At 40.9% G+C, this 144,179-nt stretch overlaps 1 protein-coding gene and 1 pseudogene across 1 annotated transcript; both read right to left on the reverse strand.

Moving 5' to 3' along the window:
* Window positions 1-21,631: 21,631 nt before the first annotated feature.
* On the reverse strand, window positions 21,632-93,045 carry RMDN2 (regulator of microtubule dynamics 2). Its single transcript, XM_004006014.6, has 11 exons — window positions 92,897-93,045; window positions 87,383-87,850; window positions 70,130-70,304; window positions 68,310-68,412; window positions 66,196-66,256; window positions 59,809-59,884; window positions 57,479-57,556; window positions 47,290-47,388; window positions 40,366-40,419; window positions 40,201-40,281; window positions 21,632-27,724 (listed from the first exon to the last, which is right to left on the reverse strand). The coding sequence occupies exons 2-11, from the start codon at window positions 87,832-87,834 to the stop codon at window positions 27,671-27,673; spliced, it is 1,233 nt and encodes a 410-aa protein (XP_004006063.1). The 5' UTR covers window positions 87,835-87,850; window positions 92,897-93,045; the 3' UTR covers window positions 21,632-27,670.
* Window positions 85,425-86,011, reverse strand: LOC106991059 (large ribosomal subunit protein eL27-like; annotated as a pseudogene).
* Window positions 93,046-144,179: the final 51,134 nt, after the last annotated feature.

The following is a 144,179-nucleotide window of genomic DNA, read 5'->3' on the forward strand; positions in this document are numbered from 1 at the left end:
GACTGGCCAATCCAAGATAAACATCAAACCAGACTCAGTCTCATGGCATAAATTCCAGGTTAATGAAGCCTGAGCTAATGAGGTTTCATGCCCTCAAGGAAGTCTTAATCCTTGTCACCAGTGCTGCTGATGTCTTCCCTGAAGAGACTTGCTCCTGGGGCCAAGCCAGCCGCACGAGGCCACATTATAATAGCTTCTCCCCTCTCCACAACTCTGATCCCGGCACTTAGAAATCATGTGCCCTTCTTTTTTTTAATTATTATTATTATTTTTTCATGTGCCCTTCTTGATACTTTCTAGGTAATTTTTTCAGGTGGAAGGTTCTTGAAAGCAAAGGATTACTCACGAGCCTTCTCTGATTGGTGCTTCCCTTTCTCATTTCCTTCTGGTTCTCAGGCATCAACCGCATGGGGCGAGGAGATGGAGGGCGAGCCCAACTTGAGTTTCCAAGCTCAGTGAATCTCTCTCATAGCCAGGAAACTAGATACATATAAGAATTACTAATCAATTTCATTGAGTTCGTTGTAGTGAGGTGGATGAACCTAGAGTCTATCACCATACAGACTGAAGTAAGCCAGAAAGAGAAAGACAAATACCAGATATTAACGCATATATAGGGAATCTAGAAAAATAGTACTGATGAAGCTGTTTGCAGGAAAGGAATCTCTATTCCCGCAGATACAGAGACTGGACTTGCGGACACAATGGGGGAAGGAGAGGGTGGGACACACTGAGAGAATATCATTGACATATATACGCTACCATGTGTAAAAGAGACAGTTAATGGGAAGCTGCTGTACAACACAAGAAGCTCAGCTCAGTGCTCTGTGATGGCCTAGAGGGGTAGGATGGGTTGGCTCTATCTTGAGCGCTTCCCTACAGTTTGGATTTCTCCAAATTGGGGTGGGGGTGTGGGAGACTCAAGATGGAGGGGATATACATAGACATATGGCTAACTCATGTTGTTGTACAGCAGAAGCCAATACATCATTGTAAAGCAGTTATCCTCCAATTTTTAAAAATGGGGAAAAAAAGGATTACTAATGAATTTCAAATTGCGATGCTTCTCTTAAAGCACATGAGGAGCAACTCATAAATAAAAATCAGAGGAATAATCATCCCACGTGAAATAAGAACTTATTTCAGTTTCTTAAGCGCATGTCTTTTAAGTAGTATCTTGCCTTCATAGAGTGCTCCCAGATTTTTAGGGTCTTTTTACTTTTATTGCCTGGTTTTCTATTTATGTAGATCCTACAGATAATAACATGTATGCGTGCATGCTAAGTTGCTTCAGTTGCATCCAACTCTTTGCGACCCTAGGGACCGTAGCCCACCATGCTCCTCTGTCCATTGGAGTCTCCAGGCAAGAATACTGGAGTGGATTGCCATGCCTTCCTCCAGACAGATAATAACATTAATCATCATAATCCAACAAAATAACATGTTATTACACCAATTGGATAGATGCGGAGGTTGAAGCAATCATTCAGAGCTGTACTGTGAAATGATTCTTTGTTCTAACATTAAGAAATAAATGTGGATTTCATACAGAATCATGTTTTCTTTTGATCCCAAGTTCTTAATGAGATGATCAGGAGATGATCAATTTTTAGAAATTGATCTGTGGTAGGATATCCTGGTCAGCTTTTTGCCCAACTAAAAACTAGCTTGCATTTCAGGCAGGCAAGGCATAAGCACTATGGACTTTTTAAGATTCCACAAAAACATCTGAGCTCTGAAAATAATGTGCTGGGTGGGTTACATTGCTGGCTTTTTCAGGAACATTCGAGGGGAATCACAGAGATTTGGGCTATGTGAGTGGACATATTTTAGGAGGTGTACAGTCGAGGGAGACATTTTTTCAAAGCAGGTGATTCTTAGGGATGTGTGTTTGCAAGACGCAGGGGTCCAGCAGGGAGTGAGGAGAGTGTGAAGCAGGGCAGAAAGGAGCTGGTGTAGGAGTCACTCCCTGGGAAGGCACTGGGGGTTAGGGTGCACGGGACCAGGGATGCTGTGCTAAGTACACAGTGCGTGTGAGGTGAAGAGGTTTCTTCAAATCTTTTCTCTACCAGTTTATAGAAATGTGTGGAATCGATGCAAGTTAACATTTGTCGGTGGCTGTTCCCACATGTGTAAGACGGAAGGAATAAGCTTTCAAATTCAGTGATTGTGAATATTCCAGTAAATAATGCAGGCAACCAGTTTAGCACAGTCTTTGGAATAAAGTACCATGTGTAGATGTTAGCTCCAATAGGAAGAGTAGTATTATTATTGCTAATATGAGGCTGGGGAAGCAAGACAGCAGGAGGTATAAATCATGGTGTCTGCCACAAGGAATTAAAATGTAAGAGTTGTGAGAAAAATATACAAACCACAGTAATACAGAGCAGAATTAAGTCATTGTTGCCACAGCCTTCACATTTTGCTCTCATCAGGGATGCAGAGGCCAGTGAGGACTGTGTGGGGGCCAGGTGTCATTCCTGAGGACCCAGGACTGAGTCCTTAGGTGCCCACTTGTTATTCCTCTCCTCTCCTTTGCAGCAGGAGGGGTTGGCCCACTGTAGGGCTTCATGGCTCTCGCCAGCCTCTAGCCTATGACCCTCCCTCGTCCTCTCCCAACCCTTCTTTCCACTACTCTCCACTTCCTTCCCCACAGAGGGAGAGGGCAGCTGCTCCTAAGAGGCTGACTTTCCAGGTCTGATTTGCTCAAGCCCAGGGCACCAAGTCATAAGCAACAACCCTTCCTGCCGTGAAGGAACTGGCTCCGTTTGATAAGCAGGTTTCTGGATAAGAAGATGAGTCTGTGTTCTCTATATTCCACAGTCTAGGGGAAAAAAACAAAACACCCACAAGGTACTCAATGTCAACAAGCAAGCTACTCAAGATTATCAGCTAAATTTTATTTATTTTATATCCTCCTCACCTAACATCAGACTTCCCTGATAGCTCAGCTGGTAAAGAATCCGCCTGCAATGCAGGAGACCTCAGTTTGATTCCTGGGTCGGGAAGAGCTGCTGGAGAAGGGGTAGGCTACCCACTCCAGTATTCTTAGGCATCCCTTGTGGCTCATCTGGTAAAGAATCTGCTTGCAATGTGGGAGACCTGGGTTTGATCCCTGGGTTGGGAAGATCCCCTGGAGAAGGGAATGGCTACCCATTCCAGTATTCTGGCCTGGAGAATTCCATGGACTGCACAGTCCATGGGGTTGCATAGAGTTGGACATAACTGAGCGACTTTCACTTTCTTCTAACATCATGCCTGAGAGGAAGCAAGTCCTCACTACCTGTTTAATCAGAATGAGTTAATTAATCTTTGTGTTCAGTCGCTGAGTCATGTCTGACTCTCTGACTCCACGGACTGCAGCACGCCAGGTTTCCCTGTCCTTCACTATCTCTCAGAGACTGCCCAAACTCATGTCCATTGAGTCAGTGATGCCATTCAGCCGTCTCATCTTCTGTTGTCCCCTTCTCCTCCTGCCCTCAATCTTTCCCAGCATCAGGGCCTTTTCTAATGAGCTGGCTCTTTGCATCAAGTGGCCAAAGTATTAGAGCTTCAGCTTCAGCATCAGTCCTTCCAATGAATATTCAGGACTGATTTCCTTTAGGATGACTGGTTGGATCTCCTTGCTGTCCAAGTGACTCTCAAGAGTCTTCTCCACAGTTCAAAAGCATCAATTCTTCGGCATTCAGCCTTCCTTATGGTCCAACTCTCACATCCATACATGACTACTGGAAAAACTATAGCTTTGACTAGATGGACCTTTGTTGGCAAAGTGATGTCTCTGCTTTTTAATACGGTGTCCGGGTTTAAGGCCATATATTAAAATCTACCATTGCGCTGCAAATTGATCTCAGGCTCCCAACTCATAGCTTTGTACTTGCCCTTGAATCTTAAGTTGCAATAGATTTGGTGCTAACAAGTTAATATATAACATTTTCTTACATTTTTGTGAAAATTAAATAGTGTAGTACATAGAACATGCTCATTATGAAGCTTTTGACATAGTATGCAATCATAATGGTTACACTAGCTGTGTGACTTCAGCCAATCTGTTCATTAACAAAATGAGAATAATAATACCTCTCTCACAACTGTAAAGCATAAGATCATACAGGCCTAGTGAATTTAAATGAACGGTTCAAGGTCACACAGATGGTTATTAACGGGCCAGAACTCAAGCCCAGACTTAGATTATAAGTGTTCAAAACATGATGACTGTTAATTATAGCTATTATTTCTCTCTCTGTCTCTTCCCACTCACCCACCGGAATCATACACACACACACACACACACACGCACACACACAGAGTTATTCACATGCAGGGAAAAACTCACTCTTCCTACCAGCTTGCCTTCCCATCCCTGGGCTTTAGGACTGGCCTTCTTTGTCTTCCCAGCCCACATTGCCTTTCCCCCAACTTGAAACTGCTTCTTGCTCTTTGTCCACTGGGTGCCAGAGGGCAGGAGTCTTCCTGCTGTCTGGAACATAATTCTGCAGTGAAGAGAAGGGAGCCTGATGGGGAGAATGGCAGGAAGGTCCAGCAGAGAGAGATAAATGCTAAGAAATTGAAAGAGGGGACACATGGGGATTGCAGTCTGTGTGATCAGGCACTGTGCTGGGCACCCTCCTGTTCCATTTACTCCTCATAACAAGGCCTGACCTTTGACATCCTGGGGTGCATGGTGACACTGGAGATGTTAGGTCTGTGGGAGAACAGGACCAGTCCAGCATCCTTTCTTGCTGTCCTTCCTGACCCCTCAGGGAACCTACAGGTCTGCCTCAGACACAGGATGATTTTCTGGCAATGGAGGAAGAGGAAGTCTTCCCTAATCTGTCCTCAAACTTAATTCCTCCCTGCGTGGAGGCCAGGCCTTTCAGTTAACAACAAGAGTAAAAGGGAGGGTGGATGCTTCCATCAAAACGGAAATAGTAATGATATATCAGAGGAGCAGAGCATGTAGATAAGGAGGGACGGTGTCTCTTAGTAAAGGAAGATGTCAGGGCTTCCATCGAAGAAGTGAGAACACGCAGTGACCCCAGGGGTGCTCAAGAACAACTTAAAAGACCTCATGCCAGCCTCCATATATGGCCAGTCAATGGACTTTGGAACCAGACAGGTCTGAGTAAGAATCGCATTTCTGTGATTCTCTTGCTGTGTGACATTAGGTCAGTTAACTATCCACTCTGGACAATAGTTTTCTCATTTGTATGATGAGGACAATCTCAAATGACTAAAATTCTAAAAGGCACCTCTAAAATGAAGACTGTCCTTTGCAGGATTAAAGTGATATATATGAAACATTGAATAGCATCTGGCTTTTAACCATTGCTGAAAAAATATAATTATTTCATCATCACTTAGGAAGGGAAGTTACACGGCTCAAAATAGCCTGGAGTTAAAACTCTCCTCCGGGGCCTCCCCACCATTTTTTGCAAAACAAAGAACTCTCTCACCTGAAGATAAAAAATGGACATTAAGGTTGATTATACCCAGCTCCCAGCCAGTCCCAGCCTCTGGCCAATTTCCCGAATTCCTTGCCCCAGCCATTTAAGAGATAATTACTCCGAATTACCTTGGAGAAGAACAGGCCCCCTTAAGACAGTAGATTTCCACATATATGCCTATATATACATACTATTTTCTTGTTAGTGCAGCAGCTCACTAATCTAACTGCTGCCCCTTCTCACCTCATTAAAGGTCATCTGTTCCTGTAAAGTCTTGTTCTTTTTCTGAACCTCACCTTCTCTAACTCCCTTACCCTATAACTTATGAAACTGAAGTCAAGCTGAGCTCAGAGGAACTCCATGTTCTGTTTGGCATCCAGGGGCTTACCTCAATGGGACCCACGGGCCTGGCCATCCTAGTGCTGAGAAGGGCAGGGTGGGTATGCAAGATGCCAAGGAATGTCCTCAGATATGGACTCCAGAATCTGATTAGGCGAGACCAAGGTGCCTCTGCTTCCACCTGTTCATAGTGTACCTACTGGTACCAACCCTGTGGGCTTATGAGAATCCCACGTGTAATGAACTGCCCCTCCGTACCGATTCCAGAGGACTTGAGGCTCCTGCTATATGGCAGGTTTAATTCTAGAGGCTGTGGGTACAAAGACGTGTGGCTTCTGCCTGGCAGCACCACAGCTCAGGAAGATGAAAGGTGGACACAGACCCTGCTCCCAAACGCTGAGGCTCTGGCACTAAAGGCGCAGGCGGCCCTGCAGCACAGACAGTGGTGAGCAGCCCTGAGCCACGCAGGAGACAGCCCCGAACTTTCCAGAAAACAGCGTACACAATGTGGGCGTCAGTTTTCTTCTTGGCTCTTTACCCTAGGTACCGAGACCACTGAACCGGTAACACTGAACTGGGCTTACTTGATTGTTGGGAGAAACCAAAAACATCCTGAAGGAGAGAGGGGCAGAGAGCCTCGTGCAAAGAAAGACTCGAATTAGCAACCGCCCTGCCTTGCCTAATGCTCCTGGGGCTGCTGAAGGGTGCCCACCACTAAGGCAGACCCGGCTGAGGCAAGTCCCTAGGGTCCTCCCCTGGGCTTGGGGGAAGGGGTTGAGGGAGAGCAGAGGTGGGAAGGAGGGCAGGGAGGCAAAGAGAGTCCTGGGCTATACTTGACTCAGACACGCAAGTAAAGGCAACAGCTGCCAGGTTTCAGGGGCTTCTGAAGCTTACAAACACCTGAAGGCATTACATTTTTAACTTTTCTTAAAATTCCCCTTCTCTCATCATCTCCTGAAAGTGCCGGATGTGACTCTCAGCTTGGGCAGTTCCTATAGCCATCAGACTGCCTGGGTTATTGACCCTTAGGGCACTTGAGTCTCATCACCTATAAAATGGGCATAGTGACCCCGTGCGAGGATGATACAAGCCAAGGGCTGGAAAGCATTTCACCCAGCATCTTCTCCCAGCAGTTTGTAGGATTCCTTTCTTGAGTTTCTGCCAAGCTCTCCAGACCCAACAGGAAATGGAAAACACTATCAGATAAAACAATGTGAATTCAGGAACATCTCACTTGGGTTTGGAACCATCTTTTAAGATCCAGTGAAACCAAGACAACTGGCATGGGTTCACCATCCAGCGTGTGTGCAGCACAGTCCTGGGCCAATAGAACATGGGAAGAAATGGAAAACAGCTCTTCTCCCAGGACTCACAAAACGTCCCCTGCGTGCTGCCATGCACTTCTCTGGGGATTCTGGGCAGTGAGCTCAGGGCTGGGCCTGTTTCTGGAGACAGTCATTAAACAACGAGAATCTTCAGCCAGCACTTAACCAAATTCTTATCTGTGGGCAGTATCAGTGGTACAACAGGGATACAGGGATAAAAAGCAATGTGGAAACATCTAGGGAAGATATAGAGAGCTGGAAGATTCCCCCCAGGAGGGAAGCTGAGAGATATTCTCCATTTCTACATGCTTGTTATTTTATGCACGTTTATTTAATCTTCCTAACAAAATCCTGCATAGTAGGAATTTTTATCACCATTTTACAACAAAGAAACTAAGGCTCAAAGAGCTTAAGTCACTTGCCAAAGTCTGGATTTGAATCTGAGTCTGAACACAGGACTCTTTTCTCTCTCTTGCTACCTTTCCCAAGAAGCCTGTATTTCTGGGAAATAAACGAACTCCAGGGATAAGGCAGCACTTTTCCCATGTTTTGCTTTGTTTTGTTTGTGCATGAGCTCTTCTTCCTTTTTCTCTAGAAATAGATAACAAGGCCACCAGGATCCTAGAGGCAGCCCTTGTCACCCTTGCACTAGGGTCAGCACAGTGGATTTTTGGCTGAGCTGCTTTCCCATCACACTTTTTCCAGAAAGAGCCTGCATCTGACAGCTCAGTACAAAACATCTCTCAGGCTCTGTTTTCTCCCCACAGGAACCTGAGATTCTATCTCTGTGTGTGTTATCAGACCGCTAAAGAGTTACATATGTCAGCAGAGAAGAAGAGCGTGTGATGTGAGCTCGGCTTCCAGGAAAGCCCTCTCTGCTGCCCTGTTCTGGCTTGAGCTTTGTGTCTTTCATCAAGTTCCGCAGGACACCTCGCTGCCTGCCAAGATCAAGGCAAATGAAGCAGAAGGCTCTCTGGGTAAATGCTCCTTTCCAGGACCTGAATTTGGACAGCAGCAAAAGATGCTGATTATTCCATGGCCCTTACCCCTCACTTCCTTTGGGAGAGGGTATCTGAATTCTTGCTGGGTCTGATAGTCTGCGGCTCCTTTGGAAATAAAAGGTGACAATCATCACAAGTACCAACGTGAACGATTACCTCCCATCAAAGTTTGCAAACTGTACCCACACTTGCCATTTTACCTCCTTCTTATGTGAACCCTATGAGCTGGGGACAGCAGGCAGAAGTGTCCCCTGCAACAGACACTTGGCTTAATCAAGGTCAGGTGGGAGTCACACTGGGCTCCTGGCATGGAGGCCCTAAAGGAGACGAGTGGTGCCGGATGACATAGCAGATCTCTCCGTGATGAGATCTCCACGGTCCTTTAGCATAGACACCTCTTTATCTTCAAGTTGGGTGTCCATCAACAAGGGTCCCCTGGGTATGTGCCCTACTAGGCTACTCTTTGCCTCCCTTTTCCTGTCATTTTCTACCTGTCCTTTTCAATTCAGAGCCTCGGTTTCCTTCCTGGTTGGTATATCTTTCCCGGCTGTGGTATTCAGAGCTAAAGAGCGTGTGGGCTTTTCACGAAGAGTTACAGTATGTAGCTGCAGATGCCGCTGTGCACACTTGGAAGGTAAGCCTCTGTATAACACAGCTGGTACCCTGAAGAGGCTCTGAGTATCATGCTGCTGCGCAAGGGCAGATCTCAAGATGCTGCTGTCTCCTGCAGGTTAAACGAGTTCTAAACCAGCCGCTTAATTTTACAGTCTATCTTCACATCCTCCCTTTTCTTCTGGGGACTCTTTTTTCTTTTTTAATTGAGGTAACATTGATTAATAACATAATATTTCTACTTCTGTATACCCTACCACGTGCTTACCACCCAGTGTTATTTTCCATCCATCACCATGCAGTTGACCCTTTTTACTCAATTTGCTCTCCCTTCCCCTGTCCCTTCCCCTCTGGTCACCATTGCTCTGTTCTCTGGGTCGACACGTTTTTGTTCAGCTTGTTCATTTCTTTTATTTATTAGTCTTTAAATATTCAACATATTAGTGAGATCGGGTGGTGTTTCTCCATCTGACTGGTTTCGCTTAGCATAACATCTTTAAGGCCCATCTGTGCTGTCGTGAATGCAAGACTGAGTCATTGTTATGGCTGAGCAGTATTCCAGCTTCGTTATCCACTCATCTGCTGATGGCCTGGTGGTCATTTTTGAAAGATCCATTTTACACACCACTTTTATCACATGTTAAATTTGAATGTGTATTTAGATGTATTTATGACCTTTCACTTCTGTTTCACTGATCTGTTTACCTATTCATTCACAATACTGCATTAATTATCATAGATTTATAGTACATTTTTCACATCGGCACGGTATGGTTGCCTTTCCTTGACTGTTTCAGAATTTGCACAAAGATGCTTCCTATTTGTTTTTCCATTTGAATCTTAGAACACAAAAAAGAGTCTTGTTGGTGCTTTAATTGGAATTACACTAAATTTGTAGATTTACTGAGGAACCTTTGTTGACTCTTAGGATGCTGTCTCCTTAGTCAAAATACATTCAAACCCTTGGAATGCTTAGACTTTTGCTTATGTGAAAGTGAAAGTCACTCAGTCATGTCCGACTCTTTGTGACCCCATGAACTCTACAGGCCATAGAATTTTCCAGGACAGTATACTGGAGTGGGTGGATAGGTGGTCCCTTCTCCAGGAGATCTTTCCAACCCAGGGATCAAATCCAGGTCTCCCACACTGCAGGCAGATTCTTTGCTTATGTATCAGGTATGAAACTTATTTATTCCTAGTTATTTGATTTACTGTGCTACTGGTAAATGAGATATTACCTTTTATTCCATCTTCTATCTGCTTGTTATTTGTATTGGTAATGGCTATTGCCTTCTATACCTTAGTGTTTTACTGCACTAGTTCAGTAAATTCTCTTATTACTGAAAATACTTTTGAACTTCATTTTCTCACATTTCTCATGCACAAAAATTTATTTACCTACATAAAGGATGATATTTATTATTCTTTGTTAATATATTAATTTCAAATGTTGTATTATAATTAAAGTATCTTTTCTAATTAGAGATAGTACTTCCAAAACAATATTAAATAATGTAGTAATAATGTCATCCTTATTTTGGTTGTGGCTTCTGTACAAATGCTTCTAAATTCTGTGTTCATAAGCATGATGTGCTGAGATAAATATCTTTCATCCTGCTAAGAAAGTATTCCTTTATTTATGCTTTGCTAAGAATTTCTCTTTTAATCAAGAAAGGAGGTAATCTTACCCTTTAAAATGTCCTGTATGCTATGTGCTTTATCATGAACATTTCAGTAGAGTATATATTACATAATTAATTAATTACATAATTCAGTTCAGTTCAGTCGCTTAGTCGTGTCTGACTCTTTGTGACTCCATGGGCTGCAGCACACTATGCTTCCCTGTCCATCACCAACTCCCAGAGCTTGCTCAAACTCACATCCATCGAGTCGGTGATGTCATTCAGCCATCTCATTCTCTGTCGTCCCGTTCTCCTCCCACCTTCAATCTTTCCCAGCATCAGGGTCTTTTCCAACGAGTCAGTTCTTCACATCAGATCATGAAAGTATTGGAGTTTCAGCTTCAGCATCAGTCCTTCCAGTGCATATTCAGGACTGATTTCCTTTAGGATGGACTGGTTGGATCTCTTTGCAGTCCAAGAGACTCTCAAGGGTCTTCTCCAGTACCACAGTTCAAAAGCATCAATTCTTCAATGCTCAGCTTTCTTTAGAGTCCAACTGTCACATCCATACATGACTACTGGCAAAACCATAGCTCTGATTAGACGGGCCTTTGTTGGCAAAGTAATGTCTCTGCTTTTTAATATGTTGTCTAGGTTGGTCATAGCTTTTCTTCCAAGGAGCAAGCGTCTTTTAATTTCACGGCTGCAGTCACCATCTGCAGTGATTTTAGAGCCCCTCAAAATAAAGTCCGTCACTATTTCCACTGTTTCCCCATCTATTTCCCATGAAGGGATGGGACCAGATGCCATGATCTTAGTTTTCTGAATGTCGAGTTTTAAGCCAACTTTTTCACTCTCCTTTTTTACTTTCATCAAGAGATTCTTTAGTTCTTCACTTTCTGCCATAAAGGTGGTGTCATCTGCATATCTAAGATTACTGATATTTCTCCCGGCAATCTTGATTCCAGCTTGTGCTTCATCCAGTCCAGTATTTCTCATGATGTACTCTGCATATAAGTTAAATAAGCAGGGTGACACTATACAGCCTTGACATATTCCTTTCCCAATTTGGAACCAATCCGTTGTTCCATGTCCAGTTCTAACTGTTGCTTCTTGACCTGCATACCGATTTCTGAGGAGGCAAGTCAGGTGGTCTGGTATTCCTATCTCTTTCAGAATTTTCCACAGTTCATTGTGATCTACACAGTCAAAGGCTTTGGGGTAGTCAATAAAGCAGAAATGGATGTTTTTCTGGAACTCTCTTGCTTTTTTGATGATCCAGAGGATGTCAGCAATTTGATCTCTGGTCCCTCTGCCTTTTCTAAATCCAGCTTGAACATCTGAAAGTTCATGGTTCACATACTGTTGAAACCTAGCTTGGAGAATTAGTGTAATTCTTGGAGAATTAATGTAATTTTAAATTATAATTTATATTATATAAGTATACATTAGAAATTATATTTATGTATTTTATATATGGTATAAATAAATGCAAGTATATTGGGAGATGTCAATTTTTAAAAATGTTTCAAACATGATTTTCATTATGCAAGCTTTTATATTACAATATTAACATTTAACACATATGATTTACTCTTTTATTTACTCTTTCCCTTTTTTTTTCAGTCTCACCACACAATTTGTGGGATCTTAGTTTCCTGACCAGGGATTGAACTGGGACCCTCAGCAATGAAAACTCGAGTTCTAATCACTGGACTGCCAGAGAATAAAATATTAACATTTAGCATATATAAAATTTACTCTTTTCTCTCTCTCTCTTTTTTTTTTTGCCTCAGCACACAAATTGTGAGATCTTAGTTCTCTGACTGGGGATTGAACTTGGACCCTCAGCAGTGAAAGCTCAGAGTCCAAATCCCTGGACTCCCAGTAGTCCAGGGATCACTGGATTACTTTTTCCTTTTAAATGCAGAAGGCACTTCAAGATCTTGAAGGCTTTTTGGATCATTATGGATATTGATGGAGAAGGCGATGGCACCCCACTCCAGTACTCTTGCCTGGAAAATCCCATGGATGGAGGAGCCTGGTAGGCTGCAGTCCATGGGGTCGAGAAGAGTCAGACACGACTGAGCGACTTCCCTTTCATGCTTCACTTTCACGCACTGGAGAAGGAAATGGCAACCCACTCCAGCGTTCTTGCCTGGAGAATCCCAGGGACAGGGGAGCCTGCTGGGCTGCCATCTATGGGATCACACAGAGTTGGACACGACTGAAGTGACTTAGCAGCTTGGATATTGATTATCTTATTGGTTGATGGAAAATCAGTTAACTGAGGCTCAGTGTTTGAAAAGCCTTAGTTCTCCTGTGAAAAAGTCTGATTTTTGTGGCCCTCTCAATGTCCTCGTCTATGTCAGACAGTAACACTATGCCCAAAATCCTTCAAGCTAGGCTTCAGTGGTATGTGAACCAAGAACTTCCAGATGTACAAGCTGGGTTTAGGAAAGGCAGAGGAACCAGAGATCAAATTGCCAGCATTTGTTGGATCATAGAGAAAGCAAGGGAATTTCAGAAAAATATCCACTTCTGTTTCATTAAACTATGAAACTATGCTAAAGCTTTTGACTCTGTGGATCACAACAAACTGTGGAAAATTCTTAGAGACGGGAATACCAGACCACCTTTCCTGTCTCTTGAGAAACCTATATGTGGGTCAAGAAGTAACAGTTAGAACTGGACATGTAACAACAGACTGGTTCAAAATTGGGAAAGGAGTACAAAAAAGCTGTATATTTTCACTCTGTTTATTTCACTTCTATGCAGAGTACATCATGTGAAATGCTGAGCTAGATGAATCATGAGCTGGAATCAATATCACCAGGGGAAATAGCAACAATCTTCTATTTGTAGATGATGCCCCTCTAATGGTAGAAAGTGAAGAGGAACTAAAGAACTTCTTGATGAAGGTGAAAGAGGAGAGTGAAAAAGCTGGCTTAAAATTCAACATTCAACAAACAAAGATCATGGCATCCAGTCCCATTGCTTCATGGCAAATAGAAGGGGAAAAAGTGGAAACAGTGACAGATTGGATTTTCTTGGGCTTTGAAATCACTGCAGACCATGACTGCAGCCATGAAATTGAAAGATGCTTGCTCCTTGGAAGGAAAGCTGACAAACCTAGACAGCGTATTAAAAAGCAGAGACATCACTCTGCCGACAAAGGTCCGTACAGTCAAAGCTATGGTTTTTCCAGTGGTCACCTATGGTTGTTGAGAGTTGGACCATAAAGAAGGCTGAGGGCCAAAGAATGGATGCTTTTAAACTGTAGTGCTGGAGAAGACTCTTGAGAGTCCCCTGGACAGCAAGGAGATCAATCCAGTCAATCCTAAAAGAAATCAGTCCTGAATATTCATTGGAAGGACTGATGCTGAAGCCGAAACTCCAATACTTTGGCCACCTGATGCGAAGAGCCAGCTCCTTGGAAAAGACCCTGGTGTTGGGAAAGATCGAGGGCAAGAGGAGAAGGGGGCGACAGAGGATAAGATGGTTAAATGTCATCACTGACTCAATGGACATGAATTTGAGCAAACTCCAGGAGACAGTGGAGGACAGAGGAGCCTGGGGTGCTGCAGTCCATGGGGTCACAAAAAGTCAGACATGACTTAGTGACTAAACAACGACAACAAAATGTCAGATGGTGGTTGTGAAGCAGCAGTACACTGGGCCCCCCGGACCCACAGCCCCCATTGTGTAGGCACCACAGAATGACAGAGGCCAGTTTAGAGGGTGAGCTGTGTCTAGGCCCAGCCTCTCTGGCTCACGTGGGACACAGTAATGTTCCAACTGAAAGATGCTCTTTCTGGCAGCATCTGGGTGGGAGCTGATACACCTATGTGCAGACTGAAGAGTGGGAAGGAATCAGGTCTCAGAATGACCCACAGCTTTAGCACAGCAGGACTTCCTGTCAGAGCCACTGCCAGAAGTCTTCCTGAACAGATGACTCTGAAAAGTAAAGAAACACTAGTGTTCTCTGTGGTCATAAAAAGGAAAAAGATAGCTGGAGGGATAAACATCTCAACCAACAAATTCTTTTTTATGGGATGTCTGGCTTTCTGCAAATTGTTACTGAACCAAGACATATGTTCTTTTTGAATTAATACATGTGGGGCAAAAACTCAAAACAATATGCTGATTTATTTCATAAAGATAATTTCCAGGCTAACTGGTTTGTTTTACACTGTCAACAAGGGAAGGGAGTGGGTGGGGAGGAATCTCATAAAGTGCTGGAGATAAAAAGCTTGGGTTCACATGAAATCTAGAGTAAGTTCAATCTCTGTCTCTCTGTCTCACTCTCTAATGAAAATCTCCAGGGGATCCTCCTGACCCAGGGATTGAACCTGAGTCTCTCGCACTGTAGGTAGATTCTTTACCATCTAAGCCACCAGGGAAGCCCCATGAAAATCTAGTTTACTTTTGAAAGTATTTATTGAGCACCATGGAAACACAAGGGCTTCCCTTGTAGCTCAGTCGGTAAAGAATCTGCCTGCAATGGGCTTGATTCCTGGATTGGGAAGATTCCTAGGAGAAGGAAATGGCAACTCACTCCAGTATTCTTGCCTGGAGAATCCCATGGACAGAGGAGCCTGGCAGGCTATAGTCCATGGGGTTACAAGGGTCGGACATGACTTACCGACTAAACCACCACCATGGAAACACAGAAGCAAGATAAGATGTTCATCTCAGTTCAGTCGTTCAGTTGTGTCTGAATCTTTGTGACCCCATGGACTGCAGCATGCCAAGCCTCCTTGTCCATCACCAGCTCCCAGAGTTTGCTCAAACTCATGTCCATTCAGTCAGTGATGCCATCCAACCATCTCATCCTCTGTTGTCCCATTCTCCTTCTGCTTTCAATCTTCCCCAGTATCAGGGTCTTTTCTAAGGAGTCAGTTCTTCATATTAGGTGGCCAAAGTATTGGAGTTTCAGCTTCAACATTAGTCCTTCCAATGCATATTCAGGACTGATTTCCTTCAGGATTGAATGGTTGGATCTCCTTGCAGTCCAAGGGACTCTCAAGAGTCTTCTCCAACACCGAAGTTCAAAAGCATCAATTCTTTGGTGCTCAGCTTTCTTTATAGTCCAACTTTCACATCCATACACGACTACTGGAAAAACTATAGCTTTGACTATACGGACCTTTGTTGGCAAAGTAATGTCTCTGCTTCTTAGTATGCTGTCTCAGTTTGATCATAGCTTTTCTTCCAAGAAGCAAGCATCTTTTAATTTCATGGCTGCAGTCACCATCTGTAGTGATTTTGGAGCCCAAGAAAATAAAGTATCTCACTGTTTCCACTGTTTCTCCATCTATTTGCCATGAAGTGATGGGACCGGATGCCATGATCTTAGTTTTTTGAATGTTGAGTTTTAAGCCAACTTTTTCACTTTTATCAAGAGGCTCTTTAGTTCTTCTTCACTTTCTGCCATAAGGGTGGTTTCATCTGCATATCTGAGGATATTGATACTTCTCCCAGCAATCTGGATTCCAGCTTGTGTTTCATCCAGCCCAGCATTTTGCATGATGTACTCTGCATTTAAGTTAAATAAGCAGGGTGACAATATACAGCCTTGACATACTCCTTTCCCAACTTGGAACCAGTCTGTTGTTCCATGTCCAGTTCTAACTGTTGGTTCTTGACCTGCATACAGATTTCTGAGGAGGCAAGTCAGATGGTCTGGTATTCCCATCTGTTTCAGAATTTTCCACAGTTTGTTGTGATCCACACAGTCAAAGGCTTTGGCATAGTCAATAAACAGAAATAGATGTTTTTCTGGAACTCTCTTGCTTTTTTAATGACCCCACAGATGTTGGAAATTTTATCTCTGGTTCCCCTGCCTTTTTAAAATCCAGCTTGAACATCTGAAAGTTTATGGTTCATGCACTGTTGAAGCCTGGCTTGGAGAATTTTGAGCATTACTCTGCTAGCATGTGAGATGAGTGTAATTGTGTGGTCGTTTGAACATTCTTTGGCATTGCCTTTTTGGGGACTGGAATGAAAACTGACCTTTTCCAGTCCTGTGGCCACTGCTGAGTTTTCCAAATTTGCTGGCATATTGAGTGGAGCACTTTCACAGCACCATCTTTTAGGATTTGAACTAGCTCAACAGGAATTCCATTACCTCCACTAGCTTTGTTTGTAGTGATGCTTCCTAAGGCCCTCTTGACTTCACATTCCAGGATGTCTGGCCAAACTCCTTATTGCCAAATTCAGACTTAAATTTAAGAAAGTAGGGAAAACCACTAGACCATTCAGGTATGACTAAATCAAATCCCTTATGATTATATAAAGTGGAAGTGACAGATTCAATGGATTAGCTCTGATAGAGAGAGTGCCTAAAGAACTCTCTGAGAAAAGAAGAGAAGCTAAAGGCAAAGGAGAAAAGGAAGATATACCCATTTGAATGCAGAGTTTGAAAGAATAGCAAGGAGAGAGAAGAAAGCCTTTCTCAGTGATCAATGCAAAGAAATAGAGAAAATAATAGCATGGGAAAGACTAGAGATCTCTTCAAGAAAATTAGAGATACCAAGGGAACATTTCATGCAAAGATGGGCTCAATAATGGACAGAGACGGTATGGACCTAACAGAAGCAGAAGATATTAAGAAGAGGTGGCAAGAACACACAAAAAATAAGATGAGGTATATTTTAATTTATTTAGGGAATGAATACATGTGCATATGGAATAGGTAACAATTCAAAAAAATTTAAAATTGAATAATGCTATAAGTGCCATAGAGTGTATTGTGAGAGGTCACAGAAATCAGGAGTAGTCATGAGCTTGTATCAACAGTGGTTCCTATAAGCAGAGAAGAGCAATGGAGGAAGAGGGACAAACACATGGTTTATATTTCCCTTTTCACAGCAATGTTTCAATGCCATAGGCTTAATCTACCTGCTCAGTGTTCAATGCAGGGGATTTCTGAAAGTCTGCTTGGATGGTCTCACCCTGGGACAAGAGGGAAATCACAGCTTCTGTCAGATTTATTATGTATTGCCAGCATTAAGGCAAGAAAGAAAAAGTAACAACCTGCCAGCAACTTACAAGGATGCTTTTTGGCTGTGGTATTATTGAATTTAGTATCATGGAGCTAGTCAGAGTGATTGAGTCACAGAAGGAGATAAACAGTGAGCACAGAATTGCTGCTCAACTCCCTAGTCATAATTAAAACCACAATGAGATCTTGCCACACATCCATTAGAACGGCTAAAATGCCAAGTATTGGTGAAGATGTAGATAACTGGAACTTTCAGACATTTCAATGGGGAATGCAAAATGGTGCCAGTGTCTGAAAAACAGCACAGCAGTTTCCTTTAAAGCTAACACAATGATTCCTATTCTAGGTTTTTACCCCCACCCTCCAATAAAACTTCTCTGGTGGCTCAGGCAGTAAAACGTCTGCCTACAATGCGGGAGGCCCAGTTTCCATCCCTGGGTCGGGAAGATCCCCTGGAGAAGGAAATGGCAACCCACTCCAGTACTCTTGCCTGGAGAATCCCATGGACGGAGGAGCCTGGTAGGCTATAGTCCCTGGGGTTGCAAAGAGTTGGACACGACTGAGCGACTTCACTTTCCAAATAAAAACACATCCTTAGAAGGACTTCTACATGAATATTCAGATCAGGTTCATTCATAATAACCCCAAACTACAAACAACCCCAGACAGGCTACCCACTCCAGTACTCTTGGGTTTCCCTTGTGGCTTACCTGGTAAAGAATCTGCTTGCAATGCAGGAGACCTGGGTTCCATCCCTGGGTTGGGAAGATCCCCTGGAGAATGGAAAGGCAACCCATTCCAGTATTCAGGCCTGGAGAATTCCATGGACCGTATAGTCCATGGGGTCACAAAGAGTCGGACACAATGGAGTGACTTTCACTTTCAGACCGGTGAATTGATAACCAATTTGTTGCATATTCAAGCTATGCAATATTACAGCAACAAAATGGAATGAACTACTGATATATTCACCCCCCCAAAAATATTATAGATGAATCTCAAAAATGTGCTCGATGAAAGAATGAGCTCATTTATTCATTCATTGTTAAGAATAAGTAACTTGTAGTGACAGGAAGCAGATTTGAGGTTCCCTAGTTCTGGGGCGGGTGAGATTGAGTGGGATGGGACACAAGGGAACTTTCTGGAGCGATGCACATATTTTATACCTTGCTTGTGGTAGGAATGACACTTTGTCTAAACTCAGCAAACTGTGCGCTTGAAATGATTGCATCTGGTTGTATGTGACTTATACCTCAATAAAGGACTGCAGCTGAGTCAGAGGCTGGCAGCAGCAGGTCACTGTGAGCTTGGTTAGATGATTCTGTTGAGACCTGACTCCATCCACTGGCTCTTCCCTTGATCTAGAAACTTCAGGTGTGGTCTAGCTAATCAAGTTCAGAAGAGCATTCTCTCCCAGGGCCTGTACGTCCCCAAGAGGGTCCCTGCTCTGAGAGCACACCTAGCCCGAGAAGGAGGGGGAAGGTTGGGGGGGATGTGCCCGCAGTCTCTTCCACATCCCAGCGAGCTGGTCTCTTTATAAAGGAATCCAGTGTTAATGGTATCTAGCTGAGTTTGGGAAAAATCCAAATAAACTTACCCCTCACATTGAGATTTCTTGGCCATCTTAGTGAGCCAAATAAAGCAGTCCATGTTTAGGGGGGGTTTGCAACTGTGAGATAGGTCATAATCTCCATTAAGTAAGCTATGAAATGTAAATTACAGTTATGGAACAGTGAAAAATCACATATTGACATCAAAATTAAAAGGGAAACAAAGTATGACTATGAGCATCGTCTTTTGGGGAAATGACCACAACCAGATGTAAGTAAATTATACCCTAATGAAAAGAAGGCATCTTTCCAGGCCACTGCCATGAATTTATCTTAGACATTCCCTAAACTCCCTATCCAAAGCCCATCTTAAATAACTGTTTTCCCATCCAATGAACCATCTCCTTCACTGTGGGAAATTCGTGTACATTTTTGGCAAGTTAGCAATTATACAAATTTTAAGAAGTCTATCTTTGTAGACATCTATCTTTTTAGCTGCTTTAATCACTTGGTTGGTAAATGCAAACAAAAGGAAATAGAGTTAGTTCCTGAAGGATGTTAAACCTTACGTGGTTTAAGATGGATTGTATGGCTCCAATTATGATGTCTTTCATCGCTGCACAGGCCCAGGCTGAGAGTCAGGACATAGGGTTCTGGCCACTGCTCACTCTTGAACTTGGTATGTGACCTCCAGCAAATCTAACCTTTGTTCCAGTTTCTTCTATGGTCAGAGGAGGATGGCAGCATTTTCTCAACCCATCTTAGCAAGTAAAAAGCTTTCATTGAAATATTAGGCATGAGAACACTTAGAAAAATTAAAAGTTCAATATGACTATAAAGCATGGTTTGTTTTGCATTTAAAAGAAAACTTTTAAAATGTTATAAACATGATATGTGTGCTATCATTATACATATATAAGACCAGGTCTCTCAAGCAATAAAAATAATAGGTCATCTTTTTCCAATCCATTAGCAATGAGCCCAGGGGCCAAACAGCCTGCAAAACAATAGGTACTTCTGCCCTGCTGTCAGGATGGTCCTTTAAATCATTTTAAGCTTCACACTGGGGTACTGCAGGAGTCACTTGATTGCTAAAACAACAGACCAGAAACTGAAGTCTAGAAATAAAATTAAAATAAAAAAAAATAATTGGGTCATAGAAATGCCACAGTGCCTAAATCCTAGTATGTGGTCTGTATTTCATTGAATGAAGGTTGTTATGGCAACCAAAAAAAAAAAAGCACTAAAATTAAAAAAAACTCTGTATTGCCTTTAGGGAAGTAAGAGAGCACCTTAAATTTGCAGCAGAAAGGCTGGTCTTGGCGTTGCCTCAGGCTTGCTGCCTCTTGTCTGGTCCTTGACCTGCCTCCTCTCTTTGCTGGCTTCTTCTCTCTTTCCCTGCTCTCTCTCTGTCACTTCATATCTGAAGGCAGAAATTTTTTCTCTTTTGGGAGCACTTTCTTAACCCATCTCAGCAAGTAAAAAGCTTTCATTGAAATATTAGGCATGAGAACACTGTGATGGATGTGGTGGGCGGGAGGGTCAATGGGCAACTTCCAGCCTGCACGTCAGTGGCCTCAGTGACAGCTCGCTCCTGGAACCTGCACTGAGCTTTAGACCCTGACTTGGACTCCAAGGAGAAGGATGTGAACAAGGTACTCCTTGGTCTCCTGCTTAGGGCCCACCATGATCTGGGTTTCAAGGCTTCCTGGGACCCCCCTCATGGCTGGGGTGTCATGGGACTGGGATCTGGAGGCACCGAGACTGGGCGGAGATGGACCAACCACTGCCACAGGGCCCCCCAGGCCAGCTCACAGTGCTCCAGGGGTGGGAGTCCTCCCAAGGCTCACTCACCCTGGGGAAGCTGTGCCTCGGAGGAAGTCATCGCATGCCGTTTGTAACAAGAAAGGAGGCTGAGAGGGGCATTTCTAAACCATCCAAAATGAAAAATATTCATACATGCCAATCACTCATGCTAGGTGAGAGACCAGTGTCACTATCCTTATATCCTTTTTATAGACAATGACATTAAAAATTAACATGATGAAAAGAACAGAGTACATGACAAAGTACAGGAAACAATATCCCAGAGTTAATAAATAATAATGACATGTTATTTTTCTCAGTTTTTTTATATTTGTGGCATTTATCAGCTTTTAAAACTTCATATTTGTTGTGATGTCTCTTTCATTCTAAATAAAGTTACTTTCATACCTAATTTTGTATTTTTCTATTCTTTTTCTTGGGCTTCCCAGGTAGCGTTAGAGGTAGACTCCACATTGTGTAAACTTGAGGCAAACAAACTTGGATCAGCCCTTGGATAATTCCATGTTAGCTCAATATACATGTGATTAATTACGATTATTTGGGTACCTTGAGCTCCTAGGGCTGAAAAATGTTAAGGAAATAAATGCATGTCAAAGAGACAAAATAAACAACTAAATGGTAGGTTGGCTGGAAAATCACTATCTTCATACTGGTACCTTTTAAAAATGAGAACAGGCTGCGTTAGGCACCAGATGATTTTCACACTACAGCACTGTCTGCCAGATTGGAAGGCGCTGGTTGTCCAATGAGGGCTCTGCCAGAGGCAGAGTTATGTGGCATTAATAATTTCTAATGAATGCCGTTTCTACCTGCCGTTTCAGCAGACTGTTTTCCCAATCAGGTTTCCCAATTTAAATTAGAAAATATAAATATAAAGTATTTAAGAAGGAGGAAAGAGACAATTTAATTCTTCATATGCAAACTTTATGACCAAAATTTAAGAATGCTATATAAAAACAAAAAAATTATCTCAGGGTTCTAACCAAAGTCCAATTAATTAATTTCATAGTGCAATTGCTCAATTTGCTTTATTTCATAGAATGTTATAGAAACTTCTTTAAAAAAATAAAGTCAGTACGTTAGAGTCTGGAAAGTACCACAGTTACAACTTGCCAAATTAACAATTTCTGTCTTTCAAAATCCAAAACATGGACAATGGATATGAATCAGTTGTTTTCAAGATATTGGTCAGCAGGAAAAACAGGACAGTGGTTCCCAAGACACAGGTAATAATCAAAGTTAAGCCCTACAATTGACCCAGGTCACTGTCTGGAGAGAGTTTCCAGGCAATGGTGCATAGTGGGTGCATCTCCTTGAGTTGAGGAGACAGATTAATTGACACAATGTCAATCAAAATCCAAGGTAGATTTTTTTGTAGAAACTAAAAAAAAAAAAAAAAGAAAGAAAAAGAATTCTAAAATTCATATGGAAATGTAAAGAACTTAGAGTAGTCAAAAAGCGTTAGCAAAGGAACAAGCTTGGAGGAATATCTGATTTCAAGACAATAGAAAACTAAAGTAACTAACTGAGGGTGCTACTGGCATTATTACTGATAATAGATCAGTGGAACAAAATGGAAAGTGCATAAATAGACCCACATATATACAAAAAACTGATTTTTGACAAAGGAGCAAAAGCAATTCAGTGGAGAAACAGCAACTTTCTTAGCAGATGGTGATGGAACAATTGCAAATCCATTCACACAACAAATGAACTTCAATCCATAACTCAGATCGTATACAAAAATTAACCTAGAATAGGTCACAGATTTAAATGTAAAACCAAATATTAAAAAACTTTTAGAAGAAAATATAGGAGAAAATCTTTATGACCTTGGATTAGGCAAAATATTTAGATACAGCACCAAGAACAAGATACATTAACATATAAATGGTTTTATCAAAATGAAACACATTTGTCTTGTGAAAGACACTATTAGGGAAGACAAGCCACAGGGAGAGAAAACATTGGCAAAATCTGTATCTAATAAAAGACTTCTATCCAGAATACCTAAAAAACTCTCAAAATTCAACAAAAAGAAAACCAGCAACTCAGTTAAAATAATGGGCAAAAAAAATTGAATGATATTTCATCAAAGAAGATACACGAATGGCAAATAAGCACGTGAAAAAAAGCTCAGTATAATTTGTTATTAGGGAAATGGAAATTAAAATCCCAAGTAGAGGTTACTATGTACCCAGAATAGCAGCTAAAATGCAAAAGACTGACTCTATTGTACAACACAGGGAACTGTATTCAATATCCTGTAATAATCTATAATGGAAACTATGTAACTGAATTACTGTTGAATACCTGACACTAATATAATATTGTAAATCAACTACACTTCAGTAAAAAAAAAAAAAAAGACCATACCAAGTGTTGTCAAGAAGCTAGAGAAAGTGGAACTTTCATACACTGCTGGTGAGACTGTAAAATAATACTTTGGAAAACAGTTTGACAGTTTTTAAAAATGCTAGATATAAATCTACTATATAATTCAGCCACTCTCTGCCTAAATGTTTATCCAAGAGAAACAAAAGCATATGTCCATTTTAATAATTTATATGAAGATTCACAGATATATTTCTAATAATCAAATACTGGCAACTGCCCAAATGTTCATTAACAGGTGAATGGAGAAAAACAGCAACAGTACTGTGGCATATGTAACCAAATGCCAGTCAGGAATAAAAAGGGATAAACTACTGTTACACACACCTGGTGTTGGAGAAAACTCTTGAGAGTCCCTTGGACTGAAAGGAGATCCAACCAGTCCATACTAAAGGAGATCAGCCCTGGGTGTTCTTTGGAAGGACTGATGCTGAAGCTGAAACTCCAGTACTTTGGCCACCTCATGCGAAGAGTTGACTCATTGGAAAAGACTCTGATGCTGGGAGGGATTGGGGGCAGGAGGAGAAGGGGACAACAGAGGATGAGATGGCTGGATGGCATCACTGACTCGATGGATGTGAGTCTGAGTAAACTCCGGGAGTTGGTGATGGACAGGGAGGCCTGGCGTGCTGTGATTCATGGTGTCGCAAAGGGTCAGACATGACTGAGTGACTGAACTGAACTGAACTGAACACACACCTAGACAGCATATTAAAAAGAAGAGACATTACTTTGCCAACAAAGGTCCATCGAGTCAGTTCAGTTCAGTGGTTCAGACCACTGCTCGGACTCTGGAGCTGGCTGCCCAGTTTGGATCTAGTACTGTGTCAGGCATGGTATCTAGAAAAACGGTACTGATGAAGCTATCTGTAGGGCAGGAATAGACACCCAGACTTATGGACACAGTGGGGGAAGGAGAGGGTGGGGCGAACTGAGAGAGTAGCATTAACATATATACGCTACCCTGTGTAGAATAGATCGCTAACAGGAAGCAACTGTGTGGCACAGGAGCTCAGCTCGGGGCTCTGTGATGACCTAGAGAGTGGGAGAGAGGCCCAAGAGGGAGGCTATATATGTAACCTTACAGCTGATTCACGTTGTTGCAAAGCAGAAACCAACACAACACTGTAAAGCAATTATCCTTCAATAAAAATAATACCCCATGCTTCAGATCCCCCATCTGTAAATGGGCTGTGTTTAAAACTGTTTTTAGTAGGGCTGCTGTGAGGATGAAATGAACTAACACAGGGAAAACACTCAGAACAGGTAAAACCATGCAAATGTTACCATTTTCAGAACTCTTTCCCTCCCTCCCACTTCCCTCTTCCCACCATCAACACCAAACACACTGGACTTCACTCAGTTCAATGGAAAAGGCCCTGAGCTCAAAGAAGTGTGCAGAAGGCATGAGATTCCGAGACCTGGAACCTGGTCCTGACTCAGCCACTCACCAATTTTCTGACCCTGTCCGTATTGCTTATGTATCAGAGCTAAAACTGTTTACTGGTAAAATGAAAAAGCAGGTCCAGAAGATCTATGGTCCCATCCACCTAATACAGCTTTTTATAATTTAAAAGTATAAAAAGGTGAAGTGAAAACCTTTTTGACAACTTTCAGGCACAACAAAGATTTTCATTTACCGTGAAGGGTATTTAGTACTTAGTAAGAAAGATAATGTGGTAGTTTACCCAGACATGACAATTGTTAAAATTTTAGCAGAACACTGAGTTACATGAATGTTTTATGAGAAATTATGCCTCTTATTATGTGCAGAAATTGAACACATTCAAATGTTCTGGATTGGAACTCCCCCTTTCCAAAGCTGTACATGAAGTCTCTTGAAAGTATAGGAGTTCATGTACTTCGTGGTGGAGGGTATACCAAGGCCTTGGCCTTAGTGACCCACCAGGAGAAATCATTTCAAAAACTCTCTGCAGCTAGTCTGTCTACTCCAAGGTCAGTAGAATGAGTGGCGAGCAACTACAGAGAGGAAAGAGTTGATAATGGTTCACTTTGTATGAAATTCACTGGAGTTTAAGTGTAATAATCTACATATAAGGCCGCCATCCACAAATACCACTCCGCTTTTAAAAGTGGGGGGAGGGTGGATTTAATGTGGAAACTGTCCTTAGCTGGTTTCACACATACATGCTTTGATTATAAACCTGATGAAGACTAGCCATGATCAGGCAGCAGGGCTCTGATGTTAATTGGAAGAGGATATGGTATTATCACAATAAGGACAGAGATTTCCTCCATCAACATCCTACTGAGAAATCTGTCCAATGTGGCAGAAACTCACAATATTTTCAAGATTCAAATAACTTTCAGAGAAGTTACACTCCTGTTGGGTCAAGTCCTCATTCAGAAACATTACTCAATTGAGACATCAATTTGTCCAATGAAGGCATTATGGACTACAGGGACCAAATAGGACTTTTGTTGAAACAAGTGAGGCTTTATGTTTCAATTATGATCCCAAGTCCTACCATTACTAAAGAGTGTTCTTGTAGTTTCTCATAATTCTTAGCCAAAGTCTCTGTACCACTTTCTGCTAGCTTCCCAGGTGGCGCTAGTGGTAAAGATTCCACCTGCCAATGCAGGAGACATAAGAGACACAGGTTCAATCCCTGGGTTGGAAAGAGCCCCTGGAGGAGGGCCTGGCAACCCACTCCAGTATTCTTGCCTGGGAAATCCCATGGACCGAGGAGCCTGGCAGGCTACAGTCCGTAGGGTCGCAGAGCTGGACACAACTAAAGCAACTTGCACGCACTGCTTGAATGAGCTGCTCCAGCAAGGCTTACAATGTGACTGATTCTACATTATTTTCTGCTGCTAGAATCAATCACCTGTCTCAACTTGTGCATTCTCCTAGCTGTATAGGGATAGCCAGAGGTAGGCTTTGTGGACATAAGTGTACCTGCAAAGCTCTTGTCTCTTCACCTAGTACTTTCAGTGTTAAACTAGTTGTCAGAGTTTGGGCACGAATCAGTTGGACTGATTTAGGTATCTTGATGGGCTGTTATAAAAGATGAAAGGGAGAAACTAGCTCAGTTTGATGAACTGGTATCACTAGAACAAGGCTTGAAATTTAGTGTACAAGTGTGCATGTGTGTCCATGCATTTGGGATAGCAAACCAGCAATTTTTTACCTGATTTCCAGGATAAAGCTGGTTAAAGGGTAGTGGGGAATCTATAGATTACTGCTAGCTAAGTTCAACTGAAAAATCCTTTTAACTATTAAAAATTGGGGAATATTAGAAACAAAACACAACTCCACAGAAATATCAACATTTTCAGTAGATGAATTTCTATGCACATTTTCATAGAGTTGAGATCATGTGTATATATTGTCTTGTACTTGAACTTAAGATGCTCCGTGCATTTCCCTATATGTCATCTTTGAAATTATTTTTAATCTCAAAAATATTCTATTGTAGTTATATTCTAATATGGTTAACTGCTTTATTACTGTTCAGTTCAGTTGCTCAGTTGTGTCCAACTCTTTGTGACTCCATGGACTGCAGCACGCCAGGTTTCCTTGTCCATCATCAACCCTCGGAGCTTGCTCAAACTCATGTTCATCAAGTTGGTGATGCCATCCAATCATCTCATTCTCTGTCATCCCCTTCTCCTCTTGCTTTCAATCCTTCCCAGCATCAGAGTCTTTTCCAAGGAGTCAGTTCTTCACATCAGATGGCGAAAGTATTGGAGTTTCAGCTTCAGCATCAGTCCTTCAATGAATATTCAGGACTGATTTCCTTTAGGATTGACTGGATTATTACTGTTACACATAGGGTTTTACTGTAAAAAAGAATGCTATTATGAACATTTGTGCGTAAGTGTACTTTTTCACTTTAAGATTTTTTCTGTAAAATAAAATGATGAGATAAAGAGTTTATATATTTTTAAGGCTCTGGTTAAATTTTACCAAATATTTGGTCAAAATGCTCTCCCAGCAGCAGTGTATGATAACGGTCCACCTTGCGGCATCATTGTCAGTACTGAATGTTTCTTTAAAGGAAAAAGTCCTTGCTATTTTGATGGTAAAACAGTATTCTAATTTTCTTCACATTTTAAAAATTACTAGTTATAGTTCCCCTTTTGTTTTCTCTTATCAACAACTTGTTTATGTCCTTTGCCTTTCCCCCCTTTTCCTACCACATTAATAAAATTATTTTGTTTTGTAAAGTCTCCATTAAGGCAGCAATAAAACACTCACTAGAGTTCATTTTATTGAATTGATTTTAGTATTTTATTTAAGGAAATATTCTGAAGACTATAGTTCATTATTTATAGGAAAAATATAAAGCATACATGTTTAAAGATCATTTTGTAGTGACATTATAGGAAATAGATTTCTCCAAATAACATAATTAGTTTTGTAGTGCTACCAGCGGAATGCATCCTGCAGAAACATGGTTTTACCTTCAGGTCTGAGCACACTGCCCTTACATCAAAAAGGAAAACAGGATAATAAAAAAACACAACTTTGACTAAATTTTTAGTAGACCACATCTGATTTGTTGAAGAGCAAGTTCTTTTATTTACCTCTTCAAGGAAGTGCTTATTTTTTTCACCTCTTTCTGAGCATCTTCATCCTTTAAAGAAAATACAAATACACAATAAAATTTCACACTTCATCCTGATACTCTAGGTACTTTGAAACAGACTTGTTGAACAAGGGTTACTTTTTGAAAGACCATCACAAAGAAAACTGTGCATGTCTTAGCACCAGGCATGATTTGGATCTCTGAGAATGTAAGTTATACAGAGAGCTATTTCCAGGCTCTTTCTCCAGGCGGTCTGGGGTGGTAGATACAGGAAGCAGAGCCCTTTCTGCGTAAGCTGACACACTGGATCCATCACGGTGTTAATGATAACATTGTTTTCTTCTTCAACTATAACGTGGAAAAGGTCTGAGTCCTACCTAGCAGCAGAATTTGAACAACTCTGAGATTCCTCTGTAAGATCCAGACAAGATTCCATGGTAAGATCCAAACTACCTATTTTTTTATCAGGTAATTTAAGATTTAAAATCTGGAGATCCAACTAGTCCATCCTAAAGGAGACCAGTCCTGGGTGTTCACTGGAAGGACTGATGCTGAAGCTGAAACTCTAGTACTTTGGCCACCTCATGCGAAGAGCTGACTCATTGGAAAAGACCCTAATGCTAGGAGGGATTGGGGGCAGGAGGAGAAGGGGACGACAGAGGATGAGATGGCTGGATGGCATCACCTACTCGATGGACATGAGTTTGGGTGAACTCTGGGAGTTGGTGATGGACAGGGAGGCCTGGTGTGCTGCAATTCATGGGGTCGCAGAGAGTCGGACACGACTGAGTGACTGAACTGAACTGAGTGTGTTTTATAGGACTCTATGTGTGTTATTATTTCCTTAAAACAAGTGTGGAAGTTATGAAGAGTGGAAATAAATTCAGATGGTAGGGTGCTCCTATGCATTTTTTGTGTTTGACAGACACTTACCAACCACCTATCAGAAAGGGTTTAAGGTATTTAACATATTTAAAGAAAACAGGAGGAAAAACCGGACAGTTTTTGGAAGCAGTTGTTGGCTATATTTTTTTTAACAAACTGGAAGTTCTTCAATAGTTTTAATCTAAGCTTTAATACAGTGATTCTATTGCAATGACTGATGAAGTCTACCTTCTATCAAATCAGTATTTTTGAAGACTGTGAGAAAATAGGGCTAATGAATCTAGGTGAGTGATGCATTATTAAAAAGAACTTACAGAAAAGTCACAATTCAAGGTTAACTTTGTAATCCTAGGGCCAGCTCAGTGCCTGGCACCTAGAAGATTCTAAATAAGTGCCTATTAAATAGGCAGTTGGCTACCAGAGCTCAGTAACATTTTCTCAAATCTAGGAACCAATTTCTTACAGATAAATGATGGAGATGAAAGAACTGTTTCAATTAAATGCCTAAAGAAATAAATATACTCAAACTACAATAAAAGGTTTAAAATTAAGAGCATGGCTTAGCAATATCTGCCCTCTGGAGGCACCACAAAGAATTCCTCTAATTCCTACCCAATCCAACTGGTAACACCACACACACACCTTCCTTTTTTTACCTTCTTCCCAGGGCTTCCACCCCAGTCTTTAATTAATTTACCTTTCTTTTTTAAATGGATAGAGGACACTGGCAGTGCCTTTCAGCTAAAATAAACAAAACAAAACACAACACCAGCTAAAACCACCACCTCCAGTCATGCTTGTCACTGCCTAAAATGCACCCCATTCAGACCATTAATCCTCTTTGGTACTCACCCCAATACTGCTCTTCTCTGCTCTCTCTACCCTGAGTCAACTTCTCACTTCTCCCCCTTTTCCCAAACAAAGATCCCTGGAACTCCTGTTAGGAGACTTGTTTTGAAGTCATATTTGCATAACCAGCAAGGTACTTGCTAAGAGAATATTTCTGAGGGGGGCTCAGGAAGAGAATGAGGGAGTGGTTGGGGCCAATGGCAGAGGGTAACTGCGCTCGACAGTTCCTCATATTTGTTAACAAACTCCTGATCACTCTCTTTTATTTTTGATGACTTTGACACCTTGGTCACTCTCTCCGAGTTCTCCCACCACTGTTGGAGACTTCACTGTTCCCATGGTCTGCGTATCCCAGCCTTGCAGAAGGGTGCCTCTTCATCTTTCCTTCCTCCCCCATGAGCACACCCTGGGATGTGTCAGACCTAAAACTGCTCCATCTCTGAGACAGGGATCTTATTCTCTAAACACTGCTTATCCTTGAGAGTCATTTACCTATCCATCTCTTCTCTCTCTCAAGAATTCAACATTTCAGCCATACTATACTTGCTGAAGCTGAAGTTCCAGTACTTTGATGTGAAGAGCCGACTCACTGAAAAAGACCCTGATGCTGGGAAAGACTGAGGACAGGAGGAGAAGGGCATGACAGAGGATGAGATGGTTGGATGGCATCACCAACTCAATGGACATGAGTTTGAGCAGACTCTGGGAGATGGTGAATGAAGGACAGAGAAACCTGGTGTGCTGCAGTCCACGGGATCGCAAAGAGTCAGACACGAATGAGTGACTGAAAAACAACAATACACTTGTATAGTGCTTTTTCACGTCATAGTTACCAGTTCCAAGCCTTTGTTAGTTCTCTAGTATTTCATAAAATATGGTGTGTATACCACCCACACTGGTATCACCTGGGATATTTGAATTACTTATAAAGTATGCATAATTGTCCATGTTTTCATTCACCCTTGCCAAGTAGGTATGTATTTCAACAATAGAGTAATGAGAACACATTTTTTATATGTTTCATTTTTTCAGTCACATTAAAAGTTGTTGTCTGATTAAGCCAAGTCTTTGTAAATATGTTTAGAGCTGTATAAAAAATGGAAACCGATTAATCCATTAACAGTGATGTAATAAAGGAAAACACCTCAATTACTCAGCACAATGTTTCATGACCTTTTAAAAATGTATTCTTTACTTTTTGGCTGTGCTGCTCTCTTCGTTGCTGCACAGGCTTTTGTCTAATCGCAGAGAGCGGGGGCTGCTCTCTAGCTGCGGCGCGCGGACTTATTGCAGTGGCGTCTCTTGTTGCAGACCTTGGGCTCTAGGGCGCAGGGACTTCAGTAGTTGAGGCTCCACGATTCAGGAGCACAGGCTCAGTAATTGCGGAGCACAGGATTAACTGTTCCATGGCATGTGAGATTTTCCCCAACCAGGGATCAAACCGATGTCTCCTGTACTGGCAGGCAAATTCTTTATCACTGAGCCACCAGGGAAGCCCCCATTTCATGATTTTTAAAAGACAAATACCCATGTATTAGATTTTTCATCAACTCTTATTAATCTCATTGTTTATTACATCTCACCAAAATCTGTCTTCAGCATTTCTAAGAATGCATCATAGTTTTACATCTTTACATGGCATTATTTTCAGTAATATATTTGGCAAAAGTCTAATTATATGTTGAATTTTGTACTAAAGGGTGCTTGATAGGTTCCCCCCGACCCGAGTATGAATTTTCTTATATAAAATCCAGATGAAGGCATTTCTACATTGACTTGAGGCCTGAGGAATTCTGAAGTGTAAGAACTTGAAGGCTGACTAAAGCATGATCACTTCATTCATAACACTAGAGTGTCTGATACAGTGAAAATCTTTGCATGTCCTGGAGCGTTGCTTTATGAGCAATGGGTTTCCCATGTTTATTTCACTTATTGCTTCTCCAACATGAACTGTCTTGTAGTTTCCAAATGGCTTTCTCCTCCTGGTAAAGACTTGCTGCTTCCCTTCCTGTTTGACTCTGAGTTTTCTGTAAGGCTTGAGCGCTGGCTGACGGCTGCAGGGTTTCTCCCCTCTATGAGCTCTCTGCTGTTTACAAACGTTAGTGCTGAGACTGAAGATTCCTCCACACTCTCTAGGGTTCCTCTCCGGTGTACGTTGTTTTATGATAGCTAAGGTTAGGGCATCAACTAAAGGCTTTACCACATAGATGATATTCATAGTTTCTCTGCAATGTGAATTCACTCATATCATTTCAAAGACAGACTTATTACTGGAGGTATTTCCATAATGATCACAAAGGGATTCTCTCTGGTGTGAGTTCTCTGGTATGAAGAAAAGGTAACTCTCTGGCCAAAGTGTTCCCCACGTTTGTTATAGGGTTTCTCCTCAGTGTGAGCTAACGTGTTAAGCTATTGCTGAGCTGTGAGCGAATACTTCCCCATTCTCATTATGTTCAAAGAACTCCTTTCCAGTGTGAAATTTCTGCTACTGATGAGAGGCTGTAAAAGGTTGGCCCACATCCATTCATCAACTCATTGATTTACATATGAATTATATGCTGATCATTCAGTGATAACCTTTAGTTAAAAGTCTTTGCAACACTGGTTACATTCAAAAGGTCTGTTATTCTCCTGCAGGTACACGTCTTCTTTGTATTGAAGCATGTTCAATGCACAGCTATCTGATTAATTTTGAGGCCTTAATTATGCTTCAAGCACTTGCTATTTGCCCATGTTTATGCAAATGTCCTCTTATAAGAAGCCAGGTTATTGTTTTGAGTTCAGGTTACTCCTTTCTTCCTCAAATTCAAACTATTTACTCTGACAGTGGAGGTGAAAAATATCTTTAAGGGATTAGATCTGATAGAGTGCCTGAAGAACTAAGGACAGATTCCTGACATTGTACAGGAGACAGGGATCAAGACCATCCCCAAGAAAAAGAAATACAAAAAAGCAAAATGGCTGTCTGAGGAGGCCTTACAAATAGCTGAGAAAAGAAGAGAAGCAAAAAGCAAAGGAGAAAAGGAAAGATATATCCATTTGAATGCTGAGTTCCAAAGAATAGCAAGGAAAGATAAGACAGACTTCTTCAGTGATCAGTGCAAAGAAATAGGGAAAAACAATAGATGGGGAAAGACTAGAGATCTCTTCAAGAAAATTAGAGATACCAAGGGAACATTTCATGCAAAGATGGGCTCAATAAAGGACAGAAATGGTATGGACCTAACAGAAGTAGAAGATATTAAGAAAAGGTGGCAAGAATACATGGAAAAACTGTACAAAAAAGATCTTCACGACCCAGATAATCATGATGGTGTGATCACTCACCTAGAGCCAGACATCCTGGAATGTGAAGTCAAGTGGGCCTTAGGGAGCATCTCTACAAACAAAGCTAGTGGAGGTGATGGAATCCCAGCTGAGCTATTTCAAATCCTAAAAGATGATGCTGTGAAAGTGCTGCACTTGATATGCCAGCAAATCTGGAAAACTCAGCAGTGACCACAGGACTGGAAAAGGTCCATTTTCATTCCAATCCCAAAGAAAGGCAATGCCAAAGAATGCTCAAACTACCAGACAATTGCACTCATCTCACACACTAGCAAAGTAATGCTCAAAATTCTCCAAGCCAAGCTTCAGCAGTACGTGAACTGTGAACTTCCACATGTTCAAGCTGGTTTTAGAAAAGGCAGGGGAGCCAGAGATCAAATTGCCAACATCCGCTGGATCATGGAAAAAGCAAGAGAGTTCCAGAAAAACATCAATTTCTGCTTTCTTGACTATGCCAAAGCCTTTGACTGTGTGGATTACAATAAACTGTGGAAAATTCTTCAAGAGATGGGAATACCAGCACACTTGACCTGCCTCTTGAGAAATCTATATGCAAGTCAGGAAGCAACAGTTAGAACTGGACATGGAACAATAGACTGGTTCCAAATAAGAAAAGGAGTACGTCAAACTTGTATATTGTCACCGTGCTTATTTAACTTATATGCAGAATACATCATGAGAAATGCTGGGCTGGAGGAAGCACAAGCTGGAATCAAGATTGCTGGGAGAAATATCAATAACCTCAGATATGCAATTGACATCGCCTTTATGGCAGAAGGTGAAGAAGAACTAAAGCTCTCTTGATGAAAGTGAAAGAGAAGAGTGAAAAAGTTGGCTTAAACTCAACATTCAGAAAACAACGATCATGGCATCTGGTCCCATCCCTTTATGGCAAATAGATGCGGAAACAGTGGCAGACTTTATTTTGGGGGTGGGGCTCCAAAATCACTACAGATGGTGATTGCAGCCATGAAATTAAAAGACGCTTACTCCTTGGAAGGAAAATTATGACCAACCTAGATAGCATATTCAAAAGCAGAGACATTACTTTGCCAACAAAGGTCCGTCTAGTCAAGGCTATGGTTTTTCCAGCAGTCACGTATGGATGTGAGAGCTGGACTATAAAGAAAGCTGAGTGCTGAAGAATTTGATGCTTTTGAACTGTGGTGTTGGAGAAGACTCTTGAGAGTCCTTTGGACTGCAAGGAGTTCCAACCAGTCCATCCTGAAGGAGATCAGTCCTGAGTGTTCATTGGAAGGCATGATGTTGAAGCTGAAACTTTAATACTTTGGCCACCTGATGCAAAGAGCTGACTCATTTGAAAAGACCCTGATGTTGGGAAAGATTGAAGGTGGGAGGAGAAGGGGACAACAGAGGATGAGATGGTTGGATGGCATCACTGGCTCAATGGACATGAGTTTATGTAAACTCCGGGAGTTGGTGATGGATAGGGAGGCCTGGCGGGCTGCAGTCCATGAGGTGGCAAAGAGTCGGATACAACTGAGCGACTGAACTGAACTGAACCCTGACACTAGGTGGCTTCTTCCTACAGATATTCTGCATGGAAGTTAGGTCCTAGCTTTTACGACTTTTCAGCCTAGACTCTGGCAGTGGGCAAGTCCTCTCCCTCCCCAGCTCTAGCTCTTCCCCTTGAACCAAGTGGGCAGGCACATCTGATTTTCAGAGCTCAACCCCCAGGCAGATCCTACGACTGATGTTTTCCATCAGTCATGTCTCTGTATGGTTTCCTCTGAGATGGGTCCAGCAGGCCCACTCTCCCTAAGTCCACAGTCTTGTCCTCAAAGGTCCTCATCTCCTGTGGCTGCAATGCCAAGAACTCAGCCACCACGTGTCCTCCTCTGTTCTCTCACCCAGGGACCATCGGAGCGCTAGGCCAGCAGAGCAGACCCTAGTGGACAGAGTGAGTCACATTGATAGCGAGGTTGCTGTCACCACCCTCTGCAGCTTGGCACTTTTTTCTATTAAAAGGCCAGGAATTCATATTTTTAACAAGCCTCCCACATCCAAGAAAGTTTTAAAGATTTAAACGACTGGGTTTAAATTCTAATTTCCTCAGAATCTCAGTTACCCGTCAGAACCTCAAGAAGGCTTTTCTTAGCCCCTGGTTCAGGTTGCAGTCCCAGTTTTATTTTCTCATAAACTCGGTGCTTTCATCTCCATTACCCTCATCATACTTTATTGCTATTACTTGTTCAGTGCCTGCCTCAGACTGTAGAATTCATGGTGGCAAAGACAGGATCTGCTTTATTTCTCACTGTATCCCAAGCCTCGGACAGAGCAGCACCGTATTTGCAATATAAACGAGTAAAGGTAATTTTTTTCACTTACTCAAGCACACACATTTAAAAATACAGATTTATTTGATCTGAAAGTGTCGGAAAATATTACATTTTGAGAAAATACATCAATACTGTCCACTAAAGACTTCAGATAAATAAGAGAGAGACTTATATTAAGCCATTATACTCTGGGCATTTGAATAATGATTTATCAGACATCAACTTTACTAGACTGCATACTGGTTAAAAATGACTGATCCCAACTGATGCTATATGCTATATACAGTTATTTTAAGAAAATTAAGTTAATTACAGTTAAGTTCAGTTGCTCAGTCGTGTCTGACTCTTTGTGACCCCATGGATGGCAGCACACCAGGCTTCCTTGTCCATCACCAACTCCCGGAGCTTACTCAAACTCATGTCCATCGAGTCATGAGTTTCTTTTTTTTTTTAAGACATCATATTAAAAAAAATTAATTACAAGGAAGGCTAAAAAACTTCTTTAAGGTGTTTTTTATATAGCTAAGGCCATTAGATACTGAGAAAGCGTAAGAAATAATATATATATGTATATTTTAGAAATAATATATTTTGAATGCAGATAAACAGAAGGTAAGAGACAAGGAGTGCAAATTGGAGTATGTAAACAGAGTAACACTTCCTACCTACAATTCAGGAAATGTCTGTTCAGAGAGTGGGAAAGTATCCACTCCAAAATGGCTTTATCAAAAAAAATTTCTTAGTATACAGGAAGAATATATTCTCCAGGCAAGAACAGCACAGAAGATAATGTACAAGAAATACATTTAAATGAGAAAAAAATAGGCAAATACAAATTTCTAACAAATGAGACCCTGGACAACATTGCTGGATTCCCTACAACAGGAAGATAGGTTAAGAGCTGGGGACTGACTATGCTTTCTAAACTTATCTGAAAAATGGATAGTCTTAACTAGGACAATCAAATATGAGATCTTAATTAAAACAGAACTTAGAACTGAAGATATTTAAAGTAGAATTAGGATTTTAGGGAAGTCTCTGATGGCCCAGTGGTTAGAATCAGTGCTTCCACTGCCAGGGCTCTGGGTTCAATCCCTGGTTGGGGAACTAAGATCCCACAAGCCGAGTGGTACAGCCAAAAACAAAATAAATTTAGGATTTTTTTCTTTTACTAAGAGTGGTTACTAAGGAAAGTGATGATTATCAATCTGTAGAACAGGTTGTAAATAAAGCCCAGGACTTTAAATTACAAGTAATTTCAAAGACAACAATATCACTTGCTTTGATTTCTACACTCCCAGAGGCATATTCTTTCTGTAGTTGTTTCTGGTACATTGTATTTATCGTCCAAAAAGAGTTTGTCTTAGAGGAGCAATGAATGTCATTTCAAAGTTTTATAACATTTTTAAAGTGGTTTTTTTTTCTTTACTGAATTAGCACATCCCTCACTGAAACACAAATCTTACACAATGTTTTTTCACATTTGAGCTTTCTCAGGTTGCTCTGAGCCAATAACTTGGACACTTCCTCTGGGCAAACAACTTTCAGGCCACTGAGGTCATCATTATTTCACTCAGTGATCATTCTCACATTGTCTCAGACACAGGAATCACTTCTATTTTAAAAGAAGGAATGCTTCCCAGGACCTGACATTACCTTTCTAGGGTCAAGAAAAGTCCACATGAATAATAAAATACCGTAATTTCAGATTCTGGAAACATAAAGCAGCTTACATGCACGAATCTGGGCTCTAGAGGCCCAAGGGCTGACAGTCCCAATATTAAGTGCTGTGTGACGAGCTCCAGGCTCCTTGATCAGGACAGAAGTCATTTCACAAATAACTGTGATGCCAAGAAGAGGGTACGAGTGCCATGGAAAGAAGCACAGATGCTATGCAAGTTCACAAAAGGGAGAGAAAACCAACGGCTGAGCTGCCTTTGTTGTAACGAATGCCAAAGCTAGATATGTTGGAAGGAAATAACTGGGTCAGCAAAATCACTGATGTGATATACTTCAACTTAGAAAACCTTCACAGAAAGTGGATACTACAGATAACTTGCCTCATTCGAGTTTCTAACTGAAAAAGAAATTGAGATATTCCTGACAGTATCTGAACAACGTTTAAAAAAAACCAAAAACTAGGAATATAAATTATAAGAAAAAAAAAGTAATGTGGGAAATATTTGCTAATACTGTTTTGCTTATTACATAAATAGTTCCACATGGCCCAGCTTTCTTAGCTACATTTATTACTAGCTCAGCTGGTAAAGAACCTACCTGCAATGCAGGAGACCCTGGTTTGATTCCTGGATGGAGAAGATTCCCTGGAGAAGGAATAGGCCACCCACTCCAGTATTCTTGGGCTTCCCTGGTGGTTTAGACGGTAAAGAATCTGCCTGCAATGTGGAAGACCTGGGTTCGATTCCTGGGTAGGGAAGCTCCCCTGGAGAAGGGATAGGCTACCCATTCCAGTATTCTTGGACTTCTCTGGTGGCTCAGAAAGGAAAGAATCTGCCTGCAATGTGAAAGACTTGGGTTCGATTCCTGGGTTGGGAAGATCCTCTGGAGGAGGGCATGGCAACCCATTCCAGTGTTCTTGCCTGGAGAATCCTCATGGACAGAGAAGCCCGGGAGGCTACAGTCCATGGGGTCGCAAAGAGTCGGACAAAACTGAGTGACTCAGCACAGCGTAGCTATTTAGTATTACTTATTAGCACTATTCTTTTTCTTTTGTATGGTATTAGTCTTTGGAGGCTTCCTACCAATACTTATGGAGTCCTTGTTATATGCCAGGCGCTGTATTTGGCACCAGGAAGAGAGCGATGAATGAAAACCACCTAGTTGCTACTTTCATGGAACAACCACGCAAATAACTATAGAATCACAACTGTGCCAAATGACAAGAAGGAAAAGCATGAGGTACCTTCTTGCCTGAGAGTGCCAGGGGAATCTTGCCTGAAGAAATGCCGTTTATGGTGAGGCTTGAAGGATGAAGGGAGTGGGGGGTGGTTCGTAAGGGAATGCTTCAGAAAGAGGGAACACCATATGACAAGGGCGCAAGGCGGGAGGAGCACAGTGCAGAGGAGGAGAGACGGGAACTATGAAGCCTGAGAGGCTGAGCGGCGCCAGCCCTGAAAGGCGTGCTAAAAATTCTGAACTACATCCTAAAAGCAAAGTGTGTTCAAGCAAGGAAGTGACATGTGAGGCTTATGCTTAATCTATGGCTTTGGCTGACACTGAGAGCCAGCATTGACTGAGCAGGGGCAAGAGGCTATGAGACTGGCTGGGAGGTTTACATGATTGTAGCTCGGGTGAAAGAGGATGGTGCCCTGCTTGGAGGGCTGGCTGGAGACTGAGATGGGGAGAGAGAGAGGGGGCACACACGCATGCCTGGATGACTCAAGGCATGTTTTAGAACAACTCTGAGAACTTGGTGACAGGGGAGACATCTGGTTTGGGGGTGCTGAGAGACAAGGAAGAGTCAAAGAGCATTCCCAGCTTTCCTAGTTATGGGGATGGAGGTGCCGTTTACTAAGAGGGGCAGATGGAGGAAGAGTGGATGCAAAGGCCTAACGATGAGTTGAGTCTGAGATGTCTGTGAGTCATCCAAGCGGAGATGTCAAGCAGGACATTGGATAATCAGGTCTAGACCCAGAGGAGAGGTCTAGAGACACACACTTGAGGATCCCTGGTAGGTATGTAGCATTTGAAGCCATGGAGGATAGGTTTGGCTGGCAGGGAGAAGGAAAGGGAGATAAGACTTAGCAACCAAGGCTCAAACCCTAAAGCTCATTAATTTGGCCCTCTTGTGAGAGCCCTAAATGTCATGCATAGATACTTGCATTTCACACCAGGTATTATCATATTAAATTACCATATCGCATTTTAATTTTGTACTCTAATAAGAATGCATAGGCTTCCCTGGTGGCTTAGTTGGTAAAGACTCACCTGCAATGTGGGGGACTTGGGTTTGATCCCTGGGTTGGGAAGATTCCCCTGGAGAAGGGAATGGCTACCCACTCTAGTATTCTGGCCAGGAGAATTCCATGGACTGTATAATCCATGGGGTTGCAAAGAGTCGGACATGACTGAGCAACTTTCATTTTAACTTTCTAATAAGAATGCATAGACACTTAGTTTAAAATGACTGCATGTAACCCAAACTGGCATTGCTCAGGAGAGATGTGAAAGACAATAGGGTCCCGACCACTAAAAAGGAGCAGGCAACCTGGGGGTACAAAACCTGTTTTCTGCTGAAAAAGTTACACAACCTGTCTTCTGGAGAAGGAGGGCTGTTTCCTTTCCAGGTGGCTCAGTGGTAAGAATCCGCCTGCCTACGCAGGAGACACAAAAGGCACAAGTTTGATCCCTGGGTCAGGAAGATCCCCCTAGAGAAGGAAATGGCAACCCAAGCCAGTATTCTTGCCTGAAAAATCCCACGGACAGAGGAGCCTGGCCAAAGGGTCACAAAGAGTTCAATGAGCCCAGCCCAGCACATGAGATGGGAACAGGAAAACATTTATCTATTTCTTTTTGTTCCCACAATACCTGTATACAGGAACACAGACTGAGCTGTTAACACTGTGAAATTCTTAAAACTTAGAGCACATCCAGAATTCTGAATTAGTGGGAAAAGAGGCAAGAAGTAATATGACTGCTTCTTTTTCATTAACGGGGTTCAAAGACCGAGAAAATGTTAGTACGTGTTTTTAGTTCTCTCCACGGCCTTGGACAGTCACAGCCTGCTGTGCACTGGGGACTGATGGTGGCCACTGCATGGACCCTCCTCCTGCTGTCGGGGGGGTGGCCTGTCTAGCTTGCTTGCTGCCTCCCCCAGTGTAATCACCAGCTCTGCAGAATTACACCTTCCTCCATCCTTCCTCTGGGACTTGTCTTACTCCCCGCTGTGTAACACCCAACGAGCATCACCATATCTTAACTGCTAGCTCACAACTGATTTTCACGGCTATTAAAGATACAAGGGGTCTCCTGGTGAAGGGTTATCTATAGCAGCTTTTAAAACTTCATAGTACATGTTAAATCCAAGTTAAAATCTTTTAGGATAGAGAAAAACTCCAGATGTATCTACGCCACTTGCTCGTAGTTGAGGCTGGAATTGTGCTAATAAAGTAAATAGTGCTCCTGGTTACTGTGTGGACTTACCTCTTTGGTGATACACGGAAGCAACATCGCCAAATTACAGAACTTCACAGCATTGTCGATTTGATTAAGATCGGCATAACACTAGAAATGAAAACAATAATATGAAGGGCAGCGCATTTTTGTGCAATGGATTCAAAGTGATCTTAGAAAAGTGTTCTTCATTACCTTGGCCATGAACATGTAATTGGACTTAGAAAACCCAGGCTGTAGTTCTTCAACCTGATTTTAAGAGAAAACAGAAAAGAGACTATCAGGGAAATATTAGAACACCAAGTAAAGGAGATATATTTCAATAAATCAGACATGAACCACGTTACCCTAAGAATTTAGGCTGGTTGTGTCACATTGGAATCATTTTATCAGCTCAAGTATCTTTTGGGTGGAAATACAGCTTTTGAGCTTACCCATTAAAATGGGATTGTTACTGTGGTCATAAAGCTTACAGAGCAATGAGATACTTTAAGATTTGGGGATCACCTTGTATAACCATCTTCCTCACTTCCCCTTCTCTATCCTTTCTTTTTTTTTTCCAGGGACAAAACAACTGGTGGTACAGTCCCCTCAGGACAAGTCCCTACAATCTCCTTAGGAAGCAGGAGTGGAGTGTGACTTGCATTCCACGGCAAGCATCTTCCACTACATTAATATTTGATTTCTGATGATTTCAACACATTCTGTACGAGCTGAATAATAACTGAGGCCCATGATGTCAAGTTCTTTTAAATAAAAGGCAGATGCTTAAAATAACTAGTCAAAGTGGCAAGCCACCTTGCAGATTTTAGTTAGTGGGTATGATAAAGTTCTTTACGCCTCATCTGCTAGTGTCTCATTTACCACTTCCTTTTCTTTACCTCTGGTAAATAAGAATTTCGCCAGATATGTGGTGTTGCTACTAGAGAACTCTTCTTAGAACCTAAGCCTGTCTTTGCATTGGAGCCAGATTTTGAAGCTCCCAGGTTGGGACCCCGACCCCCAACACAGAAGGAGGCAGAAGCCAAAAGGAGGATGCTTTAAAAAAATTTACAAATATATGCTTGTTTTACAACTTATCAGACATATTCAAAATTAAAAAGTGAAAGCTTCTCTGTTTCAATTTTATTCTCAATTATGATCTATTTCCCCAGGGGCAACCACTCTTAACAGTTTGACAAATGCATCCTATAGACCTTTAAGCAGAGGAACTCCCTGCCTCCCACCTCCTACCTCCCCACTACTCAAGATGACTCATTTCTGAAAAAAAATTTAAATAGGAGCATTTCCTACTTATTGGTCCCACACTCTTTTTTCCCCTCAACATATCACAGACACAAACACAAATCTACCTCATTGTTTCTAGGAGCTGTATTTCATACTACATATACACTATGATTAAATTAAGCATCGCCGTTAGACATTTAGACTTATTTTTCACTATTACTAACAAGGATCAATGTACACACTTGCTCCTACATGCCCGTGTGATGTGTGCAGGAGAGATTCCCAGAAGTTGGATTTCGGAGTCAAAAGATACCTACATTTTAAGGATGAACAGAGGGGAAAGCAAGAGCTAGGGTTCTGAGGAATGTTCCAATACCTTATGAGAGCACATCCCTTGTAAAGGCCACTTATTCCCTGCAGAATCCAAGAGAAGGGTCCTGGGAGGAGGAGGAGGAGGACAAAATCTCTTGGGCTAGGAAGCCAGACTAGGTGTAACTCTTTAAGACTGAGTGGATGAACAGCGTGTGGATCTGGCCTAGAACCTGTTAGCGAAACACCGGAGCTGCCAACAGACTGAAGGCAGTTGCTGCTCAGCCCTGGCCAAAGCCTTGAAAGCCCGACAGAGCCATCCATGGTGCCAGTGGGTTCTGGTCCTCCCGCTTCTTCTCTCTTGTCCAATTATTTCCATTTTAACTCTTTGAGTTAAAAAATTTTAAATTTCTTTAATGTTGTTCCCACATGGAGATGATGAATGCTCACTAAACTTACTGTGATAATCATTTCGTGATGTATATAAGTCAAATCGTTATTCTGTACACTTTAAACTTATGCAGTGCTACATGTCCATTATACTGCAATAAAAGCAGAAGAAAAAAAAAGAAGGACCTGGATTAAACTTTATTTGATTGATGTCCAGTAGCTGCCCTCATTCTGTCCAAATCCTATCTAGATAACTTGTCCCAACAGAGGCACATCAGCAGCTTAATTCTTTAATGTTGGCATTTTAATTTCACATATATACTTTAATACTTACGTCTAATTAACCAGAAAGATCATAAGTCAGAGCACCTCTTTTTGTGCTTATGGTTAAAAAAAAAGAAATCCAAAGGAACAAAATCACTGAGGACAGTGCAGCTGTGAAATTAAAAGACGCTTACTCCTCAGAAGGAAAACCCTGACAAACCTAGACAGTGTATTAAAAAGCAGAGACATCACTGCTGACAAAGGTCCGTATAGTCAGTTTTTTGGTTTTGCCATCTGAGCCACCCTATGGCTGATTCATGTTGATGTTTAACAGAAAACAACAAAATTATGTAAAGCATTTATCCTTCAGTTAATAAATAAATAAATAAATATCTTTAAAAGCTATGGTTTTTCCAGTAATCATGCATGGATGTGAGAGGTGGACCACAGGGAAGGCTGAGCGTTAAAGAATTGATGTTTTTGAATCGTAGTATTGGAGAAGACTCTTGAGAGTCTCTTGGGCAGTAAGGAGATCAAACCAGTCAATCCCAAAGGAAATCAAGCCTGAATATTCATTGGAAGGACTGATGCTGAAGCTGAAGCTCCAATACTCTGGCCATCTTAAGGGAAGAGCCGACTCATTGAAAAGACCCTGATGCTGGGAAAGATCGAAAGCAGGATGACAGGGTGCAGGAGAGGGAAGCCTGGTCTGCTGCAGCCATGGGGTGGCAAAGAGCTGGACACGACTTAGTGACTGAACAACAACAAAGGAACAGAGGCAGGCTGCTAACAACACTTACATAGTAAAATGGAGCAGATTCTGAACTTTGCCAAAGGCATTAGCTGCATAACAAGGAAGGTTGGGCTATTCAATAGAATGTTTTAATTAACAGGCAGTTTCTATGATGTTCTTCAAACTATGCCATAACATCTGGTAGAAAATACTGTACTTGCTTACTTCATCTTGGTCATCCAAGTTCCCCAAAGGCAGGAGCTGTTATGGTCATTTCTGTGTTCCCTTTATTTGGTATTAGGTGTATGCTTAAAAAACACTGCTGAATAAATCAGCTTTGTTTTAAAACATCTCATGAACTCATGCAGCAGCCCTCTGTCATATCAAGTCACAGAAGACAGCTTAGCAGCTGGTGAAACCACTAAGGAAGATTTGGGGATCTTGTGACTGCTAACAGTGAGTGACATCAGGATGGTCAAAATTGCCACACCTGTCTTCTACCACACACACCCATCCAGGAGTGCTCCAACATGTCACGGGCTGCACATGAAGGACCTTGAGATCTATAAAAACAGGTCAAGCTTTAAAACCGCGTTGTACCACAATTCCAATCATAGGTATTTACCTAAGAAAATTTAAAACATGTCTACATGAAAGCTTGCCTATGAATGATCATAAACACTTTATTCATAACAGCTCCAAGCTGGGAACAACTCAAATGTCCATCAATTGGTAAATGCATAAGTAAATTGTTATAAATCCATGTGATGGAATATTATGAGGCAATCACAAATACATTCAATAAATTGACTGCCTCTCAAAACATGCAGAGCAAAGGAAGCCAGATATACAAAGTATCAAAGCTATGATTCCATTTATACAAAACTTTAAAATAGGCCAAGTGGTGGTAGTTACATAAGTATACCAACTTGTCAAATTTCACAGAACTATACACATAAAATGGGTGTATATAATTGCACATAAACTATATCTTAATATATTCAGATATTCTGAAGTAATTAGTCTGGGTTGTAGCCTGGATTAGCATTTTTTAAAGCTCTCCATACAATTCAAATGTATCAGTTCTGTTCAGTTCGCATAGACAAGGTTAAAAACGACTGACTGAGGGAATCAGGCCATAATTTTGGATGAAGTGGGAAGCATGCTATATCTTAAAAGAATCCCATTTGCAGATGTCTTGGTCTCAAACCACCTCCCTAGATGTTTTGAGGCTATGGAGAACTAGATTTCACTGGTTATATAAAAAAATAACAGCAATATCAGCAATGTTTCTTTTAGTTAGAGCCCTTAGTGTGTGAGACCATGGGCCAAGAAAACTACATGTATTATTTCATGTAATTTTCACAAAAACAAAATTAGGTATTATTATGCCTACCTTACTGATAAAGAATTTAAGGTTAGGAGAAATAAACAAACAGGTCCATATCATATTAACAGTAAAAGTCTCAGCTCTTAAACTGTCTGATTCTAAAACTAGAGCTCTCTCTCTACAGGAGTGAACGGCATGGCTCTGGAGCTGTATTCCTGTGAACTTCTTTGGAGGCAATGGAGTGGGGCAGGACTTAAACAGTCTGGGTTCTGATAACACGACTTCCTGTTGGGACCAGCGGGGGTGCAGAAACATGGAGTGTGGGAGCCACGGTATGTGCTGTTTCTTTCTCCTTGCTTGTCCCCCCAGGCTTCTCAGTTCCTCCACAGCCCTCAGCCCTCAGCACTCTAGGCTGCTTGGTACCCTCGTGTGCTGCAGTAAATATGGGGTGAAGCACTCCTGATGCCTTCTCACCCTCTTGACAAACACTGTGGAACACATTTCAGACAATATCTAAGTCATAACGGAATGGTGAGGTCCTTAAGATGGTTCGACGAGGTGTTTACAATGAGGGTTTCCCTGCTGGCTCAGACAGTGAAGAATCTGCCTGCAATGCAGGAGACTCAGGTTCAATCCCTGGGTGGGGAAGATCCCCTGGAGAAGGGAATGGCTACCCACCCCAGTATTCCCTCCTGGAGAATTCCATGGTCAGAGGAGCCTGGTGGGCTAGAGTCCATGGGCTCTCAGACAGACAGCCACAACTGAGCGACTAACTTTCTTTCTTTTCTTTTACATTTTAATGAAGTTAAAATTCTTTGAGCCTTTATTGAGCACTTATGAGGTCCTGGGCACTCTCTAAGCAATTTGATTGGATTAACTTATTTAACCTTCACAACAATACTATCACCTCCATGTTATTGATTAAACTGAGACAGAAAGATATTAAGCAACTTGCCCACTGTCAGTCAGCCAGTAAAAAGCAGAACTGGGATTTAACCAGGTGGTCTGGTTTCAGAGTTTGTACCTCTATATCACTGTGCTTCTTACTTACTTTTGATTTTATCTGTGTAATACTTCAGGTGCAGAAGCACCTTAAGAACTTTTGTTCCATGTCCTGAAAACCTGACCCTCTAATTATAACTCTGATACCATCAAAAATGGGTTTAAAGTTCAAATGAGATTTTTGCTAATGAACATGTGATTAGTCACTTAGTTGTGTCTGAGTCTTTGTGACCCCATGGAGTATAGCCCACCAGGCTCCTCAGTCCATGGGGATTCTCCAGGCAAGAATACTGGAGTGGGTAGCTGTTACCTTCTCCAAGGAATCTTCCCAACCCAGGAATTGGACCCAGGTCTCCCACATTGCAGGCAGATTCTTTACCAGCTGGGCCACCAGGGAAGCCCAAGAACACTGGAGTGGGTAGCCTACCCCTTCTCCAGGGAAACCTCCCAGCCCAGCAATTGAACCAGGGTCTCCTGCATTGCAGGCTGATTCTTTACCAGCTGGGCTACCAGGGAAGCCCCATAAACACAGCAACTTTTATAAATCATTTTAAATGAACGATGATCTATATCCTTATAAAATTTAACAAGGGAAAACTAATTCTTGATGTTAGAAAGAAGCTGAAGGGATAATACAGTATCAGACTTCACTCATGTCTTTGACCTGCTACTGTGTGACACTGGAAAAAGTTACATTCCTGATGTCTTACAAAATTCCCTTTCTTACAAAACAAAAACCATCACACTAAATAAAAAAGAAGAAACATACAGCCCTTGTACTTATATATCCATACTTTATCCCACTGGGTACAGGCTTGATTTCAGAATACTTATTTCTTCAAAAAGCTACTAGCCATTGTTCAGAGAAGTGAAGTATATTTGCTATCTTAGAATATGATTTTTAAACTCCCTCTAGGTTCTACAAAATCGAGCCCTAAAATATACCAAAAAATACTAGCTTTAAAATATATTTGACAATACTGTTCAGAGCCTGATTTTCTCTATATTGTAACAAATCTGAAGTAGGCAGGAGGGAAAAGAAAAATCAGTAAGATTCCATAATTGGTTCCAGAGAAAAATGAAGAGATTAGCCCAACAGCAAGTTGGTTAAATGTGTGGATATATTATACATTCTCATGTGTGCACACATACATATTACTATTTAGAGTTTATCAGCAGAGCAATTGTACATTTTAGGATGGTAATGAAAATCCTGGTTTGGTCTGATGCCCCACGAATCCATAGAACCGTCTGCAATTCAAAGAGTAACTTTTAAAATAACTCATCTTCTTGGCAACTTTTATATTTAAGATTAAACTGATTCTATGTTAGGATAATCAGGAGTATTTTGGACCAAGTCTAATAATCAGGAGGGTTTCCCAGGTGGGCCCAGTGGTAAAGAATCCATCTGCCAATGCAGGAGAAGCAGGAGACATGGGTTCGATCCCGCGGACGGGAAGATCCCCTGGAGGAGGAAATGGAAACCTATGCCAGCATTCTTGATGGGAAAATCCGATGGACAGAGGAGCCTGGCAGGCTACAGACCATGGGGTGCCAAAGAGTTGGACATGACTGAGCAACTGAGCATGCACGCTTTCTAAAAATTAGGACGTGAATGCTTTTGTACATAAACAGTCTGGAGAGCTATACTGGATTTGGCAGTAAGGGCTGCCACACCTAGGACTTAGCACAGAACTATCCTCTAAGAAGTAGTTTGAACATGCCAAAATGAGGACACAATCTGGGGCTTCAGTTAGAGGTCTACACATGGACAAGAGAAAGATTTTCTTGACAGCAATGGTAGGTGGGCCTGATGAAAACAGGAGCCAGACTGACATTGAAATAATGGATAGGCAAAACATACCTTCAGGAAATTTTGCAAAGCTTCTTGTACAGTTGAGGATGGTATACTTCCAAACAGAGTAGCAGCCATTTTTCTCTCAATCCAGCTCAGTTTTGAGACCTGCAAATACACAGCAACATCACTCAGACCGCTGACCACCTTTTGAATAATCTCTCCTCAGATGCACGCGTGTATGCACATATGGAGGGGATGCACACAATATCAGGCTGCCAGTTTCAGTTTAGTCATTCAGTCCTGTCTGACCCTTTGTGACCCCATGGACTGCAGCATGCCAGGCTTCCCTGTCCTTCACCACCTCCTGGTGCTTGCTCAAACTCATGTCCATAGAGTTGGTGATGCCGCCCAAACATCTTATCCTTTGTTGTCCCCTTCTCCTGCCTTCAATCTTGCCCAGCATCAGAGTCTTTGCAAATGAGTCCGTTTTTCGCATCAGGTAGCCAAAGTATTGGAGTTTCAGCTTCAGCATCAGTCCTTCCAATGAATATTCAGGACTGATTTCCTTTAGGATGGGCTGTTTGGATCACCTTGCTGTCCAAGGGACTCTCAAGAGACTTCTCCAACACCACAGTTCAAAAGCATCAATTCTTTGGCTCCCAGCTTTCTTTATAGTCCAGTTCTCAAATCCATGTACGACTACTGGAAAAACCATCGCTTTGACTAGACAAACCCTTGTTGGCAAAGTACTGTCTCTGCTTTTTAATATGCTATCTAGGTTGGCCATAGCCTTTCTTCCAAGGAGCAAGCATCTTTTAATTTCATGGCTGAAGTCACCATCTGCAGTGATTTTGGAGATCCCCCCAAAATAAAGTCTCTTCCTGTTTGCATTGTTTCCCCATCTATTTGCCAAGAAGTGATGGGACCAGATGCCATGATCTTAGATTTTTGAATGTTGAGTTTTAAATCAACTTTTCACTCTCCTCTTTGACTTTCATCAAGAGGCTCTTTAGTTCTTCTTCACTTTCTGCAATAAGGGTGGTGTCATCTGCATATCTGAGATATTGATATTTCTCCTAGCAATCTTGATTCCAGCTTGTGCTTCATTCAGTCTGGCATTTCACATGATATACTCTGCATGTAAGTTAAATATGCAGGGTGACAATATACAGCCTTGACGTACTCCTTTCCCGATTTGGAACCAGTCTGTTGCATCATGTCCAGTTCTAACTGTTGCTTACTAATCTGCATACAGATTTCTCAGGAGGCAGGTCAGGTGGTCTGGTATTCCCATCTCTCTCAGAATTTTCCACAGTTTGTTGTGATCCACACAGTCAAAGGCTTTGGCATAGTCAATAAACAGAAATAGATGTTTTTCTGGAACTCTCTTTTTCAGTGATCCAGCAGATGTTAGCAACCAGATCTCTGGTTCCTCTGCCTTTTTAAAATCCAGCTTGAACATCTGGAAGTTCACAGTTCACATACTGTTGAAGCCTGGCTTGGAGAATTTTGAGCATTACTTTACTAGTGTGTGAGATGAGTGCAATTGTGCAGTAATTTGAGCATTCCTTGGCATTGCCTTTCTTTGGGATTGGAATGAAAACTTACCTTTTCCAGTCCTGTGGCCACTGCTGAGTTTTCCAAATGTGCTGGCATATTGAGTGCAGCACTTTCACAGCATCATCTTTTAGGATTTGAAATAGCTCAACTGGAATTCCATCACCTCCACTAGCTTTGTTCGTAGTGATGCTTCCTAAGGCCCACTTGACTTCACATTCCAGGATGTCTGGCTCTAGGTGAGTGATCACACCATCGTGATTATCTGGGTCGTGAAGATCTTTTTTGTACAGTTTTTCTGTGTATTCTTGCCACCTTTTCTTAATATCTTCTGCTTCTGTTAGGTCCATACCATTTCTTTTCTTTCCTTTTTTTTTTTTTTTTTTTACTTTATGTTACTTTACAATACTGTATTGGTTTTGCCATACATCAACATGAATCCGCCACAGGTGTACAAGAGTTCCCAATCCTGAACCCTCCTCCCACCTCCCTCCCCATACCATCTCTCCGGGTCCTCCCAGTGCACCAGCCCCAAGCATCCTGTATCCTGCATCAAACCTAGACTGGCGATTTGTTTCTTACATGATATTATACATGCTTCAATGCCATTCTCCCAAATCATCCCACCCTCTCCCTCTCCCTCTGAGTCCAAAAGTCTGTTCTATACATATGTGTCTCTTTTGCTGTCTTGCATACAGGGTTATCGTTACCATCTTTCTAAACTCCATATATACGCGTTAGTATACTGTATTGGTGTTTTTCTTTCTGGCTTACTTCACTCTGTATAATCGGCTCCAGTTTCATCCACCTCATTAGAACTGATTCAAACGTATTCTTTTTAATGGCTGAGTAATACTCCATTGTGTATATGTACCACAGCTTTCTTATCCATTCATCTGCTGAGGTCTATACCATTTCTGTCCTTTATTGAGCCCATCTTTGCATGAAATGTTCCCTTAGTATCTTTAATTTTCTTTAAGAGATCTCTAGTCTTTCCCCTTCTAGTGTTTTCCTCTATTTCTTTGCACTGGTCACTGGAGAGGGCTTTCTTATCTCTCCTTGCTATTCTTTTGGAACTTTGCATTCAAAGGGGTATATCTTTCCTTTTCTCCTTTTCCTTTCACTTCTCTTTTCTCAGCTATTTGTAAGGCCTCCTCAGACAATCATTTTGCCTTTTTGCATTTCTTCTTCTTGGGGATGGTCTTGATCACTGCCTCCTGTACAATGTCATGAACACCCGTCCATAGTTCTTCAGGCACTCTATCAGATCTAATCCCTTGAATCTATTTGTCACTTCCACTGTATAATCATAAGGGATTTGATTCCGATCATGCCTGAATGGTCTAGTGGTTTTCCTACTTTCTTCAATTTAAGTCTGATTTTGGCAAGAAGGAGTTCATGATCTGAGCCACAATCAGCTCCCAGTCTTGTTTTTGCTGACTGTATGGAGCTTCTCCATCTTTGGCTGCAAAGAATATAATCAATCTGATTTCGGTATTGACTATCTGGTGATGTCCATGTGTAGAGTCTTCTCTTGTGTTGTTGGAAGGTGTTTGCTATGACCTGTTTGATCTATTGGCAAAACTCTGTTGGCCTTTGCCCTTCTTCATTTTGTACTCCAAGGCCAAATTTGCCTATTACTCCAGGTATCTCTTGACTTCCTACTTTTGCATTCCTGTCCCCTATAATGAAAGGACATCTTTTTTGGGTGTTCTAGAAGGTCTTATAGGTCTTCATAGAACCATTCAACTTCAGCTTCTTCAGCATTACTAGTTAGGGCATAGACTTGGATTACTGTGATATTGAATGGTTTGCCTTGGAAATGAATAGAGATCATTCTGTTCTATTCTCATCATGAATCAAGGTAAATTGGAAGTGGTCAAGCAGCAGACGGCAAGAGTGAACATCAACATTTTAGGAATCAGTGAACTAAAATGGACTGGAATGGCGAATTTAATTCAGATGACCATTATATCTACTACTGTGGGCAAGAATCCCTTAGAAGAAATGGAGTAGCCCTTATAGTCAACAAAAGAGTCCGAAATGCATACAATACAATATATATAAATATATATCCATGTTATATACACTAGAAATATAACCTTTATGGTATTATTTCTTGCCTTCCTTTTTCATAATTCTAACAAACCATGAGCTCTAAAAGCACTGGTTACCAAACCAATCTAAAATACTCTTAAGCAGGCTTGTATCCAAAGAAAGGGGTTGGGGGTGGGGAATGATGCTGATCCTGTTTGTTCACGTGATTCTTGACTGTGAGATGGTGAATAGTATTTCCTTGTACAGAATACAGTAGCTACAGGACTCAGCCTTTGCCATGTTCCCAACCTGACCAGAACGTAGCAGCTCAGAAACGTAAACAGGCCAAGGCTCCTCAATCCAGAAGGAGTGAGTGTGCCATGAGGGCAATGTATTTATAATTCAGGGGAATTTTTAAAAAAGCAACAACCACCAAAATTAAATCTCATATTGTCATTTGTTTTTTGCTTTCTTTTTAAATTTTTTCACTTTTAACAAATATTAATAGTAAATATATAATATAAAAGATTAAAGGGATTCAGAAATGAGTACTTAAAAGGGGAACTATGCTCTCCACAACCCCATCAAATGTCTTCCTTCTCAAGGCCATTTTCAAGGGTACTAGGTAGCCATTGTTTTGTTGTTGTTCAGTTGCCCAGTTGTGTCCAGCTCTTTGCAACCCTATGGAATGCAGCATGCTAGCCCTCTGAGGTAGCCATTCAATTCAGTTCAGTTCAGTCACTCAGTCGTGTCTGACTCTTTGCAACCCCATGGTCTGCAGCACACCAGGCCTCCCTGTCCATCACCAACTCCAGGAGTTTACTCAAACTCATGTCCATCGAGTCAGTAATGCCATCCAGCCATTTCATCCCCTGTCAGCCCCTTCTCCTCCTGCCTCCAATCTTCCCAGCATCAGGGTCTTTTCAAAGAGTCAGTTCTTTGCATCAGGTGGCCAAAGTATTGGAGTTTCAGCTTCAGCATCAGTGCTTCCAAAGAATATTCAGGACTGACTTCCTTTAAGAAGGTAGCCATTAATCCCTATTTTAAAAAAATTATTCTATAAATATTTTATAATAACTTCAAATGGACTGTAACCTTTAAGAAGTGTGAATTACTATGTTGTACACCTGAAACTTACATAATATTGTACATCAACTATAGCTCAGTTAAAAAAAAAAGAGGTACTAACTATTGATATTATGTAACTATTAACATCGGAGAAGGCAATGGCACCCCACTCCAATACTCTTGTCTGGAAAATCCCATGGATGGAGGAGCCTGGTAGGCTGCAGTCTATGGGGTCGCTAAGGGTCGGACATGACTGAGTGAATTCATTTTCACTTTTCATGTTCATGCATTGGAGAAGGAAATGGCAACCCACTCCAGTGTTCTTGCCTATAGAATCCCAGGGACGGGGGAGCCTGGTAGGCTGCCGTCTATGAGGTTGCACAGAGTTGGACACGACTGAATCGACTTAGCAGCAGCAGCAGCAACTATTAACTTATGTAAGCTATAAGGATACACTGTATAGCACAGGGGATATAACCAACATTTTATGATAACTTTAAATGTAGTATAATCTAAAAGCAAAAATAAACAAATGGGATCTAATTAAAATTAAAAGCTTCTGTACAACAAAGGAAAATATAAGCAAGGTGAAAAGACAGCCTTCTGAATGGGAGAAAATAATAGCAAATGAAGCAACTGACAAACAACTAATCTCAAAAATATACAAGCAACTTATGCAGCTCAATTCCAGAAAAATAAACGACCCAATCAAAAAATGGGCCAAAGAACTAAATAGACATTTCTCCAAAGAAGACATACGGATGGCTAACAAACACATGAAAAGATGCTCAACATCACTCATTATTAGAGAAATGCAAATCAAAACCACAATGAGGTACCACCTCACACCAGTCAGAATGTCTGCGATCCTAAAGTCAGCAAGCAATAAATGCTGGAGAGGGTGTGGAGAAAAGGGAACCCTCCTACACTGTTGGTGGGAACGCAAACTAGTACAGCCACTATGGAGAACAGTGTGGAGATTCCTTAAAAAATTGCAAATAGAACTACCTTATGACCCAGCAATCCCACTGCTGGGCATACACACCGAGGAAACCAGAATTGAAAGAGACGCATGTACCCCAATGTTCATCGCAGCACTGTTTATAATAGCCAGGACATGGAAACAACCTAGATGTCCATCAGCAGATGAATGGATAAGAAAGCTGTGGTACATATACACAATGGAGTATTACTCAGCCATTAAAAAGAATTCATTTGAATCAGTTCTGATGAGATGGATGAAACTGGAGCCGATTATACAGAGTGAAGTAAGCCAGAAAGAAAAACACCAATACAGTATACTAACACATATATATGGAATTTAGGAAGATGGCAATGACGACCCTGTATGCAAGACAGGAAAAAAGACACAGATGTGTATAACGGACTTTTGGACTCAGAGGGAGAGGGAGAGGGTGGGATGATTTGGGAGAATGGCATTCTAACATGTATACTATCATGTAAGAATTGAATCGCCAGTCTATGTCTGACGCAGGATACAGCATGCTTGGGGCTGGTGCATGGGGATGACCCAGAGAGATGTTATGGGGAGGGAGGTGGGAGGGGGGTTCAGGTTTGGGAACGCATGTAAGAATTAAAGATTTTAAAATTTAAAAAATAAAAAAACTAAAAAAAAAAAACCAAACAACTTTAAATGTAGTATAATCTATACAAGCGGCTTCCCAGGTGGCCCTAGTGGTAAAGAACTTGTCTACCAATGCAGGAGACGTAAGAAACTCTGGTTAAATCCCTGGGTCAGGAAGATCCCCTGGAGGAGGGCATGACAACCCACTCCAGTATTCTTGCCTGGGAAATCCTATGGACAGAAGATCCTGGTGGGCCACAGTCCCTGGCATCACAAGGAGTCTGACACAAACCAACTGAACACACACGCATAATCTGTAATGTAAAAACTACATTCACCACGTTCTACACCTGAAACTAAGATGATAACCATAAGTCAACCATACTTCAAAAAGAATACTGCTGCTGCTACGTCACTTTAGTCGTGTCTGACTCTGTGCGACCCCAGAGACGGCAGCCCACCAGGCTCCCCTGTCCCTGGGATTCTCCAGAGTTGGTATACCCCCAAAATTATTCTCTGGCTTTTCTACATATTGTTACTTTATTGCTATGCTTATTTTTTCTTTTTTGAACTAGAAAAAGAAGATATCTTGTTCATCTCCTTCTTTGACTTGTTTTCTCTTAACATTATAGGTTTTAAGAGTTCATCTAGAGTAATTGAAGTTCAGTCATTTAAACAGCTCTGAGACATCCATCATTTAAACATATATCAATGATTTTTCACCCACTCTTTTTTTCAGTGGACATTTGGGTCTTTTTCCATTTTTTTGCTCTTAGAAACAAGGCTGCTACAGCCATTCTTATATATCCTTCTAACGCACATTTGCAAGAGTTTCTATAGGGTAGGTACCAGTGTCATACAGTAAACAAACAATCAAATTCAAGAGATAATACCCAATTGTTTCTAAGATGGTTACATCAATTTGTACTCCCACAACAATGTAAGAATTTCTATTATTCCATATTTTTGAAACATCTCATATTAATAATTTAAACTTTTATCAAATGGGAATAAAATGGCATCTCCTTATTTAATTATCATTTCCTATTATTTCTAATTCAAGATTTATGGTTTTTAAGCTGTTTTGTTTCTGAATTTCTAATACTGATATAATTGCTTTATGATCAGAAAACCCGTATGATATCAATTCTGACTTGCTTCATGATCTCATGTATGGTCAATTTTGTAAACATTCTGCATATGCTTGAAGAATGTATGTCCTCTTTGGCTAGCTACATGTTTTCAACTATGTTTATTAGATCAAAATTATTAAATGTGAGGCTCTAATCAATGTTTTAGATACTTATTAGCACTTTTTTGTCTCTTATTCTTATTAATTATCAAAGGAGGGGGTGAAAATCCACCACTATGTGGTATCCTTACTTCCTTTCTGTGTCTTTTGATCTCCCCTTCATATTTTGTCTGTTCCTCTGTGCTGCTTCCTGGCAACGCTTTCAGATTTATCCTGCTGCTGCTGCTGCTAAGTCGCTTCAGTCGTGTCCGACTCTGTGCGACCCCATAGACGGCAGCCCACCAAGCTCCCCCGTCCCTGGGATCCTCCAGGCAAGAACACTGGAGTGGGTTGCCATTTCCTTCTCTAATGCATGAACGTGAAAAGTGAAAGTGAAGTCGCTTAGTTGTGTCCGACTCTTCGCGACCCCATGGACTGCAGCCTACCAATCCCATGCATGGGATTTTCCAGGCAAGAGTACTGGACTGGGGTGCCACTGCCTTCTCCATCAGATTTATCCTAAAGGTCGTTAATTCTCTCTTTAGCAGTACCTATCTACTACTAAATCCTTCCACTGAATTTTCATTTAATCACAAATAATATACTTCTTTTTAAAATCTACTTTTAATTGGAGGATAATTGCTTTACAATGTTGTATTGGTTATTGCTGTACAATAGTGTGGATCAGCCATATGGATACATGTATCCACTCCCTCTTGAACCTCCCTCCCATCCCTCTGGCTGTCACAGAGCACTGGGTTGAGCTGCCTGTGTTATGCAGCAATTTCCCACTAGCTATCTATTTTACATATGGCAATGTATATTAAAAACTGTATATACAATTGTATATAAAATGTTATATGCAAAAATATATATTAAAATTGTTTCTTTTTTTTCATATCTACCTGATCATTTTTGTAGTCTCATGTTCTTTATCCATTTTCCCCTGATTCATTTTATTTTTAGGAACACATTATATGGGGCTTCCCTGGTAGCTCAGCTGGTAAAGAATCCGCCTGCAATGCAGGAGACCCCGGTTTGACTCCTGGGTTGGGAAGATCCTCTGGAGAAAGGGTAGGCTACCCACTCCAGTATTCTTGGGCTTCCCTGGTGGCTCAGATGGTAAGGAATCCACCTGCAATGTGAGAGACCTGGGTCCGATCCCTGAGTTGGGAAAATCCCCTGGAGAAGGGAATAGCTACTCAATCTAGTATTTTTGATATACATAGATCTATCAGAAATTATTCTATCTTTTTCATATCGATCTGATCATTTTTATAGTTTCATGCTCCTTATCCATTTTCCCCTAATTCATTTTATTTTTGGGAACACAATATGTAGATAGCTGTTTAAAACTCTGTTTAATACTCTATATTCCAGTTTGCAAAATCTGAAGTCCTTTCAGATGTACTTCTCTTCTTTCTGTTTGTTTGTTTGTTCTACTGACTGCCATATATGATGTTTCCTTGTATGTATTCTGTTATTTTTGACTATGATATGAGCTCAACTCGGTAAGAATGTTCTAAGGCTTGTGTGTGAAGGTACAATCCTCCAGGAAGGATTAGCATCAGCTTCTGCCATTTGCCTATGGCATGAAGATCAGGTTCCATTTGGAATTAAATTTTCCTTCTTGGGTTTTTGGTTTTTTTTTTTTTAAGCCTAATCCAATAGTGTACATTCTAGGTCCAGGCTCCTATGAGTCTGGGTCAACAATTTTTAAATCAGGGGAGTCCCTTACCGTCATGATACTATTTTTAAAAAAATATTTAAAACTGGCATAATAGAAACTGCTTACTCATAAAAGGATGAAATGTGATAAGAAATATAAAGTATAAAATGCACACGTGACATACACAGCAGGTGCTCATTAAAAGTAAAACCTCCTGCTTTATCTCTAATCCTCTATAAGCCACAATTAAAAAAAGCTTCATCTTCTGCCTACCCCAGTTTTCTCATTCAGAAATAGCATTTCTCTTTGGGGCAATTTTTCATGCAGCTGTTAAGATATACTTTCACATTCTGTTAACTTTCTGTAAATGAGTGTCATTTAACACACTGGGTCTCAGACTTACCAGCTGCTTTTATTTATTTCTATACATCTTGGGTCCCTATCTAAATTAAGTTCCTTGACAATAAGGATGGTTTTTTATTTACGTTCTGGCCAGTGAGCACATAATTTATGCTCAGTAAACTCAGATAAATGAAAAAATCCTCTCACAAAACAGACAGCAGTACATCAATCTAGGGTATACGGGTGTAGGTGGCTGATCACCATCTGAGAAAAGATACATCAAGGGAAACACTGTGACTACTTCTAGGGAAAAGGGAAAGGCGGTAAAGAAAAAGGACATATACATTGATAAAATCAAACAGCCTATGTGGCCCTTCCGACTGGCTCAGCAGTAAAGAATCCACCAGCAATGCAGGTGATTCAGGAGATGTGGGTTCAATTCCTGAGTCAGGAAGATCTCCTGGAGGAGGGCAAGGCAACCCACTCCAGTATTCTTGCCTTGAGAATCCCATGGACAAAGGACCCTGATGGACTACTGGGCGTGGTGTCACGAAGAGTCAGACACAACTAAAGCAACTGAGCATATTGTATGTAATGCAACATATATTTATATAATATGTTAAATTTATAAACTCATAAAATATGTACTGATTTCACAATTTTCTCTATAGCAGGCACTAGGTAAAACAAGAGTAAGCCACTGAAAATCTGTCATATAATCATAATATATTCAAATAAGATTTATAGATAGAAGCATTCAACTTACAGAATAACAGTATCTTCCCTTGAGGTAATACAAAAAGGGTTCTTCAGGTAAAAATTCGATTGCTTTATCTAGATGTTCCTGAAAGACAATTCAAAAGAAAATGTCATCTCCCAAGTTTCAGGCAGTGGTAAATGGAACTCTGCCTACCAATTTCAAAGGGACTTTATGATATTGTTTCTTCCTTCTCTTTATCATTAATACAATTAAGCTTATCAATAATCCAATCATCAAAATGCTCACAACTAGAAGTATGATTATGATTTAATAAGGCTACAGAGGATGTCATTTTAAAAAGAGAAAACATCCAAGTCGCATTTTTGTCTGCCTATGACTTGCTACCTCATACTTACTGATTGTCAAATGATGTGGGTACAATGGAGAAAAAGAAGGGCAGAACCAGGTGATAGAGGAATCTACCCACCTGACATTGTCAAATGGTTCTAGGGAGCTGGAAAACAAAGAACTCTTTGCCCATCCTTACAATTATTGACCCTGAGGGGTTATTTACTGAGTGACTATAACTGTTTATTGTTGCTGTTCAGTTGCTAAGTCATATCTATGCTTTGTGGCCCCATGGACTATAGCATGCCGGGCTCCTCTGTCCTACACTGTCTCCTGGAGTTTGCTCAAATTCATGTCCATTGCATTAGAGATGCTATCTAACCAACTCATCCTGGGCGGCCCTCTTCTCCTTTTGCCTTCAATCTTGCCAGGCATCAGAGGCTTTTCCAATGAGTTAGTTCTTTGCATCAGGTAGCCAAAGGATTGGAGCTTCAGCTCCAGCATCAGCCCTTCCAGTGAATATTCAGGTTTGATCTCCTTTAGGATGGACTGGTTGGATCTCCTTGCAGTCCAAGAGACTCTCAAGAGTCTTTTCCAACACCGCAATTCAAAAGTATCAATTCTTCAGCACTCAGCCTTCTTTATGGTCCAACTTTCACAACCACACATGACTACTGGAAAAACCATAGCTTTGCCTTTACAGACCTTTGCTGGCAGTGTGGCGTCTGCTTTTTAATATGCTATCTAGGTTTGTCTTAGCTTTTCTTCCAAGAAGCAAGCATCTTTTCATTTCATGGCTGCAGTCACCATCTGCAGTGAGCCCATTTAGAGCCCATCTGCCTTTAGAGCCCAAGAAAATAAAACCTGTCACTATTTCCACTTTTTCCCCATCTATTTGCCATGAAGTAATGAGATCGGGTGCCATGATCTTAGTTTTTTGAATGGTGAGTTTCAAGTCAGCTTTTTCACTCTCCTCTTTCACCCTTATCAAGAGGCTCTTTAGATTCTCTTTACTTTCATTGGAGCAGTATCATCATATCAGAGCTTGTAGATATTTGTCCCAGAAATCTTGATTCCAGCGGGTGAGTCAATCAGTCCAGTATTTCACATGATGTACTTTACAAAGAAGTTAAATAACCAGGGTGACAATATACAGTCTTGATGTACTCCTTTCCCAGTTTTGAACCAGTCAGTTGTTCCATGTCCAATTCTAACTGTTGCTTCTTGACCCACGAACAGGCGCTTCTCAGGAGACAGGTATGGTGGTCTGGTACTCCCATCTCTTTGAAAATTTTCCAGTTGCTGAACCACACAGTCAAAGGCTTTAGCATAGTCAATGGAGCAGAAGTAGATATTTTTCTGGATCTCCCTTGCTTTCTCCATGATGTAACAAACATTGGCAATCTGGTCTCTAGCTCCTCTGCCTCTTCGAAATCCAGCTTGTACATCTGGAAGTTCTCGGTTCATGTACTGCTGAAGCCTAACTTGAAGGAGTCTAAACATAACTTTGCTAGCATGTGAGTGCAATTGTATGGTAGCTTGAACATTCTTTGCCATTGCACTTCTTGGATTGGAATGAAAATTGATCTTTTCCAGTCCAGTAACCACTGTGACTAAAACTACAGGCACATTATGAATAATGAGTATGTTCAGTACTCATTTTACTCATGCATTATGGCAAATTTAAGCCCTACATTGAATTCTACTCCTCCTAACAAATTAATTTGTAGAAAATGTTAATGAATTAATTCCAGCCATGTTTATGATGTAGGTGAACTCACGACCAAAAGGCTAAGACTCTGTCTTTAGAAAAACAACACTCATTTACTTTGTGACTTCTTTCAGGTTCTATAGTAATAATAATAATAATAATAATTTTTAATCAACCAAAGAGCTTGATTCTTTTTGGCACAGTGTTTTTAAAGACTGACATTTCATTTAAGTAAAAAAGATGAAGTCCTAGAGATAAATTGGTTGAACAATTTGATTTATACTTGTTAATGGAACATTACAAGCTACATTAAAACATTTTTAATATCAAGAAATACCTTGAAGCGATATCCACAGTTAATTTTGTTTTGTAAGCCCTCAAACTCAGATACATAGCCACACAAAACTGCATACCTGAAAAGGATAAAAACAGTGGACACTGGGTAAATTTTTAATGAAATATCATGAAATTTAACATTTAAAAAACATATCTAAACTATTCATTAATATTTAACAAAAGTATTCATATAGATGCAAGGACCCTAAAAATAATAAATACTTGACATAAACATGAGGCCAGTTTCCTCATCTATAACTGGGGATACTAACACCTTATATCTTGTATATATGCTGTGAGATAAAATATCTAAAATGTAATTGCTTAGAATAGTGCCTGGCATGAGTGAATTTCATGAAAGATGAGATGCTGCTGTCACAATCATCAACATCAAAGTCACTAAGCGACTCTCAGGAAAGTCTAATCAAATTAAAAGTATTAAACTGAAAAATATACTGCATCAACAGATTCCTGTTTCTTTTTCATAAAATAAAAAGTTCACGGTTCCCTTTAACGTCATTTGAAAATTAAAATAAATATCATCACTAAAAACAAAAACCAATAAAATTTTTTTTAAATACTAAAATCAAAGATAATTTTAGACTACGTTTTTTCAAAAATTCCCCAGGCCCTTCAGTCCTTCACTGGAAACACACTACTACAATATTGCATCTCGTGAATTCTTTACCTTTTTTCCATTAGGAATATAAAATTTACATCAGTGCAGCCATGAAATTAAAAGACGCTTACTCCTTGGAAGAAAAGTTATGACCAACCTAGACAGTATATTCAAAAGCAGAGACATTACTTTGCCGATTAAGGTCTGTCTAGTCAAGGCTATGGTTTTTCCTGTGGTCATGTATGGATGTGAGAGTTGGACTGTGAAGAAGGCTGAGTGCCGAAGAATTGATGCTTTTGAACTGTGGTGTTGGAGAAGAGTCTTGAGAGTCCCTTGGACTGCAAGGAGATCCAACCAGTCCATTCTAAACGAGATCAGCCCTGGGATTTCTTTGGAAGGAACGATGCTAAAGCTGAAACTCCAGTACTTTGGCCACCTCATGCGAAGAGTTGACTCATTGGAAAAGACTCTGATGCTGGGAGGGATTCGGGGCAGGAGGAGAGGGGGACAACGGAGGATGAGATGGCTGGATGGCATCATGGACTCGATGGATGTGAGTTTGAGTGAACTCCGGAAGTTGGTGATGGACAGGGAGGCCTGGCGTGCTGAGATTCATGGGGTCACAAAGAGTCAGACACGACTGAGTGACTAAACTGAACTGAACTGAATTACTTGACTATAAATTGGATACAATACAATATTGGATACAAATACAATATTTGTTCAGCAAACTGCTTCCTCTAAAAATTGGGCATATATTACTTTTAATATTCAGACTATTTCTGTACAAAAGTATTTAGAGTTTTTCTGTCTGAGGCTGTATATTGTCACCCTGCTTATTTAACTTATATGCAAATATCAGTATTTCAAAAGTAGGTCCTAATTTTCCCTTGCATTGTCATAACTGAAGAGGAAAATGCAATTTTGGGTGTTATTTATCTTGGTTGTTTCTGTGGATACACATATGAACGTTCAAATAAGAAGTTGAAGACAACAATTTTCTTAATTTGGAATACTCAGCCCATTCCTGGACACAGAAGATCACACAATTCACAAAAACTTCTGCACAACCAATAAAATGACCCCTTTTCAGTTATAACTTTTTTGACCTCTTAATTTTCATTAGAAAATCAATAATCTCCTAACAGTAAAAGCAAGCGTTATGACAAAAGCAACCTATTAAAGGTGAGTCGAGAACTTACCTATATTAGGAGATACTACTTAAATTACTATATTTAAGTACTATCTTAAATTACGATAATACATTTATCATAACTGTTGTTGTTTAGTCACTCAGCCATGCCTGACTCTTTTGTGACCCCATGGCTCCTCTGTCCATGGGATTTCCCAGGCAAGAACACTCGAGTGGGTTACCATTTCCTTCTCCAGGGGATCTTCCCAACCCAGGGATTGAACCTGAATCTCCTGCGTTGGCAGGCACATTCTTCACCACTAAGCCACCTGGGAAGCCCATCACAACTGTAGCAATATTGATATACAATATTGAAAAATTTTATAATGAACCAATATTAATACATTATTGTTAACTACGCTCATGCTTCCTTCCAATTTCCATCTGTTTTTCCCTCATGTCCTTAAATTCTGACATTTTTCTCTCCACCCCTCCTTTCATATTTATCCCTGTTAATTCATATCTTTTTTAGTATCTCTTTCCCATGTGAAAATCTTTTAATTACTCCCGTCATCCATTATCCATCCTGTTTTTCCTAATTTTGTGCCAGTTGCAACCTTTATAAGAATACCTTCCATATCTTCACCCACTGAAAAAATGACTGAACACACTAGTGTCTAAGATTCAGATCTGGCATGATAGAATAATGATATTGTCAACAGATATTCTGTTGAATAATTGAGGCTCAAACCATTCTCACAGCACAGGTAACCCAGAATCTTGCCTGTACTTTAACATTGTCTCCAAGAAGATTACAGGTGAACTTGTCTTCATGCTTTCCTTAAATCCAGATAATTAGTTTAATTTCTCTACTCTATCCACTAGCAAAGAAAAAACAGATCATGTCACATTTTTAGAAAAATCTATGTTGGATCTACTTGAACTTCATCATTCACAGAAAACCCAACCAACTATTTGTGCGGGAGTCAAAGGAAAAGATTTGATGTTCACTGATCTATAGTGGTGGAATAAATCTTCTGTTTTGCGAAAAATCAGAAAAGCTTATGTACATCTGATCTAGCTTTACAGAGTTCTTTCAGCACATTCTTTACAAGTTACTCTAAGTGAAGGGGAAAAAAAGGAAAAAACACGACTTATGAAAACCATAATATGAAATATGTGCATTTTCCCTTATAAATAATCTGTCACCAGAGTCTTACTTTTTTTTAAGTCTGATTCTTTAAAGTCTAAAGTATTATTTATCTTCTTACAAACCATAAATTCAAAGTTCACCTGACCACTTTTCCCCAAAGAATCATCATTTCTTTTCTGGCAATCAATCTCACCTATATCTACATGTATGTGGTATATAGGTTGTTCTTTTTGATATTGTTTGTCTTGAAAAATGTAATTTAAAATTTTACTTTGTAAACTCTTAGGTTGATGGGAACAAGTAAGAAACTATATACAATATGGTCTATGACCTCCATCTAGAGGTTGTTCTAACTATATTTGCTTTAACAAAAATTCTGTATTTTGTTGTCATCTATAGCAAATATTTTAATAATTGTCAAGCAGCCCTGTCTCAACAACTAGTAAGCAACTATTAAATCAACTCCAAGAAGCACTTTTGATTTAGTACCAATGCTATTTATGTTGTGAAAAAGCAGAGGAAGAGTAATGTAAAAGATGAAATACTGAGTATATACAAATATAAGATCTGGCTTTTATTTTCCCCACTTATTGTGTGACCCTTGGTTACTAATCACAACACTACACGACACACACATATACCAGCCCCCACACACAAACACCATCCACACAGACTGCCTTGCTTACACTTGCCATAAAATGGAAACATGTTGTTCTACAAAACACATGCATGTGGATATAATTTGTGAACAGTAGAGCACAATGAATATGTAAGACATTATTTATAATTAAGGTCAGGCCTGATTAGTTAACAAACTGCGAATCCATTGCTAATTTTGCTGTCTTGATTCGAGAGGTATTTTAGACCCATACAACAAAAACAACAGAATTTTACAGAAAGCTTATGTAGCTTTAAAGTTACAAGGCAATTTAACTTGGAAAATATGAAGATGAAAAACAAGTTTTTAAATAACATTTGTTTTTCAATTATTCCCTTGATATCAATCCTTTATGAAATTATTTCTAATGATTGCTCTTTTATTTCAAATTGAAGGCTTATAAACCATCACAGCACCCTGTAAACTGTGAGTCAACAAACTTATGCTTCAGGGTTAGGTGGTAAACATTTTAGGTTGTGGGATCAGAGAGTCTGTTACAACTATTCAACATCATTGCTATGCACAAATGCACAGGGATGGCTGTGTTCCAATCAAATTTTATTTACAAAAGCAGGCAGTTGCATTTGGCCTGGTGGCCATGGTTTGTCATTTATGCTGAATGAATGAGAAAAAGTCTTAACAAATTGAGGAAAATTCCAGCAGAATAAGACATTTTCATGATATTTTATTACAATTGACTATGGAATCAGTCAACCTAAATTTCACCTATTGCTTCTCAAATCAAAGTTTTAATTTTTCTTTCCCATCAGCCTAAACCTCTATTACTATATTCAATTGAATGAGGATTCTTAAATCTAGTAGGTACATCATAATAAATTCTAAAAATTAAGATAAAATTGACTTTTGAATTTATTAAATTTTATTAACTGACCAGATTTTAAATGTTTTTTAATTAAAAAGTTATACTGAATAAAAAATAACGTGAACCACAAATGAATCAGTGCTCTGTGTGTTTCTGTGTGTATAAGGACCAGATTTCCCGCATGGTCAAATACCATGGTTATAAATAAGGCAGTTGTGTGCCAGCTAAGTCGCTTTAGTCTTGTTCATCTCTTTGTGACCCCATGGGCTGTAGCCTGCCAGGCTCTTTTGTCTGTGGGGATTCTCCAGGCAAGAATACTGGAGTGAGTCACCTCCAGGGCATGGACAGAGGAGCCTGGTGGGCTACAATCCATAGGGTGGCAAAGAGTTGGCCATGACTGAAGCGACTTTGCACACAGGCACACACACAAAAGTGAAAACAGACGAACAAAGTAGCCAGATCAGTGGAAGACAGGCTGGGAAATACACTAAGGAAGAGTTAAGCATAATCTGTCCTCACACAGTGAATTTTAAAGTGTTTATGATGCCTTCAGGGAAGATTCAGGATTGTTCTTGTATGGAAATTTGGAAGTTCACACTGATTAGTATCCTCAAGTTGAGGATTAACATCAAACGTAATGTGATTCTTCACTGACACAGATTCATGTATGGGAGGAGGGCTTCCCTGGTGGTCCAGACAGTAAAGAATCCACCCCCAGTGCGGGAGACCTGGGTTCAGTCCCTGGGTTGGGAAGATGTTCTGGAGGAGGGCATGGCAACCCACTCTAGTATTCTTGCCTGGAGAATCCCCATGGACAGAGGAGCCTGGTGGGCTACAATCCATGGGGTTGCAAAGAGTCAGACATGACTGAGCGAATAAGCACACACAGCCCATAGGAAAAGGCAGAGGACACCAGAGAAAGAGGAAGTTGTCTAAGAGAAGGCAAAGAATTCTCTGTAGCAGAAGAGAGCTGGAGGGGGGGGTTTTCTGCAAATAGAATTGCTTAGGGTACCTGGAGTCTTGTCCCACCTTCTCATGGGAGAGGGAATGGGGTAGGCTTGTATCTCATTTTAAGCCATGTGATGGCAGCTTCAAAAGATTTGCTGTTATTTTGGTATGTCCCTTAGAGTCTGTCCTTTAGTGTTTGGGGGACATAAAAAATGTTCTGATTCCTGCCCAGGGAATTTTAAAATGAGAGTTTGTGAGTGGTGCTCCCCCTGCTGGTAGCAATGAAAAGAAACAGGTCTGCTTTGAGAAAATGGATTGCAATTTTGAATTGGAGAAAATACGAATTTCCTGGAGAATAAACGTGAACCTGCAGGAAAAAAGCCACTTTAAGAGAGATTTTGCCTGAAGCATCTCTGAATAATAAAATAATCCCAAAGAGGTGTGGATTTCTGAAAACCTAGGTCTGAGAGAAGGGTCATAGATAAATTTATTACTAGCACCTAACATATCTATATTGCTGGGGAAAAAAAATAATTAAGGAACTGAGAAATGTTGCAAAAATGCAACTGTGAGTAAAATGAAATATTCATTAAAAACAATACATTTATTCTTGTGTTTTATAATTCTAAATATACAAAGGATCCAAAACAAAACAATACTCTCAAGAATAAATTTCTTGTCCCAAGGATACCCACCTACAACCATCCAACTAATTAAATTTCCTTTGTTTGAGTTTTCTTATATTAGAAATGGCTTTTCTTTCACTTATGGAGTGTGTATACCTTGTCATCAAGGTATAATGGCTGATGTGCTTTTATTCTTTGAAGCATTCTCCCTACATTTAGAAACATGGCATCATTTTAGCATTTGTTTCCAAACAAAATCTTATACAAATATAATTTAATTCGAATTTATCATATTCAAAGTTATTGGACTTGGTAGATTCAGTTATGAAATATTCAATGAAAGTTTATCTTAAAAACATTTAAAATATACATACTGAAAAATACATGAGAATAAACAGAACAATTATTGCATAAATTTTATGTACTTACCATAGATGACAATATCCATTCTTGGGTGCTCTCATAATAGCTTTTTCACCTAATGTCTTTCCTGAAAGATAAATGTACTTACAGTTTGGTACCTTCATGTGAGTTGGTAGGAGGTAAATTATTGAATTAAGCCAGTAGTTCCCAAAAGTATGGTCCTAATACCAGAAGTCATTACCTAGAATCTTGTTATAAAAGCAAATTTGGGGCCACATAGAAGACTTACTCGATCATAACCTCTGAGACAGCTATCTGCATTAACTGGCCTTTAGCGGGTTAATGGCCTTTATTTCTGATACAAATTCAAGTGTAGACTCATTGGACTAAGTGATTTAACCAAATGCAAAAGTCATTCGATCATTATTAATAGATACTGCTTTATAATTAACTCAACCAACATTTACTGAGTACTTTCTAAATGTCATTGTGTGAGCCCCTGGGAATAAAAAGTCAAATAAAACACAATTCTTGACCTCTAAGAATTCATTGTTCAGTAGGCAGCAGGTATATAAACAAAGAAATTATGTATAAAGATAAAGGTTAAAAAGAGCATAGCAGAGAATGGAGAGAGCAACTCTATCTAAAGGAGTAAGGGAAGGTGTCCCAGAGAAGCTCTTATCTAACCATTCATGATAGTGAACACACTCAGTGCATAAATAATTCCCCTAAATAATTTAACTTCATTTTAGAATAACTTTTAATAATCTGTTAATTTCTGGATAGAGGTTTGTCTAAACCACATTCTCAAAATCTTTCTCAAAAAGCTGCTGTTTTATTTCATACACTCTCCTTTTCTCTGCTCTTTTTCTTTTGCTTGAAGAGCAATGTTGTGATCCAATGATTTGAAAAATGCTCTTCTAAATAAGTAGTTTAGATAATCTTTATAAATAAAGATCTTTTATTCTAAAATCATTCTCCTGTTTGTTAAGGTGGTATTCTATAGCTCTCTCCATTAAGAGAACCACGCAGTGTAGAAATCTACACAAATTGGAAAAAAATTAAAAAGCAGTCTCTTAAAATGACAACTGATATTACATTGTGGGCATATATTAGAAGAGTTAATAATTTGATAATGAGTGCTTGAAAAACATAAATATTTTTAATGTATAAACATTAAAACTACATCAACATCTTACCTACATTACCAAGTGAACAAAAATAGCTTTGAGGGCACTGCCTAAAATAGAGGCAATTCCATCGCTCTGAGAATATAAAAGGGAGCCAGGTAGTATACATACTGGTTTTGTACCCTCACTGATGCCGCTTCAGCCTGAAAAGAAACCTATTTCCCGTAAAAAAATTTTTATTTTGTGGTCTATTTGTGTCCATCATCTAATCTTGAAAGTTACAAATATGTTCTTTTAGATATGATTCATATTTGATTTGCAAGACAAGTGTGATCAGTCATAGGACTTCAACAGATGTACTGCAAAAATGGGACACCACAGTTAGCAGGTTAGGAAAGAATTTTATACTCTCCAGGGATCCAATCTTCCCTCCACATAACAAGTTCAAATATACTGTCAGGAGGAGCAAGAGTCGGCAAACTCTTCCTCCTTCATACTGAGTGCCCATGCCCTTCAACTCCAGTCTCCAATTTCCTGCTTCTCTGCCAGGCACTTATTACCTGTGCACTGAATTACAATTGCCTTTCTCTGTACTGATCTTGTCAGATCATTTAGCATTCTGGCTGTTATTCTTTTGTTGTTACTTTAGAAAACAGGATGATATAATGAACAATCATGGACTCATCACTCTGCTTAAACAATTGTCAACTCAAGGCTTATCTTGTTTTACTGAGATGAATTTTGAAAAAACATTAAAGTCTGAGTAGTTATTTCTTTGTGATACCTGGAGTTCTATGTTATAGGAAGTAAGAAGGGTTATTTTAATTTTGGTGAAAGACTACTATTATTATTGCTTTTCAAATTATAACCACTTAATGTATCATCTTTCTACGATTTTATAAATTTTGAAAGCTGGAATTTGAGTTTTTCAGTTGCCTATTTTAATATACTCAAATATTTTTAAAGACCATATACTTTTATCTAAAAATTCATTTGTGTTTACTATAATGATTACTACCTGAGAATAATTAATATTCACAAAATACTTACCAATATTAGCATAATGCTTCTTTTCTTGTGTATTTGTAGATAGCTCATACATGTCTCCATAAGCACGAGCAAACCGCCAAATAAACTCTATTTCATCTCTAAACTGAACACACAGAACTGCCCATTAGATAAACTTAGTAATGTGACTATACCACTGCAACCTTTTAAAAAAATTAGGTAGGTAAACTGGTACTTAGAAATGACTGCATTCATGTGCATATCACACTTTAAATTGAAATATTCATGGCTATAAAGTGTGATCTAGTGTAGTGTTACATTTGGGTCTTAGAAACCAATGAATATTATGCAGACACCAGTTCCGCACCTATGAAGAAGAGAAAACTAAGTGTTAGAATTTATGAATTCTCTCTGGGTGGTAGTATCCTCTCCTTGCTTTCCTTTCTAACTTAACTACTGTCAATATGATGCCTCAATGGGCATTTCACATAATATCTGTAAGTTATTAGAGATTACATATATTCAAAACAGCAGTCACATTTTTTTTTACCTAAATTACCTAAAGAACAATGCTAGAGATTTAAAAACTTTTGAGTTCATGTATTTAGAGTTTCTATATCCTCAAAAGTTAGCCTTAAATTTCTCATGGGAAAGAAGATTTATGGATCTTTGTGATATTGCAAAATCCTTTCTTCCCCTTTGGTGGTGGTGGTGGTGGTGGTGGTGGTGGTGGGAAGGATGAGCTTTGTCAATTCAGTCCAACACTAAACACTGAAAAATGATTACTAGTAGAAACACAGTGAAATACTAATGGCTGTTACATTAATAACTGAAAGATAGTGAGCTTAAAGTGTAGCTTTTCCTCCCTCGAGAAGCAGTACATCTTGCCCTTTATCTGTTATAAAATATTTTAAAAATATATCAAATTGATAAAATCAATGTCAATCTGTATAATCAACCAGATCTCTGGTTCTCGCTTTTATGACCTTTGAGCCTAATAAACCCTTTGTTGTCGTTGTGTCTGACTCCAAGTTGAGACCAACCCTTTGCTACTCCATGGGACTGCAGCACGCCAGGTTCCTCTCTTCTCTACTATCTCCAGGAGTTTGCACAAATTCATGTCCATCATGTTGACGATGCCATCCAACCATCTCATCCTCTGTTGCCCTCTTCTCCTCCTTCCTTCAATCTTTTCCAACATCAGGGTTTTTTCCAATGAGTCAGCTTTTCCCACCAGGTGGCCAAAATACATATTGGAGCTTCAGCTTCAGCATCAGTCCTTCCAATGAATATTCAGGGTTGACTTACTTTAGGATTGACTGATTTGATCTCCTTGCTGTCTAAGGGACTCTCAAGAGTTTTCTTCACAAGTTTGAAAACATCAGTTCCTTGATGTTCAGTTTTCTTTACAGCCCAACTCTCGCATCTATACATGACTACTGTAAAAACTATAGCTTTGGCTATATGAACTTTTGTCAGCAAAGTGATATCTCAGCTTTTTAATATGCTGTCTAGGTTTGTCATACCTTTTCTTCCAAGGAGCAAGTGTCTTTCAATTTCATGGCTGCAGTCACCATCTGCAGTGATTTTTTAGCCCAAGAAAATAAAATCTGTCACTGTTTCCACTTTTTCCCCATCTATATGCCATGAAGGGATGCGACTGAATGCCATGATCTTGGTTTTTTGAATAAACTTTTTTATTTAGTTTAAAAAAATTTTTAGTAATATTATTTTAAAAATTTACACCAGTCATTTCGCTTTTGTAAACTGTGACACAATTGTTGTGGTCATAACATGAATGGAAAAGTAAATTAAATAAAAATTAAAACTATACAAACAAGTTATTATCACGTATATCTCACCTTTTCTTTGTGGTCACAAAGCAGCTCAAAACTCTCCACTTTTTTGCCCTCATTCACTCGTAAATTATCAGCCATCTGAATAAGGGCATCTAAATTTAATTCCTCCACATGAGTGTTAAACGCCTTAGGGACTGGAAAACTCTGTTCTTCGGTGTCAGTATTAGCTGTAACATACCTAAAATTGCAGAAATAATCATCAACTCTCTGGAAAGTTATACTTTAATGGCCAGAGAGATCCTTTTGAAATGTAAGTCAAATCATTCTACTCTTAGGCTTGAAATCCTGCAATGGTACCTCCTTTCACTCAGAGAAAGCTCATGGACTAATCCCTGGAGGAGGGCATGACAACCCACCCCAGTATTCTTGCCTGGAGAATCACAGCAGCCTGTACAGTCTGTGGGGTCACAAAGGGTCAGACACGACTGAGCGACGAATCACATTTCCTAACAACAAAACTGGATGAGATTTGCCTCCCACCTCAATCGACTCTCTGACCTTATCTCCCAGCTTGTTTCTCATTCAGTCCATTGCATGCTGGCTGCCCAGCTACTCCTTAAACAAACCAGGACATTCCTACATCAAGACCTTTGCTTTCTGTTCCCACTGATGGGATGGCTCTTCCTTCAGTGCTGTGCTGCACTTAGTCACGCAGCCGTGTCCAGCTCTTTGCAACCCCATGGACAGTAGCCCACCATGTCCAGGGGGTTTCTCCAGGCAAGAATACTGGAGTGGGTTAGCATGCCCTTCTCCAGGGACTCTTCCTAACCCAGGGGTCAAACCCAGGTCTCCTGCATTGCAGGCGGATTCTTTACCATCTGAGCCATAATTCACACCTTCACCTCCTTCAAGTCTCTGTTGAACGTCATATCTCAATACAGCTCATCCAGACCACTTTATTTAACGTTGCAACCACTACTTCCCAACCCATGTGCATTTCCTTCACCAATCTCCCTTATCGTGCTTGACTTTTTTTTTATCTGCTGTAGTACATACTGTCTTCTGATACATTGTGTATTCTACTAACCTACTACATGTGTTATTTTTGTCAGGATCTCTCCCACTAGAATGCATGCTCCCTCACAACATGATCCCTAAAACAATTCTTTGTTTTATTAACTGATGTCATCAAGTGCCTAGAACAGCACCTGACACATAGGGGATACTCATTGGATACTGCTGAATGAATGATATATAGTTGTAGGAACTCGGAGGCAGTCAGGTATATATATAAATTAAATATATATATATTCATGTATTTATATATACATATGTATATACACACATATATTCACACACACACACACATATATATGTATAAATTTGTGGTTCAAGATGATGTTCTAACCCTTAGCTTAGTTGTTAAAAATTCATGCTACCTCTCACATTTCCTTTTTGGTGGCATATAATGCAACAATTTATTTTCATTTATTCACACATTACCTTGTTCTAAAAAAGATCTTAAGGAAGTATATAAGGATATATAACACAGAAGAGAATGAATTAGAAGTGGTGGGAAAAGATAAAAACAAAGTCAGATGTGAATAAGGCCAATAAAAAAGTACATATACTTTAGATACCTATACCCTTGCTAAAAGGCACATAAATGTGATTTCACATCTTCTAATAGCTGAAGCAGTCATAGTCTCCAGCAGATACTAACAAAGAGAAAGGAAGCAAGTTCTCGAGAGAAGTACACCTATTTTCAATACTGACTCAAATAAATTTTCTTCAAAGTCCTTATAAAGAAGACACTATATGATATTCAACTTCTGTAACAACATTATTAATGGCAACTTCATTCTTCTAATTGCTCAAACCAAAAATTTAGAATCATCCTTGACTTCTTTGTCTAACCTAAGCAACGTTCAGAAATCTCTGTTGTTTCTATCTTCAAAATATATCCAGGATCCAGCTGCCTTTACCCACTACTCCCCTGGTCTAGACCACCACCAGGTTACCTGTATTAATGCAATCCTGTCATGTCTCCCTGCTTTAGTCCTTGACCATTATAGTTTATTCTCAACATAGGAGCCACAATGGTCCTCTAAAAAGCTGAATCAGATCATGTAACCCTTTGCTCAAAACCCTCCAATGGGTGACAAAAGCATAGTAAGAATGTTAAGTCCTTAGAGTTATCTATAGGATCCTTTATAATTGAGTCCAGTACCTCTGACCTCATCTATCACTCTCCTGCTTGATCAGCACTCCAGGAATACTGGCTTCCTTCCTGCTTTAATATCTTCGTGTTTGCTGGTCTTTCTGCCTGCTATGTTCTCCACTGAGTATCTATGTTAACTTACCTCCTCACCTGTTGGACACCCTTATTCAAACATAATCTTCATATTATGGCAGATGCTATGGTTACCTACATAGCATACATTAGAAATCTACAAATTGCGGGACTAACAGAGTTTAGCAAGTTGGCTGCATATAATACTAAAATATGAGTCAGTTTCATTTCTAATATATTAGCAGCAAAAGCCTAAAAAACAAAATTAAATAAAGTATTTCACTTATGATGATCTCAGAGAATGCCAGACACCCAGGAATAAACTTAATAAAACATGTAGAAATTATATGGAGAAGATATAAAAGATATATTAAAAACTGCTTATAAAAGAACCTAAATTCATGAAAAAATATATCATGTTCATGGCTACAAACAACTGATATTGTAAATGAATGAATTCTCTCTAGATTACAGATTCAATGTAACTCCAATTTTATAAACCTAAGAAGAAATTTCATACAATTTAATGAAATGATTCTAAAAGTTACATGAAAAGGTAAACAGCCTAGAATAGTCAAAGCACTGTTAAGAAAGAGAACAGGGAGAGAAGACGTACCTCACCAGATATTAGACCTATCTTGCAGCTACAATAATTAAAGACAGACTGCAATTGGTAAAAGGATGGATGAGTAACTGAAAACAGAACAGAGTCAAGAAACAACCTCATACGCAAATGAAAAGTATGCTACAAGACAGACATGGCATGTCAGATTAGTCTTGCTTTAGCAGGTGGTTTCACAGATGCTTATTATATTGTTTATAATAGCAAACTAAGGAAATGAGTAAAAGTGGCACATGCATGGACCATTAATCAGAGTCTGCATAAACTAAAGGGTTTTTAGTACAATTCTATGCACCTGAGATACAGTAAGAAAATAATAACCAGAAGAAAGAAACTAGTTTAATATCAGACACTATTACTTAAACTAAAACCCACCAAACAGTACACTTTAGAAGGGTGAATTTTATGTTATACAAATAATATCTCAATAGAGATGATATTTTTTATAAGAAAAAACTGAATATTCTATAGCCATTAAATCAATTAAACCAGAACTTGTATGTCTATTCTAATAGAGAGAGGGAAAACACAGAATAGCTATATAGAGAGTTCCATCAATACATGTGAAGAATTTGATTTATTCAAATTCTAAGGAATTAAAAAAGAGGAAACATTACTTACATCATTTTATGAAGCTAGTAAAACTAATGCCAAAACCAAATAAGTACAGTAAAATAAGTAATAAAAATTATAGGCCAATTTCACATATAAATTTTGACACAAAAATCCTCCAGAATATCAGCCAAAAAATTTCAACACACATGAGAGGATGCATCATAACCAAATTGAGTTTATCTCATGAATTACAAGCACAGTTAACATTAGAAAACTTCTCTAGTGTAACAGATAAAATGAGGAAAACTATATGATCTTTATAATGGTCACCAAAATTTTTTTTTCAATGAATTCAATACCATTTCAAGACAAAAGAAATACCAAACCCATAAACAAGGAACAGAACTTCTTATAATAGAATATAAACCCCAAACCATGATACAGTTCACATATAATGATGAAACTTTATAAGCATTCTCTTTAAAATCAGAAATAGAGAAGGATATCCAATATTGTTGCTTCTATTTAACAGAGCACTGCAGGTTCTGTTAGCACAATATTAAAAGAAAAACAGAAAATAGATAAGAATTGGGAAATAAGAAACAGAACTGGTATTATTTGAAGATTATTCAATAAAAAGAAAATCTAGCTCCCTTCACCCAGCAAGAACACCACAAGAAGTTGTCTGTGAACCAGAAAGTAGGTTTTCACCAGATACTGAATCTGCTGTAACCTTGATCATGAGCTTCCCAGCCTCCAGAACTGTGAAAAAGAAATTTATGTTGTTTATAAGCTACCCATTCTATGGTACTTTTAGCAGCTCAAACAGACAGACAGTATTCAGTATTTAAATTGAAAGAAAATCTAACAGAGTTTACAGATGAGTAAATAAAACTAACATATATGATCAATTATCCCCATGGACAGAGGAGCCTGGCAGGCTATAGTCTATGGGAAAGCAAAGAATCAGACATGACTGAGTGACTAAGCACACAGGTTCCTATATCTGTAGAACAAGTTACAAAATGTAATTTTATAAAATATAGCCTTTTACTATAGGACTATATACAGGAAAAATATACAGTATCCAGGAAAAAATTCCACAAGAAGTTGGTAAGATTTTTCTATAGAAAATTATAAAATATCATCAGAGAACATTAAAACATGTTTAAATAGATAGGAAAAGATGTCATATCCACTGACAGAAAACCTTAACTTTAAACCAGTTTCATATGGTACCAAATTAATAGTTTTAACATAATTCCAATCAAAACCACAATGGTATTTTCCTATGGAACTTACCTGACTCTAAACAATATGGAAGCACAAGTGTAAAAAGAACCAAACCACTACTCAAGGAAATAGACAGATTCAATGCAATCCCAATCAAATTACCAATGACATTTTTTACAGAACTAGAACTTAAAATTATAAAATTTGCATATAAACAGAAAAAACTCCCAATAGCTCAACCAATCTTGAGAAAGAAGAATGAAGCTAGAGGGATCAGGCGTCCTGACTTCAGAGTACACTACAAAGCTACAGTAATCAAAACAGTGTGTTACTGGCACAAAAATAGACATATAAATCAATGGAACGGAACAGAAAGCCCAGAAATAAGCCACGCACTTATGGGCAATTAATTTACAATGGAGGCAATAATATAAAATGGACAATAACCAGTCTCTTTAATAAGTAGTGCTAGGAAAACTGGACAGTTACATGTAAAAGAAAGAAGTTATAACATTCTCTAACACCATATACAAAAATTAACTCAGAATGGATTAAAGAAGACCAGATGTAAGACCTAAATGTAAGACCAGATACTATAAAACTCCTAAAAGAAAACACAGGCAGAACACTCTTTGACATAAATTGCAGCAATATTTTTTGGGGGGATGTATCTCCTAAAGTAATGGAAATAAAAACAAAAACAAACAAATGGAACCTAATTAAACTTAAAAGCATTTGCACATCAAAGGAAACCATAAAGAAAAATGAAAAGACAACTGATACTGTGAGAAAATGTTTGCAAACAGTGCTACTGGCAAGGGATTAATTTCCAAAATATATAAATAGCTCATACAGCTTAACATAAAAAAATAATAAAAAATGGGCAGAAGACAAGTAGACATTTCTCCAAAGAAGATATAGAGATGACCAACAGACACATGAAAAAATGCTCAATATCACTAATTATTAGAGAAATGCAAACCAAAACTACAATGGATATCACTTCACACCAGTCAGAATAGCTATCATTAAAGAGTCTATAAGTAATAAGTGCTGGAGATGGTATGGAGAAAAATAAATCCTCCTACACTGTTGGTGGGAATGTAAATTTGTACAACCACTATGGAGAAAAGTATGGAAAGTCCTTAAAAAATAAAAAATTGAGTTACCATATGATCCTGCAATCCCACTCTTGAGCATATATCCAGAGAAAACTCTACAGCAAAAAATCATTTTACTGTACACTTGAAACAACCACAAAATTGTAAATTAACTGTACCTCAAAAAAAATTTGTTTAAGAGAAAAAAATAAGAAGAGCCAAGACAGTTTTAAAGAACAGATATCAGGACTATAATATAGAGAATAAAGCAATGATAAATCAGTGTGGTATTGGCATGACAATAGACAAACTGGCCAGAAAAACTAAGAAAGAGAACAACTAGCCTGGTCTCTCCTCCACATTAAAAAAAACACCCAAGTGCAAAAAAAATTGTGAAAAGGAATCTTCTACTTATAATTGGGCATTATTAAAAATTATAAGAAAGTTTTAAAAGCAAACTTTAAAAATAGGGCCTGGGAAATAAATATGCCTGGGAAAATATACAACACACATACTGACTTTGCGTTAGAGCTTAGATTTCCACTGGGGGCAAAACAACAACAACAACAACAACAGCATTTCATAGGTTATCTAATATCTAACAATCTTCCAACACTCTTTCAGCAGGCCTGGAAAAGTCTGCCCTCAAATGTCAAATTTACTTACAAACATTCATCTTCTAATAGGACTTTTCTGGCTTATTTTCTGTTTCAAATTTGACTAAGAATTGTGCCATTTTATGTATCTCTTTATTGTTGCACAATTGATTCCTTGCTTTAACAGAACAATAGCATACTTGCAGGCATAGTTTTATTATTTAAAGAGAAAATGACATTATTTGCTGTGAAAATAGTGTATTTATAGAAATATATCAGTAGTGAGTTGCATCAGAATATGCAAAAACATGTCTGCCTTCCGTACTGTGGCCTCTCTCCATATCAGGCATTCTGATTTAGTTCCTTTTGCCTAACCTTACCCACACACACCTAACTGCTCCTACATTAGAGACAGATGTCAGCAAGGAACCTCTAGGCCCTCATTCCTCCATGGAAACACTAAACGACAGACAGATTGAAACAGCTTTGTGGGAGATCTAAAAAGTACTCAAGGATTTGCAGCAATCAAGAAAAACCCATATTCAAATGGCAGAACACTTCACAGTGTTTTCACTCGCCCTTGCTTCACCCTTCCCTGGTATGGCACAGCATGGCTGGGAAAAAGTCATGCAGTTCTCAGCTCCTCCCTTAGGACAGAAGGAAGTGAGTGCATCTGGTTTGCAATGTTCTAGCATGTTGAGGGGCTTCCTAGAAAACTAGTTTCTGTTTAGCTTTCCTTAGAGTTCAGGCAGAAATGAAGGCATAATATGGGCATCATATTAGAGGCCAGCGAAAGTTGTGGCAATTACTGTGACATGTGAGAGCTACAGGGGAACCATAGACTAATGGATGCCTGGGCACAAGAGATTATGGGGAGAGGAATATTATAAGACACCTATGGTGCCAAGAAGAACAGAATGAGATTCTTATTGAAAAGATATTTTAAAATGGTTATGTATTTGGGGGAAAGCACATACTCAGGCCCTCAGAAAACTAATGCCTAGGAAAGACCTGAAAAGCCCATAAGTCTTTGTAATGGGCTAATTAGTGGGTCTTCCCTGTATACAGCCAATCTGCAAATCTAGAATAGATGGCTATTTTTTCAAAATGTACAATTTTCAACAAAAGATCACAAAGAATACAAAGTTCAGGGAAAGACTGCCCTTCAAATGAACAAAATAAATTTCCAGAACCTAAATACAGCCTTTGTGCTTATTGAGACAACAATTTTTAAAACAACAGCCTTAAATATGTTCAAAGAGTTAAAGGAAAAAAATGGAGAAAGAACAAAAGGAAATTGGGAAAATAAATGAACAAAAAGAGAAAACAAAGAGCTAGAAATTATTAAAAAGAGGACCAACAGAAATTCTGGAACATGAAAAGCAGTAAGTAGAGAAATCCACTGCTGCTGCTGCTGCTGCTGCTAAGTCACTTCAGTCGTGTCTGACTCTGTGCGACCCCATAGACGGCAGCCCACCAGGCTCCCCCATCCCTGGGATTCTCCACTAGAAAGGATCAAGAAAATACTTGAACAAGCAGAAGAAAGAAGCAGGAAATCTGAAGATAAAACACTTAAAACTATTGAGTCTGAAGAGTCAAAAGAAAAAAAGAATGAAGAAATAGAGCCTAGGAGACTTTATGGAACATCATAAATCAGGCCAATGTATATATTATAAGAGTCACAGAAAGAGAAGAAAGAAAGATGCAGAGAGCTTATTTTGAAGAATAATGGCCAAAAACTCCCCAAATTTGAGAAAAGACATGGATATATAAATACAAGAAGTTCGATTAACTCCAAATAGGATGAACGCAAAGAGATTCACACCAAGACACATACTCAAACTGAGGGACATTATGACAAATCATAAAAATCTTGAAATCAGCAAAAGAAAAGCAAATCATTACAAAAGAAGTGAAGTAAAGAAGTAAAGTTGCTCAGTCGTGTCTGACTCTTTGCGACCCCACGGACTGTAGCCTACCAGGCTCTTCCCATGGGATTTTCCAGGCAAGAGTACTGGAGTGCATTGCCATTTCCAAAGTGATCCTCAATAAAATCACCACCAGGCTTCTCAGAAGAAACCTTGCAAACCCAAAGACAACAGGGTGATATATTTAAAGGGCTGAAAGAAAAAAACTATCAGCCAAGAAGTATATATCCTTAAAGGAAAACTGTTCTTGAAGACATGATAGAGAAATTAAGGCATTCCCAAATAAACAAAAAAATGAGGGTGCTCATTACCTCTAGACCTGCCTTACAAGAAATGGTAAAGGGAGTTCTTCCAGTTAAAACAAAGGCTATTAGGCAGGACTAATTTGAAGTCATATGAAAATACAGTTTTCTGGTAACAGTAAATAAAAATGTGGTTAAATATAAAAATTAGCATTATTGTAATTCTGGCTCATAATTCCATTTTTATTCTCTTACAGTATTTAAAAGAGAAAAGTACTAATGTAAAAAAAAGGAGTATAAAAATAATGATAAATCTAGCTAACAGCTATACAACTATATAGACGTAATATGTGATATCAATAACATAAATAGGGGAGTAAAGTTGTAAAGGAGAAAGCTTTTATATACAGTTGAAGTTAAGTTGGTATCAGTTTAAAATAGATTGCTATTACTTTAGGATGTTAATCATAATGCCCACGCTAAACACACAAACATATCTACAGAATATACACAAAAGTAAATGAGAAAGGAATAAAAAATGTATCACCATAAAAAAATTAAGTCAACACAAAGGAACGAAGTAAGGGGGGAATGAAGGACAACAGGGTATAAGATACATGGAAACGAAATAACAAAAAGGCAACTACTAGTAATTGGATTTAAATGTAAATGGATTAAATTCTCCAATCAAAAGACTCAGGTTGGTAGTATGGATGAAATATCAGGATCAACTGTATGGAGTCTATAAAAGACTCACTTTAGAACTGAGGACACATAGGTAGAAAGTAAAAGGATGAAAAAAGATATTCAATGTAAAATAATATCCAAAAGAGAACAGGGGTGGCTATATTAATATCAGATAAAATCAACTAAGTCTAAAACTTATGAGACAAAGAAGAACATTTTATAATTATAAAAGATTCAATTTAACAAGCATATATAACAATAATAAACATATATATAATAAACATTAGAGCTTCTAAATATATGAAGCAAACACTGGCATAATCGAAGTGAGAAATAGCAACATAAAAATATAAAACTCTTTAGAGAAAACAAAGGAAAAGCTTCATGGCATTGTATTTGGCAATGACTTCTTGGATATGACATCAAAAGCACAAACAAAATAAAAAATAGATAAACAGCTTCAAAATGTGTCAAAGGACACAATCAATAGTGAAAGGCAATCCACACAATGGGAGAAAATGCAAATCAAAACCATAAAGAGACACACCTCACCCTCATTAGGACAGCTATTATCAAAAAAACCAAAATAACAAGTATTGACAGGGATGTGAAGAAACTTGAGTCCTTTTGTGTTCTTAGAGGAATATAAAATGGTGCAGTTACTATGGAAAAAAGTATGATAGTTCTTTAGAAAATTAAAATAGATTTATCATATGATCTAGTAATTCCATTTCTAGGCGTAAATCAAAAGAACTGAAAGTAGGGCCTAGAGGAGATAATTTATATACCTGTGTTCACAGCAGCATTATTCATTATTCAAAAGGCAGAAGCAACCAAAGCAAACATCAACAGAGAGTGAATGAGAAAAATGTGGTATACATATACAATGGAATACTATTCCGCCTTAAAAAGGGAAATGCTGACACACGCTACAGTATGGATGAAACTTGGGAACACTATGCCAAGTGAAACAAGCCGATCACAAAAAGACAAATACTGTATAACTCCACTTATAGGAGGTACCTAGAGGAATCAAATTTACAGAGACAGCAAGTAGAATAGCAGCTGTCAAGAAGCTAGGGGAAGAGAGGACTGGGGAGCTATTACTTATTGGGTATGCTACTGCTGCTGCTGCTAAGTCGCTTCAGTCGTGTCCGACTCTGTGCGACCCCATAGACGGCAGCCCACCAGGCTCCCCCATCCCTGGGATCCTCCAGGCAAGAACACTGGAGTGGGGTGCCATTTCCTTCTCCCATGCATGAAAGTGAAAAGTGAAAGTGAAGTTGCTCGGCTATGTCCGACTCATGACAGATAGTGATGGTTGCACAACAGTATGAATGCACTTAATGCCACCAACCTTAAAAGTGGCTATAATAATGAACTTTGTGTGTGCATTTCACACAACAAAAAAATTAAAATAGAAAAGGAAGTATGATACACTAAAAGGAAAAAAAAACATGAGAGTAGAATTATCTTAGTACAAATGATATTAACTTAGGGGGCATTTTATTATGACAAATAATTGAAAATAATTCAAATTTGTTCCCTCTACAGAAACCAATTTTTTTCTAAATATTTTTAATTCTTATATGACTTTCCATGTTATTCTGATGAACATATTTATAAACTTTATTAATAGAATGGAAAAAACTAATTAAAATTTTGGAGACATGTTTTAAAATAAAAATTTTATTAAAATTTTTTTAAAATAAAAATTTTGGAAAAAAATCTAAAAATTTTCGCTTTAAAAAAGTCATAAAAATCTCTGATTTCAGAGTTTTCTGAATTCTCATATACATACACAAATGTGTATTAAAACTATTTAATTAATATATCTGGTTTCAATATATTCTATTTCTGACAGTATGTTTTTATTTATGATTTGATCCTTGTGTAGTATAAAAACATTGTCTATCAGTGGGATGTCTGGCATGAGAAATAGGGCTAGCAAGGCTGATATAAATAGGAATTAGTAAACTAATATAGATCTATAGATTATATAGGAATACTATTTTAATGACTAGAGTAGAGTAAAAGAAGATGTTAAACTCTCTAAGAATGTAACACATTTAGAAGACCTATTTATCAAAACTTGATGTTATTTTCAGACCACAAAAGCATTACAACAGTAACTCAGAAATTTGGGACTAGGCAATCGGTAAGCAGTAAATCTGTTAAAAGCCAGAAACAGATGAATAATCGTTGACTTCCATATTCCAATGTTAATAAACTATCTTTAAAAAATACAGAAATTAACATTAAATTTAGACTGTAATGTAGAAATCTTTTTCAGAAAGTGCAATCAAGCTTAGCAACGGAGACTTCTTGAAACCTGAGCAGTGATTTCTATAGCCTATATACTATGCCTGCAGGGAGAGCTTCTTGTTTGAGCTGCCCTTCCAAGAGAGGGTAAAGTCTAAGGTTGACCTTATTTTAGGAATTTCATTAAGTGAAGATTTGTCTTCATCTTTAAATGAGAGAGCATTGTTTTTGTCTTCAAAGGGATCTGAGGTAACCATTTTGAGGTAAGGCAAAGCCACTAGCATTTTTACAAAATGAAGTAAATTCAACATTATGGAGAATAGGGAAAGTTGCACTTTGAGAGGGATGCTGTTGAACCATAGCTGGAGAAGTGTTTCTACTGTGACTTTGAGAAGAGGGATAAACAGAATTGCTTCTTAACTGGTCTCCTTCTTGATTATCATTGTCAATTCCATGTTGTTCAGAGGAACAGGAAATAAAACTTGGAGTAAGCATGGTTGCTGTGCTTTGACACAAGGTAGCAACAGTGTCCGGATAGGCAGAGGAATTCCTTTTTGATTTAGAACTCATAAAATATGTAGTGTTATATTCAGGAGAATAAGAGTGTATATATTTTTCAGCACCAGTAATATTCGAGTTTTTGGAAATGATTTCAACTTCATTTGGATTAAATATGCATGAACTACTTGCATCAAAAGTACTAGCAGTCTCATAACAGGAAATTATACTTAATTTCGGGGCAGAGAAAACACTTCTGGATCTAAAGTGAAAATGTTCTGAGGCCGACTTTAAATCACTGAAGCTGGTTTTTTCTTCAGAATCAAAGTTAGCTCTACTTTGTACACAATGAAGGGACGTACTGCTTTTCCGAAATTTAGGAAATAAAGAATGTCTTCTTTCAAGGAAAGCTGAGTAAAAAGACATGCTTGATGAAGATGAGGAAATTTTACTTCCTTTACGTGAACGGCCTTTAAGCATCGGAGAAGGATGAGCTGCTTTAAAATCAAGAAATTTTGTTGGCTGAAAAACAGAAGAGGCTCCACGATGCAGGAGGTCTGAAGTAAGTTGATCTGCAGGACATTTTGGTGGGCAGTTCTGCTCCTCTTTGCAGCAACTGGAGTGAGAAAAGTGTCAAATGAGGAAAAAAGAACAGGGAGCACAGCTGGAAACCTGCCAAGCGTCCTGAAGAATAATAGCTACCTTATCAATATGGAAACAGGGAATAAGAAATTAAGACAGGTGAAGTTGATGGTTACCCAGATGTACCCCCAAAGAATGCCTAAGTCTAAAAGATTATTTCTAACTACCTACACAGTGCCTGCCCACTCTACTAAACCTTGGGGAGATAAATTGAAAGACTCAGGGTGGTAGGCAGAAAGAAAGGTCAGGGGAAAATAGAACAGAGGGCACCAAAACAAATGGGTTCCCTGTAGGTGAAGGGGGAACTTCCTGTTTTTAAAATAATTAAGTCATAATATCTGTTTCAGACTAGTGAACTAACAGATTTGAAGGAGTTGATAAGCACAATAAACGTATACCCCACTGGCTAATGCTATTTTAAAATATTAATCATGGATAAAGCAGAAGCTCTCTGGAGAGAATAGTTCAGATAAATATCCAGATATTCAGTTACTGTGGGAAACTAAAGGAAGCCTTAAAGCTTGGTTTATGAACATTTCAATGTTCTTTAGCACATGAAACATACGGAGACGTGTTTTGTTTTCTTTTTAAAGGCTTACCTTAAGCATTTTCCCATACTGAATTTAATACAAAGCAAATCTTTCCCTTCCTTTCTAAGCCATCATCCTTAGCCATAAAAATGTCCTGTGTAGGTGGAACAGGTTAGATGCTGAATGCTTAAGCTGCATATAGAATTAACATGGCAATAACATAGAATATGATGATAGCAGATTCTAGAATCTAATGACATCAGTTTAAAATAAAATTGTTCTATGGCTCATCTTTCTGAAAAACTGCAATTCATGTGACTGTGGAATGTGTATTCTAACTTCAAAGCTAAATTTATCTTGGCAATTAAGCATGGCATCCAATTACACGGGCCACATGCACAGATTATGGAGGTCTACTGTTATACTGTAACCCATTTAAAGGCAAGATTAACAAAACTATTAGAATACCGTCCTCTTCCTTTTCCACCTATGACATAAGACACTCCCTCAACAAGCTTCTCCATATCCTGCATACTGTAATACTACATCTTGCTTTTGTTCCCTTTCTAACAACCTTCTTTGGGAAACCCTTGAATAAATCCCTTTCAAAGCTCTCTAATTCTCACCGTACCATTGTCAGTTTATAGTCTAATTTTATCCAACATTCAAATGAATTAATCTGTTCCTGTTTCATGGTTGCTGGTAGAAGACACATGATTCTTGCATAAGAGACAGAGGACTTTGCTACTCACAGCAAATTAAGCAGTGTGATCACCCGCTTATTTATGTTGGTTTTCCTTGACCTCAGGACCCACAAGGGCAATGTGGAGAGCCCAGAGACACTTAATATCTAGTGAGCTGCCGTTTCAAAGAAGGCACACCAAGCTCAGGGAATCCCCCACTTTTAGAGCAAGCAGTAACCAAATCTGTTCAATCTGTTTTTAGTCCAGAAGGGAAACACTGCCTCATTCTTCAGAGTTTCTCATCACAAACCAGAGAATGGCCTGGAGAGAGAGGCCGCACCAACCTTACACCCGTCACAAAAATGAACTCAAAATGGGCCACAAACTTATATATAATATGTAAAACTATGAAGCTCCTAGAAGATAACATGGGAGAAAATCTAGATAAATTTGGCAATGAATTTTTAAATAACAATACCAAAGGCATGATCCATGAAAGAAACAGCTGATAAGCTTCTGCTCTGAGAAAGATAATGTCAAGAGAATGAGAAGCTACAGACTAAGAGAAAGTATTTGCAAAATACTTGCAAAGAATAGGGACTTGAAAAGGGACCGTTATCCAAAATATACGATGACCTCTTAAAACTCAACAATATAAAAATGAACAATCTCATTTAAAAAATGGGCCACAGACCTTAACAGATACCTCACCAAGGATGCACAAATGGTAAACAAGCATATGAAACGATGTTCCACGATATGCCATTAGAGAAATAGAAACTAAAGCAACAATGTGATGCTATTGCATACCTATTAGAATGGTCAAAATCCAACACTGACAACACCAAATGCTTGTGAGGATGTACAGCAGCAGGAGTTCATTGCTTCTGGGAATTCAAAATGGTAGAGCCACTTTGGAAAACAGCTGGAGGTTTTCTACATAACTAAGCATATACTTACCATACAATCCAGTAATCATGCTCCTTGGTAATTCCCCAAATGAAACGAAAATTTCTGTCTACTCAAAAACCTGTACATGAATGGTTACTGGAGCAATTTTCACAATTACTAAAACTTGGACCTGACCAAGATGTCCTTCAGTAGGCGAATGGATAAACTGTGGTATATCCAGACAATGGAACATTACTCAGTGCTAAAAAGAAATGTGCTATTAATGCACTATGAAAAAGTACAGAGGAAACTTAAATACACATTACTAAGTAAAAGACATCAAGTTGACTACATACTATATGATTCCAACAATATGACATTCTAGAAAAGGCAAAACAGTAGAGAAAGTATAAAGATCAGAGGTTGCCAAGGGTTTAAGGGGAGAGAGGGATAAACTGGCAGAGCACAGAGGATTTTTAGGGCAGTGTAAGACCAGCAAGAACAAATGGTTCTTCTAGAATACATGAGTTTGAAAACTAGATAATTCTATTAAGTGAGCAAGGTTGTATGGCCCAGGTAGTCTCTTAAAGCCCAAATGAAATGGACAAACAATGAATTTTATTATGGGGTATTACTTTAACCTAAACGGAAATAAAATCTGATTTTTGAAAGGGAGATTTCTAAAGCTTTATATAACACTGTGATACAAATAACACCGTTTTTTTGGCCTGGGGTGGGGTGGGGTTTAATGACTGAACAAGACAGACAAGACTGAAGCTTCTGGAAAAACTATTTGTTCTTGCTGGTCTTGTATCTCTCCTCGAACTTGAACTTGGCTTCTCGTCAGGCTTTGCATTTGACAGCAGGGTCTCTGAAGATATTCTTGTTGGCAACAGTTTCGTCCAAGGGGATACCCACAGAGTACGTTGTGGGCCTGAGGTGATTATCATGATAAACTTTCACGAAAGACTTGATCTTTGACCTCTTGGCCATGGCAGCTGTCACTCTGCAGGGAGAGTGATTAGTTCCAGCCACCAGGGCATGGCTGTGGGCTGTGTCTGAGGTGCCGTCTTCAATGCTCTTCACGATGACCACTTTGTGTCCTTAGTAGTGACTGGCCAGGGCCAGCATCGCATTCCCGGGTTTCATGAACTTGCTCATTTCGGCAGCTACCACTCGGGACGACAGCAGAAAACTAAATAATTATTTTAAACCCATGGTTTGATAGAGCAATACAAGTAAAAGATTGACAGCCTGGCCTATTTCAGTCCAGGGGGTCACAAAGAGACGGATATGACTCGGGGATTGAACAACAACAAGCATTGACCTCAAAAGACTTGATTAATCATTTGCATTTCTTCATGTATGAAATCACCTTTAAATCCCTTCTTTGTTTCCTTTCTCTAGATCCCTCCTCCTTCTCCCAATTCTATATTCAGCAGATCACCTATTAATTTAAGTAATAGTTATTGTCATCTACTCGGCTTTCCTGGCAGCTCAGCAATAAAGCATCTGCCTGTAATACAGGAGCCACAGAAGACGGAGGGTTCGATTCCTGGGTTGGGAAGATTCCCTGGGGAAGAGAATGGCAATCCATTCCAGTATTCTTGCCTGGAGAATCCAATGGACAGAGGAGTGTGATGGGCTGCAGTCCATAGGGTCACAGAGTCAGACATGACTGAAGTGACTTGGCACATACACATGGTGGTAGGCATAAGAACAGGTGTTAGGAATACGGTGATGAAAACATCCTTGCCCTGATGAATTTCAGGCTATGTTACATTCACTGGTGCATCCTTATTTACTTTCCTATTTTACTCCTTAGAAACACTAGTCAGGCACAATTCCTTTTTTTCATAAATCATTTGTTTTTCCCCCAAAGGATATTATTCATGCTTTGACTTTAGAATCCAATGAATTATCCCATGTAAGGATGAGTCACTGAGTCACTTGTACTTATTAAGTCACTGAGTCACTTGTACATTCTCGACTCTTTTTAGGTCTGTACTGCCCAATTCAGTAGCCACTGCTGCCATGTGACTGTTTAATTTTAAATTAATTACAATACAATGAGATTAAAACTTTTCAGTTCCTCAGCTGCACAAGCTACACTTCAAGTGCTTAAGAGTTACGCATGGCTTGTGGCTACCATACTGGGCAGACAGATTTAGATCCTTTCTACGATCACAGAAAGTTTTATTAGACCACTTATTGGACAGTTCTTAATTACATGAGGGGTCAGAGACTGGCCACATTTAAAATCAGGTTGCACATGTTGGCAAACGATCACTGTCTTCCTCATACTCATGTGACACCACCAGCACTAGTAAGTTACTTATATTCTCTTTGTCAATGAGCTCTAAACTAAAATACTGACCTCCACTGAATATGGTTTTAATTATAACATAAGCCACAACAATCACTCCTTTTTAATGCCTTGTTATTAAATAGTAACAGCATATTTGACTGGGAATGTATAATGAAAATACCTAAATAATAGCAATACTGCAATAAACAATCAATTTAACATAGAAAACATCTTAAAGAAACTTACCCTCCCTCACTTTCTGCTTCCTCTGAACTATTACTTGTTGCTGAACTTTGAACTGTGGCAAGCCTTCTTTTTCTAGCTCTGTGCTGAGGACTTATCTTGTGAACAGTTACCTTCCCTCCAAGTTCACCTTGTATATACTCCTCCAGCTTTGGAATGGCTTCTTTAAGAACTCTGATTTCCTTTTTGAGTTCTTCCATATTTGTCAGTAATTCATTTAACTTCTCCAGTATTTGAAGCTGCCTTCCTTGAAAGATCTCTGTTGTTCCTTGGCCACTAGGCACTTCATCTTGCAAAGTCATCAGATCAAGCGAATTACCCAGAGAAAGAAATTTAGGCAAATCCATTGCTGTCCTTGGTTTACGAACCTTGTGATACCACAAAAGCAGCAAGCTGATTCCGGCAGTTCCCACCACAATGCCAAGTATCATTTCTCTATTTGTGGAATGAGGCATTTCTTAGGTTTTGTTTCTAAAAAAAAAAAAAAAAAAGTAAATGAACATTATTTCTGTCTTTGCCCAGGAGGAAAATACTGGAGTTTTTTTCCCCATCAACAAAAATCAAGTCTGCATCATCACAAAAAATTTAATAACACTTGATAAATCACAAACTAAAATAAATTATGAGTAATTGCCTCTATACGGCAATTACTATCTGAGTTTCCCCAATGGCTCAGCAGTAAAGAATCCACTTATAATGCAGGAGATGTGGCAGAAACCACGGGTTCAATCCCTGGGTCGGAAAGATCCCCTGGAAAAGGAAATGGCAACTCACTCTAGTATTCCTGCCTGGAAACTCCCATGGATAGAGAAGCCTGGCAGGTCGCAACAGAGGTGGACACGACTTAGCGACTAAACGACAACAAAAAACCAAACTGCCTCTATAATGTATGTGGGTGAGTAGAAATACTACCTTTAAGGATATTACTGACAGCCAATGTAAAGTATCACCTTTAATTCAGAATCTGTATTCTATACATCTGATCTGAAATTTACTCTTTATCATGTATTGTTAAAGGGCATGACAGGTAAAAGCATCGTTATAAATTTCTGAAAAAAACTATTTCTGAATTCAAATTATGCCTAACTGTATCTGAACCTCTTATTTGCATAAAATTAACTTTGCGACGCTATGGACTGTAGCTAGTGTGCTAATGTCTGGGTTTTACTTTATCTTTCAGGAAAGCCCAAGAGAAAGCTTTTCCTTAGCATCTAGTTCACATTTCGTACTCCAGTTTAGAGTGATCAACAACATTTTAAAATGGGCTTTGGGATATATAATATAGAGAAAGTTTTGGCTTGCTTGTACCCACTTCATCTTCTGCTTTATTCAATGCGGAAAGCAGACACTTGAATGTACGTGCAGGCTTCACCTCATTTCTTCTGACCAGGAGTTCTGCTTCTTAGTCATAGTTCTACTTCTGTCTGAGGCCTTAATGCTTTTATTTTCTTTCAAATGTTCACTTACTTTTAAAGTAACAAAAAACTAATTTCTTTGACTCCTTCCTCCTTCTGAACTTTCACCATTTGCATTAAAGACCTAAGCTCTGGCTCATCTAATTCCACATAACCTCAGCTACCTTGACAAAATGCACCATAATCTTTCTTTACTTTATCCCTTCTTCACTAGTTTTATTGCTTATCACTGTTCTTAAAGTCAGAAGGCCACTAAAGGAAAACAATAGTATAAATCTTTCCGCCACGTAAAGTTACAGCAAGAAGGCTGTCATCTCCTGTCTCAGGAAGCAGGCCCTCACAAGATACTGAATCTGCCAGTGCCCTGATCTTGGATTTCTTAGACTATAAAATAACGAAAAATAAATTTTTGCTGTATATAAGCCACCCAATCTACAGGATTTTGTTATTGCAGTCGAAATGGCCTAAGACATCATCTCTAAAGCAGGCAGATTTTGAAAAAAAGGACTAAACAAAAAAACCAAGTAGAGCCTATAGTATCAAGCAGTCTAAAACATATATAGCTAAAAGGAAGTAGGGGTACCAAAAAAAAAACCCCAAAAACTTAAAAGGAAAAATGGCCAAAAAAATTCCAAGTTGGACAAAGCCTATAAACCCAAAAAGCCAAGAAGATCAACATAATCCAAGAAAAATAAAATCAAACCAAGGCCACACATTATTAAAATGCTGAAAGCTAGTGGGAAATCTTAAAAGCACCCAGTGATGGGGGAAAAAAAGACACTACTTACAGAGAAAGAAGATAAGATTACAGCACACAGTGTCTCAGAGACGTCACCTTAGAAACTAATCAAGCAAGAAAGCAATGGAGTGACACCTTGAAAGGGCTGAAAGAAACGTTCAACTTGCATTTCTATACCCAGTAAAATATTTTTCAGAAATGAGGGTATTTTAAACAAAGAAGTATTTAAAATACTATTTTAAATATCACTGAAAATACTATTTATTTTAAAAATTGAACTATTTTAATATTTTAAAGACTATTTTAAACAAACAAAAGTTGAGAGAATCCTTTACCAGCAGCCATTCACGATAAAAAATGCTAATGGGGTTCATCAGGCAGAAGTAAAGTGATAACCATAGAAATTTGGAATTATGCAAAGGATGAAGAACATCAGTGGTGGCCAACATGTGGCAAAATATGAAAGTCATTTTTTTCTCATTTTAAGATCGATTCATTAAATACTTGCTTATTACAGCAAAAAATGACAGTAACATCATGAGGTTTTTATCAGATGTAGAAGTAAGAAAGTAGGATAACAACAGCACAAAGGATAAGGGAAAAAGAAAATCTGCTGTCGTAAGGGCCCTGGGTTATAAAGCAGTGTTATAGTAAGTTCAAGATCCCAGTTGTAAGCCCCAGGGCAACCACGCAAAAGACAAAAACAATCACACCAAAAAAACCCAAAAACTTCCACAAAAATATAAATAATCAGCCAAAAGTGGCAATAATAATGGGAAAACTGAAGCTATTTCAATTAGTCCACATGAAGTCAGGAAAAGAGGGCAAAGAACAAATGGGCAACCAGAAAACTAGAAGAAAAGAAATGTCATGACGATACTGGAAAACAGCACCAAAAGATGGAGAAATAACATTTTTGTTTGTCAATGGAAAAGATCCAGCTTCTTTTAAAGAAAGATTAAATAAATGACAGTAAAAGAGAGACTAGAGCATCGCTGCAATTAACATGAGAAGGCAGAGAGGATGGATGTCTCCAGCGCACAAGTACAGAGGCCGACCTCTGATGGAAACACAAACCATTCATTAGAGTAATGAAAGAGAAGACAGATTATGTAAGCAGGTTCAAGAAGGCGGGTAGATGTGATGGTGGGACCTTACGAAAGTTCTCTTCGATTGCTTCACTATTCTGAGTGAAATGGGAACAAAATAAACCACTGAGGGGGAGAACGGGAGGAAGTAGTACGGTAAAGATGCAAATTCTGAATTCAGTTGTAGACCTGAAATACGCCTCCCTATGGCTCATAGCCTATAATCTCACATACTGAAGCGAAGCATTACTGGGATTACCTGGCGGTCCCGTGGGTTAGGACTGGGTGCTTCCACTGCAGTGGTCTGGGTTCAGTCCCTGGCTGGGTAACTAAGATATCACAAATTATACAGTGTGGCCAAAAATTGTTTTAATTGAAAAAAAAAAAAGGCATTACTCTTATACTCTAAACAGTCAAATAAATATGTTTCAATGATGCCCCGTGGAAGAGAAAGACTAAGACTCTATTACCAAGAAGTCTTCCTAAAAGAAACTTTATTATTTATTTTTATTTTATTTGGCTATGCCGCACAGCACACAGAATCCTAGTTCCCTGATCAGGGATCAAACCTGTGCTCCCTGCAGTGAAACCATAGAGTCCTAACCACTGGACTGGCAAGGAAGTCCCAAGAATATCTCTCTTTAGATTCCTCTGTAATATACTAGACTACAAGCATTGAACACATGGATTACCCTATTTGGATATATTACTGCATCACAGGTTTAAATATAAAAGAACTAATGCTTTTTAAATAATAACTTTCCAGAAACTATCTTGCGTATTGGTGAATATTATATCCAAGAGACTTAAGAATTACTTCTCCTGAAGCCAAAGGTTCCAGTAGCAAGCCTGTGTGCTTAATCTGGCCTACCTGAATTCAGGATATAGTTTGCGCTTGTGCTTTGTCGCTCAGTCGTGTTGGACTCTTTGAGAACCCATGGACCGTAGCCTGTCAGGTTCCTCTGTCCATGGGATTCTCCAGGCAAGAATACTACAGTAAATTGCTATGCCCTCCTCCAGGGGGATCTTCCCAACCCAGGGATCCAACCCAGGTCTCCTGCATTGCAGGCAGTCGCTTTAACCTGAGCCACCAGGGAAGCCCAGATTAATCATATGCTAAGTATTATTTCTGCCACATGTTTCAATTTGTAAGGTGCTAATAATAATGTACAATAAGATACAATTTTATTACAAATTATTGGTAGCTAAAATTAATATGTAATACATAATTAAAAGATTTGCAGAGATGAGAATTAAGAATTCTGTTGACATAGTAAATCATCAAAATGTTGATTCTACAGAAACTTCTACATTAAAATTCCTTTGTAGAACATGTCATAAAAAATTAACTTCAGAAAACATTTAATTTTTATGTTCCAGTTTCAATTAAAATTAATTTTCAGATATGGAAAGTATGCTTTACCAAGTTATTTACCAGTGCTTTCAAACAGTATTTAGCATATACATTCACTTAGTTCTTCAGCAGATTCGTAGCGGGGAAATACATAAAATACAGAACTCTGATAAACTCGGAAGACGGATGAAAACTTGTGCAAATCAGGTAAAAGTACACAGTACGGGTTACAAGTGACCATGAGTTTTAAGCATAAGGGAATTCCCTGAGACCTTGAATTAGCGATTAGATTCCCCACAGCGACCTGGATAACTCGACACTTTCTAAGTGAATTCTAATAATACTCTTATTTCATTCGGTTTTCACTTTTTCCCTCCTACTTAATAATTCTTTATTTCGGGCTCCCTGATGTTTGCCTTATTTGCAAATGTTTGTCGAACTAAAAATCTAGCCTTCATTCTCTGTAAAACAAATAGAGAATCCGAGTTTGCCAAAACAAAACAAAAAACGTTTGCCGAAGGCTGGAAGGTATTAAAGACCCAGGGAGCTCAAGCGAGAGGAAGGCAAGTGTCTCCGGCGGAAACTCAGCTGGGTCTGCTGCCTCCGCCTGGCTGAGGCAACACGCTGCCCGTTCCCCACGCACCCCAAGCCCGGGGCCCGCGCGGAAATACTGGCGACCTCTGGGGTCGAAGGCGGCGCTGGAGGAAGCCGCTGTAAACCCGCTCTGCGGCCCCCAAAATACCCAGCACCGCGGGCCAGCGGGAGGATGCCCACTAGCAAGGCGGCGGCCGACAGGACGCCTGCACGACCCGGAAGTGCGGTGGCCGCCGCCGGAAGTGCCGCTTGGGCCCTCGGCTTTCGGTCCTTGCCCGTGTCCCACCCCGGCCCGCAGAGACGCACACTGCCAACCCGCTCCCGCACCTGTTTTCGCGGCGCTGGTCTCTCTGCCGTCGGAGACCTGGGACCTGCTAGCGGGGTGATCGGGAGCGAAGCGGCGGGCGGACAGTAGTCCGGGAGCTTCCGAGTCCCAAGGTCCAGCGCCGCGGTTGCAGCGTCCTGACCCAGCTACCGGAGGCGCCGGGGGAGGGGCCGGCTCCACTCGCCCCGCGGGCTCCCGCCTCTTCCCGCTGGCGGTCAACTCACCGGGGCGGGGGCCCGGCGCATCTTTTACAAAAGGAGACAAGTGCGCCCTACCTGGCGCCTCGACCCGCATCGGACTTTGCCGCCGGGTTGTCGCCTCCCCCAAAGCTCAATTCCCCGCCCTGACCACCGCGCCCTGGCTCAGGGCCATCCGCGGAGGTTCGGCGCGTTCTTGCTGCCTCCGGCGCGCTGTCGTCCATCGCTGAGGCTCCCCAAACCCACCTCCTTGCCTTAGTATCATTCTTTTTCTCTGCCGTTTTCTAGATAATAATCTTGAACCGTCCACATGACAGAGTCAAACGTGATGTCTTGCACGAATTACTGATCAAGTTATCCTAACTTTGACTCACTTTCTTTTTATTTTTAATTGGGGGATAATTGTTTTGCAATACTGTGTTGATATCTGCCATACATCACCATGAATCAGTCACAGGTATGCATATATATTCTGGGTCCTGAACACCAGCCCCCCCCCACACCCCACGCCGCCCATCTCCCTCCCCATCCTTCCTGTCTAGGTTGTCACAGAGCGCTGGGTTGAACTCCCTGCGTCACACAGAAAATTCCCTCTTGCTATCTATTTTACATATGGTAATTGTATATTTCCAGTTAATTTTCTCAGTTCTTCCTACCCTCTCCTTTGTCCTTCCCCCAACCCCCACCATGGTCCTGAGTTGCCTTTAGGTAAAAACCTTTTTCTTCTCAGATGCTTAACAACAGAGATTTTATCCAGCTTCACCTTGTGTGGTTTGTGTCAACATAAGGAAAATAAGATTCTGTCAAATGGACTATTAAAAAAAACTGCACACTCACTCTTTCTGTATTGTCCTTGCTTTGAGCTTTAAATTTAGGCTTGCAGGAAACTTGGTCTTGAGTAGTAGATTTCCTACCAGTGTGTTGAATGGAATTAAAAATGGATGCATCTATCAATCCCTCCTCCCACGAAAACCACCAAAAAGCTGCTCTGAAGAGTCAGAAGACTAATTTCACAGTCCATATGAAGCTATTTACTAAAGGAGCTTCTATAGGACCTTTAAGACTATAAAATGTTTTCTGAGCTTTAGGAAAGCTATATTTAAGAGTAAGTAAGCCTGCTGCTACTGCTGCTAAGTCACTTCAGCCGTGTCCGACTCTGTGCGACCCCATAGACGGCAGCCTAGCCAAGTCATTTTATTAAAACTAAGTTATATTTTGGAAGACAGCAAACTAATGTGTGTGTGCTCAGTCTCTAGGTTGTGTCTGACTCTAACCCCTGGGACTGTAACCCGCTGGACTCTCCATGGGGTATTCTAGGCATGAGTACAGGAGTGGGTTGCCATTTCCTCCTCCTCGGGATCTTCCCAACCCAGGGATGGAACCAGCGTCTCCCCTTGAGTCTCCTGCATTGGCAAGTGGATTCTTTACCACTGAGCCACCTGGGAAGCCCCAAAGTCATTTTCTTAAAGCAATGTTATATTTTGGAAGACAGCAGACTAATATTTAGCATCTAAGATTTGAAACTGCAAAGCAGTCCCTTCTAAGAACCACTTTTGTTCACATCTTGTGGTTTGCAAGGATATTACAATATGATGCTAATGTTTGCTCTATGTAAACAGAATACAAAATGTAAACCTGTCCAGCAGGTTTACATAGGTTTCTCTTTAAACAAGATTTTTTTCCTAAAGAAATTCAGCTCTCTTCGATAACACTTAAAAGGTTTGGAAGCGCCTTGAGATGTAAGCTTTTCCAGGAGTCCATTCAATTGTTCACCACTGTTCCCCCAGCAGACATCACAGAAGAGGTCTGCAACAAAAATGTGGAATACGGGCTGAGAACAGTACCTTACCAACCCCCTGCTCCAAAAGAAAGTGCTGACTTGTTCTTCACATTCAGGGAGTAGGGTAAAAGAGCCAGATTCTTTCATAGGCCTGTGTGGCACCTGTTTCCCCTTGATTATGTTTCTTGAGCAGTAAAAATTATCTGGGACGTAGAAACTTAGTGGTAGCCATTGATCTTTGGCAAAGTTAAAACCAAAAAGTAAAACAAGAGGAGCTGTATTTGCCAGGCATTGTAGGAATGCTATGAAAGAGAAGGAATGACTCCACCTGCCTCTACTAGGAATGAGGTCTAAATGTCTGATGGGAAAAAGAAAATCACTAGGAATCTCAGTAGACTCAATGGACATGAGTTTGAACAAACTGTAGGAGACAGTGAAGGACAGGGAAGCCTGGCGAGCTACAGTCCATGGGGTCACAGAGCGGAACAGGACTGAGCAAATGAACAGCAACAACAAACGAATCTCAGAGACATTGTTTGTCATGAACTGAATGTTTATTTTCCTCCAAAATTCATTATATTTAATGCTAATCCCCAATGTGGTGGTATTTGGAGGTGAGGCCTTTGGAAATAATTAGGTTATGAGACTGGACCTCTCTAGAATGTGATTGATGCCCTCATAAGGAGACATGGGGGCTGTTTCTTATTCTACCATGTGAGGATACAACGAGAAGCCAGCCATGTGCAACCCAGAAGAGGACCTTCACCAGAAACCAATGTTTCTGGTGCTATGATCTCTGATATCCCGCCTCCAGAATCATGAGAAATGAATCTTGGCTAGTTAAGTCACCCAGTCTATGGTAATTTGTTACAGCAGCCCAAACTAAAGGCATTTTGATTCATCAGCACTAGCACGGCATTACAGTCAGCTAACACCTCTGCCGTATGGGCCTTCACAATTTGTCCCCACCTACTTTTCCAGCTTTTCTCTACCATTTTCACCAGACATCAATTCTTCACTTCAGCTATAGGCAAACTACCTTATTTTCTTTCCATCAATCACATATTTCCCCAGTCTCTGTGTCCTTTTTAGGCTGCTCTCTGTGTCTGTAATACTCTGCTCTTTGCCACCTGTCAAAAACCAATTCATCTAATTTAATCTGCTTCCCTTGAGAAGCTACTTCACACACTCTCCTTCTCCCCCAAAGAAGTACTCCTCCACGCCCTGCCAAAACTCTGTGGAAGGGTGAGGAGTTCCTGTGAGCACAAACCCACTCCTGGCTGACTTTCTGCGCCCTGCTCTCAGGTACACTGGATTATTATCACCACTTGCTCACTCACTGCTGCGTCCTGGAGTCCGAACATATTCAAGGCAAGGATGTATTCATCTTTGTATCCCCAGCACCTGGCACAGTGCTCATATTCTATATTAATAAATATTTGAAAAGCTTTCTTTGAAAATATTATTTACTCTCAAGAGAAAGTGAAGTGAAGTTGCTCAGTCGTGTCCGACTCTTTGCGACCCCATGGAATGTAGCCCACCAGGCTCCTCCGTCCATGGGATTTTCCAGGCAAGAATACTGGAGTGGGTTGCCGTTTCCTTCTCCAGGGCATCTTCGCCACCCGGGGATTGAAACCGGGTCTCCCACATTGCAGGCAGATGCTTTACTCTCTGAGCCACCAGAGAAGACTTTTCAAGAGAAAAGCATTACGAAATCTGTAGTCCTTTGGATGGTGGAAACGTGAGAAGTGTCAAGGGTGTGTGGTGCAGGGGGGAGTGTTTCATTTTTATTTCTTGGGTTCTACCTACATGGTTTTATTTCCAGGAAGAAACTGAATGACAAAGTTGGTGGATGAAGGAGCCATCCAGGCATAACTGAAGCTCCACGTTCCCCAGCTTAGGTCTATAAACTGGAGGGAGATCTAATAGCAACTACAGCCACAACAGAAAGTTTGATGGACTCCTACACTCAGTTCCTGCTTTATTCTGTATATGAATCATCTTAGTTCATCTTCCCAACGGTCTTGTGAGGTAGGTTATTTTACAGATGAGGCTTTGCTGCCTGTGATGGAACGTTGGAAGGGGACTCTTCATAACACCTTCGGTAAGCACATCATAGCACTTCTCAAGTAATACCATTCTGTCTGCGTGCCCTACTTTAGTTACTTGGCATTCAGCCTTCTCTGCTCCCTCTATGGGGATTGAACCTCCAGATCAGAGCATTTATCCCATGGAAGGCTTCCTCATTAGGGCTCTGCCACTATCTCTAAACCACAGGGTTTAAAGTTATGGCAGGTCTATCATATTCAGTGTAAGCTAGGAATAGAGTTTTGGGGAAAATAAGCCTGTCTAATATAAACAGTTTGGGGCTTTTTAAAATTATTATTATATCAGGGATCTATAGAACATAAGAAAATTATTCCCAAAATTTCTGGAAAAATACCTATGACTACATTGGACCTGCCAAGGGAAAAATGCTTTTACTGAGAAAGGTATAAGGATAAGTTTATTAACTATTTCCATAAGACTAAGCAATTAGTATAATAAATTATCAGTCACATCATACAATAAAATAGCCCAATATTTTCATACTGAATGAATATTAAATGGTATTTTTAAAAGGCATGTATAAAAAGAAGCTAGCAACAATATTTATGTAATACAATGTAGCAATTCAATATTAATCAATTTGTTAAAAATATAACCACCTCATTAAAGTATAGAATTCTTATAAGAAAATTTTTGTTGTGTTAGAAAAATTAAGTTTTTGTTCAATGCCATATAAGTTGCCTGATTGATGCTAACCTTGGTCAATGATTATCAGCTGTTTTTCCATGACAGATAAAGATGGGGATGAAGCTTCTTCAGATATTGCAGGAGTTTTGTAAGTCACGTTCTTAACACTGAGTTTCTGAGTACAGCCTGTTCAAACAACCACTTTGGATATACTCTAAAGTGGAATTCAACCAACGCAGAGCAAAAAGTCAGCTTGTCCCTCCCTTCTGCATTCTTTCTTCATCTTGAGAGCAAGTGTTATGGGACATCTTTGACAGTATGTACGTCAACTGTATACGTCAAGGTCAGTTTCATTGTTTGTGGCAGATTGCAAAGAAGTCAAATGTTCGTCAGTTAGACAAAATATTGTTACAATATATGTATATATAAATTAGGCAAAATAACAGAATAGTTTCAATTATATATAAAACTAGAACAAACGATTTCATTTAGGACATGGATAGCAAGTCAATTTTGTGTATGGTTCTCCTGGGAAAAATTGGGGTTAGCAATTTTCTAGACCTACTGTCCTCAGACAATCCAAAGAAAACTTATTTTCCCTTTAGGAACAATATCTCATTCAGGAAATCATTCAGTAGACAGAGGCAGCCTCTTGGTGTGCAAATCAGCTTATAGAGACAGTTACTTTCCTAATGCAATGGAGACACATTAACTAGTCTTCCACTTTTAAAACTTTTTCCATTTTATAAAAGTTGTGTTCCTATCTTTATAATTAAGGTGTGTATTTGGACTCTCATTCAAAGAAGTGAATCTAGAAAAAGAAGGAAATTCACCACTGTAATGATTTTTAGAAGAAAGCTTGTCTCATTAAGCAAGTGACCAAGTCATTTGTATTGTAATCAAAAATAATTGTAGTTTGACTGCTTAGAACTGGAACAATACTGTAAAAGTCATGCTATAGAAATTGTGGTTTGTTACTTAAGTAACCCCATAAAATCCTTTTAATCCATATGATAACATGCTCAATGGTTTTCAGCTGAATTCTAACAGAACTGCTGATGTCAGGAAGTTGTCTTCTGTACTATGGCCTTGGCTGCTTCCATTAAAAGAAAAAAGTGCCCTTGACTTTACCAGCTGCAGCAGATAATAACTGTCCAATGAAAGAGAAACACCCATCCTCCAGCTATGACGTCTGCTTACCAGCTAATGCTAACACATCCTACCGCCAGTCAGCCTCTGCCAGGTTTTTAGCAATGAAAGAACTACCTATTCAGTAATGGGGCTCTTTGACTTTCTCACATGAAGCAAAGCAACCCTTCTGATCCTCCCTAAAACAAAAAAGAAATTCTGACAGTAATAACATTTACTCTCTCTTACTAATGGAAACCTCCCATTTCTCAAAACAAACAAAAGGGTGCTAAGAGGAGCTTCTCTTCCAGATGTAATGACATCATACAGGAGACACAACTCAGAAGGCACAACTCATTTATATATTTCATAAATGAAAGACTGCTGACAAAAACTAACTCGAATAATTCAGTTATTCACATACAGACATTTTGCAGAGTGAAAATGGCTTCAAAACTTTTCATGAACCACTTAATTATGAGAATCCAACTTTAGACGTAAAGGCATTTCCCTTATTTTCCTCTGCTAAGTGTTTGCTATTATGGAGACGTGACCATAATTATGTACCACGATTTTCTCCTCTTTTTAGGAGGTAGAATCTATAAAGATCTTTCATCAAAATAATTTACTGCCACTGTGGCTTAAGTCATGGCTTTAAAGGCATCAAACATCTAAATAAAAAATGAAAATTTCAGTTGATCCAAATACTTTTAAATATTTTGGTACCACCTATTATCTTTCCTAAAACCCTGCCTCTCCTCTGTGTCAGTACCGTATCTCACAGCTATCACTATCAAACACTTCAAGAGAAAAATTTCCACTCACAGCCTTCACTTCCTGGCTTCTTACTCACATATCAGCTTGCTGCAGAAACCGCTAAGGCTGCACTGATACTGCTCTCACAAGAAGGACAAGTTCTCATTTCCCCCAGATAGTGGCTTTTGGTCTCTTTAGAAAGTTTCTCAACTTCAGCGCTATTGATTTCTGTTGTTGTTTTTGGACTGGAGAATTATTTGCTGTAGGGAGAATTCTCTGTTTGGGGATATTTAGCAGCATCCTTGGCCTTGACCCATGAGTTAGTACGAGTATGATCGTGCTCAGTCATGTCTGACTCTTTGCGACCCCATAGGCTGCACCCCACCAGGCTCCTCTGTCCATGGGATTTTCCAGGCAAGTATACTGAATTGGGTTGCCATTTCCTCCTCCAGGGGATCTGCCTAACCCAGGGATCAAACCCATGTCTCTTGCGTCTCCTGTATTGGCAGGTGGGTTCTTTACCATTGCACCACCTAGGAAGCTACCATATAGTAAGTACATTTTCCTAGTGAAATAAACAAAACTTGCTAAGCAATGCCCCAGCATTGAAAGAGGAGGCCCTAAACTCTTAATTCCTAAGTTTTGGAGAACTTTTTCTTAAAAGCATGGACCATTTGTTTTTCTACCCTCAGTACCTGAAGTTCAGTGACATAGATTGCAAATGAATAAATAGATTGATGGGCAAAGGAAAATATCTAGGTATCTAAAATTTTCACTTTTCAACCAGAAATTTTGGCAAGTTTGAACTTCTGTGATCAGCCTATGTGATTGCTTTTAAAAAATTATTTTAATTGGCTAATTCCAAGTAAGGTAATGTAAAGGGAGAAAGTCCCCTAGGCCATGTGACATGGAAATGCAAGGAAGCTGAAAGAGGAAATTTCCAAAATTAAATAGAAATTTTTTATTTCACCTCAGATACCTAAATCTTGCCTAAATTCAGCTCTGTTTATCAAAAAGGCTTTTCTCATGAGAATTATACTATAGAGAGTTTGGAATTCTTTCAAAATATATGTACTCTTTGAAATGTTTTAGTGTCACTGGTTTCTGGTTTGCAAAGTGCACTAAGTCTTTTAGCTAGCATTTATAACTAAGAAGACAAACTGAAAGACTGGGATATGTAGGTGCATACAAATCAACTGAACTGCTTGCTGATTATGTACAGTCTCTGAGGACCAAAGCTCCCGATTCTTATTTCCAAGATGGGATCCAGGAATTTGTATTTCAAAATATTATCCTGAGTTGATGTTGCATAGACCACCCCTCAAGAAACAGAGCGTGTAGCTGAATTTCTAAAGTAAAAACAGGATCAGGCAGCCTTATTCTAGAGGAACAACTGTTGAATCTGGTTTTTATTCACTTTTGTTCTTTTATGCAAAAAGGGGTTCAAAGACCATGTTGAAAGGAACCAAATGAAATTCTGGTTTTGGAAACTAAGTATTTCATTAGGAGTGTTCTTTACTCTTTCTGCTACCAGAGGGAGAATGGTAAGAAAATAGTCCTTTTTCATTCAGCAGGAGACTAAATGGTCCCTGCTTCTCCAGCCTCTTCTGACAGGTGCACACCCCTGGCTCAGGGCCTGTGGTGCGGCTCTCGGCCATGTGTCCTAGCATGCCTGCAGGAGGTGAGATGCGGCAACCCTCACGTGAGCAGCACCTGCTCTTTCATTCTTGGCCAGCAGGTTTAGAGCTATCATCCAGATCAATCATTTATGTCACAATCGTTCTCTGCTCCCAAATTCCTTTGCTCCCACCATTTAATTCCCAGAATGTGTATAACCTGTGAACACAGTCAAAGATTTCACACAAGAGGTGTGAGAATGCTTTCTGCCTCCTTTATCAGACTCAGGACAGTTCACAGTCGTGGGGCACTTGGGAGCATTCAAAGCTTCTACATGTTAGTGTTTGATGGTTATCCCAACGGAGCAGGGATTTTCATTTTCACTTCACAGATGAGGAATCAGCCTCTCAGCGATTAAGTCACACAGTGGAAAACAATAGTCATTTCTCTAGAATAAGGCTGCCCTGATCTCATCTTTACTTTAGAAATTTGGCTACATATGATGTTTCTCAAAGGGTGGCCCATGCAACGTCAACTCATGACCTTATTTTGAAATGCAAACTCCTGGACCCCATCTCAGAACTAAGAATCTGAAGGTTTGGCGCTCAGAGAACCTATGTAATCAGCAAGCAACCTCATTGATTTATATGCACATAAATTTAAAAAGCTCAGTACTCTCGACTTACTATGAAGGGCGCTTTCTTGCCTCTCCTGCTGAAGCCTAGCTGCTAGTGTGCATTTCTGCTCCTTGTTGGCTGAATTGTGAGAGCAAGTTTAGGCCCAGATGATGAGTGAGCAGAAAGGTAAAACTGTGGTAGTTCATTTTTCATGCACAGATTCTGAAGTTCATTAATGTTTCCCACTTGTGCATTACTTATTTTAATCAGCTGGAAAAGAAAACTTTAAAGTGTTAAAGAGTATAAATAATACCCTTTATTGCTGAGAGACTAGCAATATACTATTCGTTGTTTCATAAAGTTTTTATGAAATGTCTTTCAAATCTTGATCTTAGAGATGATAAAGCATGTTCATTATCTTCATCTAGCACTGATTTCCCATTCCTTAAGATTATTTCCAGTCCAGTGCTTTTGTGGAAAACACAACTTGTTCAGATCTTTGCTACAAGGTTTCATAGTGTGTTTGTAAATTCCTACACTCAGAACGCACTTAGGGAGAGAATCCCAGGGACAGAGGAGCCTGGTAGGAGGCCGTCTATGGGGTCGCACAGAGTCGGACACGACTGAAGTGACTTAGCAGCAGCAGCAGCAGCAGGGAGGTCACTTAGGTGACATCTAAAGGAATATTTCTAGGGTTCTACATATAAAATCAAAGGCCTTGTTGGGGATGACACAAGGTCTTGTGACCTTTACTAGTACAGCATGGGGGAAAATCTGTTGCACTTTACTTAGAAGGAGTAAGCAAGTAAACACACTTTCAAATGAAAGCTTCGAATAACTGACAAGGACAATTTAAATCTGCAGGTTCAAAACACTTGAGAAGTTGGGAATTTGCTTTTCCAAATAGTGCCTCAATTTCTAACAACCATCGTCACAAAAAGTAAGAGCCTCCTGAAGTATATCTCAGGAATAAAAGAGTGATAAAATTTGGCAGCTTTTGAACTCATGGAGTAACCAGCGAAGATAACACAGACTCGAGTTCATTACATGAATTGATGAAAAATCATTCTTGTGATTCCAGGGAAATGGTGTCTCTCAGTACTTTTGGTTAATCCTAAACATTATGCTTTTATGAGACTTACTAGATTGGGTTCTAGGGAACATCACTTAGATCACTGAAAGTAAACAGGGAATAAGTTCATGAAGAGTTGTCGTAGGAAGAGGGAAAATGTAAAGAATGAATATCTAGAAGAAGATGGGGTCACAAAATCACAGTACAGAGGCCACATCCTCAGTCCACATGTATACTCACTTACAATATCTAAATATTCATGGTAGTAAGTCTTTTATTTGATCTGTCATGGTATTATGCAAAAGCCACCTAAAACACTGAAGACAGAAACCCATATGGTAAGGCCGGACCCGGGGGGCCATGATGGGCCACCCCTCCTCGCCCTCCTGCCAGCAGGGGAGGTCCCTAACGGAAGGAGCCTCCCAGATCCCGGGGACCAATGACAGCACACTTCGGCTAGCTAAAGCTGCCCCACCGCAGCCACGTAGAAGGACCTGTCAGCCCGTGATGCCTCGGCCTGGCGACCTATCCGAACCCCTGTCCATCTAGCCTGACCATCCCTCGCAACAAACGTATAAAAACCACCCCCAACATGATCCGGGTGCGGACTTCCCCGACCTGCCTCGTTAGGGTCCGGGAACCCCGCCCAGTAGTGCTTCGCCATTAAAAAGCCTGTTAGACACTCTTTTGGTGTCCTGGTCATCTTTACTTAACACATATCAGGAGCAGAACTAGAATTAGAAGCAAGGGACTAAGAGGATGGTTCTGAGAGGACGTAGCCTTCTCCTGTTGGATGTAAACATCTCACGGAACATCCAACTCAGACAAAGATACACAACAAAAAGGCCAAACACATTCCCCTCTTGCAAAATGAGTAACTTCGAATTCTTCACTGGCTACAGTTTTTTCTTACCTCTAGTCTGCTCTCCTTATACATAGATTTATTGATACCCTTCAGGAAGCTCCCCTGGAGAAGGAAAGGGCAACCCACTTTAGTATTCTTGCCTGGAGAAGCCCACGGACAGAGGAGCCTGGTGGGCTACAGTCCATGGGGTCACAAAGAGTCGGACACGACTTAGCACATTCACTTCCTAGAATTGCTCCCTGTTTCTGACAACACACACTTTAGAGCATTCCTTATATCCTCCCCAAAACTACCCAACCCAAACTCAAATCCTGTAGGTGCATTCTAATACTCTTTTATGAAACATCTCGCTGTCAATTGCCAATTGTGCTCCTGGTGGTCTTTGGCTGGAGAGTACTGACAGTTAAAGTATTCCTTAAAGAGGTAGGTAAATTTTTTTGAATTGGAACTCTGAGATCAAAGGGACTAATGTTTGAAACTGTGATCAATAATGCCTAATTGTCCTCAAAATAATATTCATTTCAAATGCTCATCAGTAGTTTTTCTATTGGTTGTTAGTCTTTTCTTATGGTTGTGCAAGATTTTCTGTTATAATGATAACATCGGTTACAATAAAGCAAACACTCTTCTAAGTGTTTTCCATGCTACAAACTCTTGTTAATCCTCGTACCAAACCTGTGATGTAAGTTCTATTATTCCCATCGTACAAATTAGAAAACTGCAGTAATTAGAGATTATGCAGTTTGTACATGGTCACGTGGCTGGGAAGTGCTGGCGCTGGGATTTGGATCCAGAGCCTCTGCCTATAGTCACAATATCATGGTGATTTATTGCAACAGTGGAAAGTAAGCAGTGCTCACATGAAGACGTTAAAGCCCTAGGGAGAGACATAAAAATAGGCTGGAATAAATGAAAAGCCATGCTACATTCCTAAAGATTTACTATTTTAAGAATGTTATGAGTTCTCATTTCAAGCCACACAATTTCATCTCAAAACAGGCCATTCTGGGTGCTTTACAAAAGCATTATTTTAATGTTCCACTGGAAAAATAAACTGTATGAATAATAAAAAAACAACTCTGAACAATAATAATGAAATTAGACCAGCTCTACCAATTATTAACATTTGCTATAAGATGGATACTATAGCACAGAACTGGTACAGGAATAACATAATTAGTCCTGACTATGGGCTTTTCACCTTAATAAGTCCTAGTGACAGTTTGACCTCTGGAGGAAATTTGGCTGTTTCTGGAGACACTTGGGTTGTCACCACCAGGGAGAAGCTATTAATATCTAGGGGACACAGGGCAGGGAAGCTGTCAAATGTCTTTCAATGTCCAAGACAGCCCTGTAGAGAGAAAAAGGATCAGTTCTAAGTGTCGTAGTGCTGAGGCAGGAATTCTGCCTGAGATGAACTTTGGAGTAGAAGATGGTATCATAACCCCTTAAATCACATCATTTAGGCACCTTAAATTTTTTTTAAAATTTTACTTCTAGAGTGACTTACTATTGGATCTTTTTCATGAAAATCATTTCCTGATTTTTTGTGAAGATCTAAGAGCAAAAACGATGGCTTCAAGCTCAACATTCAGAAAACAAAGATCATGGCATCTGGTCCCATCACTTCATGGGAAGTAGATGGGGAAACAGTGGAAACAGTGTCAGACTTTATTTTGGGGGCTCCAAAATCACTGCAGATGGTGACTGTAGCCATGAAAATAAAAGACACTTACTCCTTGGAAGGAAAGTTATGACCAACCTAGATAGCATATTCAAAAACAGAGACATTACTTTGCCAACAAAGGTCCGTCTAGTCAAGGCTATGGTTTTTCCTGTGGTCATGTATGGATGTGAGAGTTGGACTGTGAAGAAAGCTGAGTGCTGAAGAATCGATGCTTTTGAACTGTGGGGTTGGAGAAGACTCTTGAGAGTCCCTTGGACTGCAAGGAGATCCAACCAGTCCATTCTGAAGGAGATCAGCCCTGGGATTTCTTTGGAAGGACTGATGCTAAAGCTGAAACTCCAGTACTTTGGCCACCTCATGTGAAGAGTTGACTCACTGGAAAAGACTCTGATGCGGGGAGGGATTGGGGGCAGGAGGAGAAGGGGACGACAGAGGATGAGATGGCTGGATGGCATCACTGACTCGATGGATGCGAGTCTGAGTGAACTCTGGGAGTTGGTGATGGACAGGGAGGCCTGGCGTGCTGTGATTTATGGGCTTCCAAAGAGTCAGAGACGACTGAGCAACTGAACTGAACTGAACTGAAACACATTGGAAGAAAATTTATGACCAACCTAGACAGCCCGTAAAAGCAGAGACATTATTTTGCCAACAAAGGTCAATCTAGTTAAAGCTATGGTTTTTCCAGGAGTCATGTATGGATGTGAGAGTTGGGCTATAAAGAAAGCTGAGCACCAGAGAATTGATGCTTTTGAACTGTGATGTTGGAGAAGACTCTTGAGAGTCCTTTGGACTGCAAGGAGATCCAACCAGTCCATCCTAAAGGAGATCAGTCCTGGGTGTTCATTGGAAGGACTGATGTTGAAGCTGAAACTCCAATACTTTGGCCCCCTGATGCGAAGAACTTACTCATTTGAAAAGACCCTGATGCTGGGAAAGATTGAAAGTGGGTGAAGGGGACGACAGAGGATGAGATGGTTGGATGACATCACTGACTCAATGGACATGAGTTTGAGTAAGCTCTGGGAGTTGGTGATGAACAGGGAGGCCTGGCATGCTGCAGCCCATGGGGTCACAAAGAGTGAGTGACTGAACTGAACTGCAACACATTCCATAGTATGCCTTTTGGAGCTTTGAAAGGAAAAGGTCTATAGGAATAAAAAGGTTTTGCTGCAAGTCTATAACTAAGGCTGTATATTTACAACCCAGGCTATATCCAAGGGCCCACCGTGCACCTGCTGTCTGCCTGGCGTGGTTGGGAGCCTGAGAATGCAGTGAACAAGACATTCAGGGTGACGCAGGGTAGGGGGAGACTACAAACAAATCACCAACTCTAAAGCATGCTGGCAGAGCTGAGGGCTATGGTAAGCTGAAATGGGGGAACATGGACTTCCCGGCTTGTCCAGTGCTCAAGATTCCATGCTCTTCATGCGAGGAGCTTGAGTTTGATCCCCAGCGGGGGAAGATCCCACGTGCCACATGCGCTAAGTTGCCTCAGTCATGTCCGACTCTTTGTGACACTATGGGCTGTAGCCCACCAGGCTCTCTATTCATGGGATTCTCCAGGCAAGAATACTAGAGTGGGTTGTCATGCCCTCCTCCAGAGGATCTTCTCCACCCAGGGATGGAATCCCTGTCTCTTAGGTCTCCTGCATTGGCAGGCAGGTTCTTTACCACTAGCGCCAGCTGGAAAGCCCTTTGGTGGTGGCCAAAGAGAAAAAAGGAAAGAAATAGGGGAACATGACGGAGGGGCAAGTTTAGACTGGACAGTCAGAGGAAATCTTGTGGAGAAGAGTGTTCTAAGCCTCTGAGCTGAGATTCAAGTGAAGGACAATACAAACAGAGGGAAGAGCTGGGCAAATGCGTTAAGCTAGGGGTGAGCTTGGCCACTAGATGAATGAGAAGACGGCTGGTATAGCTGCACCATAGTGATGGAGAGACAGTGTGTACAGGATGAGATTGGAGGTGTAGGCAGGACCACATGACGGACACCATGTAAGAAGTGTGGATTTCATTCTAAGTAAAATAAGGAGCGGGAGGGTGTAAGGATTTGGTTTTCATTTTTAAAGGATTGGCCTGGATACTCTGAGCATGAAGTAGAGGACAAATGTAGAAGCAGAGAGTCCAGCCGGGAGGGATGTTAGTTCATCCAGTGGAGAGGCAGTGGTGGTGTGGACAGGGGAAATAACAGGTGACATGGAGAGAGAGTGTCTTGGGATTTGGGTGTGGCTTGGCTCATTTTGTGAACTCATAGGGCAGGTCCTGAATAGCTTACTTATATTGATAATAAAATTCTGTTCACGTAAAGTAGGAGTGATGAGGTTAGGGACCTAGAGAAAGAAAACGAGATGGAGAACATGATCTAATGTCCCAATAAGATCTCTCTAGTGGAGGGCTTCACATGAGAGGTATAAGCAACATTCTTTTGTCCTGCTTGACAAGCAAGATACAGGATGAAGGGTTTGAAGGTTCCTTTGCCACTGTGAAGACTCTAATATATGTAATATAAGGTCTGAAAGACCAGGGCTGAGTCCTGGGGAAGCCATGGTGTCCACTGGAAAACAGCAGATGGCCAGTGGTTACAGTCACACACAGAGGAGGATTTTTCTAAAAGCAGAACTGATGTGTTTGTGAGGACATATAAGATGCTTGCTGGGGATTTTTAAAATTCATGAGGCATCCTAATTTTTGGGAATCAAGATACTATTATCAGTGATTAGGGACAGTGAGTCATCAAATACAAGCTAATATTAATGTGATGTTACATATGCTCACCCTCTGGGGCATCTTGGTGAAATGTGGGTTATGTTTAGGCTATTAGGTTGAGTCAACAGATCTACTTCATTGTCTGTATGGAACAACCAGCTCTCCCAAGTATCTTAAAATTCAGATAATGTGTTTTCCCTAGCATGTGGCACTTACTGCTACTAAGTTCAGCGGTTAAAGTACTTTTTCTTCCACCTTTAAATTTTATGTATGCAGAAAATATCACTGGTTAAAGTCACATACTCACCATTAGCAGTTATAAATATCTAGATAAAGGATGATGAGACTAGGAATGGAGCATAGGAAGGGACGCATAAAGTGAAAGCAAGGAATATATTTGATACTTTTGTGTGTTTGATTGGCCACATGCTCTAAATGTGATGAGCTGTAAGAATTTTTGCCTAAAGGAGAAAAGTGGAAAATACATATCACTCGGGAAGCTTTTAAAAAAAATAATTTTATTTATTTTTGGCAGTGTTGGGTCTTTGTTGCTGCGCAGGTTTTTCTCTAACTGTGGAGAGCAGGGGTTGCTTTCTAGTTGCAATGCTCAGGCTTCTCTTGTCACAAAGCACGGACTCTGGGGCATAAGGCTTCAGCAGTTGCAGCACATAGGTTCAGTAGTTGTGATCCGAGGCTCTAGAGCACAGGCTCAATCGTTGTGGCACGTGGGCTTAGCTGTTCCACGGCATGTGGGATCTTCCTGGATCAGGGATCGAACCCATGTCTCCTGCATTGGCAGGCGGATTCCTTACCACTGAGCCAGTGGGGAAATCCCACTCAGGAATGCTTTTAACCACAAGCAACAATTACAAAATAATCCAACTAACAGTAGCTTAAAAAAAGACAAGTGCTTTCTGGCTTTGATTCACCAGTCAAAGATGCCATCAAAGGCCAGACTCAATCTTTCTGCACAGTCATCTACAGCACTGGCTCTTGGTCCTAAGGCTTGTCTTGCTCATGGTGGGAAGAATAGAGGGAGAGAGACATGTTACCAGTTTCCAGGAGAGAGAAGCTGTCTCAGAAATCCTCGGGAGACTTATGCTTGTAACTCCTTGGCCAGAAATGGAACATGTAGCCATTTCTAGTTGCAAGAGAAGCCAGGCAAGGGGTTTTCTGACCTCCAGAGTTGAAGAATGAAAGAGTAAAGGATACTGCAAATGGTTTTTGGTTAATCAGCCAACAGGGTCTGCTATTCTGATCGAGTCGGAGGTGGAGTGTGTAACTGAGATCCAGACGCTGATCTCTGCAGTACACAGCAGGGGATCTCAGCCTACTGTGTACACTGGCTGTCTTCTCAGTCTCTCCCTTGTCTTGATACAATACTGTCTCAGTACTTAACATCATGTGGTAACATATTAATGCAAATATTGAGAGATCTCTTGCACCGAAGAGCTTTTAAACAAATTCATTGTCTCATCACCTAATTTTTAGTTGCCATTCAATGCTCTATTTTCATACACTATGGATTCTAAGAACATTTTTATACAAACTGCCAATTGCTGGCAGACTCAGGCAAGATTTCTTTCTGAAATAAGAATTCTTATGTACTCAGTGGTCTATGTAAGAGCCTATGGTTTGAGATCCCTTCAGCAGAATGGAGGAAGTGAACTGGAAGAAAAAAAACAGAAGATAGCAACCAGGTGGTGAGGACGTTGAAAGAAGGGAGTTCTCAAAAATATTGTCTTAGGAATATTATAGAGGTAGCTACGATAAAGCTGTAAGGAAAGACATTGGGCCTGGAAAGTATGGTTTTTGCAAAAGAGGAGAAATATAAATTTTAAAACTAGAAAGTTAAAGGATTAGGAATCATTAAAGGTAAACTAAAATTTATTTTTTATCTTTTATCTTTGAATGTTTAAAATGACTGAAATGAATGTCCAATCAAAGTGTCTGGATTCTAATCTGCCTGATTTTCCTTGTCTAATTTTTCTAGATCCAGAGAATCACAGCAGGAAAATTAGAATACAAACTAAGACATTTTAATTCCATCTTCACAGCTTATGGGAATTAGTTCTGCCTTCTGTGACTTTTAATATATTGCTTGGACATCTCTGGTTGCAAGTAATGAAAAACCAACTTGAAGTGCCTTAAACACTCAAGATTTTTCTTATCCCACATCTTAAAAAGTCTAGAGGTTAGACTGATTCGGCATCTCAGCACTGTCATTAGAAGCCCAGACACTTTTCTTATGTCCATGCTACTAGCTAAAGCATATTGACTTCCAGTCAAGGCTTGTATTCTCATGACTGCAAGATGGCTGAGCATCTCTAGGAATCATGCCTTCTCACAGCTCCTTCCAAAGACAAGAAAGAAGACAGAGGCTCTCTTCATGCATTGCTTTCTCTGTGAGAGTAAAAAAGATTTCCCTATTTGTGCCTTATGTCTCAGTGGCCTGAACGGATCATCCCTGTGCATAGCTGTTTTAGAAAAGTACGTGACTGTTATCTTGCACCCCTTTTGTGGGAGGTAGTCTCTGTCAAACAGCAGGAACAGGAAGGGGAATAGCTATTGTGCAGGGAGCCTTGTGAGTAAGGAAACAAAATGATAAATACTTCATTAACAGATTTGGTATCTTTCCTAAGACATTTCAATAAAAGTGAGTCCGATTTTAAACCTGACTTCAAATCAGAATAGTTCAGTCTTGAGTGTTTCCTATCTCCTGAGAATAATTCTAGTTAATTAACCACCTTCAGAAAATAGAATGCTGATCATGAACCTAAGCTAGCCCCCTGCTAATACTTATGCCCTTTGAGGAGTAATGCCTGCATGAAAAATAAGGATGTGTTCCAGCAACATTTTACATTGCCAGAAGCATCATTAACAGAGACCCAGATAATATAGGAAGTCAAGAATCTTTAACCACTTAATCCTGGCTAGCAAGGAGATAGGAGAAATCAAAATTGCCTATTCAAGGCAACTCAGTTATTTTCAGGTTTTAAGTCTGGGATTCTCCCTGTTTCCGTTCACTTTCTCTTTCTGGGTTCATGCTCTGGCTTCAGCTGCTGAGTCATGTCCGTGGCCTTCAGTGTCAAGGTCTAGCATTCTGCTTCTCGTGTGGCTTGGTCATAAGCATTTTCTGGTCTCTGGCCCTCTCCGCACTCAGCTCCCGCCTCCTACTCCATCCCTCGGGGTTTCAGAAACCCTGGCCTGCTTTCCTGCCTGGGCTGGGTAGCAGAACTTTCGGAGACAAACTGGCCTATTCATAAAAAAATAATAGTGACACAGTTAAGCATCAATATCTAAAGAGACACTTCTTGACCATGAGATTCTACAAAATCTCTAGTTTCCTTTTACATATGTGCTTGCAAGTTGCGATTATGATAGAGGAAAATAAGAAATAAGCATTGTTCCACAAGAGTTGCTCTGGGGAAACAGGAAGAATTCAATCCTTTCTCCTTCAATAATGGAACAAAGTCAGAGATAAGATAGTGTTGCCTTGGAAAAAAATGTTTGCTTTCAGTGGTTTCCCTCATGGGACCCTGACTGGCATTTGGGGATTCAGTACTCAGAACTGTGTGGGCTTTTGTGCCAGTGACCTTCCCTTATAAAGTATTCACCTTCTGGAATGAAAAACTGTGAGATGCTAAGTAGTCGCATACCGAATCAGTGCCTCAGGATCTGAGTGGCATGGGGGCTATGGAATGAAACTGACATTTTTTTGTTTTGTTTTGTTTTTAAAAACAAAAAAAAAAAAAGTGGGAAGGAAGAGATGACTGATGTAGTTTTACCACCATCTTTAAATGTTACTTGCAGTTTAAAGGAAGAGTTTTGAATGATGATAATCTACATGTTTCACTACATACCATTTGGCAAGGTAACATTTAACTGAAGTTCCACACAGATATAAATCTATCAAGGATTTTTTTCTGTGGGTGGTGGTGGATGGGATTTTAGCCTTGGGCTCTTGATGAAATAAACCTTCCAGGGAGAACTGGGCTGTTGTTTTGACCTCTGAAATTATTTATTTTGTGACCTCAAGCAGGTCACTTCAAAGGATTTTTGTCATAGTGAGTCAAGGACAAAATCATCCACTGGAGAAGGGAATGGCAAACCAGTTCACTATTCTTGCCTTGAGAACCCCATGAACAGTATGAAAAGGCAAAATGATAGGACACTGAATGATGAACTCCCCAGGTCAGTAGGTGCCCAATAGGCTACCGGAGATCAGTGGAGAAATAACTCCAGAAAGAATGAAGAGATGGAGCCAAAGCAAAAACAACACCCAGGTGTGGATGTGACTAGTGATGGAAGTAAAGTCTGATGCTGTAAGGAACAATATAGCATAGGAACCTGGAATGTTAGGTCCATGAATCAAAGTAAATTGGAAGTGGTCAAACAGGAAATGGCAAGAGTGAACATGAACATTATAAGAATCAGTGAATGAAAATGGACCAGAATGGGTGAATTTACCTCAGATGGCTATTATATTTACTACTGTGGGCAAGAATCCCTTGGAAGAAATGGAGTAGCCATCATAGTCAACAAAAGAGCGTGAAATGCAGTACTTGGATGCAATCTCAAAAACGACAGAATGGTCTCTGTTTTCAAGGCAAACCATTCAATATCACAGTAATCCAAGTCTAGCCCCTGACCAGTAATGCTGAAGAAGCTGAAGTTGAACGGTTCTATGAAGACCTATGAAACCTTCTAGAACTAACAACCAAAAAAGATGTCTGTGTCCATTTCATTATAGTGGACTGGAATGCAAGTAGGACGTCAAGAGATACCTGGAGTAACAGGCAAATTTGGCCTTGGAGTACAGAATGAAGCAGGGCAAAGGCTAACAGAATTTTGCCGTGAGGAAGCACTGGTCATAGCAAACACCCTCTTCCAACAACACAAGAGAAGACTCTACACATGGACATCACCAGATAGTCAACACCAAAATCACGTTGATTATATTCTTTGCAGCCAAAGATGGAGAAGCTCCATACAGTCAGCAAAAACAAGACTGGGAGCTGATTGTGGCTCAAAGCAAGAACTCCTCATTGCCAAATTCAGACTTAAATTGAAGAAAGTAGGGAAAACCACTAGACCATTCAGGCATGATCTAAATCATATCCCTTATGGTTATACAATGGATGTGAGAAATACATTCAAGGGGTTAGATCTCATAGAGTGCCTGAAGAACTATGGACAGAGGTTTGTGGCATTTTACAGAAGGCACTAATCAAGATCACCCCCAAGAAAAAGAAATGTAAAAAGGCAAAATGATTGTCTGAGGAGGCCTTACAAATAGCTGAGAAAAGAAGAGTTCAATTCAGTTCATTTCAGTTCAGTAGCTCAGTCATGTCCGATTCTTTGCAACCCCATGTATAGCAGCATGCCAGGCCTCCCTGCCCATCACCAACTCCCGGAGATCACTCAGACTCATGTCCATTGAGTTGGTGATGCCATCCAGCCATCTTATCCTCTGTCATCCCCTTCTCCTCCTGCCCCCAATCCCTCCCAGCATCAGAGTCTTTTCAATGAGTCAGCTCTTTGCATGAGGTGGCCAAGTACTGGAGTTTCAGCTTCAGCATCAGTCCTTCCAATGAACACCCAGGACTGATCTTCAGAATAGACTGGTTGGACCTCTTTGCAGTCCAAGGGACTCTCAAGAGTCTTCTCTAACACCACAGTTCAAAAGCATCAATTCTTCAGCACTCAGCTTTCTTCACAGTCCAACTCTCACATCCATACATGACCACTGGAAAAACCATAGCCTTGACTAGACGGTCCTTTGTTGGCAAAGTAATGTTTCTGCTTTTGAATATGCTGTCTAGGTTGGTCATAACTTTTCTTCCAAGGAGTAAGTGTCTTTTAATTTCATGGCTGCAATCACCATCTGCACTGATATTGGAGCCCCCCAAAATAAAGTCTGACACTGTTTCCACTGTTTCCCCATCTACTTCCCATGAAGTGATGAGACCAGACGCCATGATCTCCGTTTTGTGAATGTTGAGCTTTAAGCCAACTTTTTCACTCTCCTCTTTCACTTTCATCAAGAGGCTTTTTCGTTCCTCTTCACTTTCTGCCATAAGGGTGGTGTCATCTGCATACCTGAGGTTATTGATATTTCTCCCGGCAATCTTGATTCCAGCTTGTGCTTCTTCCAGCCCAGAGTTTCTCATGATGTACTCTGCATATAAGTTAAATAAGCAGGGTGACAATATACGGCCTTGACGTACTCCTTTTCCTATTTGGAACCAGTCTGTTGTTCCATGTCCAGTTCTAACTGTTGCTTCCTGATCTGCATATAGGTTTCTCAAGAGGCAGGTCAGGTGGTCTGTATTCCCATCTCTTTCAGAATTTTCGACAGTTTATTGTCATCCACAAAGTCAAAGGCTTTGGCATAGTCAATAAAGCAGAAACAGATGTTTTTCTTAAATTGAAGAAAGCAGGGAAAACCACTGGACCATTCACGTATGACCTAAATTATATCCCTTATGATTATACAGTGGAAGTGAGAAATAGATTTAAGGGATTAGATCTGATAGAGTGCGTGATGAACTATGGAACTCTGAACTATGGAACTCTGAACTATAGAACTATGGAACTATGAACTATGGAACTCTCTTGCTTTTTCGATGATCCAGCGGATATCGGCACTTAGATCTCTGGTTCCTCTGCCTTTTCTAAAATCAGCTTGAACATCTGGAAGTTCATGGTTCACATATTGCTGAAGTCTGGCTTGGAGAATTTGGAGCATTACTTTACTAGCATGTGAGATGAGTGCAATTGTGCAGTAGTTTGAGCATTCCTTGGCATTGCCTTTCTTTGGGATTGGAATGAAAACTGACCTTTTCCAGTCCTGTGGCCACTGCTGAGTTTTCCAAGTTTGCTGGCATATTGAGTGCAGCACTTGCACAGCATCATCTTTTAGGATTTGAAATAGCTCAGCTGGAATTCCATCACCTCCACTAGCTTTGTTTGTAATGATGCTTTCTAAGGCCCACTTGACTTCACATTCCAGGATGTCTGGCTCTAGGTGAGTGATCACACCATTGTGATTATCTGGGTCATGAAGATCTTTTTTGTACAGTTCTTCTGTGTATTCTTGCCACCTCTTCTTAATGTCATCTGCTTCTGTTAGGTCCATACCATTTCTGTCCTCTATCGAGCCCATCTTTGCATGAAATGTTCCCTTGGTATCTCTAACTTTCTTGAAGAGCTCTCTAGTCTTTCCCATTCTGTTGTTTTCCTCTATTTCTTTGCATTGATCACTGAGGAAGGCTTTCTTATCTCTTGTTGCTGTTCTTTGGAACTCTGCATTCAAATGGGAATATCTTTCCTTTTCTCCTTTGCTTTTCACTTCCCTTCTTTTCACAGCTATTTGTAAGGCCTCCTCAGACAGCCATTTTGCTTTTTTGCATTTCTTTTCCATAGGGATGCTCTTGATCCCTCTCTCCTGTACAATGTCATGAACACCCATCCATAGTTCATCAGGCACTCTATCAGATCTAATCCCTTAAATCTATTTCTCACTTCCACTGTATAATCATAAGGGATATAATTTAGGTCATACCTGAATGGTCTAGTGGTTTTCCCTACTTTCTTCAATTTAAGTCTGAATTTGGCAATGAGGAGTTCTTGCTTTGAGCCACAATCAGCTCCCAGTCTTGTTTTTGCTGACTGTATGGAGCTTCTCCATCTTTGGCTGCAAAGAATATAATCAACGTGATTTTGGTGTTGACTATCTGGTGATGTCCATGTGTAGAGTCTTCTCTTGTGTTGTTGGAAGAGGGTGTTTGCTATGACCAGTGCGTTCTCTTGGCAAAACTCTGTTAGCCTTTGCCCTGCTTCATTCTGTACTCCAAGGCCAAATTTGCCTGTTACTCCAGGTGTTTCTTGACTTCTTACTTTTGCAATCCAGTCCCCTATAATGAAAGGGACATCTTTTATGGGTGTTAGTTTTAAAAGATCTTGTAGGTCTTCATAGAACCATTCAACTTCAGCTTCTTCAATGTTACTGGCTGGGACATAGGCTTGGGTTACCATGATATTGAATGGTTTGCCTTGGAAATGAATAGAGATCATTCTGTCGTTTTTGAGATTGCGTCCAAGTACTGCATTTTGGACTCTTTTGTGGACTATGATGGCTATTCCATTTCTTCCAAGGGATTCCTGCCCACAGTAGTAGATATAATGGTCTTCTGAGTTAAATTCACCCATTCCAGTCCATTTTAGTTCGCTGATTCCTAGAATGTCAACATTCACTCTTGCCATCTCCTGTTTGACCACTTCCAATTTACCTTGATTCATGGACCTAACATTCCAGATTCCTATGAAATATTGCTATTTACAGCATTGGACCTTGCTTCTATCACGTCACATCCACAACTGGGTATTGTTTTTGCTTTGGCTCCATCCCTTCATTCTTTATGGAGTTATTTCTCCACTGATGTCCAGTAGCATATTGGGCACTTACCGACCTGGGGAGTTCCTCTTTCAGTATCCTATCATTTTGCCTTTTCATACTGTTCATGGGGTTCTCAAGGCAAGAATACTGAAGTGGTTTGCCATTCCTTTCTCTAGTGGACCACATTCTGTCAGACCTCTCCACCATGACCGCCCGTCTTGGGTGGCCCCACACAGCATGGCTTAGTTTCATTGAGTTAGACAAGAATGTGGTCTGTGTGATTAGATTGACTAGTTTTCTGTGATTATGATTTCAGTGTGTCTCCCCTCTGATGCCCTCTTGCAACACCTACTGTCTTACTTGGGTTTCTCTTGCCTTGGACATGGGGTATCTCTTCACAGCTGCTCCAGCAAAGCGCAGCCGCTGCTCCTTACCTTGGACGAGGGGTATCTCCTCATAGCCACCCCTCCTGACCTTGAATGTGGAGTAGCTCCTCTCCGCCCTCCTGTGCCCATACAGCTGCCACTACTTGGACGTGGAGTTGCTCTTCTCAGCCGCTGCCCCTGACCCTGGGGGTGGGGTAGCTCCTCTCCTCCCTGATCTTAATGGTCCTGTGATATCCTCCAGCTGCTAAGGACTCCAGGGACCACAGCAGGGATGGAGGTGAGGTTCTCAGCTGCTTCCAGGTCTGGACCTGGCTGGTGGGCAGTATGAGAGGGGCTGTGAAGTGAAAAGCAAAGGGGAAAAGGAAAGGTATATCCATTTGAATGCAGAGTTCCAAAGAATAGCAAGGAGAGATAAGAAAGCCTTCCTCAGTGATCAGTGAACAGAAATAGAGGAAAGAAATAGAATGGGAAAGACTAGAAAATTAGAGATACCAAGGGAACATTTCATGCAAAGATAGGCACAATAAAGGACATAAATGGTATGGACTTAACAGAAGCAGAAGATATAAGGAAGAGGTAGCAAGAATACACAGAAGAATTGTACAAAAAATCTTCATGATCCAGGTAATCACGATGGTGTAATCACTTACCCAGAGCCAGACATCCTGGAATGCGAAGTCAAGTGGGCCTTAGGAAGCATCACTATGAACAAAGCTAGTGGAGGTGATGGAATTCCAGTTGAGCTATTTCAAATCCTGAAAGGTGATGCTGTGCAAGTGCTGCACTCAATATCCCAGCACATTTGGAAAACTCAGCAGCGGCCACAGGACTGGAAAAAGGTCAGTTTTCATTCCAATCCCAAAGAAAGGCAATGCCAATGAATGTTCAAACTACCACACAATTGCACTCATCTCACACACTAGCAAAGTGATGCTCAAAAGTCTCCAAGCCAAGCTTCAACAGTATGTGAACCGTGAACGTCCAGATGTTCAAGCTGGATTCATCTCTGGTTCGAGCAGAGGAACAACAGATCAAATTGCCAACATCTGCTAGATCATTGAAAAAGCAAGAGAGCTCATATTGACTATGCCAAAGCCTTTGACTGTGTGGATCACAACAAACTGTGGATAATTCTGAAAGTGATGGGAATACCAGACCACCTGACCTGCCTCTTGAGAAATCTGTATCCAGGTCAGGAAGCAACAGTTAGAACTGGACATGGAACAACAGACTGGTTCCAAATTGGGAAAGGAGTACGTCAAGGCCGTATATTGTCACCCTGCTTATTTAACTTATATGCAGAGTACATTATGTGAAATGCTGGGCTGGATGATTCCACAATATGGAATCAAGATTGTTGGGAGAAATATCAATAAACTCAGATATGCAGATGACACCACCCTTATGGCAGAAAGTGAAGAGGAACTAAAAAGCCTCTTGATGAACGTGAAGGAGGAGAGTGAAAAAGTTGGCTTAAAACTCAACATTCAGAAAACGAAGATCATGGCATCTGGTCCCATCACTTCATGGGAAGTAGATGGGGAAACAGTGGAAACAGTGGAAACAGTGTCAGACTTTATTTTGGGGGGCTCCAAAATCACTGCAGGTAGTGATTGCAGCCTTGAAATGTAAAGATGCTTACTCTTTGGAAGAAAAGCTATGACCAACCTAGACAGCATATTAAAAAGCAGAGACATTACTTTGCCAACAAAGGTCTGTCTGGTCAAAGCTATGGTTTTTCCAGTAGTCATGTATGGATGTGAGAGTTGGACTGTGAAGAAAGCTGAGCACTGAAGAATTGATGCTTTTGAACTGTGGTGTTGGAGAAGACTCTTGAGAGTCCCTTGGACTGCAAGGAGATCCAACCAGTCCATCCTAAAGGAAATCAGCCCTGGGTGTTCATTGGAAGGACTGATGCTGAGGCTGAAACTCCAATACTTTGGCCACCTGATGTGAAGGACTTGCTCATTTGAAAAGATCCTTGTGCTGGGAAAGACTGAAGGTGGAGAAGGGGACGACAGAGGAAGAGGTGGTTGGATGACATCACCAACTCAATGGACATGAGTTTGAGTAAGCTCTGGGAGCTGGTGATGAACAGGGAGGCCTGGCATGCTGCAGTCCATGGGGTCACAAAGAGTCAGAAATGACTGAGCGACTGAACTGAACTGAACTGAGTCAAGGATCTATCCTTGACATTCATTGAGAAATGAAGCAGACAGACATGTTGGCTCAACCCCTGGAGTTTCTCAGAAGGGAGCCACTGCACGAAAAATTCATATGACTTTCCTGTGCGACAGTGAACCTGGTTTTGACCCATCGGAGCTGGATAGATCTGTTAGACCATCCAGTTCAGTCTTATCCTCAGGTGAAGCACCCATAGGGGAGAAAATAATTCTTAGTGAGATCACGAAGCCAATGAGGGCAGAGTTGGGCTCATAACTTAGGTCTTATGGTTACTGTGAGGTTTTCATTTTCTGCAGTGTCTAATTATGAATAAAGAGTTTGTTTTATGGTTAAATGCATGGCGAGTGAGGTCACAGTACTCTCAGTAACACTCCAGGTTCTATGTCTAAGAAAATAGAGGGGTGGCTTAAGGGAACGTCCCCAGTGAATCAGGCAGAAGTTGCTTTGGGCACGAATTCTAGTCAATGCCACAGTCCATGGGAATGAGCTGTTGAGGTGGCCCTGGGGTTGCTGTCTTCAAGCAGGAGGTAATAGGGAGTGGTCTGTGCTCCCCACCACCGAGACTTGACCAGCCAGGACAGCAATGAGTAAGCAAGTCAACGTTGAGGGTAGGGCCAGAGGCCTGGGGTAGGTGGGTGGGGATGGAACACAGGAATAGAGCAATATCAAATCTAAGCTGGGGACAAAAGGGGAACAAAATGAGTGGGAACTCCACATACTTAAAATCTTCCCTTGGTGTCTGGTCCAGGATCCTCGTTTGACTTATTCCAACTCCATGATTTTTTTTTATGAGCCAACCTGCCCATTCCAAGCTCAGTGTCAGGAATCAGAAACTCTGACCATTTGAGGAAGGAAGAGAGAAAAAGGAGGAGGAAAGATGTTGGAGGTGGGAGAAGCAGCAAGCACTGGGCATGTTCATTTCCACCTCAGAGGCTTCCCCTGCCTCAGGGCTGAAGTTCTCTGTGGCTTTGGGTCTTACCCTCTTTACAGCCCTGGTCTTGCGGAAGTCACAGGCAGGAGAGGATCCTGCAGGCGAGTACAGCACCAGGTCTGGTTAGACCACAAACACTTGTTCAGGCAGAATAGTAACATAAGACAGATATAACATAAGACAGATGTGTGTATGAAAGGTGGGTCCAGGTGGGAGGCAGGATCCAGAATCAGAGCATAGGGCAGGAGTGTCAGGAGCCAGGTAGGAAGAGTCTGTGGGGCCCTGAGATCATCACTGTCAGAAGGAGAGCACAGAGAAGACTCAGGAGAGTAAGTCGGGCGAGAGCACTTAAGGCTTCAACATGAATACTAGACAAGCTTGTGGGTTCTAGGTGCCGTGTTTTGGCATCTAGCCCAATTGTGCAAAGTTCTCAGAGCCACCACCAAACCAGGACAGATCACTGACCCAGGCAGAAGTGGTCCCTTGCTCCTTGTGGCTGGCTCCTCTGTTCAGGTTGGGTGGGAAAACTGGCCACAAGAGGGCAGTAGGGAGCCGCAGACACCCTTAGGTTTTGCAGAGGACTAATAGATGGGGAAACAGTGGAAACAGGGTCAGACTTCATTTTTTTGGGCTCCAAAATCACTGCAGATAGTGACTGTAGCCTTGAAATTAAAAGACGCTTGCTCCTTGGAAGGAAAACTATGGTCAACCTAGACAGCATATTAAAAAGCAGAGACGTTACTTTGCCAACAAAGCTCCATCTAGTCAAATATATGGTTTTTCCAGTAGTCATGTATGGATGTGAGAGTTGGACTATAAAGAAACCTGAGCACTGCAGAATTGATGCTTTTGAACTGTGGTGTTGGAGAAGACACTTGAGAGTCCCTTGGACTGCAAGGAGATCCAACTAGTCAATCCTAAAGGAAATCAGTCCTGAATATTCATTGGAAGGACTGATATTGAAGCTGAAACTCCAATACTTGGGCCACCTGATCCGAAGAACTGACTCATTGGAAAAGACCCTGATGCTGGGAAAGATTGAAGGCAGGAGGAGAAAGGGACGATAGATGATGAGATGGTTGGATGGCATCACTGACTTTATGGAAATGAGTTTGGGCAAGCTTCAGGAGTTGGTGATGAACAGGGAAGCCTGGAGTGCTGCAGTCCATGGGGTCGCAAAGAGTAGGACATGACTGAACGACTGAACTGAAGTGCTCTGGGGTGGCTCAACACAAAATTACTTGGTCAAAATGACACTCATTCTCAGCCCCACCCTGGACGTTCAGATTCTGTCACCTAAGTGGGGGCTGGCAGTCTGTAGTTTTAATTCACACCCCACAAGATTCTGATGTAACAGCTCCACAGCTGGCTTTTCGGAATTTCTCCCTTAAAATATTCAGAATCTTCTATTCAGCTCCCTTAAAGCAAATGACAAATACAATTGTTAGGAGAATAATATCTGTTGAAGTATTTCATTGGAAAAGTAGATCCTATAACAACAAGCATGTAAAGCATATTCTCATTTCAAAGAGGATCATAAAGCAAAGAGGTATGCAAACATTTCTTAGGATAAAAAGAACTTCAGAAGCCCCAGCATTTAGATGCCCCCTGTGTGCCCCTCTCATCTCACATTCCCTCCTTCTCCCCAGAGGTTACCTTAATCCTGAGGTTTGGGAAAATAGCCCCCTTCCTCTTCTTTAAAGCTTAACATGTCTGTTTTACCCCCAAATAATATATTTTTTAACATGGGCTGATTTTGAATTTAATGATTATTTTTTCGGTTAATGGTATATTGTTGTTGTTCAGTCGCCAAGTCACGTCCAACTCTTTATGACCCCATGGACTGTAGCATGCTGGGTTTCCCTGTCCCTTACCATCTCTTGGAGTTTGCTCAAGTTCATGTTCATTGAAATAAATCCACGTGGATGCATGCATTTGTAGTTCATTACCTTGTATGGATATACCTACATGGATGTATCTCCTTTCTTGATGGACATTTAGGGAGCATCTGAGTTTGGGTGTTTTTTTTTTTTCCTATTAGGAACAATGCCACTATGAATGTTTTTACCCCTGGAGAATTTTGCACAAGTTTTTCTAGGACACATATCTAGGAGTGGAATTAGTTTTAGTGTATGTACTAAAACTTCAGTTCAGTTCAGTTGCTCAGTCGTGTCCGACTCTGCGACCCCATGAATCACAGCTCGCCAGGCCTCCCTGTCCATCACCAACTCCTGGAGTTCACCCAAACCCCTGTCCATCGAGTCGGAGATGCCATCCAGCCATCTCATCCTCTGTCATCCCCTTCTCCTCCTGCCCCTCAATCCTTCCCAGCATCAGGGTCTTTTCCAATGAGTCAACTCTTCCTTTGCATGAGGTGGCCAAAGTATTGGAGTTTCAGCTTTAGCATCAGTCCTTCCAATGAACACCCAGGACTGATCTCCTTTAGGATGGACTGGTTGGATCTCCTTGCAGTCCAAGGGACTCTCAAGATTTCCAACACCACAGTTCAAAAGCATCAATTCTTCCACGCTCAGCTTTCTTCACAGTCCAACTCTCACATCCACACATGACCACTGGAAAAACCATAGCCTTGACTAGACGGACCTTTGTTGGCAAAGTAATGTCTCTGCTTTTCAATATGCTGTCTAGGTTGGTCATAACTTTCCTTCCAAGGAGTAAGCATCTTTTAATTTCATGGCTGCAACCACCATCTGCAGTGATTTGGGAGCCCAAAAAAATAAAGTCTGACATGGTTTCCACTGTTTCCCCATCTATTTCCCATGAAGTGATGGGACGAGATGCCATGATCTTCGTTTTCTGAATGTTGAGCTTTAAGCCAACTTTTTCACTCTCGTCTTTCACTTTCATCAAGAGGCTTTTGGTTCCTCTTCACTTTCTGCCATAAAGGTGGTGTCATCTGCGTATCTGAGGTTACTGATATTTCTCCCGGCAATCTTGATTCCAGCTTGTGCTTCTTCCAGCCCAGCGTTTCTCATGATGTACTCTGCATATAAGTTAAATAAACAGGGTGACAATATACAGCCTTGACGTATTCCTTTTCCTATTTGGAACCAATCTGTTGTTCCATGTCCAGTTCTAACTATTGCTTCCTGACCTGCATACAGGTTTCTCAAGAGACAGGTCAGATGGTCTGATATTCCCATCTCTTTCAGAATTTTCCACAGTTTATTGTGATACACACAGGCAAAGGCTTTGGCATAGTCAATAAAGCAGAAATAGATGTTTTACTGAAACTCTCTTGCTTTTTCGATGATCCAGCAGATGTTGGCAATTTGATCTCTGGTTCCTCTGCCTTTTCTAAAACCAGCTTGAACATCTGGAAGTTCATGGTTCACGTGTTGCTGAAGTCTGGCTTGGAAAATTTTGAGCATTACTTTACTAGCATGTGAGATGAGCGCAATTGTGTGGTAGTTCGAGCATTCTTTGGCATTGCCTTTCTTTAGGATTGGAATGAAAACTGACCTTTTCCAGTCCTGTGGCCACTGCTGAGTTTTCCAAACTTGCTGGCATATTGAGTGCAGCACTTTCACAGCATCATCTTTCAGGATTTGAAACAGCTCCACTGGAATTCCATCTCCTCCACTAGCTTTGTTCGTAGTGATGCTTTCTAAGGTTCACTGACTTCACATTCCAGGATGTCTGGCTCTAAGTGAGTGATCACACCATTGTGATTATCTGGATCGTGATTACCATTAAAAAAGAATTGATTAAATTTGATCCCATCAAAATTAGGAATTTTTTAAGGATAGTGAAAAAACAAGCTCATACTGAAACAAGATTTTTGCGATATATATAATTGAGGAATACCCAGAGCATGTAAAGAACATGAACCAATATGAAAATGTTTATAAAGTCACTAGTGCTTCATGAACAAGCAAATCCAGAAGGATACTACAAATATTAAAGGATGTCCAACCTCATTATCAAGGAAATGCAAATTAAAACCTCAAGCTTATATCTGTTTTGTAAATAAGTTTGTTTGTAATATCACTTTTTAGATTCCAGCTATAAGTGATATCATGTGATATTTGTGTTCCTCTGTCTGACTTACTTCACTCAGATGATAATCTCTAGGTCCATCCATGTTGCTGCAAATAGTATTATTTTGTGCCTTTTTATTCGCCACAGTTTTAAACAAAAGGATTTAACAGTGTTTTTTTAATATTGAAGTTAAAAAGCAAGCACAATGATAAAAACTAATGAAGGTTTTCAAAAGACCCTTTCTCAGAATGGATTTCCTAGCCAATCTCTTCTTAAATTATTTGCTAAAAATATGTCTCAGCCCTGAACTTCAAAGCTGAGTAGTTACACTATCAGAACTAAAATTAAAGACGAGGGTGATGTGGCCAAGATATCCCTCCATTATGGTCAAAAACGAAATTGCAAATGTTTAGGATCAAGATATTTTCTCAGTTGAAATATTAGTTTCAAATAGCTGTTTTAAAGGGTCTCAAAGTGGTTTGATTTCTTACTGTCTTGAAAGTGTTTAGCTTAACTTCATCTCAAACGAAATTTTTTGACTGTAAACCACACTGAAGGAATCCCTTGGACTACTTATCTCAAAGCTTCTGCTTGCAACCACAGAATGCACACACATACACACACCCACACCATTTGAAGTGCTTGCCTAGCATATAACCATCTCTGTGGTTATAATTTTCAAATATCTATTTCTGTACCCTTTAATGGAGAATTCAAGTCTCGAGCAGAAAACACTCTTCAAACAAACCCTACTCATTGCATTGGGCAACCAGACTACCTGGAGAGCCTTCAAAGACCACATTTTCAGAAACTGTACTATAGAGCATAAAGGGAACCATGGTGTCTTGAGTAGAGGTGGACTGAAAAGATACCTGGTACCACCTCCCCCCTCTCCCCTAAACTTAAAAACCAGAAAAGGGAGTAATCTGCATTGATTCAGAAATAAAAAACATTTTAAAGTGATCAACCATGGAACCCCAGTGTCACCTGAGGCCTCCCAGCCCTTAGGAATTTAGAATGCTTCCTAATGGAACATGGCTAAGCTCCCGCATTCGCAAATGTTTCTCTGTTTTGCCTTCCCTCAACCTGGACACTGAGGCCCTTGGCGGTCTCTGGAACCGGTCATTCTCCTCTCACAAAGTTAGTGACGTCACAGAGGGTTAGAGGGGGTCAGACGGCACCACTCCATATTCTGCCATCTGCTACATCTCCCCCCCTCCCTCGTCCACTTCCTAACTCCCCCTCCACCCTTCCATAGGGAGCGGACACCCACCTTGTGGCACTGTATGCTCTTCCTGCATGGCCTCGGCACCAGCTCACCACCACCCCCTGCCCCAATCACCTCCCCTTCCTGAGCCCAGCCTTCTTTGAGAGGCTCTATTGAGTATTTTCCTAATGAGGATGGGACTCTTGAAGAGGAATTCACCTACCAGCTGCTGAAAGAAAAAAAAAAATCTTTGTCTCGTTATATTGTGTTGGCCATAACACTGTATGGAAAAGCCCAGATGAAATTTGTGGCCTACCCGCTATACGTGGCAGGTATGCCTGCGTGCGTGCTATGTCACTTCAGTTGTGCCCGACTCTTTGTGACCTTATGGACTGTAGCTCGCCAGGCTTCTCTGTCCGTGGGATTCTCAAGGCAAGAATACTGGAGTAGGTTGCCATTTCATCCTCCAGGGGACCTTCCCGACCCAGGGATGGAACCTGCATTTCTTATGTCTCCTGCATCGGCAGTTGGGTTCTTTAGCACTAGCTCCACCTGGGAAGCTCCCCCCGTGTATGACAGGTGGGCGAGTGCATGTGTGCGTGTGTGCTAAGTTGCTTCAGTCGTGTCCAACTCTTTGCGACCCCATGGACTGTAGCCGGCCAGGTTTCCCTGTCCAGGGGATTCTCCAGGCAAGAATACTAGTGTGGACTGCCACTTCCCTCTCCAGGTATAATGATCAAATCACGAAACTACACGAAAAGTGATTTAGTCTCACCCTCCACAGATAAAAGCCCACACCGAAAAGCCCAGACAGAGAGGTGAGGACAGATGAGAGGGTGTCTAAAGACTTCGCCTCATAACCAACTCCTTTCCTCAGCAAGTTCAGCAAATATGTATGACCTGAAATTATGCCTTTCCTGGTGCTACAGTCAGAGTACGTGTCTCTCCCAAAACTACAACCAGAGTAGGTTGCTGTTCCTCTACTTTCTTTTCCAACCCTGGGATATCCTTCTTCCCCGTTAACTAAATCTATCATTCAATTCATTCTCCTTGTTTATAGGAACACATCCACAACATAAAATTTATGCTTCTAGGTTTTGTACTTATTTCACTTGCTGTTGAAAAGACAATGTTACGGTGAACTGAACTCATCTGATATTTCATATATAGAAATTAATAAGTCCTTATGACAAAAAATAAGATGGAGTCTTATATTTTTCTTTAAGTTTCATGCACACGTGTGTTGTTTTCCTGACAAGGCAGCAAGCTCCCGAAACCCTGTCTCGTATTTCCTTTCAACCTTCACCTAATCTAGCATGCTGCCACCTACTTGCTTTAGAAATGAACATAAATCCCTGAGCCTCACTGGGCTGCTTCCTACGAAGTCAAACCAAAGAGGGCACTGTCTGCTTTCAAACAGGACTTGAAGGAGCACCATGATGTAATAGGCAACACTGGGGTTAGAGTCCAAGGGCCTGATGTCGAAAGTGGTCCAGGCAGGTTACTGAGCTTCTCTGAGTTTCTTTGGTTTTCTTGTTTATAAAATAATTAATCATAATCACTGCCCAGCATAACGCTGTTGTGAGAATCAAATACGATTGGGCATATTGAATTGTCTGTGTGGACTGTAAAACATTTTATGATATAGAGATATCAAGCAGGGTCTAGCCCTCAATACACCACATAGGATGTGAAAGGAAAGAAATATGGATCCAGGAAATTATGAGTCCTCAGGTGCATTTCTAGGACTTAACCCTCAAATCCCTTCCTCCAGCTCAATTTTTCATACAAATCTTTCCTTTATTTCCAACAGTAGCCTTGGGTTTGTGATGCACTGGTTGTAGCCTGGGTCAACAAAATAAATCTGTGTGAACACGTAAGCTCAGCCGTCATAAAGCAAGGCCTCCCTGCACCATGATTGTCCAGGAGTGATCCATTCGACTTTCCAAGGCTGCAGGCTGCAAGCCTGCCTCTATGGGTTGGGCCTTTGCTTTCTTTCTAGGACTTGTCTGAGCAGCACTCCAGGGCACGGAATCAGACATAATCTGATCAGCCAGGCTGTGTCATTCAGGCTCGAGCAAATCTTCATCTCTCTGACCCAACCAAACCCTCCAAGAAGGGTCTACCGAACATTCCTCTTGTGGACTCCAGGGGACTCAACAGCCAGATTTGGCAGAGACCTGACTAGGGTGGGCACAGAAGTATTTTACCAAGCCCACAGGGCTAGGGAGGGTCTGGAAGTCCCCTGGTAGGTCAGGCATTCACCACCACCACCCCCCTTTTTTTGGAGTTTCCTTGTATTTATTTATTTCATTATTATTATTATTTTAATTTTGGCTGCCTTGGGTCTTCACTGCTGAGCCCAGGCTCTTCACTGTGGTGCTCAAGCTTCTCTTATTGTGGAGCATGGGCTCTAGAGCACGTGTGCTCTCTAGTTGCAGCTTGAAGGTTTGTGCGATGTAGGATCTTAATTCCCAGAGGAGGGATTGAACCCTCATCCCCTGCATTGGCAGGCAGATTCTCAACCACTGGGCCACCAGGAAAGTCCTAGGCATTCATTTTTTTAGTTTCTAGATCCAAGGGGAATGGAAAGGCACAGAGTCGGGAGTGAGAGTAGGGAGGAGGAGGTTGGAGGGGAGCCCTTAAGGAAACTGGACCAGCAGCTATTTGCCACCCTGCAGGAAAGTATTTGTGGGCTACCCTGGTGGCTCAGACAGTAAAGAAACTGCCTGCAATGTAGGAAACCTGGGTTTGATCCCTGGGTTGGGAAGACCCTCTGGAGAAGGGAATAGCTATCCACTTAGAAGAGTCTGTCCATGGTGCAAAGAGTCGGACATGACTGAGCAACTTTTTATGGGTTTCCCAAGTGGCTCCAGCTCCTTCTCTGTTCTCTTTCCTACCCTTCCCTGTGTCTAAAGAGAGAATTTCCTCTCTTCTTTTTAAATTTCCTGTACGGACTTTAACGGTCCTATATGGACTTTCAGGCTTCCCAGGTGGGGCTAGTGTAAAGAACCTGTCTGCCAATGCAGCAGAGATAAGAGACGTTGATTTGAACCTTGGGTCAGGAAGATCCCCTGGAGGAGGGCGTGGCAACCCACTCCAGTATTCTTGCCTGGAGAATCCCAAGGACAGAGGGGCCTGGAGGGCCAGAGCTACAGTTCATGTGGTCGCAAAGAGTGGGACAGGACTGAAGGAAGCATAGAGACATTCATATGTGAAAGAAGGGTAAAAAAATTTGGGGACAGTTTCTGTTACTATGAATTAGGCCTAGTTTTTAGGCTTAGTGTTTTGATACGAATTACTATTTTAAATATCTAAAGCTGTTATTCAAATATCAGTTTTTTTCCACTTTGCATTCTTGCTGTGACAATCTTTTTAAAAAAATTATTTTGGCTGTGTGGCATTCAGGATCTTAGTTCCCTGACCAGCAATCGAACCTGTGACCCCTGCAGTGGAAGTACAGAGTCTTAGCCATTGGACCACCAGGGAAGTTCCCCTGCTATAACAGTATTAATCTTGGAGATGATGCCTCAGGCTGCCTAGGGAGAAGGGCATGTACACGCAACATGTGAATGGCAAACACACTAATATCTTGCAGCCTCTTTCTTTGCAGACCTTGGTCGGTTGGTTTCTACAGAAGGCTTCGCAGAGTGTTCTGCAGACCGTGGTTTGCCGCCTGATGTTTGAGCAGCACTAGCTGTGTGGCGCTGCAGTTTGTGGCTCTCTGAGGATTCCGTCTGGGTTCTCTGTCATGATTAGTGTTTCCCCCATCATGCTCCAGCTACAGCAGTTCTGGGCTTTGCTCTTTAATTTCTTCCTGTCCACTGCCCCCAGGGATGCTCTGACCCACCACAGGAAGTCTCCAATTTGTGAATGGTCTCTGTTTGGAATGCCTATAAGTGTAGCATTTGAAACCCAGAACTCATTTTTCTGTAGAGAGAATGTTAGACGTGTTTGTTGGGTCTCCAGGTCAACCCACAAAGGCCCATTCAACCCCTAGTACAGGTAATGAATTTTCCCTCTGCTCCTTTTATGTATCATAGCCAGACAGAATGTCAGAGCTGAAAATGGAATTTAGAACATTGTGTTGTACACTGGTAATAGAGTTGTTTTCCACTGTATTCTATTACAAATACCCCACATTCCATCTACATTAGACTTAAGTAGGGTTCCATGATCTAGCCTGGAAACCCATCACCCTTTATAGCACAGGAAATCAAATAGCTATAAGGCAGGAAACAGTCTTGCCAGAGAGAACATCCCCTTACCTCTTTTTCTTTACAACCTTCGGAGCACACTGCAGAACTAGTCTTTGTCAGTGATGCTGTTTCTTCTAGGTACACAGAGGTGATGTGGCCTGTCCTTGTGCGGCCGCTAATCATTTCGGTCCTCCTGTTTGAAATACTTTCCCCCAGACATCCTTGTAAGATGTCATCGGTTCTCTGCTCAAGTGTCTCTGCTCTGAGATGCCTGGAGTACCTGTTCTATCTAGACCAGCACTTCCTGGTGCTCTGGCCTCCTGTCCCCTCGTTGCTTTTCTCCATAGCATCTCATCTGATTATTTGTCAGATTCCTTGCCTGTCTCTCCCAATTCCCATGTGAGCTTCATGAGGGTAGGATTTTACTTCCTTTGTTTACTCGGTACCATCACAGCCTAAAACACTGTCTACCCAACACACAGTAGGAGTTCAGGACATTTATTTTTAAGTGAAAAGATGAAGTGAGTGAGAATGAAGCGAGCAGTAAGTGCTAATTGCTCAGTATACGCTATTTCATTTAAAACACTTATATGGGGACTTCCCTAGCCTTCCAATGGAGGGAGTGCAGGTTTGATTCCTGGTTGGGAAGCTAAGATCCCACATCCCTGGTGGCCAAAAAACCAAACGTAAGACAGAAACAATATTGTAACAAATACAGAAAAAACAACTTCCTTCCAAAAAAAAAAGTTCTATGTGGTTACGTGGCTGCTTCTCCCTCCCCCTCTCCTCCTCCTCCTTCTCAAAGGAGAGGCAAACCACCTTCAGTTTAAAATGCCACTTTGGCAATATAATTTGTGATTTGCATATGCATTTTTTGCAGTATCTAATTATTGATATCTTGAATATCACTAAAAGCCTCTCACATTTCCTACAGGAGAAAGTTGAAATAAAGGAAATTTTCTTTGGATTTAGTTATTAAAAAGAGGAAAGGATAGCAGCCCGCAAGTGATTTGTTGGTAAGGATATACCCTGAGGACAATTTTTAGCCAGCCTGATTCAATTCAAGTCAATAAATCTCACATGAGCAAATAGTATATGCTGGAGTGGGGAGAATTTTAAGGTCCCTATCCATCTCTTCATCCTGGGAGAAATGATATGTAATCATTTTTCATTCATCCATCATTCATTTAACAAGCATGCGTTCTACCCTTGAGAAATTCAGTTGCAGAGAGAAAGCTGTAAAATCAATTAATAATGCAGTGAGATGATAGTAACAGAGAGGTTTGTACAAAATGCTCTAAGGACTTGTGGAACTGTAGGTTCATTCTCCTTTTCATCCTCAGTTATGATCAAGGTTGCATATCAAACTCTCTAAGAGTCTGTTACTTTCACACACACACGCATACACACACATACACACACAGCATGGTTAGACCGACTGAGTTCAGTTCAGTAGCTCAGTCGTGTCCAACTCTTTGCGACCCCATGAATCGCAGCATGCCAGGCCTCCCTGTCCATCACCAGCTCCTGGAGTTCATGCAAACTCATATCCATTGAGTCGGTGATGCCATCCAGCCATCTCATCCTCTGCCGTCCCCTTCTCCTCCTGCCTTCAATCCTTCCCAGCATCAGGGTCTATTCAAATGAGTTAGCTCTTCACATCAGGTGGCCAAAGTATTGGAGTTTCAGCTTTAGCATCATTCCTTCCAATGAACACCCAGGACTGATCTCCTTTAGGATGGACTGGTTGAATCTCCTTGCAGTCCAAGGAACTCTCAAGAGTCTTCTCCAACACCACAGTTCAAAAGCATCAATTCTTCAGCACTCAGCTTCCTTTATAGTCCAACTCTCACATCCATACATGACTACTGGAAAAACCATAGTTTTGATTAGACAGGCCTTTGTTGGCAAAGTAATGTCTCTACTTTTTAGTATGCTGTCTAGGTTGGTCATAGCTTTTCTTCCAAGGAGCAAGCGTCTTTTAATTTCACGGCTGCAGTCACCACCTGCAGTGATTTTTGAGCCCTCCAAAATAAAGTCTGACACGGTTTCCACTGTTTCCCAATCTATTTGCCATGAAGAGATGGGACCTGATACCATGATCTTAGTTTTCTGAATGTTGACTTCTAAGCCAACTTTTTCACTCTCCTCTTTCACTTTCATCAAGAGGCTCTTTAGTTCCTCTTCACTTTCTGTCATAAGGGTGGTGTCATCTGCATATCTGAGGTTATTGATATTTCTCCTGGCAATCTTGATTCCAGCTTGTGCTTCTTCCAGCCCAGCGTTTCTCCTGATGTACTCTGCATATAAGTTAAATAAGCAGGGTGACAATATACAGCCTTGACGTACTCCTTTTCCTATTTGGACCAGTCTGTTGTTCCATGTCCAGTTCTAACTGTTGCTTCCTGACCTGCATACAGGTTTCTCAAGAGACAGATCAGGTGGTCTGGTATTTCCATCTCTTTCAGAATTTTCCACAGTTTATTGTGATTAGGTCAACTAGGCACATTTATATAATGCAGCAGATCTAATGCATTTACATAAGCATGGGACCACAAGGAAGGGGCCTGAATCAGTACGAGCAAAGGAGGTTCTCACTGAGGGCTCCAAAGAGCACATCCACAGAAATACATTGGAAGGCAATTTAGAGCCATGTTTAGTGAGTTAATAGGAATGAGAACAACTTTGGAACCAGAAGAAACATTTGATTTAAACTTGACTCTCACTTAGTTGTGTAATCTTGGGAATGGTACCTACTATCTCAAAATGTCTCCATCTCACAGGATTGCTGTGAAGTTTCTAGCACAGTCTGACACTAAGCAAGTGCTCAATCAATGCAGTCACATAAAAATAGCTACCTTGTTCTGCTAGCCTTGGGGTAAATTTTACATATATTACTTAATCAACAAAGTAACCTTATAATTATTCATATTTTATAGTTGAAAAGACGAAGAGTAAGCGAAGTCACATATCTACCAAGTGGTTTAGCTGAGACTCACCATCCTTTATCCTCTTTCAAAGTTAGTTCCTCTTTCCAGTATTCTTGCCTGAAGAATCCAAAGGACAGAGGAGCATGGTGGGTTACAGTCCATAGATCGCAGAGTCGGAGACGACTGAAGTGACTCGGCATGCAGCGTGCACGCCAGCATTACATAACTGTATTTTAATTTCATTTGGTTCTTTCTGTAAGCTGCTTAAGGATGTCATATGTATATACGAACCTTTGCCAATTAAGTCCCAGGATTATCAAATTGTCTTTCCCTCACTAAGCCCTAATTTTTGTTGACAAGTTCTAACGCTTCATTGGCTTATTTACTGACAGTAGATGGCGCTGCTGATTATCCAAAGTCACAAAGATGCTACCATGCACCCTACCCCCACTGCTTTCCTCAGCGCCTTAACCCCAACCCCTGCAAAAAACTGGTGAAATGAAAGCAAAATTTTCATTCTAATGAAAGGCTGAAATTAAGAGTTTGGAACTGCCTTGTAATTGATTTGGATGTCTGTATGATGCATCTGTGTTTTATTTGGGACTCTAGGGGAAATCTCCTGGGCTATTTGCGAAATTTCATGAACAGGATTAAAACAAAATATAGTAAAATTTAACTAGCGAAACAAACAATAAATTTAGAGTTCTTTGTTAGACAGATTTTATTTCCTGCCCATAATTTCCAGAAGAGATGAATATTAAAACAACTATGTCTAGATATACATAACTTCCATTCCAGAATTCTAAAACTAGTACAGAGGAATATAGTGGTCGAGATGAAAAAGGAAACAAATTAATGATCTGGTCTTTGAGTAAGTTATTTAACATCTCAGGACATCAATTTCCTCATCTATAAAAGTGAAATAGTTTTTGCCTAATCCCTAGGACAGTTACATGGATCAAATGTAGCAACGTAGTGTAAACACTTTGGTAATGATAATGTCCTATATCCAAATAAGTATTTATCTTTTCATACATTCACTGCAACTTCCTGTAGGTACTGTCACGTGTGTGTGTGTGTGTGTGTGTGTGTGTTAGTTGCTCAGTCGTGTCCAATTCTTTGTGAGCCCATGGACTTGTAGCCTACCAGACTCCTCTGTCCATGGAATTTCCCATGCAAGAATACTGGAGTGGGTTGCCATACCCATCTCCAGAGGATCTCCCCAATCCAGGGAACAAAGCCAGGTCTCCTGCATTGGCAGGTGGATTCTTTACCATCTTAGCCACCCCAGGAAAGAGTGAGAACTGAAATTCAAAATAAAAGACTTTGAAGGTTTAATTTCCTCATTTGTCCACAAACAACAGAATAACTTTTGGTGTTTAGATTTATGTAAGAAAAGAGACTAAAGTATTTTCAACCATCAGAGGAAAGTTTAACTTAATATTCAGTAACCATAAAATTAAATAAAAGAACATTTGAATCCAAGGTATATAACTGAATCAAAGTAGCCTGTTTTCACTGTCCTCTCTGTAGAAGTGTTTATGCTATGTATGGAGGCATTGGGGGAGCGTGTCTGTGGGGTATGTGCGGGCTACAGACCAAGCCGACTAGCTAGGTACACTTAAGCTGCAGAGATGGGCACAACCCTGAAGAAGGCTATGTTCCATGTCTCTCTTGACTTTCACACGAACCAAAGACATTCCCTTTGCTCTCCCTTTTTTTTTTTTTAATAGCTTATGGAAATGCCTTCAACATACATATGCAATATATATGAAATAGACACTTCTCAAAAGAAGAAATTCAAATGGCTAACAGGTATTGAGCATCTCTAATCATCAGGGAAATGCAACTGAAAACCGCGAGAAGATATTACCCTATTATCAAAAGGACGAAAGATAACAAGATTGGCAAGATTGTGGATAACGGGAATCCTGTGTGATGCTGGTGGGAATGTAAACTGGTGTAGCCACTATTAAAAAAACAGTATGAAGTTTCCTTAAAAAATTAAAAATAGAATTGCCATATGATTCTCTGCTGTTCTTTCAACTGTAGAGTCGCACATTGTTGCTGGCCAGGTTAAGTATTGCCATTTCTGCCCCAGGCCTTTCCTGGCAGTGGCTGCCGGATCCCAGGCTGCTGCCCCAAGGGGTAAACACCTTCCATACCAGCAGCCCTAGGCGGCCAGGTGCAGCTTCTCCATCCCTGACAGGAGTAACCGTCCTGCTTTCACGCTCCACTATTTCATCTGGGCTTTGGGGACCTAAAGCATCATCGCCCTGGCCTAACAGACTGGCCAGCTTCTAAAAGCACAAGGAGCAGGTTTCCTGTCCCCTGTCCCCTCCTTCCTGCTTTTACAGATTCTATCACATTCTGCGGCAGGAATCTCAGCCTGGTGTCCATCAGGGCTACATCATATGCCCCTAGGAATATGCCCTTACAGGCCTATTGAACTTGTGATTATAGAAGGGTTTGTGTGGGCTGTTTAATTTCTCCCACTAGACTCTAAGTTCGAGGGGGAGTGAAACTCGTCTGTCCCTTTATTGCTGTGTCCCCAACCCTGGCACAAGCCCAGCACAAAGTAGGTACTAAGTAAAGAGCTGCTGAGTGAAGGAATGACTGGCTTTAACCTTCCCCAGAAAGGGCTGGCAGGCATCTAAGGGTTAAACGTACCCACTCGGTAGGTGCCCAGACTGGCTGTTGCTGCTGCTGCTAAGTCACCTCAGTTGTGTCTGACTCTTCGAGACGCCATGGACTGCAGTCCACTAGGCTCCTCCATCCCTGGGATTCTCCAGGCAAGAACACTGGAGTGGGTTGCCATTTCCTTCTCCAATGCATGAAAGTGAGGTCGCTTTGAGACCCCATGGACAGCAGTCCACCAGGCTCCTCCGTCCACAGGATTTTCCAGGCAAGAGTACTGGAGTGGGTTGCCATTGGCCTTCTCCGGCCCAGACTGGCTGCCTTATGTTATTTCTCAGCCCTTTAAGAGGACAGGTCTACGGAGAGAAGGGGAGAGTTTCTGAGACAGGCTGGCTTTGCAGCCGGCAGCCCCCCATGCGCTGGGCTCTCCGGAGCCTGTCTTGCTAATCTGATCCCCTCAAACACGTGTGTGCCCGTCCTGTCCCCCTCTTTCCGTCATTGCTCCCTGTGGGTTGGCACTGACCTTTATCCTGAGTCAGTCTGTTCCAACAGGAAGTGAATAGTGTTTTTGCCCAGATGGAGGTGTTTCCTTCCTACAGAAGTTACAAAGGGCTCTTTTCACAGAGCAGGGGCCAGGCCCGTGTGTGGCCACGCGGCTGTCTGCCCTGTGCTGAGCGAAGCAGGTTCTGGACTCAGGGGCCTCCTCTTCCGGAAGAGGTACTGGCCTGTGCCCTGAAAGAGGGTACCCAGGTCTCTGAGCCTCAGCCCCTAGCCTGCTGCCCACCAGCATCCTGTGGGAGCCCCAACTCTACCCGGGGTCACTGTGGATTGTTTCTTTCCTTGGCTCCCAGGTCACAGCAGTCTGGGTTTTGTTGCAATCTTGTGGTCTCCTTCCTGGATCCTCTTCATCTTTGTAATCTCATCATTCTATTTTCCCTGGGTCCCCAGAGTTCTGTTCTGGTCTTGAAGCCCCTCTTTTCCAGCCACACTCATTCCCGGGTGAGCACACCAAGTTTCATGGTTACAAACTCCCCCACGTGCCAAGGAATCCCACATGCTTAATTTTGGCTTTGCCCTCGACTCCAGGTTCTTAAAACTGACTCTCAACTCTACATTCCCCACTGGGGTGTCTAATAGGTGTTTCATGCTCACTGGAGTTAAAGCTGAACTCTTTTTTTGGAAGACTATAATACTACTTCTTTAGTAAGTGACAGAACATTAATGTAGACCTATGTAGTCTATAGCAGCAGCCCCAACCTTTTTGGTACCAGGGTCTGGTTTCATGGAAGATGGTTTTCCACAGAGAGGGGTCTGGGTTGGTGGTGGGGAATGGTTCGGGTGTTAATGCAAGTGATGGGGAGCAACAGATGCAACTGAGCTTGCTAGCCCCTGCTCGCCTCCTGCTGTGCAGCCCAGTTCCTAACAGGATCGGGAGTGGTCCATGGCCTAGGGGTTGGGTACCGCAGGCTATAGCATGGACAATAGCGGAAAAATAAGGGCCTTCCTATTAAAGATCAAGAGGACTGTAAGGAGTTGACCATCTTGCTGCTATTGTAACGATGAGGAGGAGGTTCTAGTCAATTAAACGCAATGAAGGGAGCAGGTAGAAGAGAGTGAAAATTATTGTTTGCAAATGGTATGATTGTCTTCACCACAAACTAAAGAAAAACAATTGACGAAGAAAATCATATAAAAGATATCAAATAATAGTCAGTTAGAAAATAACTCTACATATATTAATACCTTGTTCAAGCAGTAACAAATTCAAAATATAATAAAAAGTTCCCATATCCAGTGCGTGCTATATCTCTCAATCGTGTCCAACTCTTTACAACTCTATGGACTGTAGCCCACCAGGCTTCTCTGTCGGTGGCATTCCCTCCTCCATGCCACGCCCTCCTCCAGGAGATTGTCCCAACTCAGGGACCGAACCTGGGCTTCCTGCTTTGCAGGCATATACCACCTGAGCCACCAGGGAAGCCCTGGGCCATCACAATAGTCACAGATCTTTCTGCCTCCACTCTTGTCCTGCTACAAGCAGCTTTCTATATAGCAGTCAGAGTGACCTTCTTATTTATGGAATCAGGCCTCCCCCTGCTTGAAACCATCTGGGGGATCCTATTATACACAAGTGAAATGCAAATTCCACACAGTGGGATAGCCGATTTCACTGGCTCCAGCCCCTGATTATCCTTCTGACTTCAACTTCTATCTCTGCTCTTTCCACAGGCCTTTTTGGAATTCCTGACTCACAACCTCGTTACTGCCTCATATTTGCCCCAATGTCCTCTCTCTGCGCCTCTCTTTCCCTAGGTATTGATGTGGCTTTGCTTTCTGGAGAGACTTAGAAGTCTCACCCTGAGAAAAGCTGTGTTGATCGCCTAAACAAGATGGTCTCCCTCACCGAACACTCCTCATGTGCCTTTGTTTTTACCATTGTACCTGTGCCCAGTGTTGTTAGGGGAAGCACACTGATTGAAACCACCCAACCTGGCCAGGCACCATAGTAACCATTTGCATGAGTTGTTTTATGACAGGAGATCCTGATAAGGAATAGGGAACTAATAAGCCACCACCAACCGGAAGAGTTGGGGAAAGGTCTAAAGGAGACACTGCGTGTCCGTCCACTTCCCAGAATCCCTCTCGCTAGCATCCATCTTGGTTGAGTGATGCGTGCGCCACCAGGAAAGACTCTGAATTAGAATAATTGGCCAAAGACCACTCGGAAACTAATCCCATCACCAAAAAACCCAAGAATGCGAGCCACGTGGCAGAGCAGTTCTCCTGGGTTCCCTTACCCTCCTGCTCTCCACCCGGGTGCCCTTTCCCAATAAAATCTCTTGCTTTGCCAGCACATGTGTCTCCTCAGACAATTCATTTCTGAGTGTTAGACAAGAGCCCAGTTTCGGGCCCTGGAAGGGGTCCCCCTTCCTGCAACAGTGTTACCTATCTTTAGGTAAAAGCATGAGAAACCCTAGCTAGTTTAAGTGGAAAGGCGATCTATTAACAGACTTTGAGACTTTGCCTTTTACCATCTGTGTCCTCAGAGCCCAGAACAGTGTGTCCCCTTCCCCATAACTATGTGTTGAATGAATATCGGACACTGTATCGAAAGTCTTGCCAAATGTAAAGCTTAAACAGTCTACTTGTGTTACCATTCTTCCTTTTGGTGGTTGATGTTCCTGACTCCTCTTCCAGCCTTTCCTCCCCACAGACCCCGACCCCTCCCCCCGACCCCCAAAGCAAAAGCAAGCCAGTCTAGACTGATGAGGCTAGAAAGCAGACAGAGCGGGGCCAGGGGCTCTGTACCAGGGACAGTCAGTAGCAACAAAATAGAACCCTAGGGAATTTGAAGGAGGGAGGGTGGCGCGAATCAGGGGTGAGGGCCAGAGCACAAGCAAGTGAGATGTGGGTGATGAGAAAGCCGTGTCTGTAAGCAACTTCCTCGAACAGGTCAGAGCCCCAGGAATTAGGGCTTCCTTGGCTACCCTGTGCTTTCAGACTCAGCAGGCCAAGGGAGGAGGTGAGACTCCTGCACTGCCCCAGGGGAGCTGTCTGCTTACCCTTCCGTGGGCTGTACTTCAATGTCCTGTAACTGCATTCTTCCTTGAAACCTTTCAACATTTTGCCTGCAATTGGGGGTGGGAATGGCTGGTGGTTTGTCCTGCGGCAGCTCCGGGGGAGTTAGGAGAAGAGCGGGCGTGTTGTAAGAGCACAGGGTCACTTGTCTTGGCTGCAGCCTTACAGTCCTGGAGCAGGAGTTGGAGTTAATGCTCTCATGGGATGTAAGCCTCCCAGCCAACTGGTTGCCTCTGTTTCTACCCTTTGCTCAGCCTCCTTCCTTCCTGCCTCCCCTCCCCATCCTGGAGTCTAGACATCGTGGTACCTCCCACCGCAGCTAGCCCTAAGTCGCCTGGACTCCTGGACTCCTGCAGGGTGGGGCACAGGCATCGTTGGGGTGCCCTTTAGGGAGGCTGTAAGAAAGAAGACACAGGGAACTCTGCTCACTTGGTGGGGTGGGGGAGGGTCATCTGCAAAATGTTTCTCTTCTAATAAAAAAGAGAAACAGTGAGAAGGAGTGTCTGGGCTGGATTGCCTGTAGGAGAGGGCTGGGTGGAGGAAGCAGAGACTAACAGAGCAGAGAACAGAGGAAGAGAGACAAAGGACCGTTGGAGGGGAGGGTGTGACTGACTATAAGGTGGGGAATGCTTAACATATTCTATTTATAGATTCTAGAGACTTCTAAGAAGAGATGCCGGGAGCTGGTTTGGCTGTGTTAAAAGATGACTAATTACAGTCATTGATGGGAATAGCTGCTTAGCATTCTAGCTAATCACTGTGCAGGCTGTAAGGATTATCTGCACCCTGAATATCTGTCAGAGCATCTTTTGTGGTAAATTTTAGTCTACCGTGACACCTGCTTGTGAAGATTCCCTCTGTTCTTAGGCAGCATTGCTGCTTGCTCAGGACTAAAACAAAACAACCTGGAAGGAATGCTTTCTAAGAACAAAGAAGGAAAATGACTATAAATATATTACATTATTGTTTTTTTTTGTTATTTGGGGTGCAGGTTGGCTGCTAGGAGATGGTCAAAAAAAGAATTAAGATTTTTTTTTTTTTTGCAGTTTCTTCTACTCCCATTCTCCATCCTCACTAGCATCACACATACGCACACACATATGCACACACACACACCCCAGTCTGAACATGGGACCTATGAAAGTTTCAGAAACGCTATCCATTGTGGTGCTTTGCAGATGAACAGAAGTTGTTTCTCCCATTTTCCAAGAAAGAGTACAAAACCCTACGTGCCTGTGACTCCTGATGCCCGGGTCACTCAGGAAATCTGCGTCATATCAAGCAATATGGAGTTGGATCAAAAGAAAAGAAGATCAGGTTAAATCCACGCAGAAATATCTGACGTTCCGCTTAGAAAGGCACGTAGTTCCCCGCGTGAGATTCAGTTTTGTAAAATAACTTTCCAAAGCGCATTTTGTGTGTGTGCATGTAAGTAAACCCGTCAGCCTTGGAACAGTTTGGAAAGAAGCAGGTCGACCTGGCCCCTACTGTCAACCTCCACCATGTCTGTGCAGAGGCGATAACTGGGGCCGCCTCTCCACCAAGGCTGGAATGCAGACAGGGAATTGCATACACAGAAAAAAGGAAAACAGATTGAAATTGCTTAGTTCCTATATAAATTCATCAACTTCTATCCAGTCAATGCTTGGCTTCGGCACTGGGGGATCAACCTTTCCAGGCCTGTTGTTCAGATGAAGACATTACCGAACACAAAAGGCACGTCAAGTCCTGTAGCACGGCAGCACGCCCGAGATAAAAACCAGACTCTGGAGTCAGAGTGGAAACATGCTACACAGTTTAAAAATGTTACTTACTTACTGTAAAAAGAAAAGTAAGGGATCAGAATCAGAAAATTAAATTTAAGAGCAAAACAAAAAAATCAAGCATTTTCCCTTAAAAAAAATACTACTTCCATGTAAAATTGTGATTTGGCCCTTAGTCCCCTCGACAACTGGGTTATTGAGTAAGAACAAGATGATGAAAACTTAGAAGCCATTCAGTGTGATTCTCAGCTGCTATTTGAATTCCCTCTTTGTGCCCCAGTATCTTGTCATCCTGCTTCAGCCTTAAAACTCTAAGTGACAGCGACCCCATTGCCTGTCGAGGCACCCGTCCGTCTCAGAGCATCCTGAAGGGACACAGAGCACTCTGCTACGGCCTCACTGTGTCGTCCTCCCATCGCTTTTGGAGACACACAAATCCAGTCTCTCTTGCAAGTGCAAGCTCTTCCTTTACCATCAGGAATCCTCAGTCATGTGCTTTGGGGATTGGCTTTTATGTCTCTGAATATGTTTGAGTCACAGCGTCAGGCTCTCTCTTTCAATGTGCAAGTGTGTCTCTTCAGTGGGACGGTACTGGAAACAGAACCCCAGCCAAAATCTGAGGTTTGGCTAGGTTCAGTAGGTATCTGTCATCTTTTTGACCACTTAGCAACTTATTTTGAACCCTTTCTCTTAGGAACCTGCTTATCCTCGAGGAAGAGGCCAGAATCTGCTCTCCAAGCCTCTCTTGCAGCCAAGGTTTAGGCAGTGATCCAGGCTCCCCTGATCACATCCAACTGTGATTTGAAAGCTCTGGGCAGAAAGAAGGCCTGTACTGAGGCCATTCTGATAAGGGCGGGTGTGGTGACATCCAGCATGTTACAGACAGGGGTGCTGAGGTCCTTCGAACAGAGGCCTGACCCCAGAATTTGAGGGAAAATTCTGTGGAAGGCAGAATAACGGCCTTCTGAAGATGGCCATGTTCAAATCTTCAGAATCTGAATATGAGTATGTGATTTTACAGGGCAGATGTGATTGCACTCAGAAGCCTGAGATGGGAGATTCTCCTGGATTGTGGGGGTGGACCTACATATCCATAGTGCCCCTGTAAGAGGGAGGCAGGAGGATCAGTGTCAGAGAAAGTGATGGGATGACAGAAGCTGAAGGAGGGAAGATGTGACAAGAAGAGCAAAGAGATTTGGGACTCCCCTGGTGGTCCAGTGGTTAAGACTCCACGCTTCCAACACAGGGGGTGCAGGTTCGATCCCTGGTCTGGGAAATAAGATCCCACATGCTACAGGGCACGGCCAAAAAAAAAAAAGAAAAGGCAGAGAGTTTTGACAATGTCACTCCACTGACTTTGAGATGTTGGAAGAAGGCATGGGTCAAGGAGCGAGGTGGCCCCTAGAAACTGGAAAAGGCAGAGCAACCCTCCCTAGAACCTCCAGAATAGAATGCAGCTCTGCTGACACCTTGAGTTCAGCCCCGTGAGATCCATTTTGGACTTCTGACTTTCAGAACTATAAGAGAATAAGTGCGTGTTGTCTTAGACTATAAATGTGTGGTAATTATAATAGCAGCAAGAGGAAATGAGTACTAGGTGCCTAAGTTCTTGGACTTCCCCGGCAGCTCAGCAGGTAAAGAATCTGCCTGCAGTGCAGGAGATACAGAAGACATGGGTTTGATCCCTGGGTCGGGAAGAGCCCCTGGAGGAGGCAATTGTGACCCACTCCAGGATTCTTGCCTAAAAACTCCCATGGACAGAGGAGTCTGGAGGGCCACAGTTCAAAAGGTCGTAAGAGTCAGAAACAACTCAGCAACTAAGCACGTATAAAGGAGTGGCACTGGGAAGTTCTTAAACCCAGTGATGGCAGCGGCAGGGCCTCCACTAGAATAGTTTGACACAACTCAACATCTTCTCTGAGCTTCAACGCTTGCAAATCTGATTCTCTGGCCCTCCCCAAAGACTATGTAGGCATTCTTACATTATTTAGTAAAATAATTTTCTTCTTACATCAGATGGAATGCGCAGGATCCATGACTTTCAACAAAGAATCTCGTAACCCTGGCCAACCATCCCTCTACATGTATCTTTTCTCTTTTATTTCTGAATACTCTCTCAACTCTATCTTTGCTGTTCTATCACATCTTCTTTAGTTCAGGTCTTCAATATTCCTTACCCAGACTATTTTCATGCCCTCTTAATTGGTTTCTCTGCTGTATTTTTATCTTTTTGAAACAATTTAACAATGCTTTATTGCCCTATTGCAAACACATTGATGGCATCCCATTGCCAAAGTTTTAACATGGCATGGGGAGACCCTCATCAACTTGCCTGAACCTGGTCACACAATCAGTTCAGTTCAGTTCAGTTGCTCAGTCGTGTCTGACTCTTTGCAACCCCATGGCCTGCAGCATCCCAGGCCTCCCTGTCCATCACCAACTCCTGGAGTTTACCCAAACTCATGTTCTTTGAGTCAGTGATGCCATCCAACCATCTCATCCTCTGTCGTCCCCTTCTCCTCCTGCCCCTCAATCCTTCCCAGCATCAGGGTCTTCTCCAATGAGTCAACTCTTCATATCAGGTGACCAAGGTACTGAAATTTCAGCTTCAACATCAGTCCTTCCAATGAACACACAGGACTGATCTCCTTTAGGATGGACTGGTGGGAACTCCTTGCAGTCCAAGGGACTCTCAGGAGTCTTCTCCACCACCACAGTTCAAAAGCATCGATTCTTCAGCGCTCAGCTTTCTTTATAGTCCAACTCTCACATCCATACATGACCACTAGAAAAACCATAGCCTTGGCTAGATGGACTTCTGTTGACAAAGTAATGTCTCTGCTTTTTAATATGTTGTCTAGGTTGGTCATAACTTTCCTTCCAAGGAGTAAGCGTGTTTTAATTTCATGACTGCAATCACCATCTGCAGCGATTTTGGAGCTCCCCAAAATAAAGTCTGACACTGTTTCCACTGTTTCCCCATCTATTTCCCATGAAGTGATGGGACGAGATGCCATGATCTTAGTTTTCTGAATGTTGAGTTTTAAGCCAACTTTTTCGCTCTCCTCTTTCACTTTCATCAAGAGGCTCTTTAGTTCTTCATTTTCTGCCATAAGAGTGGTGTCATCTGCATATCTGAGGTTACTGATATTTCTCCCGGCAATCTTGATTCCAGCTTGTACTTCATCCAGCCCAGCGTTTGTCATGATGTACTCTGCATAGAAGTTAAATAAGCAGGGTGACAATATACAGCCCTGACGTACTCCTTTTCCTATTTGGAACCAGTCTGTTGTTCCATGTCCAGTTCTAACTGTTGCTTCCTGACCTGCATACAGATTTCTCAGGAGGCAGGTCAGGTGGTCTGGTATTCCCATCTCTTTCAGAATTTTCCACAGTTTGTTGTGATCCATACAGTCAAAGGTTTTGGCATAGTCAATAAAGCAGAAATAGATGCTTTTCTGGAACTCTCTTCCTTTTCCATGATCCAGCAGATGTTGGCAATTTGATCTCTGGTTCCTCTGCCTTTTCTAAAACCAGCTCGAACATCTGGAAGTTCACAGTTCATGTATTGCTGAAGCCTGGCTTAGAGAATTTTGAGCATTCCTTTACTAGTGTGTGAGATGAGTGCAATTGTGCAGTAGTTTGAGCATTCTTTGATATTGCCTTTCTTTGGGATTGGAATGAAAACTGACCTTTTCCAGTCCTGTGGCCACTGCTGAGTTTTCCAAATGTGCTGGCATATTGAATGCAGCACTTGCACAGCATCATCTTTCAGGATTTGAAATAGCTCCACTGGAATTCCATCACCTCCACTAGCTTTGTTCGTAGTGATGCTTTCTAAGGCCCACTTGACTTCACATTCCAGGATGTCTGGCTCTAGGTGAGTGATCACACCATCGTGATTA

This window comes from Ovis aries, chromosome 3 (genome assembly GCF_016772045.2).
Source record: "Ovis aries strain OAR_USU_Benz2616 breed Rambouillet chromosome 3, ARS-UI_Ramb_v3.0, whole genome shotgun sequence".
Classification (NCBI taxonomy): domain Eukaryota; kingdom Metazoa; phylum Chordata; class Mammalia; order Artiodactyla; family Bovidae; genus Ovis; species Ovis aries.

What these genes read in the sequence shown, in the direction of transcription:
- RMDN2 (XM_004006014.6), bottom strand. Translation starts at nt 87,834, where the DNA reads ATGCCTCATTCCACAAATAGAGAAATGATACTTGGCATTGTGGTGGGA. An exon ending in AATGGATATTGTCATCTATG is followed by an intron (nt 59,885 to 66,195) that starts GTAAGTACATAA and finishes TATCCTTTTCAG; the next exon opens with GTATGCAGTTTTGTGTGGCT. An exon ending in TTCCGTGTATCACCAAAGAG is followed by an intron (nt 27,725 to 40,200) that starts GTAAGTCCACAC and finishes TTTTCTTTAAAG; the next exon opens with GATGAAGATGCTCAGAAAGA.